The sequence below is a fragment of the Brachyistius frenatus genome, unplaced genomic scaffold, assembly GCF_029030835.1.
Source record: "Brachyistius frenatus isolate BFR_SWC_R1_liver_20210118 unplaced genomic scaffold, ASM2903083v1 Contig_5, whole genome shotgun sequence".
Classification (NCBI taxonomy): domain Eukaryota; kingdom Metazoa; phylum Chordata; class Actinopteri; family Embiotocidae; genus Brachyistius; species Brachyistius frenatus.
The window spans coordinates 7,397,150-7,541,328 of record NW_027210604.1 but is presented as its reverse complement, the minus strand read 5'-3'; the positions used below and the strand labels follow the sequence as shown (position 1 = coordinate 7,541,328).

The 144,179-nt window shown below is 40.2% G+C and overlaps 8 protein-coding genes across 12 annotated transcripts; 4 read left to right on the top strand and 4 right to left on the bottom strand.

The window, feature by feature from the left end:
• The first annotated feature begins 953 nt into the window (after positions 1–953).
• On the top strand, positions 954–34,862 carry ubl3a (ubiquitin-like 3a). Of its 3 annotated transcripts, none has more exons than XM_069720106.1 (5): positions 954–1,011; positions 27,212–27,320; positions 30,326–30,412; positions 31,919–31,996; positions 34,285–34,862. In XM_069720106.1, the coding sequence occupies exons 1-5, from the start codon at positions 988–990 to the stop codon at positions 34,335–34,337; spliced, it is 351 nt and encodes a 116-aa protein (XP_069576207.1). In that variant the 5' UTR covers positions 954–987; the 3' UTR covers positions 34,338–34,862. The 3 variants fall into 3 exon arrangements, with proteins under 3 accessions (XP_069576207.1, XP_069576199.1, XP_069576193.1); XM_069720098.1 differs by lacking the exon at positions 954–1,011 and adding an exon at positions 1,018–1,659; XM_069720092.1 differs by lacking the exon at positions 954–1,011 and adding an exon at positions 1,018–1,674.
• Positions 34,863–46,211: 11,349 nt separating this feature from the next.
• LOC138634939 (olfactory receptor 8G17-like) lies at positions 46,212–47,195 on the top strand. The gene has a single exon (XM_069722182.1). It carries the CDS (start codon positions 46,212–46,214, stop codon positions 47,193–47,195), a length of 984 nt encoding a protein of 327 aa, XP_069578283.1.
• A 1,426-nt stretch (positions 47,196–48,621) lies between these two features.
• Positions 48,622–49,593, top strand: LOC138633687 (olfactory receptor 1E16-like). The gene has a single exon (XM_069720071.1). The coding sequence runs from the start codon at positions 48,622–48,624 to the stop codon at positions 49,591–49,593; it is 972 nt and encodes a 323-aa protein (XP_069576172.1).
• Positions 49,594–56,508: 6,915 nt separating this feature from the next.
• Positions 56,509–59,561, bottom strand: or41a3 (odorant receptor, family 41, subfamily A, member 3). Its single transcript, XM_069720058.1, has one exon. The coding sequence runs from the start codon at positions 58,154–58,156 to the stop codon at positions 57,137–57,139; it is 1,020 nt and encodes a 339-aa protein (XP_069576159.1). The 5' UTR covers positions 58,157–59,561; the 3' UTR covers positions 56,509–57,136.
• A 73-nt stretch (positions 59,562–59,634) lies between these two features.
• On the bottom strand, positions 59,635–60,740 carry coa4 (cytochrome c oxidase assembly factor 4 homolog). Its single transcript, XM_069720080.1, has 2 exons — positions 60,635–60,740; positions 59,635–60,064 (listed from the first exon to the last, which is right to left on the bottom strand). The coding sequence occupies exon 2, from the start codon at positions 60,026–60,028 to the stop codon at positions 59,777–59,779; it is 252 nt and encodes an 83-aa protein (XP_069576181.1). The 5' UTR covers positions 60,029–60,064; positions 60,635–60,740; the 3' UTR covers positions 59,635–59,776.
• Positions 60,741–74,989: 14,249 nt separating this feature from the next.
• On the bottom strand, positions 74,990–77,042 carry tpbgl (trophoblast glycoprotein like). The gene has a single exon (XM_069722547.1). It carries the CDS (start codon positions 76,837–76,839, stop codon positions 75,766–75,768), a length of 1,074 nt encoding a protein of 357 aa, XP_069578648.1. The 5' UTR covers positions 76,840–77,042; the 3' UTR covers positions 74,990–75,765.
• Positions 77,043–90,563: 13,521 nt separating this feature from the next.
• Positions 90,564–97,073, bottom strand: smyd4 (SET and MYND domain containing 4). Its single transcript, XM_069720047.1, has 10 exons — positions 96,865–97,073; positions 96,390–96,534; positions 96,019–96,108; positions 94,131–95,169; positions 93,084–93,326; positions 92,208–92,407; positions 91,919–92,066; positions 91,708–91,818; positions 91,065–91,188; positions 90,564–90,827 (listed from the first exon to the last, which is right to left on the bottom strand). The coding sequence occupies exons 1-10, from the start codon at positions 97,035–97,037 to the stop codon at positions 90,704–90,706; spliced, it is 2,397 nt and encodes a 798-aa protein (XP_069576148.1). The 5' UTR covers positions 97,038–97,073; the 3' UTR covers positions 90,564–90,703.
• Positions 97,074–97,717: 644 nt separating this feature from the next.
• LOC138633651 (replication protein A 70 kDa DNA-binding subunit-like) lies at positions 97,718–135,274 on the top strand. 3 transcript variants are annotated; one of them, XM_069720035.1, is made up of 17 exons: positions 97,718–97,851; positions 98,373–98,420; positions 98,598–98,676; positions 98,938–99,046; positions 99,180–99,271; positions 99,362–99,466; positions 104,414–104,693; positions 106,517–106,619; positions 106,753–106,821; positions 109,050–109,242; positions 113,479–113,615; positions 114,265–114,413; positions 116,542–116,671; positions 124,016–124,192; positions 124,337–124,444; positions 125,555–125,641; positions 133,880–135,274. In XM_069720035.1, the coding sequence occupies exons 1-17, from the start codon at positions 97,819–97,821 to the stop codon at positions 133,979–133,981; spliced, it is 2,001 nt and encodes a 666-aa protein (XP_069576136.1). In that variant the 5' UTR covers positions 97,718–97,818; the 3' UTR covers positions 133,982–135,274. The 3 variants fall into 3 exon arrangements, with proteins under 3 accessions (XP_069576136.1, XP_069576127.1, XP_069576119.1); XM_069720026.1 differs by having other exon boundaries at positions 104,411–104,693; XM_069720018.1 differs by having other exon boundaries at positions 99,362–99,472.
• The last annotated feature ends 8,905 nt before the right edge of the window (positions 135,275–144,179 follow it).

Here is a 144,179-nt window from a genome sequence, read left to right as displayed (position 1 = left end):
GTCTAGAATAAGCACAATTATCATTTACATTTAGAACTGGTCAAATATTAAGTTAAAAAGAATGGGAACATGACTCTCTTGCCAATTTTCAAGCTTTTCAGCAAACATTGAACACATTGATCGGTACTTAAAAGTATGGTCCTGCTGAAATGAAGACATTGGGACTTTTCACATAAGGAAAAGTAAGGCTGTAAATAATAAAATGAGTGATAACTGTGTTCCATTTTGCAATTCAGGGTCCTGGTATTGTGCATGTTGGCTCCCTGTCGCAGCTTATAAATATTGTTAAATATGCATTTGAGGCAGTTATAGTTAGGCATACCCACACCACCTATAATAGATAGCGCCATAGTTACTACATCCTAAAATACGATGTCATTATCAAGGAAACTACACAGGATGAAAACCTAAATCAAATCAAACAGTTAAAAGAAAACAAGTCAGCAATAGAAGCAATGCAAGATGTGAAATGATGTGTGTTGTGGAGTTGTTGTATGGAAGCATAAAAGAAGACTGATGCAGGTGGATGAGTGAGAGAGTGAATACATGCCATTTTTCATAGTCTGGAAGTCTCAAGTGAGCTGCATTAGCTGACAACTCTCTCCCATGTCTGCCAAGTTCCCTTAAAGATAGGTTAAGACCCCTCGGAGTGAGTCGGAAGGGATATCTCATAGTTTTAATCATTATTTGTAAGACTGATAAACAGTTCTTTTTGACAGTACAGACCCCTTCAAAGTTTTGTAGACTTCAGTTGTTTGAAATGTATGTTTTGCCCATTAATCTACACTCAAGAAGAAATTACGTTTTTCTTTTGCTCATTTCTTAAACGACAAACAGAAATTTGTTATTGACAATTGAATTGAAATCTGTATTCAGACCTATATACAGTATATTTATATATATTTTACAGTGCTCTTATTTTGAAAATTGTACCAGGAAGTTCCGGGTGTTCTTCCATTGCCATCTTGACGTCGGGTTTGAGGCAGGATGACAGCTGAACAGGTCGTAAAGGTACAGCAGCGCAGTCCGTACCACTAACAACAATCATACACGCGTTTTTAAAGAGAAGCGACGACACATTTCCGCGCTGTGACGCCTTTTTTTTTTTTTTCTTCCTCTACCAATCGGCCGACGTGTTTGAGTTTATTAGAGGACGGTAGCCGCTAACTTTGCGGACATTTTTTTGTTCCTTTTTCACCGAGAGAAAAAAGATCCGTGTCCGGATGTGCCATCAGTGTTGGGTTTTTCGCATGGCGTACGCACCTTTTCTAAAGCAGGATAGTGTTGATGTTTAGAGGGTCGTAGCAAGGAGGCCCTCGGGTCGACAGCTTACCCCACTAACATTAACTATAGTTCCCAAATTGCCGATTTGTGCGGGCAATAATCAACGAAATGATTGCGCAATAGAGAGGAAGAGAGACTATCTCAGTGTTGTGACTGGAGAGAGGAAGTCACCGGGAATACGTTTCTGTCTCCTGCTCTAAACCCGACAAGGACGTGTTTTTCAGGGCGTGTTGGAGCTTTTACAAGGGCGAGGAAAAAAGAAAGAATATTTTGAGTCCGTCCTGTGTGAGTGAGAGCGTGTGTATGTGCCTGTGAACCACTCTTTTGAGTCCCGGGAAAACCTTCACGATGACGGGCAGCACCCCAGCAGACATGGTGAGAGAGATTACTGTGAGTTCTTTCACACTTGACCATTTACGTCCATTCATTTCCTCAGGGTTTAAGATAATAATAATTCAAAAAAAAAAAAGCGGAACAGAGCAGCTTTGTTGAGGTTGTTCATTATTCTCCCACTTCCTGTTTCGTTGAATAGATTTTCTTCACGTAGCTATGAAGACCCAGTATGACTGAAAACATCCTTGTCATGCTTTAAGTTGGATTTGTGGACCTCCAGGGCTGCTTGAGAAACAAACTGTGGTAGCTGACGTGGTCCTTTTCGGTCTTTTTGCAAGGTGTTTGTGATAACTCGTGTCAACCTGACATTTTGGACCATTTTCAAATACATATTTTAAAGTTTCAGACTGCTGTTGACTCTCCTTAGTTTGAACCTCCATTAGCACGCTCTTGAAACTTCATTGTACCATAATCCATCACGGAGAGCGCCATGGTCTGCGTACATTATTGTTGATTCATTGTTGTTGATTTTTATGCCACACATACATCAATGGAGGACAACGGCTTCCTGGAAAAGTCAAAAGAATACACAGATTATAATCAAGAAAGTTTCAAGAGTCTATTCATTGATATTCATATCAATTAGCATAAAACAATGGTATCTGGGAAAAGTAGACAAAGTAAGATTATGCTCGAGCAAAATTCAGGAGTCTAGCTATTGATTATCATATTGTATGGAAGGGAATGGCAGACAATGACATCATGGAAAAGTTAACAAACAAATGCATTACACAATCAAGTTTCAAGTGTTTTCAAGTGTCCAGTAATTGATTTATGCTCTAATTAATGGAAGACAGTGGCATCATGGAAAAGTACGCAGAATAGGGAGATTACACTCAAGTAAGTTACAAGAGTCTAGCTATGGATTGGCACATTGTATGGAAGTGAATGGAAGACAGTGACATCTGTGAGGAGTAGACAAAATATACTTAGACTTAAGCAAGTTTCAAAAGTCTATAGTGACACGGTGAAGCCAATAGCATCCTGGAAAAGTAGACATAACACATAAACATGTCTAAACACAGCAACATGGTTTAGAAAAAAATGATTAACTTAGTTTTTTGATTAGTAAATAGAGTCCTGAGGGAACATATACAATTGTATCATGGTGAAAGTTGATTGTATTGGAATTACAGTGGAATTCCCAGTTTGATCATTCTGGCCACTCATCTAACACGATCATTCCTCTCAGATCTTGTCAGCCATGCTTTTATCAAATCAAGGCTCCGTCCCTTCACTGATGTCTGCGGTTATGTTTGACATTTCGGGATCCTCTAGCATCACAGACAGCAAGGCTGAAAAGAGACTGCAGTTTAGAGGGCTGGATGCTCTTTTTCCTGTTTCTGAGCTGTAATTGCCTTACAGCCAATACAACTCCTGTATATCACATGTTCACTGTAATGGCCTTTTAAATGGATAGTGAACTATGACCTCCTTGCCTTTGGTCATTATCAGGTGACTTCACAAGCCTTCCCACACCTTTTTAATCGCAATCTTCTTATTGCAAATTAGCTTGTTATGCATTGGCTCACTGACTGTGCTGTGTATTATGAGCCCTCATCAAAACGATTTATGTCCGCCTCTCGTTGGTAAGCAATTCCACAAATTAAAAGGGGTGTAAAATGAGTTTAGTCGGGTTTACCCAGTCTTAGACATAATATTTCCTTTCGGTCTGGCAGTTTGATGTCTGTCATCTTTTCTGCCAGTGCATTGTGACACTAAGAATACTTCCAGGTCTATGTATAGAAAGGATAAGCCACGTAATGTGCCCCTCCACATAGAGATCAGCTATCCCAGCTTTGCTTGTGCTCCTGCCTGTCCCAAGTTCAGCCGATCCCCTCAACAGCACGTCCATTATGTTGTCAGGATGTTGGGTTAATGCTGCGAGGAGGTTAGATGTGAGCTATGTATATGTGGTCCAGTCGAAGCTAAAGCATCTAAGTATAGATGCAAGGAATTTTCATGGATCATGGACATAATCATGAGCCGAAGGTTTCACTTTCTGACCTGTTATAACTGGAAACTAAATCCATGTGAATCCTAAAGAGCATTCATAGAAGGTTTCGTGTTATGTCACCATGTTGATGGATGCACGTGGCTTTATTCTGCATGAACTTGAGTCACAGTATTGTGGGTCAGTTTACAGTAATGGTGACTGTAAAATTCCTTCCATAGTGTTCTCTTTTGCATCATTTAGCAGGGCTAGGTGTCGTTCAAGAATCTTCGTTTTTGGTGCCGATACCTTGATTTCAATACCGATAGTTTTTTCTTTTACCAATTTTATATATTCTCGTTCAAGGAAACGAAAATTGCATCACACATTGGAGCAAAAATCTTTCGTTTTCATGCGTTTTAGAGTGGAGAGTGTAACCCGTTTTTATTTTTTTTATTTTTTTCTGTTGCTACAGTTAACAGTTTGCCTAACGTGCGTAAAACGCCTCACACGCAAGTTAACCCTACAATTTCCCGACGTTCTCGAAACGCATCACATGGAAGCTATCTCATGACAGAAAAATTTACAGCTCCTCCCGAATTGCCTCACATGGAAGCTATCTGTCAATCTGTTGATGCAACAATTCCCCTAAGTGTCCAGTAAACGCCTCACACTCTATCGGTAGATGCTAGCTTGCAGGCTGCACACAGAGAAGCCCCCTGTTACTGCAGCGTATGTAACGAAAATGTCTGGCCAAAAAGCAAATTGAAAAGAGTGAATTATAAGTTGTTCTGATGTAAGATTTAAGCTACGTAAGTTGAAACAGCGATTTTTATCTACTTGGGTGAGCTGCCCATGTAGAGGCTGTAATATGTTAACTGCTGACACCAATGAGATTCACTCTTCCTTAAATGGAACAAAAGTCACGCTTTTTTACAAGGGAAATGTGTTGGTGTTAATGTAGTGTACGGTATTGAACATTTTTTAACCAAATAACATGACATTTTTCGATGCTACTACAGAACCAATTCGGTCGGTGCCATGAAAGTGTCGAATTTTGGCACCCAGGCCTTTCATTCAGCCAGAGAACTTTGCTTTAGTGTCTCCAGCCTTCTGCTGAAGTGTCTTTAAGCAACACGCTGAATCCCTGCCAGCTGGTTTATAGCTCCGTTTGATTTGTCCTCAGAGAATTTCCCCGTGGGGGAAGTATCACATTATTATTGCCTCATTTATCGCCAGTGTCAGGCTTACAGCACATTTCTCCAATGGTAAAGCAGTACTATTTTTTTTTTCCACTGCTGACTTTCAAACATTGGTTTGAATTGGGTTTATTCATGCCGGCTCCAGGTTCATGTTATTAACATGCCAGCAGCAGAAACCTAAAAGGTCAAATTCTGCACATAAGTAAGACCTTACGGTTTTCTAATCTTCAGAACAATTGCTTCCCTTTGTGGTGTGGCTCAATCTATACATCAAACTAACTACTTGCATTCCCCAGGGAACTTTGGGGGGAAATATCAGCTATCAGCATTTAACTGACCCAGTGTGGCTGAAATCAGCTGCAGATGCACAGTACCCCCCCCCCACATACACACACACACACACACACACACACACACACACACACACACACACACACACACACACACACACACACACACACACCCGACTCCCTCTCAGCCTGTGGAAGGAGCAAGTGTACACACACATACATACTTATAAAGGCTGTATAGAGTAGGAGTGAGGGTAGGAGGAGAGGAGATTGCTGGTGCCAAACACAGTGGGTGAATGAATCTGAGCAAGAATAGGAGAAGGAGTAGTCATGCCTCTACAGAATGGAGGACTTTTTTTTTTTTTTTTTCCCCCCATCTTCGAATGGAGAAAAAGAGGAGGTGCGGACGGATAGAAATTACCTCAGAAGTACTGACGGGGTCGAAATGGTCTCCATGACAACAGTGGGACGCTCGGATCTGAGGTCTGGACAGGCCTCATTCATGACTGGAGTGTGTAAGAATGTGGAAGGATAGGTCGGCGTGCACTCGCAGGTATGTGTGTTGTAACAACAAGAGACAAGTCGGAGTAGCGCAGGAGAAGAATAAAGCAGTTCAGATAAGCTTCGCCGTGTGAAAGCACGGCAGACAAGGCATGAGAGTCCCAAGGAGCACAGAGTGAATTTCAAACATCACCGCTTTCAACATGTCCCGGCACAGCAGACAAGATGGGGGGATCGAGCTACACAGATCTGCCTGGCACGTACTGAAGGAAGCACACGAGGGTTTCACATTATCATAACAGCTCATCATATACAATTGGTGCCTTTTGTTTACTAATGCTTGTTAAAAGCTATTCATGAAACAACTTTTGGATTAGTCTGGTTACGTCGCTGTTCACATCTCAGATGTTTTTAGTGATCCATAACAAGTACAGAACATTAATCAGCAACTATTCTTAAGTGTAAGATGTTTGTTTTCTTCACTTTTGTTATAGAATTTTGTACCAATGGTTCATCATGCCTCCCCCCCCCCCACCTTCCCGCCTAATATCCTTGCATATCTTATTGTTTTATAGATTCTCTTATCATTTAGATCTTGGGGTCTCTGATGGATTGTAGTGGCTCAAGCCTGATCCGTGTTAAATACCCATGAACTGTGTTTTAAAATATGTATGGTACTACTTCAAGATGCTTTACTGAGTCTATTGTCGTGTTCTCACTGCGGGTCCTCACCAGGGTGGGAACAGGTGTTGTGCTTACTGCCATTGATGAGAATGAGATTTTTTACGTTTCCTGCCTGTCCATTGTTGTACCAGGAATGTTCTGATGAACGTCTGACAGACCAAAAACGTAAAGAAATTAAAATACTGATTAATGATATATAATGACGGTTTCAGCATCTTTGAGAAGATTCATTGGGATGGAGTGGAGTCAATCCTGCACAGCAATAATGCAGAAAATGAAGTAGTCCAGGCTTCTCTAATGTGACTGTTAAGAACTTGTGATGGACATTTTAATGAAGTAATCAGTTAATGGAAGGTTAATCGATAATGAAAATAATTGTTAGTTTCAGCTCTAGCTCGGAAAACAATCAGAGCTTTTTAAGCAGGATTGAGACTGGAAACATACAACGGATGTGAAGTTGAAACTGAGGGTAGCTACACAAGGTTGTGATAGAAACCACTAAGAGCAGTTAATTTAACTTAAACAACGTAACTGCTTGGCTTCTTCTCCTGGTCAGAAGAGGCGACAGTAACACACGATCCTGATATTATATGATATGAAGACATAAAGACTGTTAGCACTCACGCTCACCCATACGCTCACAGCGGGTAGTATTGAGACACCCCGTCATTTGTGCAGCAGTGAGAACATGTTAATTTGTGTCAGATGTGGCATTCGCAACTCTGACTCCCAAAGTCCAGGAAGTACGATAGAACATTTCAACCCTTCAAACGTCTGGTGGAATTGTTCATCCTCAATAATTAGCAGGTTTCTGTTGCTTTGAATTTAGAAATTTGAAGAGCCATTTTCACCTTTCACAGCATGGCATTTTTCGTAATGACGATGCTCAGGATCATAAACTACTGCCTGAAAAGAAGCCAAAGAATCTGCATTTTCGATCACTTGGACTCACTTCATTAACATTTCAGTTCTCACACCGTCATTATATCCGTATGAGCTCTTAAAGGAAGTTGCTGTCCTTTCGGGGCTGCAAATAATGTTTATTTTTATTACTCATCAATCTGACAATTGTTTTTTTTAATTAACTGATTAATAATTTAAATAATAATAATTAAAATTATTTGGAAAAATGTGTTTAACAAATTCCCAGAGCCCGAAGTATGTTTTTTAATGTGTTGTGGCCGACAAACAGTCCAAAACTTAATGACATTAAGTTTACTGTTGTAAAAGACGAAACCAGAACTAACTCAAACATGAGAAGTGAGAAACAATGGATTTGTAACATTTTCACTTGGGAAGACAACAATTTTAAGTATAAAATGATCGCCTTTTAATTTTCTGATGAATGATGAATTGCCAAATGGCTTAAGCTCTAATGTTTTTTTTTTTATTTAAAAAAAAAAATAATAATTTCTGATCGCTTAAATTGTGCCACTCTGACTGTTTATGAACTTACCGTCTGTCCAGTTCAGTGGATTATTGTTTTACTGTGTCAGTATGTGGCTAAACGTTGCTCTGTGTGTGGTGTTGAAAGCAGTTCATAGTTCACTCCTGCATTGACCCCTCCGGCTACAAAGAAACACACACCCTCCGTAAGAGAGTCAGAGGTTAGGGTCAGAGGTCGGCGGCGTGTTGGTCACGGATGAAAGAACAATGGGTCGGGGAAATCCTTGCTGCTGGAAAAACAGCACTTCCTGCACCTTTCCAACGCCAGCTGAGCTCGGCGTGAATGACGCCGAGAAGCGAGAGGCAGAAAAGTCCGCGGGCGTTCTTCAGCCTCGGGCTGGAGCTGCTAACGAGGCTTTGATTGACACGCGCGGAGGGAAGGAGAACACGGCTGAATCCTGACAGTGCCGGTTAGATGAAGCATGTCAGTGGATATACGTATGTGTTACTGATGCCATGTGTTGCCAGTCTGAGTCACGGGCCCGGGTTACATCATCCCGCCCCGGTGCAGCAGTTGATGTATTGACTCTGACATTGTCACATGTAGGCCTCGCGGAGCCATGGAAAGTTCTGATGGCAGCTCCGGAGGTGCAGAGAGCGCTACTCTAGTCACGGTCATTTCAAGCGCGTCCAGACGTTGGTGACGAAAAGTTCGGCAGCGAGAACATCTATTCTGTTTAAGATGAGCGACTTACGGTAAAGCCCAGAGTTTGATTGATCTGATCGGAAAAGGAACGGCTGTGAAAGTTTGTTGATCCGTTTCCGGACTGTCGTTTATCTTTTAGACGTTGCTTTGTGTCTGCGGGACAGATTGTATTGCATTTAGTTTTTAATCACATTTGCTAGCATCAGCAAAGCTTTTGTCGATGTATATGTCCAGCAGTCCACTGTGATTATGTCCAGTTTATTCAATTGTATTGACGCATGTGCACAATACCAGCAGGAAGCTCTATTGAGATCTTTTCCATTGATTGCTTATGTAACTGCTTTTTGCTTATGTATGTCTGTGTGTTCTTCATTGTGTCATGTGTCTCGGCATGTGCAAACTGTGTGTTGTCCTCGATGAACAGTGACATCCTGCCGCACTGATCTAGGGTCCCACTTTCAACACTGCTCCTTACCTTACCCTACCAGTTATTCATATATCATTGAATATATGTTGTTGTTGCTGATAAAAATAAATAAATAAACAAAATATAACATTTTCAGGTAACGACAAATAAAAACTTTTGTTGAATTTCTGAACCTGAACAGTGCATAAACAGTGTAGTGTGAAGCCGTGGTGGATTTTTCACCCGCTATCTCAAACACGACTTGCTCCAGGGCAGGTTATGTCCGCTGCACAAATTACCACGGCGATGCATCCCAATAGGAAGTAAACAACCGTCATAGTCCTAAAAAACCAGAGCTAAACCACAGTTAGGGTTAAACCTGGAGCACGTCCTACACGTCTCTGGTTTCTTTTACGGTTTTGCGCTTGTGGCACAAAGCTAAGACGGCAAACCAAAGGAACGCAGAGTGGATGAAGAACGAGAGACACACTGGCAGCAGTTGTGGAGGAACAATCCTTCAATATACAGCCGGCATATTACACACAACACTTCAAGTGCCTGAACATATTGGTTGGATTGCGCTTTCTCTGAGCAAAGGTGATAAACACCAACAAAGTCAGCAGGTTTTCGTGATGTTTGCATTTAGTCTGGATGCTATCACTTGTTCTTCCTCTATTGAGATGCTTGCAGTGAATAATCGGGTTTAAAGTTGGAGGTTTGTGTTCTGTAATGCTCATGATAATTTAAGCTAGATACGGATTCCAGAAAGCAAACTTGAATAAGCATCAAGCTGAAATCTTTAGTGTGAAGCCAGCTATTAGATTCCCTCACTCTCCAGGCTGGAAAGGGAGACCTGTCTCTTTTGTTGTCGGATTGCATTTCTGATCAGCTCCGCTGGAAGACTGAATAGTTTTGAGTAACTCGGAGGATTTTGTAAAGGAGAAGTCAGGGTGAAAATCCCCCTCTTTTCTGCAGTCAGTGTTGGCAGGTATGGCTTTGCACAGGCTCAGGAATGTCTTGAACTACTTCACCAGTTGAAGCGGACACTTCTGGTCTACACTTCTGATTCTGGACCGGATCTCTCTCTCTCTCTCTCGACAATGACTGGGTACTTGTTGTATAATTTACGACCTTGATATTAGCACCACGGGAGCAATGACAGTGACGGAATATATTCAAAGTTCCTCCATGAGCATTTTCTCCGTAGTTCATGTGGACACTGAACACCTCAGGACAGAAGTAAAGTGATGACACTCTTCAGCTTTGGGTGTGAGTGTGACTAACACGCGAGTAATGCTAACTTCACCCAGTGTGCCTGCAGCCGCTTTTGAAGCACGTTTCGGTGTTTTGTCCACAAATTTATGCGTGTGCACATTGGCATGAAGAAACCAGCTGAAGCACAACCTGTTCTTCCTGTTCAGAGTGACGTGTTAAGTGTTGGTGTTGCCAGTCAAGTAACACCCACGCCAGTTCACTTCAGCTCCAGATCCCAGCACAAACTGAGCTCTATCTAAAGGCCATTGTTTGCATGTGACGATGCTGAGCTTCTGCTTTTGGCACCGCACCATTTGGTCCCTTATATCGCTCTAAAAAAATCTTAGCTGGCCAACCAAGAAACAGAAGCTGCAACTGTTTAATTGTATTTCCTGGAAATTGTATCTCCCAACATAATGCTGTTAAAGGCCTTCTCCACAGTAGCGCCAATATAATTGTAGTGAGGAAATACTAATCCTAATGCCAAATCCTACACATTTTTGTGTAATTATAGAATGTGATCTCCTCTTATAATTCATTAAAGCCCCCCCCCCTCCCCACAACCCCCCAAAACATTTCCAAAGATGTGACCCTGGTGCCTTCCATGACTTTTAAGTTGCACAAAATAGGCAACTCATCAGCTTCATGGTAAAATGAAAGAAAAGGAGAAGTTGAGCCGCCATCTGATTCTACAGAAACGAAAGTCATAAGATCTCAGTTGGCTGAAGTGAGAAAGCAAGAGGAGGAAGAGGAACTTGAGTTGAGAAAGAGTCACAGAGTGAGTCATAAAGAGGAAGATGAGCTGCCCAACAACAGGTCATTATACGTTCATTAGAAGAAAACCAAGTGAGAAACTTTTGTTCCTTGATATCATTCCTCCATCAACTGAGCTGCTTGTGTTTTGCCAAAACGTAATGCAACTCCCTCAGAAGCTCCTTAGATAATACATTTCTAATAGAAATTCTGCACATGTGCATACGTATACTATACTGATTTCAGTTGTACACCGGGCATTGATTGCATTGCCAAACTCATTGGTCTTGATACTGTCTCTTGTTCTATTGTTATTGGCATTCAACTGATGTTATGGGAGGCGAACTTTACATAAAGCTGTGGGACTGTAATTTCCCTCTGTGGATAATAACGTATTTCTCTGCGAGTCTAAAAACGGGAGTAGAAAGAGAGAGAGAGAGAGAGAGAGAGAGAGAGAGAGAGAGAGAGAGAGTGTGTGTGTGTGTGTGTGTGTGTGTGTGTGTGTGTGTGTGTGTGTGTGTGTGTGTGTGTGTGTGTGCGTGCGTGGGGTGTTGGTGTTTGACTAGCCCAATAAGAGGAGTCTTTCAGCTGCACTGGAAACAATTTCCAGCTGAGGAGACATTTATATTAAAGCTTCGCTTTGCCAGCACAGACTGTATATGCGTGCGCCAGAGCCGCCGGCGAGCACGAATCAGCTGTCCTTCTCTCTGATGCATTTTCTGACAGTCTGCCATTTATAAATCAGTGCTTAAATCTGTCCTGATATCGAACGCCCTGTGCCAGCGCAGTCAGACAAGACAATACGTACCGGCGGAATTAGAGGGTCCGTGTTGAGACTCTTTGGGTCCCGCGCAGGGCAGGGATGATCCACAGCGCAGTCATTCAAAGGTCAGGCCTCATCGACCGGATGTTCCGACAGGTTCCGACGACGGCCAGCCGTCCTCACGCAATATACCTGTAACCCAGACTTTTAACCTGTTGTGGTTGATGATCAGAACATTTCCCTCTTTTTTTTTTTAGCTTTCAAAATGCAAATCGTCTGACGAGTTTCTGTGCGCAGGCCTGGCTCAGCAGCAACATGTCGGGCTTTTAATATCTTCATGGAATCACACAAGAGCAGCAGCTTTACATTTTCGTGTCTTTCAAATAAAATAACATGTCCTACGTTTTTCCAAGCACAGATACATTGTGATATTTTTATTATTTAAAAACAATCAAAAGTCAGTAAATCCTTAAATTTGAGGAGCTGAAGCGTGAAAAGGTTTGGATGATAACATGAGCCAACCTCAGAATCAAATATTTAAGGGGTCACTTTGTGAACAGACACACCGGTAATCCTGCAAATTTTTCACATTACTCTAAAGTTTTTGTCTCAAATACTTTTGACAGTTTTCTCTATAACTTCAGTGTGTCTATGCGCCCAACATAACAAGACTGACTCCTCAGTATACACCGTACACTGATTCTCATGCTGAAACAATGTCAAGCTTTTCTTGAACAGGACGTGAAGGTATATTTGGAAGCTGTAATGGCAACTGAAAATTGGCAGGAATGTATTTTTGCCCTTCTTTGGTTTTCATGATTTCCAATGAAATCTCAGGATATAGACCTTTTTCCACTGCAGATGTTTTTACTTGTCATTGTTGTGAAAACACAGGTGAATTTATGACGGCTGTATTCCACTTAGGAGAGGGACACTTAATGGAACTGAGTCTTCTTTAATACACCTGTGCCCTCCCTCCGATGACAGGTCAAAATGTCTGCCGTGAAAATAGGTCTCTTCACGCAGATACACGGAGATGTGATGTGGAAAACGGGCAATGAGCAATAAAGAGGCAGAGATCACTGAAGAGTTAAAGATAGAGCTCAAAGAGGGGGGATGTGTGTGTGTGTGTGTGTGTGTGTGTGTATGTGTGTGTGTGTGTGTGTATGTGTGTGTGTGTGTGTGTGTGAGAGAGAGAGAGAAAGAGAGAGAGAGAGCAGGGAGAGAGGGTGTATTTGGCCTTCATGCTGTCTTGCACAAATTTGTCATTTCGTGTTGGATGCTATGGAGCACTATGACTATGAATATCTCTAATGATCCCGGCAGGGGTTTGTTTGTGTGTGTGTGTGTGTGTGTGTGTGTGTGTATGCGTGTTCGTATCTGAACAAGCTAGCAGTAATGAAGCATTGGACCTTGGACTAGAATGATGGAGGGCTTTTCAGCTATATATCCCACTCAGTTTCTCATAATGAGGAACAATGGTTTATCTTGAGGGAAGCAGCAGAACTTTGACTCACGCAGAGGACATCAGATTTCAACCTATAGTTTAATTACACATTTCTGCGAAGTGGCTTCCCTGTGCCAGAGATCAGTTGGCTAAATGTGCGGGTATGGCGGCGTTGCCTGGCTCTTAAATCAGTATTCTAGGCAAAGCTCGGATGCTTGTAGGTGAGTAAAGCTGGCACATTTTAGCGAAGTTTAGCTGACTTCCATTTGGCTTGGCACAGTCTTTTCAGTCAGCTGATCGGAGTCCAGTCACAACTCGTAGTACGGTGCAGTTCAAAGATCACTGGGACCATTCAGGCTCAGAGGTGCAATAATGCGGTTTAATTTTTAATCTGAAGGTGACTGTGTTGAATAAACAGGCCTCGCTAAACTGGTTAAACTGCCTCTACATGCCCCCTGGTATGAATTTATACTCTCAGGTGGAAAAGTGCAAAGGCAAGCCTCCCTGATTTTGTCATTCGGATCCATACTTTCTGCTGCCTTGTAATGGAACAATGTTTGTTCCCCTCCTCCCTCCTCCCTGCTCCCTCCTCCCTCCTTCCTCCTTCCTGTTGTTGCTTGTAAAACTAGTTGCTTCCATCACCTCCCCACTGAGGCTCCTTTCTTCCTGTTGTTCACAACACAAACATAACCAGTGGCTCAAAGCGCACACCAGAAAACAATGAAAGCAGAAAAGGAAACCCATAAAGGTGTATGTTTTACATACTGCAGGCACCAAGAGGAACACACGCATTTGATGAATTCATTTGACTATATTCTTACATAAACATGAATACATTTGCATTTTTGGTTTCCATGGAGATGGCTCGAAGTCTGGATTCTCTGTTGAATTATTGAGACCACAGTTTGTGATGCAAGTAGATGTATGAATGAAATCTAACACAACACCACAAAGACTTTCAAACATGACAGTATGGGTGTACACGTGGCAGCGAACTGAAAATGAACATTTGCAGGCTTCACATCGATAACACTCATTGCAGCGCTGCTTCATTTATTGCTGCTCTGTTTAATTAGGTTATATTAAATTATACAGGATTGTAGCGTAATGTGTCCATCCTTTTGTAGTCTCTAATGTACCTGCTCTTTGCTCTTGTAAACCTCACTGTCTGTTTTCAAGCTTTATATGATTTGGTTACAAGTTGTGCCAGGAGACTAAAAGTGGAAACTTGCTTTAAGAATGTGTTTGTTTGTTATGTTTTGTATTCCACCTGTTCGCTTAAAGATGTTATAAATTGTTTTCTTTCCTAAATAGGTGTGCGTGTGCGTGTGTGTGTGTGTGTGTTAGTAATACCCCCGGTTTCTCTCCAGTACCATCTGGTAAATTCCAGCACAGAGGGCATTTTAGCTTGCCAGCTTGCTCTCTCTCTCTCTCTCTCTCTCTCTCTCTCACACACACACACACACACACACACACACACACACACACACACACACACACACACACACACACACACACACACACACACACACTCTCTCTCTCTCTCTCTCTCTCTCTCTCTCTCTCTCTCTCTCTCTCTCTCTCTCTCTCTCTCTCTCTCTCTCTCTCTCTCTCTCTCTCTCTCTCTCTCTCTCTCTCTCTCTCACACACACACACACACACACACACTGAGACATACACTCAGACATTCACGTGCACACACCCATTTTTCTCCTCTACACACACTCAGCATCACGTGAGTTGGGACTGCAGGGCAGTGCTCTTTTCCGAAGAAATGCAGCGTTGTGGATATAACTTCTGCCTCCCAGCCGTTCCGATTCTCTACTCTGATGTGTCCTCTCTTTTTCACGTTACATCAGTTTATATTTTTTCATTATTTCTAAGCTCGATGGATGAGGAGGCTTATTTTCACGAGTAAAACAGATTTTTATTTGTCTGTCGGGAGCAAAACCCTTCCCAAATGATCCTTCCAAAAAGGAAGGCAAATACATCTGTGAATGCCTATTAAACCATCTTATTCTCCGAATTCTCACATTGTAGAAAATGTGGGACTGGCTTTATGAATAACTATAGCTGCGAATGTGAAATTAATTCAATTAATAATGAATTAAATGAATATAACTGCAGGGAAATATAAAAACTTGAATTACAGGTGCGGACATGTAGCGCAGGCAGAAGCTTGTGCTTGGAAACGACAACCTCAAAGGTTACAAATCAAGCTAATCCTGACTGCAGGGGATCGGCTGCACGCTGCCGGGGAGACCACCTAGGAAAGAGGATGGGGGGAAAGAGAGGGGGGGGGGGTGTTTGTAGAGAGGCAGGAGAGAGGAAGGAGGGGCGATACAGGGGGGAGGCAGAGGTCACCTCGGAGTCTGTAGTTCTGTTGGAAGGGAGGGAGGAAGGAGGGAGACCAGGACGGGGATGCTTTATATGTTTTCACATAGCAGGGGCCAGAAAAACACAGGGGGAGGGAGTCACATCGGCGAGACACCCTGCCATGGAAGTGAAGGAGAGGGAGAGGAGGGAGAGGGGGGAGAGGGGGAACAGGAGGCGTGAGCAGACAGGACTGCTGCAGAGCAAATGGTAGGACGAAGGAGGTAGAGGACAGGAGGTCCTCTCTTTAGTGCCATCATCAGCAATCAACAACCCTCTGTGTGGTCCCCTCACACAGGCGACATGCTGACACGTGGCACGGTGGCCTTTGGGGGAATGTGTCTGGTGTTGGTAGCTGTTTTTTTTTTGTTTTTGTTTTTTCAGTGCCTGAGCAGACAGATTATGGAAAGTCAGCCAAAAATTCAGCAAAAGAATGTACAGAAACAAAAGTCAAAACAAAAGCCACAAAGTTTAATAGAGATTACAGCAAGTACGCTTACTTCCACATTGTCTTTTGAAATCAGCACCTGGATATCTTTATAACAGTTTAGGCGCTTATCAAGAACATTTACCTTGACATGATATTTTACCAATCCTACTTGCTGATCAGTGCTGTTTTAAATACGGGGATATCAGTGCATGTTAGTGCAGGTTTTTACATAAATAGGTTTCCCAGAAAGGCACACTTGTCATACGAGAAGTGACGGCAATAGTTGCGTAATAGATGAGCGCTAGCTGTGAACGGGAGGTTGGTGGAGGCCAAAATGTATCCTACATTTGACGTTGGGAAAGGTGTGACGGAAGGAGTTTCTGAAGCTATTCAATCACCTCGTAAGCAGATTGTGATGAGGGCGGTGTACCTCATCACATCTGCTGCATCACCGTTTCGCCCCCTTTTCAGAGCCGGAACTGTCGGGACCAAAGTGTCAAATAGCTGTTGGTTTCCTTTGCTTTCACACAGTGTGTATCTGGAGCAGCAGGGGGATGTTATTAGTCGATGAACTGGAGCATGTGGGTTTCAATTTCCATGTAGGCAAACATCCGTCTCGCTGAAATCCTTATCAGCTCCAGATGAGCTGAGCTTTCTCTCTCTAACTTTTTGACTTCTGGGTCAACCGGGGAAAGCACAAATTCAATACCTATTTTACATCACCTTCCCTTTTTGCTCAACCAATGGTGACAGCCATCAGATATGTCTTTATTTCACTGTATGGTATTAGTTATTTTATTCCTTGTCTCATCTCCGGCCTTGTAGTTCAGTGGGAGAGAGGGACAGACAGTCTAGACGCCGAGAGAGGGATGAGAGGAGAATCGATTGAAGCATACAAGAGCAATTTCACGTCTCGTCCCACAGCTTCGTAAACGGAGCCTCAGCGTGCAGCAGCGCCGCGTTTTTGTGTTCATCCTGTGTGCAAGGATGTGTAAATGTAAAACACTAAATATTTAGAGGAATACCGTCGCAATTAAGCGGATTTCATCGCCTTGTTCACCTTTACCCGTCCTCCTCTCGCCGCCTGTCTCTGACCTTTGCTGTTCCCTCTGTGAGTCTCTCTCCGTTCCCTCTCGCTCCATCTCATTTCCTGCGCCGGTACCTTAGGCTGGCCTCTAGACGCGTCAGCGTTTCCTCTGCCCTCCTATAAGCATCAGACCTCGTCATCCCTATCATGGTGTCTCTGCAGCATCAGCACTTTGGTGGTGTTGTGGGATGCAGGACTCTGCAAACCTCCGCTGGCTTTTTCCTCTCCTCTGTTCAATTTGTCTTTCAGTTCATCACTTCCACTTGTTCTTTTTGTTTTCACGCCTCTTTTGTTTTGTTATTTCTCCTTCTGAAAGTATGTATTGGGGTTTTGTTTTTCCCTGTTCAGATGAGAACGGCGGTGCCTCCCTCATCTGAACTGTGGTGTCCTCCTAAAGCTTAAACTGTTACAGATGCTTCGACGCCGGGAAGTGTCACTTGAAAAAAACATGGAAATATTCAAGTAATACCGTCATCTGCTTGCTGCTCCTTAAAGTATTCTCCCTCCTTGTGTTTACTCTGTAAAGATGTGGTGCTGCACACAGTTTTTCAAGAACAGGTCAGTTTGAGCAGGAAAATGTAACCCCACCCTTGTTCAGCTCTCTGGTGAAATTCTTCTTCTGAGACTGATCAGCCATGATGAAATAGATTTTAGTTTTGGAGGAGAAAAGAAGTCGCATTCTTGAACAAAAAAAAGTCAACAACTGTCAAATAGTGCCGTGCGGTCTCCCACCTGCGGATAGTCTTTAACCCACCCTGATATACTGTACCTTTTTAAGCACCGTGCAGAAGGATGCGCTAAACCACCCAGATAATACACCGTATGTGGTCACAGTAAAAGTAGAACAGCAAACTGTACTGTTGAACAGCGTTTAAAGGAAGCACTCTTCACAAAAGTAATGCCAGCGATACCAGCCTGCTGTTAATGCCGTCTTGCAACTTGGTTATGAGTGCAGACTGTGTGTTTATATTTGTCTCAGTAATGTCCGTAGACATGGAGTGAATGGTTTGCAGATGTTTATGCAGGTTTAGGCAGTTGTCTTTCAACTTTCCTGTCATTGTTACACAGAAACAGGAAGACGTAATAAAACCCGAAGAAAAATCTCTGGTATACAGCACAGATGCGCACAGTCACACCCCCATAGATACATTTTTTTGATACGTGTTATCCCATGTTAGAGTAAGCTAATCACCTGCTCAACAAATATGAGCATAGAATGAATCTTTTTGATGACATCTTGACAAAAAAGCTAATAAGGGAATTTCCCAAAATGTCAAACTTCCTTTAGTGTAAGTCTGTTACGTCAGGAAGACATCAGAAATCAGAGTGCCGCTGCTGTCATATCCTACAGTTTGTTTAATTATTCAGTGTGTGTATTCATCTCCAGATGACACGACCATTGCAGTCTGCCGTCTGTTGACAATTCAATGACAATAAAATTAATAATGTGAGCTAGAGATATCAAAGGGAAATGATCCAGAATCTGTGGTGCCGACCAGACCACTTAAATGTCTTAATAACTAATTGAGTTGTAGTTGCGTGGTTATGCTGCTGTTTTGTCATGAAATGTGAAGGTAGCATTGAAATGAGGAAGGAAAAAATAAATACAAAATAACATAAGCATGCTTTATGTAAATCCTGAACCTTAACTTCTCTTCACCAGGTTAGCTAAGACAGCAGGACACGGTCCTGTCCGTCATCTCCTGCACCGTCTTCAACACATCTTTTTGCTCTGTAATGTCACACATTAACGATGGATAAAAAAATCTCTTTGATCTCTCTGCCTCCACACTCAGTGTCCCGTCAGTGTGCCGGTTGCCAGTGGGTAATGTACAGTAGTTTGCTTCGATTATGGCACGGTTCACTTTTGGCATGTTAATTAATTTGGCCCTCGGGGTGTTGAACAGCCATTTTAAAGTGTGAAGCCTCTCCCTTAACAGAGACTAGAGGGAGAGGCAGGAGGCAGCAATGCGAGGCAAAACCTGCGTCGACTCCTTGTGACAGCTGCGATCACGGAGAGGAAGTGATAAGAGGAACGTGTGATCAAAGGCACGTACCTGGCGTCTATCGGGAGACAGGAATGCAGCCCCGGGTGTTTGCGCGAGTTGAGCAAGGCGAGTTTTCAGAGGAGAAGGCTGGGAGGAGGGAGATGACAGCATGAAAGGGAGCACTACCTGTTTCTGGAGAGAGGAAGAGCAGCTGATGGATTAAAGGGTTATCTTGTATGTAAACGGGTAGAAGGGAATGATGAAGGGAAAAGACGGGAGAGCGGATAGCTGTCGGGCACAGCGCCAATGCTGAAACGCAGAAAACAGCTGATCGTACATGGACAGAGAGGAGAGAGGGAGAGAGAAGAGGAGCCGAGTGGATTCTGGCTGTGATGAGGTTATCATCATATCAGAGGGTAGCTCTTTTTGAATGACAGTACAAAGGGACAAAGGCTTGGAGAGAGACGCGAGGCATGATGGGGCAATTGTATAATGAGACTTGTGACTTATGAAACATGGTAGTTAGAGCAGCTAAAGGGAGAAGAGAGTTTTGTCTCATGGATTGAAAATTGCAGAGGAATAATGACGCTCAAAGCTGCAAACCCAACATTTTAAGGTAACTACAGGGCCAAGATTACATTCTGAAAAAAAGGGTGATTAAATACGAAGCTGTTCAGCGTCAAAGAATGACTTTACGTAATGATTACAGCATAAATTATAAACATTTTTAGTCTTTGCAGAGGAGCTGTAAGTGGAGGGTCTCTACTTTGTACAATTAAACTGCCACAGAATGTTTGAAGCTGCTGTGAAGGGAAGAGACCGTAATTTAACAACGCTATTAGAACAGTAAAGTAGCCATTAGCTGCCTGTGCCACAGGAAGTTTGCGAGCTCCCCCAGAAAGTGCATCTGATAAAGGTCTGCGGTGTCAGGCCCGACAATCTCTCCTACAGTATATGCTCTCTTTTTTTAATGATTAATGGCTCTAATAGAGTCCAACAGGAAGGCGGCCTGTGTTTTATGGTCACTGAACACGCTGCTGACTTCATTCAGTAACGAGGAGACACACGAAAGAAATCGCCGCCGGGATCTGATCTCAGAGCAGCAGCGTCGCATGTGTGGCTTTAGAAGTAGTAAACATAATGACAGAAACACTGTATTGCAGGCTCATTATCATGGTCCCTGGTCTCAACAGGTTTAGCAGTCCAGGTAACCCAAACTGCACCTGGTTTTTATAACAGAAAACTTCAAATCTATTATCAAAGTTAAACCGTCAACAAAAATGTAATTACAGTGAAAAACATTATGTTTTGTTATAATATTTTCTTATTAACGCTTTGCTTTCCCCCAGTAGCCTCCCGGGATTTGCATTTTTCTGAACAAACAGAAAAAAAATGGCTTTTAAGTAAAGACAAGTTGTTTGCTCGTGTTAGTTATGCGATTAAAAAATGTCATCACTTTCAAATTAGAGCTGACATTTTTCATTCCTGCCATGTAAAAATAGAGACAAACACAGCAACAGCATCAATACTTGTAAGAGGAACTGTAATATACAACCGATATATATGTGTATGAGTCATAAAAGAGCTGCACAGGCTGTCAAAGTAAACAACTGTATAAAATATGTGTACCTGTAAATAATCAAATAATGGTATACAATTATACGTAGTTTGAAACAGCAATACAACACATTTTTGCTGAGTAATCATGCCTGCTGATAAAAGGGGAAGTCTGATTTTAATGCAATAAGATAATAATAGTAACACAGAATAGTAACACATAATTTCTGTATGCTGCTGTAGTGAACCCCCCCCCCCGGGATTAATAAAGTAACTACCTAACCTAACATAAATTTTGGCTGATCGGGTTAGAAAAGTTTTGCAGTCTGACACGAGTGAAAACTCCAAATGTGCCCATTAAATATTAAATATACATAGATCTTCCCAATTCTGAAAATGTAACTCAATAAAAAGGAAAATTGGAATGACAAATTAAGAGTACACAACCTTTGTGCTGCTATGATGTTGTGGCATTTTATTGGGAGGCTGTGGCTCAGACGGTAGAGTGTGTTGAACACTAATCGGAAGGTTTGTGGTTCGATCCCCAGCTCCTCCTGTCCACATGCCCAAGTGTCCTTGAGCAAGACACTGAACCCTAAGTTGCTCCCGATGGTGTGCCATCGGTGTGTGAATGTGCTCCTGATGGCAGCACCTTGCATGGTGATCTGTGTCATGAATGGGTGAATGGAAAAACCATGTTAAAGCGCTTTGAGACCGAAAGGTGATAAAGCGCTATACAAGTACAGACCATTTACCATTGATTATTTTGTGCACTAATGACATGAGCACCGAGAGGACTTCCAAACAGTGCACATACAGAAAAACAGGACAAAATAGCACAGATGACTAATTACCTCCCTGGTTACCACAAGTGTTGGCATGGCAACCAGCAGAGCATGACTGTAGGCATAATCAGCAGTGTTGGGACAAATGTTGACCAGTCAGCCTGCTTGGCTGGAGCTTTATTTTCGCTTGTGTAATAGCAAAAACAAAAAAATGTTTTTCTCAAGATAACACGTTTGAAGAATCGGTGCATTGTTTCTGCGTAATCAGGCTCCTGTTGGAAAGATTATCACCCTTCACCTTTAGTCAGGTTTCTTGGACTTGGCATGTAACATATACATATTATCATAATAATAATGAGTCCTCACTTCTTGTCTGTCTATTTTACGGTTAATATATTTGCTAGAGGATGTTCTTATATCTTTCTATCCTTTCTGTATTTCATGGAAACAGCTGTTTTTTCACGTTGTATGTGTTGTGAATTACAAGCTGTTGGTGAAGTAGGTCAAGACAAACCACGGTACACTAGCCATTATAGATACATGCCCTATAAAGATGGTAAAGTTAATAATAAGCAAACTTCAGCTGGGTCAAGGTCCTAATGTTGTATCTCTGCTGCAGTAAACATGTATTGTTGTGTTCACTAGCAGATGATAGTGAGGCTGTATTAGCCTAGAAAATCCTCCCAATTGTGCTTTGATTCCTAAATCCTACGCCTTTAGTACACTGTCCCTATCATGAATGTAAATTTATGTTATTGTGCTTGTCCTTCTCTGCTTTTATTTTGAAGATATTGTCCTTTACATTTAATGTGAGGTATTTCATCTCCTTCCCAGATTGAAAATGAGCAGCTGGTAACCTCGGATGGTATGTTGAGCTCCAATTAGTCATGTTTTGGGTCTCAGAATAAACATTAAAGAGACCACAAAGGAAGAAAAATAAGCTTAATAAAGTAAACCTAAAATTTGATTGGAGTGTTGTACACCCCCCGACGCTATTAGACACATACTTATAGAGTGAGATTACAAATCCTTGCCTTAGGCTTTGTCTCTTGTATCACACTATTATCAGTCAGCTGCTGTTGTGTAACCACTCTGTCTGTGTGTGTGTGTGTGTGTGTGTGTGTGTGTGTGTGTGTGTGTGTGTGTGTGTGTGTGTGTGTGTGTGTGTGTGTGTGTGTGTGTGTGTGTGTGTGTGTGTGTGTGTGTGTGTGTGTGTAAGGAAGGAACTCACACAAACAGAAAAACTCTATTTATAATATTGTATTAAATATGTCAAACTCAAAATGAGGCTATTTGGCAAATCAAAGAGTTTATTTTTCTGTGAGTTTGCTCACAATTTGAACATCTGAGCAAGTGAAGCTGCAGCCTCTGATATATGCATTCAGCCGGCCGTTCCCTCATGTACACAGATTCTCTAAAAATACCCTTCAGTGTGTTTTTAATTAAATGAAACAATGGCTCTTTTATACAATTTGTATGCTCATGTTGGGCTAACAATGGCAGGGACTCTTTATGCGCTTGCAAAATCACTCAGAGCTCGCAAAACTGTTTTATTTCCTAAGTTTTAACTAATTGCAAAAAAAATGGGACTAATGCCTTTCTGGTTTCTTCTTCTTGTTTTTCGGCACAGTTTGTCTAACAAGCCACAACACAGCCGATTATGTCTCCCGGTCGGTAACCGTTGAAATTTATTTAAATGTGTTGACAGCCAGAAAAAGCATTGGCAGAAAGGAATGGAAAGTGCCTGCCCATAATTATCAATTATCATCAATAAAATTAACGACAGTGTAATTTGTGTGGGATTTTTTTTTATTTAAAGTGCTGTGTAGCTACATTCTTTAGTTTACAGTCAAATTTTCTCTAAATTTAATGGGCAAGTCAGAGCAGGCTTCCTGCTGAATCCAGCTGCCTCGCTTTAAGCAGTCAGGCGAATCATCCACCTCCTCTCTTAAATTCATTCATACAGTCCGGACTCCACACCGACAGCAGCGGCCAACCCTTATTGCGCAGACTACATATAAAGCTGCTCTAATATATTCCCACAGGAAGGCTTCCCACTCTATAATTTGTTGACTGCTGCAGAGGGTCTAAAGAGCAGCAATACTCTTTAATGCACTTGTAAACACAAGCACACATAAACATGCACACGCTCGCACGCACAGTGTTGCGTTGAGAAAGAGTTGAGAGCGGTATTCAGGGAGGAATAATTATAGATGGCATTGAATTTCCTGCTCTCCTCTGTGTGCAAACAGTGTTTAGCCAAGAGGGCTGTGCTTGCTTCACATGTTTACGCCATGGCACCCGTTGGAAGCGGGGCCCCTTTATTGTAGCGTGAATGTCTGGTCTGCAGCGGAACCTTGACAAGCAGAGAGCCGTGTCACCAGTTTCCCACCCAAGTAACCTGCTTCCTTAATTCATTATTTTCAGAAATAGCCGGGAACAGGAACTGGATGTTTCAGCATTCTGTTACCAAAACTTACAAACACCTTCACATCCCCACTAAAGTGTAATACTCTCCATGTTGTTTCTTCTTCTAGCGCCCCACGAGCTTCCGAGTGAAACATTCACGCCGCTGGCTTCTGTCATTATGAGTTTAGAGTGAGACTGGTACTAGGCCAGGAGGTGCTGTTTGTATGTGTGCATGAGTAACTGGCATTTCCCCTGCAGATATGTGTAATTACTGTGTTTATGCATGAATGCACGAGGTGCTGCTCTCCCTCGTACCTGGAACGGCTATATTTGTTGGAGAGAATAGATTGTAATTGAATATACCTCCCTGAGCCGATTGTAGAACCTCATTACCAGCCCCCTTTTACAGAAGAGAGTCTAGGGAGAAGGCACAGTGACCCCGAGGAAGAGAAAGGAAAGGAGAGGGAAAAGAGCAGGAGAGAGCTGAGACTTTGATTCAGTTATAATCAGAGCAGAGGATGAACAAGCTTACCTGTAGAGATAAACATGAAGTGCTTAATACCACCATCAGCCATCAGAACAGATGGAGTGCTCCTGCTGCCCGTGCAGTCTATTAGTGGTTTGAATACCATTTTGTGAAAAGATATTTTCTAATTGTATGCCTTGTGGAGCACTAGCTGGCACTTTGTCCCGCAGGGTGGAGACTGCAACGGCCAAAGCAAATGATTTCGACACTCAAAAAATCACCAAACTATTCAATAATCTTAGTGCTTTGCATGGAAGCGTCTATGTGTGTGCCATTTCCATTGAGGTTTCTCCGTTGGTTTGTCATTTTTGTGTCCGGGAAGAAAACAGAGAGTGACTTGCGAGAAAAGAGGAAGCAAAGAAGGACGGCGAGACAGGAGGGAAGCAGATAATCGGGATCGAAAGTTATGTGGGTTGATATGAGGGAAAAGGCTGAGCTTGCCTTGTTTAACTGAGGCCAGCTCAGTGCCTCTTGTTATTCTGGCCTCGTACATTTCTCCACTGTACAGAGCCGGAGATTGACAGAGTCGGGGAGAGCGAGTGAGGGGATGCAGAGATTGCTGCGAGGAGGGGAAGACAGTATGATGTGACACAGTGAAAAATGAGCGGGGGGGGGGGGAATCTATCTTGTAGGTGTTATGAGGTTAAGCCACCCACCACTGGCTGTCGCCATGGTGACACCATGGTAACGACCAGGTGTTCAACAAAGAAGGAGCAAGACATTCCTTGTGTAAAGGAGCTTCCTCTTTGTGTTTGGTTTTTTTTTCTTTTTCATTTGTCTTTTCTGTTCTTATCCGTATCTTTCAGATGTTCTGGTGTCTTAAGGGTGTATTTGTATGAAGAACAAATTTGACATTTTTCCACCAACGCGGTACAAATTCCTGCTTTGATATGTTTCTGATTTTATAGGCAAGGCCGTTCTGAGTCTTAGTAGGAAGCGGCAGTAAATTGTTTATCATTCATGTCAGCTTTTTGAAAACGCAGTATAAGAAGTGCACACATACTGTATGCAGGTGTATTTCTGCATCTGACTTTTTGTGCCTGGATGCATTTGTTTGCATACAGTACAGGGTGATTTTATGACCCAAGAGTGCTTCTGCATACACATGTAAAATTAATAAAAAATAATAATAACAATAAAAAAAAAATAGTTCATGTGATCGCTTAGAAGCAGATTTATCGACGTTTCTGTTCTCGATGCTTGTAGGGTCAATGTCGAGGTCAAAAATGAATATTTGATGAGCACCGTATGTGTACGTGCAGGTTTCTATATATATTTATATGTGTATACGTCTCTGGCGCTTTCGTGCTTAAACCTATAAGCTGATTTGGTAACATGCTTACAGAGATCTATTTTTCAATCCGTTGATGTTAGCTCTGTTACATCACTGCAACCGTCTCAGCGTGCGAGTATGTGTGTATATGCGTCGTCCAGCGGAGTGAGTGGGTTCGGTGGGTCAGGGGGTGTGTGTGTGGCCGACCAACTGACACATGGAAACACACTAGGAACAATGACACACGTGCTTGTGTCATGCGCACACCGCAGGCCAGCCACACAAGTAAAGTAAGCAAAGGCAAACACACACACGCACACACACACACACACACACACACACACACACACACACACACACACACACACACACACACACACACACACACACACACACACACACACACACACACACACACACACACACACACACACACACACACACACACACACACACACACACACACACACACACACACACACCACAGACTTCTGCTCTGGCTCTTAAAGGCACACTGTACCACTCCTGAACACACATCAAGCCGGATAAGAGAGAGCCTCTGAGCTGCATCCTAATGCTGGGCAATTTAATCGCTTTGCAAATTAACGGCTCAAAATGCCAACCGCCACAGTGTGTTCAGTTCACGTCTGTATTTTCTCACTGTATTTGAGGGATTTAAGTCGATAGATACACAAAGACATTTGGCGCTAAGCAACACACACCTGTGCATCTCCTCATTTGTGTGTCTATTTTGTGTAGTCACGTCAATAAAGTTAATTTCAATGCTGTCCAATATCTACTTTTTTTCCAGTATATATTAAAGCAGTATTTAAAGGTTTCTATAACCATAATAATCTTTCAGTCTGTGCCCACTGTTACTAGCTACCCAGAAGCCATAATAATGCATATGTGCCCTTGTACAACACATTGATTCACTGCCTGCTCCAGTGGTGCTCTCCACTATCTCAATCTGACCTCTGATCTCTGGGATAGAAGAAAGTGTGTCACTCCATTAGTCATTTTGATTGTACTTGCTGTCACTACAATCTACTGGAATAAGCTGTTTGGGGCAGGGTTCACATTTTAACAGCCTTTTGTATTCCACTCCAGCTAAATGTTCATGTTTTGTGGACAGCGAGAGCCACATTTGATTGTGTTGAAATAACAAAGGTGCTCACAGTCTCAGTCATAGATAGCACCAATACAAATTTGCTTTATGGCCACACGTCAGAGGGTTTAAATGATGTACTCCAAACCTGGAAATTTATTCTAAATAGGCAATGAAAATGTAATTCAGTCACGCTGTTGACCTTCTGAGAATAAAAGGACAAACTAGGTCAGAAATTACCTGCTAATTAATGCTTCTAATTAGCAGGTAAATGTTTGATCTTTATTGTGGTCTCATGAGAAATAGCATATGATAAAGTATATGTATAAACAAACAAAGCAAAGGAAAAGCAACACCATTGGTTTTGTGAAAGGTGAGAAAAATAAGTGACCGAAATGGGAACCAAAGACAAAGAAATACAGTTTGAGTGATGAGAAAAAAAACTGAAGAGGAAGTTGGAGCGACAGATGGGAGTTGATCCAGCGGAAGGATGCTCCTCAGGATCCTCATATCCGTCTCCTGTTTCCTATTAAATTACTTAACTTGAGTATGTGCTTCCTGATCCAGCTGTGTGTGAAATGTGGGGCAGCTGTTTTATTTTAATGTTAATTCTTTATGTGTCCGTCATTGTATTTCCCACACTGTACTAATGTATTTATTTTACGTGTTGCAGATAAACCTGCGGCTCATTTTAGTCAGCGGGAAGACGAAAGAATTCCTCTTCTCTCCCAACGACTCGGCAGCAGACATCGCCAAACACGTTTTTGACAACTGGCCAATGGGTGAGTAGCTCCATACAGAAAACCCAGTGATTGTTAAACACAGAATGTCTCGGTATGCTACAGATGTATGTGTCGTATTAAAGGTGAATGTCATGTAAAAGTCACTCCCCGATAAATACAGCCGACCTGGAGGGATGCAGCCTTTTTACCTCTTGAAGAAGTGGATACAGGTCAATCACACATTTGATTTCATTCAGTACACTTTTATTCACTCGCATACACATCTGCAAATTAAAATGTTCTCACAGTTTGGGCTGCCCAAAGCTTATTTGACTATCAAGTGACTTTAAAGCAGCTATAATTTATATTTCTATAATAACAAGTCACAAATGGCAAAATGCAAATAATGAGATAATACGACAGCAGTCACTCGTAGAAATAAACTTGAATTTGCAGCTCCACTCAGCTTCACCCAGCTTTATAGTGAGTTAGTCCTCATTGTTAGGTTGTCCGGCCCAAAAATGTACTGTTTCAGTTCAGTATTGAATAAAAAAAATTTTGAATAAAAAAAAAGAGGTAAAAGCGACTGTAAACTACCTGCTCCACCAAGTGGCAAACAAAACGGTCATTAATGCAGCACAGTTCAAGGGTTTCAAGTTAACGGTTAAATTTGCGTTAGGGCTACCAGACTCTATGAAGAGGCATCGTCCGTTTACAGAAGTTTCTCTATTTCTATATTAGGAGTGTGCCATATTGTATTGGTGTTAATCATTTATAATATGATAACACATTCATATTGTGATCATGCCAATATTCTGACGTGTTGACATAATAACATCACATCATTACACAGTGTAATAGTATGACGTACTTAACGTGCGTAACTTAAGCACAGCAACCACACGCACGGCTGAAAGGCGCTACGTGGTGGAACTGTGGAGCAATTTCAGTAGTGTGGAAGTGGTTTGGTTACAAAATGTCAAGATGTACCACAAACCAGAGCGATATGAAGTGCAAGAAGACTGAAGACAAAAGGGGGCAGTAAACCTAAAGCAAACGCCCCCAAGTCAGTGCAAGGAAGTCTCAGCAGTTAATCCGAGTTCTAAACCAAGCAGACAAACTGCATTAGCTCTGCGTGGCATCACCCAATCTCCATTCGGTTATACTCCATGTCGATCATTTTTGTTTAGTCTTTACCGAATATTTAAATACAAACTTTTTTTTTATGTGTTTGTTCTTGTCATTAAAAATGAAGTCATTTTTTTTTTTTTTTTTTTTCTTCGTATTTTGTCATTATCATCAAGAATATCGTTATCGAAATACCCTGAAATGTTGTGACTGAGTCGTTATTTCATCAGAAATAAAGCAACATCTGACTGACTTTATAATCCTCTACGAAGTTATTTATAGCACCATATTTATATATGACGAGATGAGTTGCATGATTAAAAGCTGCAGTGCAGAACTTTTGTCGACTTTTGTCGACACCGACAGCATTTACAAAAATACTTCACAAAAACCAACCTGTCCATGAGCACGAACGGGACATCCATGTCTGCCCCGAATCTCTTCTCTCCTTTCAGATTTGATTTGAGCTTTGGTCATTTTACTTGGACATTTGCTATTTTTTTTTGCACATTCTGGACACAGATAATATAATACATTATATCATTTTGTAATAAATCACATCATTGCACAAGCACAGCTGCAGTACGTTCCCATAAACTGTAATTGCTAACAATTTAGCTGCTAATGCACCTTGAAGCCAGATGATCTGACTAATCTTGGCTGTGTTTCATAGAAAATCATGAAAAGATTGATGCAGCTGAGGAGCTATACTGTGTATGCAGAGAGCCGAGGTCACATTCAAACCCGCTGCTAATTACTTGGATGTAGGTCTATACAGCGGTGTGGAAATGTGCCGATCTTTGGTGTAGGGTAATTAGAGTTGACTCCTTTCACCCTGATTATCATTGCATGCAGGAATGCAGGATCACAGTACAGTCACCTCCTCTCTGTAATACACCCACTCCCGAACCGCTGCTACACCACCGATAGAATTCATTTGATACTGCCGACCTTACACCACCTTCAAAACTGAAGCGACCGCGGCGTTTTCCCACGGTGCTGTGAGCGCGGTCCAGTTCAGCTGAAGACCACAATGCACCGAAAAAGACCAATTATACCACTCGGACTCAGATTGTTCTCGACAACAGGAGTTTTTCGTTCAGTCCGGTCAGTGTTAGAAGCGCCCTGTGTTGCTCCCCGACAACAGATCTGAACCCTGTGAGACCCGGAGCAGGCACTCAGTCAGCGACACCACCCTCCGCTTAGCTGGAGACAAACATCTGGCGGCCAGACTCCGCTGCCGTGCAACGCTGTTTTCTCTCTCATTTAATGCCGTCACTTTTGTCTTCGGCTCTTCCCAAGCCACACCTAGTGTCCTTCTTTTGCCTTGAGTCTTTCTCACGTTCTGCAGTGCGTCCCACAAAGCCCAGATATTATATATTCTGCGTAAGATGGTTTTAAATAAAGGCCCTAAATGTCTAAAAATATCCTCAGCGGGGTTGTCTGTGGTCTCTTTTCCACCATGCAGTGACCAATTTCGTTTCACTGCACTGTATACAGTACCTTGTATTGACACAGAGCAAGGCTAACTCAGCAGTTTAATATTCAAAGCTTTTCATCATTTCTGCTCTGCTGAACTTAGTCTGAGTCCCTTAGCAGTCAAATTCCCTTTGTCTTCCTCTTGATTGCTAATATAGAGTCTGTTTATTGTAGGTTTTAAAGAAAATTAAATTTCAAGTAGCAGGAAAATCCTATGACTGAACCTGCTCTTTACTGTAGATTACACAATGACGACGATGTTTCATGGAAAGGAGGTGAACTAATACGGGAATTTAGATTAAAAGAATGATTTGGAGAGCAAACCTGACAAAAAGAAACTAAAGACCAAGAAACGGAAAACAAATGAAGCTTTTCTTAAATTTTCCTCCACGTTGTTTTTTCTCTGAAACTCTTTTTTTGGTTTTTTTTTCCCATCCGTCTCCCCTTTTTTCTTTCAGACTGGGAGGAAGAGCAGGTCAGCAGTCCTAACATCCTGAGGCTGATCTACCAGGGGCGCTTTCTACACGGCAACGTAACACTAGGAGGTGAGAAAACACAGGACGTGCACCACCCAAAGAAAACGCCCGCGTACTCACGGCAGACGTGCACACAAAATCACAAGCAGTGTGCTGCCGGAAAGTTCTTTGCTGTTCTCGTCCTTTTCCTGAGCCGCAGAACAGAGGTACCTCAGTGCTCCGGACAAGCCTGCTTTGACGGAGAGAGGGAGGAGAGAGGAAATCCAGAAAAAGAGGGGAAAGAGACTGCTCAGGAAAGGGAGGAAGGCTGGCGTTAGAGTGGGACAAAGAAGAAGCAGAGAAGCAAGGGGGGGGGGGGGCATTGAAATGAATGCCATAAGTGAAGAGGGAAAAGAGGATGTCGTCTTTTGTGACAGCCCTCTTCACTTCTCTCTGGCTTTTAGGCTTTTTTTTTTTTTTTTTATATCTACCTAACCCAATTTAGATTGGATTGGTGTTTTTGTGGTTAATGGGGTTATGGCCGTCCCTAACTCTTTTACACTCATCCCATTACTGCCATCTATCTGATAATTCCCTTATCGTTGGTTTAACGTGTTTGCACACTAACACTGAATCCTCTTACAGTCGAGCCAAAACTCCCAGTGGTTTTGAAATGCAAACACAGACGCATGTTACAGCGCTCGTCGCACTCTTGCAGCTTCACCTATTAACTTAGTGCGCAACTCTTAAGGTAGAAAATCTGGCAGCTTTCATGTTGGTGTCTGTCATCAAAAGTCACAGTAGGACTGTGCTACTTGGTATATTAGAAATATTTTTTTTTAGAATAGAATACATTTTAGTAGCTTTATCTTCCTGGCATCCATTCATTTCCATTAACTTTCATTCAAATATGAACTACTTAATAGCTTAAGATTAATCACTGAGCATCGTGTATGTCAAAGTCACATTATTCTTGCATGTGAATATGGTTGAAAATACTGTTATTGATGAGGATATTGTTAAATACATAAAAAAGAAAAATCACCATTATTATGTTCCAACTCAATGCATTGCAGGAGATCAAACCCTTCCTTTGTGCAAAATGAAACTGTCAATAGCGGATTTTACAATCATTGATTTGTGCAACATAATAAACTTGTGACCATATCATTGAAATACCGAAAGTTGGGAAAAGATGATATGGATTGATCCCTTTATTAGTCCTGTTGAAACTGAATTTATTCGTATTTTTTCTTGAACAGGTATGCTGTGGGATTTTATTTGTGAATTGTGTGGTTCAAGGACAAGAAACAACCCAACTAAAGACCGATATTGTTCAAATACTTGTTTTAACATAAAGGTTTACATCGTTGGCCAGAGGGGAGATTATTATTCTGCAAGAAAATGACCACACAGTCATATATTTTTACACCCTTTAGCCACAGATTACTTTCCTCTGATGTGCAGCTCTATAATATGTCCTCAATTTCAGAAAGCTGAATCAAATGATACTGATGGTGCATGACATTGTACAGACAGATATACTGTAGCTCTCTGAATAACCTTTACATCCTCTCTCTTCTTCTCCCCCGCCAGCTCTCAAACTGCCCTTGGGGAAGACCACAGTGATGCACTTAGTTGCCAGAGAGACTTTGCCTGAGCCAAATTCCCAAGGTAACCAGCTCCCCGTCTCCCTTCTTTCCTTTCAGAGGGCCTTTCACACGCTGAACAACTTTAAATGTTCCCCTCCCAGCTGTTATTTATTTCTACACATGGCTTCTGTTTTAAGAACAGCCACTAGTGCAAATAATTGGCTCCTTTAAGTGTATCCCCAAGACACAGCGCTTTGTGTACAATATACAGCTAATATAAATCATACTGCAAGACAGGCTTCCTTTTGTGAGTGTAGTCGAGGCTGATTAGGCCGAACAAATAGAGTTCAAGTGGACATCTAAATTCACTTCCTGACTCTCTTTAATTTGCTGTGTAATCTGGATTAAAAAAAAAAAAAAGGTCTAGTAAGGTAAGGTAAAATACATATTTACCTCAGTACACTTCAGAATAAAATCCATGATACAACGCGAGGTCAAATACACGTGAAGAAAATACTCTTGTCAGTCAGTGTACAATAAACATTTTTGATATTGCAGCAAGGATTGGTGGTAAACTTTTTAGAATTCATTCTGTTTTTATAAAACTGTGTAAATTAGTCTAGTCTAAAAGCAAAACTAAGTGGCCCCAGACTGAAAACAACCGTGTATTTTAAAAGCCATAGTGAATAATAATAATAACAACAACAACAATAACTTTATTTATATAGCACCTTTAAAAACAGAGTTTACAAAGTGCTCTGCAGAGAAGCAAAGCATAGTCATACATAACGTCAATACCGGTAAACATTTAGGAAAACAGGAGGCAAAAAAAAGACCATACCATTAAGGTAACGAATACAAGAAAACCAAACAAATAACCAAAACGAGCAAATGGAATAGAAAACAAACAAACAAATAAATGAATAAAATAAACAAACAAAAACAGGGGAACAAAAGAACTGCATAAAAGGACATAAAAGGACGACAGCACTTAAACGCAATTCTATAAAAATGGGGTTTAAGAAGTGATTTAAAAGAAGTCAATGATTCTGCAAGCCTTATCTCCTCAGGTAGGTCGTTCCAAAGTCGAGGGGTCCAAGTGGCAAAAGCACGGTCACCCTTTGATTTAAGTCTCGACTTTGGAACGGCCAGAAGGACCCCACCGGAGGATGTAAGGCTGCGAGTTGGCTCATATGGGGCTAACATTTCAATAATGTAGCTCGGGGCCAGACCCAGGCGGGCCTTAAAAGTGATCAACAAAATCTTAAAAATCTATTCTAAAACCAACCGGGAGCCAGTGGAGAGAGGCCAGAACTGGAGTAATGTGATGTCATCTTTTAAGACCAGTAAGAAGCTGAGCTGCTGCATTCTGGACTATTTGGAGGCGGGAGATATATTTTTGGTTTATGCCAGAAAGGAGGGAGTTGCAGTTGTCGAGTCGAGAGAAAATGAGTGCAGGAATTAGTTTTTCCGTGTGACGGTATGGGTTTGATTCTGGAGATGGTTCTTAATTGAAGGAAGCAGGACTGGACCATTTTTTTTTATCTGTGTTTCAAAGCTTAACTGAGAGTCAAACATTACTCCCCAAGTTTCTGGCAACAGGTTTTAAATAAGCAGACAGGGGACCAAGTTGACTCTCAATGAGACTGGTGTTATCGTTTGGGGAATTGAACAATATGACTTCTGATTTTGAGTTGTTGAGCTGAAGAAAGTTTTGTGCCATCCAACAGTTAATGTCAGAGAGACAATCTAAGACAGCATCCAGGCTCTTTGGGTCACCAGGTCTCACCAGGTAGCGAAGCGATGTTGATTCCGGTAACGGTGTGAAACTCGATCAAGGAAATCCAGTGAGAGTGCAGAAATTATAGTTAAAAACGGTCTCCTCCCCCCGTGTGCTACTGAGGCTCATTTTTATTTCTTTTTCTCACTCTATTGATTACGAGTGATGATACGCTGCCTTTACTTACTGTAATTGGTCCAAAAATCCAAACCATCCAAAAAGCACATTCACTTTGGAAATGAACTGAACTGGTTCAGTTTTATTTCTACTGATACCACCTCTTTTGGTCGGACCAAATTTTGATCTTTTGATCTGAATCGTGATCCAATCGAGGCACCTTTGGTTCAGACCAAAGTGAAAAGTCTAAAAGTCCAGATCAAACAAAGTAGATGTGAAAGCACCTTCAAACTTTACATTAACGCTGGCTCAACTCTGTAGATTTCAGTCTACCAGTATGTCTGTGAAGCTGTCCTCAGATCACATTTAAACACGACATTTTGAAATTATTTACGAGCGCATTGAGCTGGGTAACTCTGTCTGTGGAGGATCATTGTTTATCTTAATGATGTTGTCTATGTGTGTGTCTCCAGGTCAGAGGAACAGAGAGAAGACCGGGGAGAGTAACTGCTGTGTCATTCTGTAAATTTGTGCCGCCAGCCCTCCATCCTTCTCATCCGTTCTCGCCCTCGATGTCCTGGACCTAATGAGCTTGTCCCCTGTCCTGGAGCCTGTCCACAGTGCGGATATGCATACAGACAAACACACACTTGTCTTCTATTTTTTTTTTCTCCCCCTCTCGTACAAACACACACACACACACACACACACACACACACACACACACACACACACACACACACACACACACACACACACACACACACACACACACACACACACGCACACACGCACACGCACACACGTAGAAAGAGAGCAGGCTCAGGCTGATCCAGGACACAGAGATGGGGAGCAGGAAATTGATTAATGATAGCGTTGATTCCTTTTGTTGTACTTGATTTGTTGTCATAACTGAAAATTACAGGAAGAAACTGGATTTGCATGTGGTTTGTTTTCTTTCTTTCTTTCTTAAAGCACACCTTTTTAAGCCTTCTGCCACACACACACACACACACACACACACACACACACACACACACACACACACACACACACACACACACACACACACACACACACACACACACACACACACACACACACACACACACACACACACATACATGCAGTAAACATATACACCTTGTCTTGCCATCTTCAGCCAGTGTGTTGAAAGTCAGTCTCCAACTGGCTCCTTATTCTAGCTGGTTGTCGTTGTAATGCAGTGCCCAAGTTTGTGTGTGTGGCCTTGTTTTCTCATACAGAGCGCGGAGAATATAAACCACTAACAACTCTCACACACACACACACACACACACACACACACACACACACACACACACACACACACACACACACACACACACACACACACACACACACACACACACACACACACACACACACACACACACACACACACACACACACACACCGGTGTCCTTTCTACTGCCCTCCTCTGCATGTGCCCTTAAAGGCCGCAAGAGAGAAATTCTTCCTTTTTTGTCTGCAGAGTGCTGTAGAGACCGAACACATCCTGCTCTCTCAGTCCGGCATATTTTAGCCAAACAAAGCCTAAACAAATAGACAAACAACCGGTGTTGATGGTCTCGTTTTGGATATTTGTTTGTCCATGACTTATGTGACTGTGTTTTGACAGTCCATGCATATTCATGACTGACTAGTGTTGTGACAAATAAAACGTTCCTCCCTGCCCTGACGCACCATCCCCGCCTCACCATGCTACCTTTTTCTAACAGTGTTGTGAAGGATCTCTCTGACAGTTGCTGTTTAAGCAGGGGAATGAACTCCAAATGAAAATGCTCCTTATTTGTCTTAATTTGCTACTTACTCTCTCCTTAATTCTCGCTCTGCATTAACAAGTCCATTTTGCACAACTGAAGCATGTGCTCCTTCATCAGAATATTAAAAATGTATAAAAAGTTTTATTGTTTTATTTTATATTTTTCCAATGGAAGTAATGTTCCAAACTAAGGTAACATGTGTAGAATATATTTAATATGAATCTTCTATAGAACATGATGACTTTAGATCTTGGTGATATACATTATATTGGTGTTTAGTCTATGATTGTGTATACGGTTAGCTTCTAGCCAGTTCACAGTCACTCGCTGACAATGTCTTGTGCTCAACAGCAGCAAATCCTCCCTAATCATTTACGGACTGATGGATTTTTATTTTCTTCTGTGCTTTTATTATTTTTTGTTTCCATTTGTTTATAATTTAATGCAATCCTTTTTTTCTTCGTGTTTTTTTTTTGTTGCTTTAAAGAATCGCTTTGTAACAGCACTAGGTCTTAAAAATATTGTTTATATTGATCAGGGTTCAAATCTGTACAGAGATAAACGTTTTCAAACCAATTGTAAATAGCACTAATGCTCCCTCTCCCCCCCTCCAAACTTCAAAATGGAATACATCTGTAAACTAAATAAAGGTTATTGAAGTGCACTACCTTTTGTCATGACTTATTGCGCATAAATCATGTAAGTGTCACTTCATTTTGACAGCCTACTGTTGACGCTCATCCACACCACTGAGTAACAATTTCACAAACACCTGACCGTTAACAAGAACGTAAACAAAGGGCTAAATCAGATGGCAGGTATTTTTAGATGTTCAACTCAACCAGTTCTGCAAGTCTCTGGGAATTATTCTTGGTATTCAGTAAAACTGAAGATAGGCGTAAGGCTGTGTTACATACTCACGAAAACACATTTCATCTGAAGTTAAGGACTGAAATACTTGGATCCTTTTCTTTGTTTAGAGTAGTTAGATCACAATATTAAACACTTTACGCAATTTCAATTTTACCCATTGAAATGTACATTATGTTAAGTAAAATGTCATATAGTTTTTATCAAAAGTATAAAATGTAATAAATAAGAATGACCACTTCTCATTATGCTATCAGATATATCTTTTTATCAAATAAGAGTACATTTTCTTCAACAGAAGTGACTTTATTTTGATACTTTGAAGTATTGATGGTAAAACTTTTACTTTAAGCAGGATTTTTGATTCAAGGACTTTTACAAAATGCAATATTTTTAATAGTGTTATTCGAGATTTTACTTAAGTAAATGATCTGAATACTTTTTTCACTACCGTGTAAGACTATCACATCATTTATATTTATATATAAAATCTGCAGAATAAATACGAGACTAAAATATGTACACAATGTTGCACTGAAAAGTTGAGAAAGTATAATTTTGTGTCGATTAAAAACACTAAACTTCACAAAAAGTATCTCAAAACTGCCTCAATAGCACCAAGGTGAATGTACGTAGTTACATTTCAGCACTGTGTCAGAATGTGTTTCTTGTGAGTTGACAGGCAACAGATTTTCAGTTGATACGGTCTATTGATTAGTACTTGTGACGTCCCCTAAAGTCATAACTGAATATGTAACGTAATCTTAAATCTTGTTGACTGTCAACTTAAAGACAAAGCTTTTCCACAAAAGAAAGAGATCACATGCTTTCCACTCACTCAGCATTGAAGCAGATAAAGTCCTGATGCAAGACAGAATAAAATCAAATTCGGCCTCCATCATTTTTCTGTGACAGCCATGTGATGCTGTTGACTCACTTGTCCAGTTTGCACAACAGTGAGTAGGCCAAAGTGCAGCAGGAAGAACAGTGCGGAACATAGCGTACATTTCAGACAGCCACCCTGAGAGCAGTTTTGTGTCACGCCTCATGCACTTGGCTTATGTCACATTGAACAAACGCAGTTCCATTACTGCGGGTGCAGTTTTAGCTGAATGAAATAAAAGATACGCATCTTGGAATATCATTAAGCTTGTGATATGTCAGCAAAGTGTGAAGGGAGTTCTGAAAATTTATTTTACTCAAAGAAAATGACTGCGTCTGCTGCCTGTCAATGAAGTCCTTTGTAGTTTTTTTTTTCCTTTCCTCCTCCCTGTTTTCCTCCCTACAGGCCTGCTGTGTCCATCACACATTGACATGGGCCATATAGCCAACATCAATACAACTAGTCTTTCTTCATAGAAAGTGTCTGGGTGTAGACGGAGAGGGCTGCAGTTACAGTAGTACCAGTCCAGAGTACCATTCTATTTGTTTGACATTAAAACCAGTCAGTATTGCTGCTGCTTAACAATACAGCATTAGTTACTTTTATTACTGCTTTTAGTGTGAGTCTGTATGAGTTGACATTTTGTAGTGTCATTTAAATGTATATGACATTTAAATATACATAGGCTGTAAACATTAATAAAACTGATATGGTTTTGTGTGTCTGACTCTCACTCCACACTACAATGACCAGTCACCCTTTCATAAAACTACTCTTACACATTCATTTCACATGTTTGGACAAATTATATGGGCAAAATATAATTATGGGGTGATTCAATCAAACAGCAGTCAGACAGCACTGCAACAGGAGTTTCTTTGCTCATTGTGAGACTTCTATGCAGGAAAGATTGAGGATGATGCCACCTTCTGGCAAAATACCTTCATCACAACATTATAACCACCAGTGCCACACATGTACATAGTAGATCACGGATAAAATCTTCCATCATTCTTTTGGGGTGAAAATAAACACATTGTAACCCACATTTAAGGTATTATCTCATTCAAGGTTATTTTTTTCCGAGAACATCTAATCTTAAAACATACGGTAGAACGGTTCCTCTAAACTGAAAAACATACTGACGATACATTGTACACTGCAAACCTGTGCAAACTGGCTGTGTTCAAAGTAAAGTCAAAGATGTGCATTATTAGGCTACTTTGTTAAACTACATTTTCATCTAAGTTAAAGTTGTACACACATATATGAATGTGTATATTATAATATATTGTATATGTATTACAGTATGAGGGAGAGTTTGTGTATCAAACGTTCATGTGTGTCTGTTAGAGAAGGACCTGTAGCTAAGAGAGAGTTTGTATTTTCAGTGTAGCCCTTTAACATTTTTCCTTGGATATTTTTGGCTGGACCCCAACAGTGGGGGCAGCCCAGAAATGCAACAGAATCTACCAGTACAGCATCATTTTGGTTCAGTACAAAATATAGACTGAGCTATTATAAGCTTTTTTTGTTTTGTTTTGTATAATACAAATCAGTGACTCAAAAATAACAATAGATTGAAAAAAAATGTCCAGAGGTATAATCAAACATTAATTTATGTAAATGTCCAATGTTCGCATTATTTTTTTTTAAATTTTTTATACATTTCAATGTTGGTGTCTTAAGTTTTTCTTTGTAGTTCGTTTGTGACTGAGGAGCTGTCTGCAGGCTCACTTTAAGAATAAGGAAAATAAATCTGTCACAATTGAGCAAGAGAAAGGACCCAAATGCACAACTCAAGGCTTTAAAACTTACAAATAAATGGTACAACAACGTCCAGGCCATAGGCAAAAGAAAACACGAGGAAAAAGTAGTAGAAAAATAAAATTGTCTATGGATGAAAGCAGAGCCGTGTTACACTATTGATTGGCCGAATGCCACGTGACTGCCAGCTGAAGTTATCATTGGTCGGCCGAACACCATTACTTCCTGTATCCATTTCACACAATACTTTTACAGGTCAAAACCTACATTGAATTAACCTAGACAGGCTAAAGAGCAACAGCAACCCCCCCCAAAAAAGCTCCAGTAATCGCACCTGTCTGATACCAAACTGCAGACAGACAAACCTATGATGTGTCAGAATATTGTGGAGCACCTACAAAGGTTAGGACAGGATGTATTCTTTCATGAAGAGTTGGTGAGGTCAAACCCGAGCCGAAGGGAAACAAACTAATGTTGTTCTTAGTGCGCTGGATGTGAAAGCAGCTTAGTGTTAGCTAACATCAGCCCTATTTTACTAAGCTGGTATTTATCAGTCAATTTATTCAGAAGGGCAAGTTTAAACAGCTGGGTTTCGACTTACTAAGGACCTTCCTGTGAAGTATGTCTGTACTTAAAAGCTGTTCAGGCCTAGACGCAAGACACTAAAGGCCAGACTGTTGTCAAGGATTTAGCATCTCAGTGTCACAAGAATGATACGCTTTATTTCATTTTTTTTTAATTTTTTTTAATTTTTTTTTTATCTCAATACATTGTTTGGTCATGTAACACAAACAGGGAATTTCATACTAAAAAAAAAAACGACAGCTTTGGACAATGTTCACTTAAACTGCATCATCTCCGGCTGAACTGTGACGGTTGGGTTCTGTTCCCCATTCCTGGCAGTGAGGCCAGGCTGGGAAACCACTGCAAGTCTGTGGGACCACAACGGACAAGTGGATTGAGCACCGCGAAACAAAGACCCTCCTGAAGCACGTCTTGGCCGTGAGTACAAAATAGTCTTTAGAAGTTACCTCTCCTTTATGCTCTGAGACAACTTTAAGGGGATTTATATATTTTTCAAACTAATGTTCATTTGTAGTCTCAGCAATATTTGCTCTAAGCCTGCAAAAAAGCAAAGGTTTGTTGTCTTCATTTGAAATTAAGTCACTAAATTACAGGGTGCAAGAAAATGTTGATACGCTTGAGTACTGAGACGTTATGTTTTGTGTGACTGCATTGATACTCAAATCGGATTTTTGTTTTACCTGCAAGGATTCGTGGAAGACAGCGGTTTATTTTGTGTTATATTTTTGATGTCATCTTTCTTGAGATGCTGGACTCCTCCACTCCAACGTAGCTATGGAAACCGAGACAGAAAACAGCGTATACTATGACAGGAAGTTGTATATACTATGATAGCTACCTAAAATTAGATTGGAAAAATCACAAAATATTAAGGCCTACAGTATCGCATTATGTTGCAACATATTGAAGCGTAACCCTTTTATTATGATATATATCAAATAATCTGACTCCTGCCCTACTAAATTAAGAAAACACAAAGACAAAGCTGTCTTTAGTTTGAGAAGTTGATCATTCCAATTTCCCACATGGGTCTTGTTAAAAGATGCATTTTAAACCTCTTGTTACAATACCACAGATGTAGTATTTAATGTATTTTGTCTACATAGTGTTGATGGTGACAGTGTGGTCATGTTCAGGAAATAGAACTTTGCCGTAGATGAGATTGAATTGTCTGAATCTTCCCTGCCATCTGCAGCCCCCCCCCCCTCCCTGCTTTCTGCTTACAAACGGCTTTTTGGTCAATATTTTGGAGGGTGCGGCCGTCCTGTTTGAATAAAACATTTATTCGAATTGTCAAAAACCAAACTGCTCCTGGGGTCCATTTGCATGCTCATGTGGGTAATTTGAGGACCAACATTGTGACAGGCTGATCCATCTGTACAGGAAAGCAGATTAAAACGTGTAGTGTGATTTAATAAATGTAGCAGATTAACATAAACATTGTGTGTTTATAAAAACACCACCAGCTTCAAGTGAAGATTGAGAGAAGTAGCCAGCACCATTTCTGAAAAACAAAATACAATAACTTAAATGTAGGGAGTAGCAGTAGAGCATTTATGTGACTATTCAAAAATAAAAAGGCTGGAATTTTATGCCAATTTTTAAATGTTGTTATCGTGAGGGTTCATAAAAGTATCTAGTAGTTCTCATGCCTCCTTTGATATATATTGAGATTAGAACAGGATATAGACATGATGTACATTACACAAGCCTATCAACAACTAATAAAGGCCAACTTTTCTTTTTACACTTAAATTTTCTTTTCGATGTTGATTGATGTCCTTATGTTGTGTTGTGTTGGGGGCCCTGTGCCAAAAAGGACTTTCACGTCAATGGTAACAACTTAGTCACGATGTCACTCATTTAATTACCCTACAATGTTACAATAAGTAATCACTGGTAAGAAAGGACACAGGCTGCTATATTAAGGCACATTAAAAAAGGAAAATGTTTAGTATTTTCACCAAAATATTAACTACAGCTGAACCGCTAAAGTCCTAAATGAGACTTTCAAAAACAGAAGTACTTGAACAATAATGAGCTGCACCGGCAGTGTGATAAATATTTGTGTTTGTCTTTAAGGGAAGTTTGCGTGTGCGTGTGCGCTTGTGCGTCCACGTGTGTTTGTGCTTTTTTTTTCGAGGGGGGCGGGGAGCCTCTTAGGATCAATTAGTCAGTTTCGTCATTACTGTTCTCCTCTGAGAAAGAGCCTGGTAGGAGGAGAAAAACAGATCGGGTCTCTCCGGAGGACAGTGTTTTTGTGGTGGGATTCCCCGGGGTCAGGCTCCGGAGGAGTTCACAGACCTGTTGGTAAGGCAGAAAAGTCAGAATAAGTTAACTCTATAATCCATATTGACGGTTTTACACTCTATTTACTTGAGAAAGTATTCATGTAATTTAGTTTTAGAGACGGGGGATTATATTATCCCGAATATCTCTACGACTTCTACTAATTTTAGAACTACTATTACCACAGCTACTACTAGTACTGCTACAACTGTGACAGTAACTGCCACAATGACAACGCACAACATTTCTTCAACTATTAGTATTATTACTGTTATTTTAACAGCGACTAATCATTGTAACTTGCACTACTGTAAGTTAAGTGCAATCACTGTTTTTTCAAAAACAGCCCGCAGAAACACTGCTACATTGTCATTTACTGTATTACTATGCCTAATGCATATACTGCATCTCCATCTTTTAATGCCACTGCACTCAGACTGTGATTGCAACAATGCTAACGTTCACTGCGAGTGCAGAAATTAATAGTTGATTAGTTGGTGGATTGAAAAAGAAAATAACTAACAACAATTAGATTAACTGATGAATTGTTTTATGTACTTTTTTAGTATCAAAAGTATTTGTAGTTTCCACTTAGAGGAGAATGGATTTTCAACTTGAACTTATTTTATATGATTATGGAATTAATCACGTTTCCTGACATCTTGTAGAAGAAACCGTCAACTGAGCAGTTAACGAATTAATTTACAGATTACTTGCTAAGGAAAAAATATCCTTAGTTGCTCTGCTGTATGTTACAAACATCACGTTGTTGTATTTTTCTTGGAAATTATATAAAGCGTTATAATGTTGATTCCTTTGAGAGGCTGCAGAATGTAGAATAGTATAATGAACTGGCAGGCCTGAGGAATGCATCCTGTCATTTCAGAGGCAATCTCTCTCAGTGGGACAAACACCTGTAATATACCCGGGGAGCTAATTTCATGTATTTGGCAACAATACCTTAATAGTGAATCCCTATGGATAACACTCAATGTAATAGTTTGAGTTTAGAGGCCCTGGAGCTTTAATAATCTCTTGAGTATGTTCTCATATTGTTTTAGGCGCAGCACACTCGGGCACAGGGAATCAATATAAATGTATGTTTCCCTGCAGTTTATAATTTGATTTCTCACGAGTTTGGGTTTAGTCACTCCTGCTTGCTTTTGGCCAACCTAACACAGATAGCAGTTTTGGTATAGTTTTCTATGTAGTTGAAAGGGTGAAAGCCTAATTTTGCTTTGTTTCAACCTCGTGTATTTCCTGTTAACGTCACTATTGTTATGCCAACTCTGTACTTTCCACCTCCATTGTAGGTGGGTATATTCAGGCGACTAGAATTATTTCCTCTGACCAAAAGTAAACAGAAATTGCACAGAAATTTTGGGCCTGGAATGGTCATTTTCCTAACTGCATTAGGGCTGTCCATCGGCACGCGGCGGTTTGTTTACAGTTTACTCATCTATATTAATGTGAATCCTTCCTTCTTCTATTTTCTTAGTCAACAAGTTTTTAATGTTTTATTTTCTAACAGTTCAGCATCACTTTCTAGGGTTGAAATTCATGGCAAATTTTCAGCAGAGAGCACACATCAAATTTTGTATCAAATTTTTGGGGAACTGAAAAAAGTCGCGGAGCCACATCCGGTGTGGGAGGTAGGGAGTGACAGACTTTGTGCTTTTTCAATGTACTTGGAGCAGGCATGTTGTCATGTTGGAGTGCTCAAGTGCCATCGGCCACAGTTCAGGTCGTTTACACAAAATGTTTTCCTTCGGTGTTGACAGTCTAACCATGAAGGACAATTTCACACTGCACAACCCCATGAATGTCAAATGAAACCCACCCGGTTATGGTTCTGACCTGACGCGCCTTTTTCGGTCTTGGGCAGTGACGTTTTGCTTACTGTTTAATTGCCGCAGATTTTCAGAAGCATTTCCAAAGGTCTCCCGAGTACAATTGCTGACAAAAATGTTATGTGAACTCGGGTGCTAATTTTGATAAAGCGACGTGACTTGGAATACTTCGTAGCACTATGCTTTGTTTCCGTGCAACAGAAGCAGTCATGGAACTTTGTGATTGTCCCTGCTGTATGTTTCAGATCAGTTTCACAAAAAAAAGTTGATCAGCCATCATATTCTCAATATTCTTGTTTACCTGGATACAAGTAAAGTCAATTTTATTGGTGTTGCCCATTATCCAAAATCACAAATAAATTTGCCCCACAGGGCTTTAAAATCTGTACAGCTTACACCTTCAGTCATAAGTCATCGCAAATTATCCTGGTCATGAAAAGTTTCTAACTTCATAAGGCAACGTAACTTACAATTTATCTCAGATAACCCCTGTTCTCCCTCGGCTGTCCCCTGCAGTTAGGGACAAAGTGTTTACCTAACTGTTCAGGGTGTGTCATCTTACAAGAGCAGTGGCAACAAACAACTCATTAGCAGCCTCATTAGGCAGAGTTTTCCAGCTATCAACTGGGGAGTAAAGAATAGTTCAGTTGTACACTGAAGTTTGTTCACTGACTTTATAGATGTGAAGTATTTTTTAATGTATAAACCAGCACAATTAAATATGTGAAAAATCTATTTATTTGGATTTGATTTCAATATATACTGTATATTTGGAGATAATGAAACTTGTCACATGGGGCAGGACAACCCATGTTTCGTTATACTTTTTCGAGTACCATAACTTACACGCGACAGTTAATGGCCCGTTTGTGTGCTGGAGGTTAAAGGTTGACCAAGCCAGCAGAAGCATTTGCAAAGAAGAGAGATACTATCATAATCCTGGAAACTCCTGGTCTGTGGTTGTGCCCAGGATGTGTCAATGAAAATTCTAAACAAAATTAGTAACAAAGAACCATCTCGGTGAAAAGAAAATATTGAAAATACATTACTTAGCCTTACACAGTAGTTTTGGGTGACATGGTTCTGTCATTTTGAATTCCACTTACATTGTCCTTGTGCAACAAAAGTCACTAACACACCAACTATTTATGAAATTCACTATAGTAGAAGATAGGCCCCCAAAAAATACCCATATTATTTAACATTTAATAAAGAAGGGAAGTGGGAAAATAATGAAGAAAGGGCTATTTCCTTATTAGTCTTATTTATTCATTTTATGGGATTTATTGACAATAAAGAACAATAGAACAAGACCAGTCTTATCCTGGTATACAGTTAAACAGAGTAAATTTGAGTGTCATAGGTAACTAATACATATTTGCCAGTTGTATGGCTGTGCCTTTGGATTAAGTCATCCAACCTTTTGAATCTTAAAAAATGAAAATTGTTTACTCCATTTTGAGGCTTAACTATATTTACAAGCTCCATGCATAACTGAAGTTCACCAAGTTCTGATTTCGACTGCAGTTGTCACACCAGTTTTTGGTTTTGTTGCCGTGCAGCATCAACAAAGGCACATTTTAAATAAATGTCAACAACATACTGAGAATTGACTTTCAAAGGCACCCACCAGCAAATGCAAGAAAAGTTTTAACTGACCTAGTAATAAAATAAAGAGTGCGTTGGAACATGTAAACACCAGACAGTATTAAATCACATCAAATGTTGACTTGAAATCTTCAAATCATAATTTCAGTCAGAATGAAAAAAAAAATGCAACTGCAACTATTGACTAACCGCTTTGTAAAAGCTATTTTTCAACGTATTTGTTGGGGACTAGAAGAGTTTCAACTCAAACAGCAAATTTTGGTTGCCTCTGTTGCTGCTGCTTGAAATGTTGCTGTTTCTCTTGACTAGATAGTGTTAGCTTGTCCAGTCAAGCTACCTTTAGTTATATTTGCCCCAGCAACAACAGCCAGCAATTAAAAGCAAAACGTACTTTGTAATTGGTTTTACAACCATGTATTATTTAAATATATAAGATTAGAGTATCTTCTCAGAATACCATTTAAATTAGGATGCTCTTTGAAATGTCACCCCCTGAAAAACAGTCACTATAGGCTTCCAGAGCAAGAGTTTTATTTTATTGTTGATGCTTACATAGACTACACACAAGGGATCAGACATAGCCACAAAGGAACTCTGCAAAACAGTTAAAAGTTGTCTGACCTTCATGACCTGAAAGAAGACGAGAGAGAAAAGCCCACCACGGTCGACATTTTAGAGCCAAGTGCTGACGTGCAGTACTTTTGTCTGAGCTTTGACAGTATAGGCTTGATACAAATTTTGCAATGGACCTTTTCAACTCTGCTCTTGGGAGAAATATTACGTTTGTGCGTCCAGCATATTTCATAATAAGTGGATTTTTTGGCATACCTAATATCAAGTATTACTACGTCTTTCTGTTTTTTGTATATATTGTTTCTGTGGTGGGAAACACAGTTGTGATGGCTGTAATATTTTTGGATTATAACCTGAGAACTCCAAAATATATAGCAGTTTTTAACCTTGCATTTGTGGACTTGTTAGGTAACTCTGCTCTGGTGCCGAAGGTTCTTGACATTTTTCTGTTTGATCACAATTACATCCCCTACAATGACTGCTTGACATTCCTTTTTTTCTGTTACACCTGCCTTTCAATGCAAGCTCTGAATTTGGTTGCACTTGCCTATGACAGACTGATCGCAATCATCTTTCCTCTGCATTATCAAGTGAAGATGACCCACAGGTTCATGCTGTCTTTGATTACTTCTTTGTGGGTCTTTATCATTACTTTTGTACTGATTGCAGTCGGTCTTCTTACAAGACTTTCTTTTTGTAAGTCTGTGGTTGTGAACAGCTATTTCTGTGACCATGGCCAGATATACCGGCTTGCGTGCAATGATTATACTCTCAATTCACATTTCAGTACGGTGTTGATATTTGTGATTCTCTGGCTTCCAATGGTATTTATATTGCTCAGTTATTCATATATTGGTTATGCATTATCTAAAGTAGCCAGCGTTAAGGAAAGAGTGAAAGCTTTTAAAACCTGCACTGCTCATGTTTCATTAGTGGCAATCTATTTCATCCCAATATTAGTCACATTTACCATGAGTTCCAACATACATCCAAATGCCAGGATCATAAACTTGTCTCTGACCTCAATCTTTCCACCCATGTTAAATCCAATCATTTATGTTCTGCAAACACAAGAAATCAAAGTATCATTGAAAAAAACATTAAGAATCAGGACACAATCCAAGATTATGGTGAAAAATGTCATAATAAAATAACCATCTGTCTATATTTTGTTTAGGACAGTAGATAATCACAGCAAGATTTTTTGTAAAAACATTGAGGCAATAGCTAACGTAAGGGTATCTGTTAGATACCATTGTAACATCCAATAAATGTTTGTTTATTCAACATTAAATGTATTTACATTATCATGTCTTTTAATAAAAAAAAAAACTATTTTAAAGGACCTTACTGGAATTAGGTAACTATTTTATAGAGAGACCATTATGTTTGTGTCTCGGCAGATGTTGTCTTGATGCAGTCTGCTGTATTTTAGGAAATGTATATTGTGCTCTTTTTAACTTTTGTAAAATTAATGCTTTATCAAGTAAGATTTAATCTGATCAAATAGCGTATAAATACGTAGCAAGTGCATTTAAAAGGTGCAATTGTTTTGTGTTTCCTTTTTTTGAATTAATCTACGGTGTTTGCTATACCAACACTGCTTCACATGGAGTCATGAAGATTACTTACTACTGTATGTTTGCATTGAAAACAAAATTGTAATATGAACAATGAAAAACTGCCCAAATGTTTATCCACAGTGAAATTGTTATCATTATCGAGGACTCAAGTTAGATTTCAGTCAGGCCAATTGCAAGGCTTTGTTTGTTTTTGTTATGTAATTCTTGTAAAACTCATATATGTAGTGAACTTCATAAAAGGTATCAAATGTATTTTTAAGGATATATAAGTGAAATTGATTTTAGTTGACTTTGTTAAATTGTTATTTTTGATATATTTTTTTGTGTAAATCCATTGAGAGTAACAATAATTAAATTCCTTGTATGTCTTAATGTGCTTGTCCAATAAAGCCGATTCCGATCGTACGTGAAGTTTTTGCTGCAAATAAGCTACAAAGTCCAAAACGCGACATGAGAGTGACAATTTTTCATAATTACCACATGAGATCTTGAGTTATGGCCCCAAACATATTTTGTGAGTTCACAGTGACCTTGTCATCGAACCAGTTATCCTTGGGAGCAATTAAACCTTTGTGTCAACTTTGAAGAAATTCCCTGAAAGCATTCGTGAGATACCATGTCTACAAGGATGGGAGGACGGGAGGTCCAAGTGACTTTGACTTTTGACCACCAAAATCTATTTAGTCCAAGTGAATGTTTGTGCTAAATTTGAGGAAATTGGCTTGAGGCGTTGTTGAGATATGGGACTGATGGACTGATGAATGGATGGAGGCCTAAATATCTAATAACATCAGTATCAGTAGTACCTCTCTCCCCCATCCTTACCAGGACACTCAGTGTTTGAAGTAGTTGTGCCTCAAGCTGCTGTACAGTGACGACACAAGGGAAGAGACAGTTGCTATAAGTGCTAGAAAACGGAGCACCAGACTGTTAAACTGAGCTTGCCTCTGAGGACACAGGACACGAGGATAGTAAAAGATTACCATACAGTCTTCAAATGGAACTTTTCAACCCAACTCTTGAGAAGAACGCCACCTATGTGCGTCCTGCATATTTTATGATAAGTGGTTTTATTGGCATACCTAATGTTAGGTATTACTTTGTCTTTCTCTGTTTTATCTATATTTTCTCATTTTTGGGAAACACAATGGTGATGACTGTAATCATTTTGGATCGTGCATTGAGAGCTCCTAAATATATTGCAGTTTTTAACTTAGCATTGGCGGACTTGTTGAGCAGCTCTGCTTTGGTACCAAAGGTTCTTGACATCTTTCTGCTTAACCATCGCTATATTCCCTACAATGACTGCTTAACATTCATGTTTTTCGTCTTCACCTTTCTTACAATGCAGTCTCTTAACCTGGTTGCACTCTGCTATGACAGACTGATAGCAATCTACTACCCACTGCACTATCACACAAAGGTGACCCACAGAGTCATGCTGACTATTATTGTGGTTTTCTGGCTCTTGGACATTTTTCTTGCAATGCTTGCAGTTGGCCTTCTCACAAGACTTTCTTTCTGTAAGTCCGTGGTTATTAACAGCTATTTCTGTGACCATGGCCCTGTGTATCGGCTTGCGTGCAATGATTATACTCCCAACCTTGTAATTAGTTGTTTTTTACCAGTTCTTATTCTTTATCTTCCACTACTATTTATCTTGGTAAGTTACTACTGTATTGGCTATGCCTTGTCAAAAATTTCTACAGTTCAGGAAAGAGTGAGGGCTTTTAAAACCTGTACAAGTCACCTTTCATTAGTGGCAATATATTTCTTCCCTCTGATGATTGTATATCTCTTTGCGACCACAATACATCCAAATGCTAGAATCATAACCCTGTCTTTGAACACTGTCATCCCTCCCCTGCTGAACCCATTCATTTATGTTTTTCAGACACGAGAAATCAAAGAATCTTTGAAAAAGTTGTTGAAAATTCGAGGGAAAGCCAAAATTTCAACAACAAATTAAAAAATAGCCCTCAACTTTTGTACTTTGATCTAAAATCCACTGTAAAATACTGCAGTTGGTTATCAGTAGTGATGCTTCCAAATATTGCATCAGCCACATCATACAAACAGAACTAGTATTGAATGGTATATCTTTGTCTTTTCTACTATGCTCAAAGTGAATTAATTGTAAAAAATATATATTTCATTTTATAGCCCTTAAAGAACAATTACAGTATGACATAACCAGCTATTCTACAAAATACATGTTAGAAAGAGATACAGAGGTTTTTTTTTTACTCTGCCCACTGAAAACAAGGTGCAAATATATACTGCTAACAATAGCACAGCTGTTTACAACTGCTTTGAAGGAAGTGAATGATTACATGAAGTTAACGTATATGTTTATAAAGCCATCTTTTATGAGAAGTGTAACCAGAACAATGCCTCTATAACATGTACATTTCACAGATTAATGTCAAACATAGCAAAATGATTGTTCATGTTTTTTAGATAATCAACAGATACCTGCTTTTATTGCTTTCGTGTTGCATTGGATGATATGTAAAATTTTGTCTAAAGGGAGAATGTTTTTTATGATAGCAATTTATTGTGTGATGTTTGTACTTTTTAGTTGTATTGGCAATTGTGGTTGTTTTTATTAAACTGAAAATGTGCCTACAATGTTTCAGACAGAGTAATGCAGCCCATAACAGCCAACATATGTAATATGTATGTGAAACAAATGTAAAAATTAAAAACACTATGTATTTATATTAATGCAAATTAAAATGATATACAAATCAGGGTTTTTCTCTGCTTTCTGAAGGGCTTGGTTGCTGTGGTAGCAGTGGGGGTAGTGAGCAGTTATTTGATTTATGAAAATGCATTTTTACTTAAATATTAGGACTATTATCCTTACAATATTTATATAAAGATAATAATCCTCAAACATTGGTGAACGAAAGTACACTCCTATTCCTATGATGCTGCTACTAATATATAATCTTTATCATTTTCTGTCCTACAATATTACATTTACTGTTATTGTGTATATGGTGTTGAATTTTGAACAGAATAACTGAAAGCAGGGGACAAGTTCTCCAAGTAAGTTAAGTTTGTGTCATGTAGGCTAACTTAATTTATAAGTTAATGATATAGTTCGTATGCTATGAGGACAACCAGTCTCTGGGGAAAAAGGTTTTGTCATCAGTCAGCTAAACTGCTCGCAGTTACAAACATTTTTTTGTGATCATGGGCCATTATATCGTCTGGCTTGTAATGATACGACGTTAAATTATATAGTAGGATTTGTTCTTTTCATTATAATCCTCTGTATTCCTCTTCTATTGATAGCTGTGTCATATGTTTGCATTTCTATAGCACTGAGTAGAACTGCATCAGGAGAGGAACGACTCAGAGCATTGAAAACTTGTACTTCTCACTTGATCCTTGTGACCATTTTCTTCCTACCATTTATTGTAACCAACATAGCTGTACTGGCCTTCCACATCCATACTAATGCCAGGATCATAAACTCCTCATTGACACACATAATATCTGCTTTGCTCAATCCTTTTATATACACTTTAAAGACAGAAGAAGTGCTGACTGCTATCAAGAAGCTGTGGAAAAGAAATAGACAAATTAACATAGCTACAAAATGGTGAACTCTTTATCACTGCTATATTGACACATTTTGCACTTAACCCCCCCGACCCCACCAAAAAAGAAAAAAAAAAACCTCTTTTGAGCCTCTAACACATAAGCTGTGTTGGGGAGTAACTACTTACATCTAACGGGGTTATGTAATTAAGTTACATAGCCTTGTTTGTGATCCATTTTATTGTTTGAATTTGCAACACTTCTTGTCTGCCAATCAAATCAATGTATATTGCTGTAACCAACCACACCAAGGTGGTTTGCGAGGTAGTCGGAAAAGGAACGCCTTTCACTGCTGTAAATTCCAGAATATTTTCATTCTGAAATCAGAAAAAAAGGAACGAGCCCACATAAATGGTTGAATTATATTGTAATAGCAATACTGTATAATACTCATGTAAAACAAAACATGGATCTGAGATGTTGTTGTGACTCACAATTACACATTATTTCATGTGCTTATAGGTTGGAGCTCTCATTAAGAGACACTGAGTTTTTATTACATAAGTGTAAATGTCCTAGGTTTGAGTCTTATTTTAACTTTGAGCAGAGTGACAATGATTAGATTAGCATTTTTTTTTTTAAACAATAACTGATTTTTGTCACGTACAACCCTGTTTCCAAAAAAGTTGGGGCGCTGTGTGAAATGTCAATAAAACAGAATGTGATGATTTTCAAATTATCAAGTAAACCCATATTTAATGGCAAATAGACCAAATACAACATATTCAATGTTGAGACTAAGGAATTTTATTGTTTCATAAAAATTTTAAACTCTGCCTCTCTGAGATGCTCTTTTTAAATCTAATCATGTTACTGATCTGTTGGCTAATTAGTTCTGAGATGTTCCACCAGGTCTTGTTTTTAGCGTTATACACCTTTTTAGTCTTTTGTTGCCCCTGTCCCAATTTTCATAAACATGTTGCCGGCATCAAATTCAAAATGAGCATATGTTGACATGATTTGCAAATCATCACATTTAACTTTTTTAGAAATGGGGTTCTAAAAAAAATACCAAATATTTGTATTTACCAGCTTCTAATATTGAGTACTGCTTTTCTTTTTCATATATGATAGTCAACCAATTATTTTCAAAGATTTGAATACATCCCCATGGGTTGTTTCATAATATCATGGGCAATAGGCCAAATTACTAGTGAAAATAATTCTTATACTGTCCTAGTTTTGATCCTGTTTGGAGTATAGTAGAAACCTTGTTATTCACATCCCTATATAAATGATTATAACAGTGTCCAAGTGTAGTGGCTATCTTTACTTTGTCTTTAGTCATTCCTATGATCATCTAATTTCTATCATGGATCTCATCTGAGAGATGGACATTAGACACTTTCATGAAACACATTTTCATCCTGAAACAACAAAACTGGGGAAAAATATGCAAGTGGTTTCAGCTCTCTCTATAGGATCAAGCGTTGGAGAGTACTCATTTTTAGTCTATTCATTAGCCCGTCTTCGTTGGCATCGGGGACTGAGTGAGAGGTGTGGTACACCCTGGATAGGAAGCCAGTGGCTGGGCTGACCAAAAGACAGACAGCAGCTTTTGATGAGTTTAAGCTTAATGAACCAATGACTGATACATAAGGAGGCATTTTTGAAGGTGAAGGTAAAACATGATAGAGTCAGTAATTGTGTTATGTCTGCTCCATCTAGTGGTTTGCACTTGTACCTCCCTGGGTCACGACATATGAGCTGAGAGCAGAGGTAGGATGGCTTGCTGAGTCACATTGTCTACTCTGTGTTTGTTTGTATAAGAAGCAATATTGGTAGCTAGTTGGCATTTAGTCCCCTGCCCATACATTAAGTTTTAGTTGGAGATTACAAAAAAACAGTCATGCTTTCTGTTAAAATAGCCATAGAATGGCATGTCCTGCCACCTTCTGACCTGGTGTGAAGAACAAATTGATTTTGGTTGTATACATGGTGAGGCTTTTTGCCTTTTTAATCAACAAAATTGGATGTTCAGGAGAAATTTGTCTTCTCAACAACCATCCAAACGTTCAGTATCCAAAACACTCAAAACTATGTACTTTTCATAACAACACTATGAGTTAGTGTGTTACTTTATGGCAAACATTTTTGAGCAGAGGACAAAAATATATATGGGATATGGTGCATAAATTCTTCAGCATAGAAATAAACTGTTAAGTGTATCCACTGGCTGTCAGTGGATCTGTTAATGATTTAACAACAAGACAAATTAAACTTATTGTCTGGTATGACAATTTCATATTTAGGGCCTGAGCACCAATGGTGTGAAAGCCCTATTGTTATCCAAGTGATTATTATGATTCTCTGTAAACAACTGCATTTTTGGAGGCTTTATCACATTCAAAAACTCATGAAAGTTGGTACACCCATCTCAAAATTCGGTATTTTAGGTGAGTTGCGAGTGGGCGTGGCCAAATGGGTCGCTAGCGCCCCCTAAACAGATGCCCTGGCGGCTCCATTTAGCTACATGCACGAAATTATGTGGACGTGTGTATCACACCTGGACGTACAAAAAAGTTACATTGCACCATTACGTTAACTCAACAGGAAGTCCGCCATTTTGAATTTAGTTGCCATTTTTGGTGATTCGCATGTGCTGTACTTTAACAAACTCCTCTTTCAGATTTTGTCAGACCGACTTGAAATTGAGTCTGTGTCCTCTTAACATGTTTGGAATTAAAAGTTATCATAAGAATTTGTTTTCGTCGATCGGTGTGCCCGTGGTGTGGCGGCCAAAAAGTGACCCAAAAGTCATACTATAGCATGTCGTCCAAAATATGACCCAAAAATTACTTTCTGGTCACTTTTTGCTGAAGTATGATGGCTTTTTTCATAATTTGGATGACATGCTATAGTATGATTTAAAAAAAAAATTTTTAAGTCATTACAAAAGGCAGAATCGATCCCCCAACCATCTAACTGAGAGGCAACAGTGCGAACCATTACACCACCAATCTGCATTGTGACAAGTCTTTGACTCACTGCAAGCTAAAACTCCACCGTCCACAAATATTAATTTAAATGCGACCAAAATTGCTGCAGACATTCTTTGGATAGCAGATATACGTGTTTTCAAAGGGGTCTGCAGTGATATTAAATATGTGCCTGTAATGTGTAGTGTATGCAAAACTTTTTCAATTTCTCCAAACGTATCAACTTCACTAAAAGTTGAATCAGCATCAACAGGCCAAGGTGGAATCTGAACCATTAATAGCAACCTTGGTGAAGTATAATCTTTCACCTGTTGAGTTAACCAGACTGTCGGTTGAGTCGCTGGAAGCGCTGAGTGAACTCCATGAAACTCTTTCTCCTGCTGCGGCTCCTCCTCCGGTGCTGAAGATAGTCCAGTGGTTTACAACGTCTACGTCTACAACGCTGACTGGAAACGACCTCATGAAGACACGGGTTCGAGCCCCGCCAAGGTAACACACACATGATTCACAGTTTACCCGCCGAGGTAACGTACAAGGTTCACGGTTTACCCGCCGAGGTAACGTACAAGGTTCACGGTTTACCCGCCGAGGTAACGCACAAGGTTCACGGTTTACCCGCCGAGGTAACGCACAAGGTTCACGGTTCAGAGAGGAGTGAGACCTCCTAAGGCAAGTCCCTCTAAGGGTAAGCCACACGGTTTGTACATGCAGTCATGCTAAACCAAAGGCCAACAACAATACAAAAAAAGTCCAAAAGTGACTTTTTTTTTTCATATTTCAGACATGATATAGTATGACACAGTGGTTAGTTGCTCAGTGAGAAATAACTTGGGGCATGCATGTCAGTTCAGAAAAAGGTCATACTCCAAAAAGTCATGAAAAGTCATGCTTTAGCATGTCATCCAAAAAGTGACCCAAAATTAAGTTTTGTACAGAGTATAGAGTATAGAATATATAGAATATAGTATATAGTATAGCCAGAGCGATGAGGCTAAGTTTGATGTTTCACCGTAACACAGGAAGTTGATGTTTAAGGTCAAACCATGCTCCAAACCTCATGAAACTTGCGTCAGACACCAACTTTCATGAGTTTTTGAAGACGTTAAAGCCGCCAAAAAAAAGCCTTTTTTTTTTTTTTTTTTTTTTTAAGAATAAGGAACAAGATCGAGGAGAAAAAAATAAAACTGCAAGCTGTAATATGCTGACCCTCGTGTGCTGCACGTCAGGGAGCCGGCGGCCCCGACCCGCTGGATCTCCGACGTGAAGCTGCGAGGGGCCCGCATATCACTGCTTGCAGTTTTAATTTTGAGATACAGTTACAGTTGTCATTCATTGTAAAAGATGCACTGTACACATAAACCCACTAGAGGGCAGGCATTCATCATATACTGTAAGTCTTCTATTGTGGACAGCCTGAAGTACAGTGTGATGTACTGACAAGAGTACTGGATAAATAATATCTAATTTCATGTAAACATATATAGAGTATTCTGCCTTTCCTGTAGGGATATTGTGAAAGTGCCCATGAATATTCAAGTCCATGCAGTATAATTTTTTTTAATTTTAATATCATATGAATTATAATTTTATAATGCTTTGAGTTAATACAAACAATAAATCAACTAAACAATAAGAAATATTAAAGTTCTGAAATGTATTACTAAATGTAGAAAAAAACAGAAGTTAAGAGAAGAAAATGAGTTCGGAATAACTGAATATGCCTGTTTCAAATAAGTTTCAACTAAAGTAAATACACATTGTAAAAATTTTACTGAAGCAAAAGACATAAACTCATCTAGTGCACCAATCTAATTTGGGTTCACTTATAATATTTTGATGGGACATCATATAAATAAGTATTTCAAATTGTGATTTCCTCATATTATTGAGCATTTGAAGTATATTTTAATATGGAAATTGAATACAGAAAACAAACTTTTGTTGTTATATGCATCACAAGATTTCTACCACTCATAGTATCTTCAGAGTACACCAAATGCTTGGAAATATGTCATATAGTCAAACAAGCCTGCTACACAAGCACAGTCTTCTGGAAATAGATCTGCAGCAAACCATCTTCATGAGAACCTGCAGAGGTTTTTGTAAAGCTCTACAGTTGTTTACAATAAATTACCACAGAATGTTTACTTTCAGGAGGTTCATTATAAATGTCTGTAAGAGAAATAATATAGGCTGTATACAGTAAAAAAAAAAAAAAAAATCCAAACAATCTGTGAGTTTAAAAAAACAATGAAACTACAGATTAGTGTTACAAGGTAGGATTTTCAGATTTAAAAAAAAGTTTTAAGCACTTTGAAAGGCGTTGATTATTAGTGTTTTGTTCAAATGTGCAGAAAAACAAGTGCAGAGCTAGAAAAAGATAATACATAATGACAATGACAATGCATTTAATATAATAATTTACAAGAATTACATCAAGTACATTGAACCTCATTTCACCTTCAATTTGTCAAATATACCATCAGCACATTTTGTGAGGCTGTTGAGTTGTGTGTCTTTCTTGTTCTTTCTGTGTGCCATGGAAATTCACCTGGCAGTCTTAAAAAGTCAAACATCATGTGATGTTCAGCCACTCACAGCGTGCAACAATGGAGCCATGAGATCATTTAAAAAAAAAAAATTCAGCAAAAGCATCTTTTATCAGGAATATATGATGAACACAGCACAGAGCGTAGTGGTGAAAATATTCAAATACAGGAAATCTTTAAAAGGGGAAGTAAAAAAAGGATACCTGTGAAGTGATATTTAGCTCACAAATAAATAAGTGGTTCACTGTGAAACTCTTTTTACAGTCAGCTCATTTCATTCAGAAATCCCTGAAATGATTAAACTATGAAAGGCAGATAGTTATTAAAGTGTGAAGCGTCAATGTTTTTGTGCCAATTCAATTTTTTCGGGCCCGGTTCTATCTCTTTGCTTTTTGACCCTCTACCCAAACATTTAAAGCATAATAGTTACCTTCCTTTTAAAAACTTTCCAAGGTTTTCTCTTACCTTGGTCTGTGCCAGTTGTGTTTTGTCTGATCAGTGCCAGCGCTCTGATTTTGAGTTCCTTGGTTTTCAAAGAATATACAATAGGATTGATGCAGGGTGGGATGCAAGAGGCCAGTGACAGACTGAGCACACGCTGGTCCGGGTCAATGAGCCGCAGATAAAACCCGATAGCAAAAATGATAGTGGTAGGAAAATAAAATATAGCGACTAGAATAAGATGCTCAACACACGTGGCCAAAGCTTTCACCCGACTGTCCAAAGATTTCATCCTGAACACGGTCACCAAGATACTGATGTAAGACAAAAGAATGAAAGTAAAGGGTCCTACAAGGATTATGAAAGTAAGCAAAGAGGCCACCCACCACTGCATTGAGTTATCATTGCAGGAGAGTCTAAACACAGGTGCATAGTCACAGAAATAACTGTACACTCTGACAGAGTTGCAAAAAGACAGTCGAGTCATTATACTTGTTGCAAAAGCAGTGATTGCCAGAGCTGAAGACCAAGTCAGGCTGACAATACAACTCATGCTCCGCAGTGTGTTGATGGAGTTCTGACGCAGAGGGAAACATATTGCAATCAAGCGGTCATAGGCGAGTATAGCGAGTGCATACGACTCCAAAGTCGCAAAAGTATAGTAAACAAACATTTGTAACAAACATAGGTTAAATGGAATGAAGTTATCCTTCATGAGAAACGCCTTTATCATGCTGGGAATAGTGCATGTGTTCAGGAATAAATCGATCACTGCGAGGTTGACAACAGCCACAAATTTTGGAGTGTGTAAACAATGATTAACAGCAATGACATAGATCACCAAACTGTTGAACAGCACTGTAACCACATAAACAAATGCAAGGAAGATGAAGTAGACACTGATAAAAGTAAAAGTCTGAAATCCGATCACATAAAAGCCCGGAGGATGAATGATGACAGAGTGGTTCAAAACAGTCCTGAGAAAAGACATAGTTGATCTCCATAGCCTGTGTTGGAGGAAAAGCTCTTCAGTCTAAAGAACAAGAAGTCTTACAGATATGATATTCATGGCAATTTAATGAGCATATTTAAACTCAGGTGTGTATAAAGTTCAAACATGCATGTGCTAAAATAGTGAATGTGGCTCACCTGATGCTCTGTGTCTGACCTGTTTACGGTGGAAGATATATTTCCCTCATTGATCTCATGAGATATAACCTCCAACTGATACTGAGAACGTTGTTTTGCAATACCCTATTAATTACATTAATTTGATCCATGGAGAGCTGCAGCTTGCTTTGTTTAATCTATTCTTGTTCTCAAAAACAAACAGCTAATTGTTGTTTAACCCTCGTGTTGTCCTTGGATCAAAATGACCCGCAGCTGTGTTCAACCAAGTTCTATTTTATTTTCATATTTTTTGGGATCATTGGTGACAAGGAGGCTGTGAGGGTTTCTTTAAAGAATGATCACCAATGATCCCCCAAAAAATATAAAAATATAGAAATAAAATAGAACTTGGTCGAACACAGCTGCGGGTCATTTTGACCCGAGGACAACACGAGGGTTAAATGTTTTAGAGTCAAAGCATCTCACAGCGACACATGTAATCTGGCCACAAAATAAATTAGGTGTGCTGCTGGGATCATTTCTGGATCATGAACATGGACATTATGCTGCAGTGACTGCTGAGTCTGGCAAAGTTTCACAAAGGCCTGTCTAAATACTTTTGTATTTTTTTTCCGTAAAAAATTGGATTACATAGACATTTTTAATTGTTGACACGTCGAATGAACACAGAATACTGATCACAAGTATTCTTAGTTACTTTGTGAGTAGGAAAGTGAGAGAGAGCAAATGCTTCACCTTCACCACCACTGTACACAACCACATTGTTCCCTAAAAGTTGTTGTTAAACAGGTCATAGTTTTAACAGGCCCAATATCGACTTTCATCACCGGAGAATTGCTTATCACTTAGCTTTACTGTAACAAAAGATTTCACAGTTGCACCTTAATTTGAACAATTATAACTTGTCATTCATAACAAACCTAAAAACCTATGATTGGTGGCCTTTCACTATCTGTGAACTGTCCTCTGTTTTATTTTGTAGTCCCAAGGTTTGTAATGTTGAACATGTTGACCTTTGTAAAACTCTTAGAATCATTGACTTTTATTTACAGCTTTAGGTTGTGTTACAAATTCACTGTGAACCATAAATAAATACATCCACCATAAATCAACTAAGATTCCTGAGATATGTTATCTACTTCATTTTGAAATAGCGAAAGGTCTGAATCTTTGATTTTATATTTCTCACTCGTAGGTGTTTTTCTTAAGTTTGGCAGAGAAGTGGTTTTACTGGAAGCCCAAGTGTTCTATGAAACATCTGTGAAAAGAATTATAACTCCAGAGTGAGTTTATATTGGCTGGAAAAGCCCACTCATCAATCAGGTTCCACACGCACACTTAAAATTCAGAGACAGCATGTTATCTTGCTGCTCATACTTTATTTGCATAACGCATTATTAAATTAGGTACAGTCTCTCCCAGTTAAGGATGTCAATCAGGTCCAGAATACATCCCACAATGTGTTTGTGGCTTTGTAAGTTCAGTTGGGTGCAGACTGAGTGGAGATTGCCTCCTGCTTTATCAGCTGTTGTTTCCGAGCGTTTTGGAAATTCATCATGCAGTCTTTGAAAGTCTGGACCTGGCTCTGGCACACTCGCCAGTCCTGGTGTTCAGCCATGCACTCCTGCACAGCATAGTGTAGCTCAGCACATCCAGTGCGCGATATCATCTGTTCCACGGGGTCATCCTCGTCGTCTTTGCGGCTGCGGTCGTGGGGCGAAGCGGACGCCATCCTGTGCTGATGACAGTTGGCTCAGGGCAACACGAGCTGATATTAATAAACAAATGATAATACAGTTTTAGGAGCAAACACATGTTGCCCAGGCCTCTTAGCAGCAACATCTTGAGTATTTAAACACTTAATAAGACATTGCTCCTTATTACAATTTACTCATTTTTAATAGTTTTACTGTTGTGTGTCTGTCTCATAAGACCCTTTGTAAAAAAAACATTAGTGTTAAAGAATTTGGTGCTTTCATTAATCAGCACATTGTTAGTGACAAATAATTAATATTAACATTATTATTTATTGTACATTTTATGCCAACTTTACACTTTATACTACATTTGATCTTATAAAATATGATGATGAAACCTGAGAAGTTAAAAAGAGCTCCACCGTGATCATACAGTTACGTGCTAATGCATCAATAGTAATACAAATACTGTATACATAGCTCTCCGACAGCGGGCATTTTGCACGTTTACTTTCGATAGTTTAACACTAGGTACACTTTGATGACGTACTTTTATTTATTTTTAATGTTTAACAAAACACTCCTTAATGTTTCACGCTAACTAACACGCACGTTAACATTTCTCTGTCTTTTGCACTCACCTTTTAGTTTTCTCTGCGACGATCTCTCACTGAAATGAACCTTTTCTAACCTACATAACTGTCGACTTTTCGTAAGCAACGACACGGAGGTGTTTACACGGAGGACACATTTGAGCAAAGGACGAAAGTGTAGCAGTAAAACCGTTCCGTCGATGCAGACGTCATTTCCGCCGCATAGAGCGAGCGCTTCTACTGCTGTAATAACGTCACTGAGTCAATAGTGAAACGTCTGTTCCAGATCAATACATATATTCATAACATACAGAACACAATTAAGTATGTCTTGATAGCATCTTTCATAAAGTATTAAGTTGTAAACATTTAGAAACTAAAAACCAACAAACAACAAAACGTAAACAAACAAAAGTATAAAAACAAATTGATATCTTAGATAGCATGAGGACTAGTGGGCTATGTAGGTAGGTAGGTATTTACTTTATTAATCCCCCAGGGGAATTTTTTTTTCGCTACAGCAGCATACAGAAGCAATAAGATAACAACAGAAATAATAGAATAAAATAATAGAATAGAATATAATAGAATAGAATAATAGAAAAGCAATAAAATAGCAGTAAATAGCAGTAAGGTGACTAAGGGTCTTGCTTAGATGTGGGCTGGTGATGGATAAACTTAAAAAAAAAAAAAAAAAAAAAAGAGTGATTGTATCCAACCATTAGTCATTTTAAAATTGGGGGTAATTTTGTTTATCCAACTCAGACAAACGTCTTCTTTGATTCGGTTCCCTACTAGATCAAATTTAGCCATTATAATCAGGAATCATTTTTAGACAGACAAGGGATAGATCACGCACAGGGAAAAAGATTAATGTAGTAATACAGTCGTAGCGTCATTTGATTTGATTTTCAACTTTGTGACCATTTTATTCAAAAATATAAATTGATTTAAATCATATGGTAGCTCAGGACTGGGTTCACGTGCATGCGTGCAATATGAAGACCTATTTAGTCTACTAAAATGTCACTAAAAATATTTGGTTGAATATTGAAAAAGTCTGTGTGACTCATGATTCAAATTTACATTGACTTAATAACCAACCAAGACTGTGATCTTTAATCAACTTGTGCTTAAAAACCTGTAACCGTTTCCTGTTTTAAAAAAAGAAAGAAGCAGTTCTCACGTCTACAGGCGGCATTTTTTTACTAGACATCTGTAAATGAGAGAGAATTCGTCATCAGCTGCTCTAAACATGTCCCAATTCAGTTGTTTTCATCAGTGAAACATCTCATTAAATATAATTGTCCTAAAATTGGGAAATTCAATTTGGAATTGAAATTAAAGTAATTATCTAGAAAATTTCTGTTTTGTTTTCGTTGGTGGCACCGAAGGTGATGAGCAGTATTGATGGAAATGTTTTCACTTCACTTTCCAGAGATACAAACAGTATTCGCCTCAGTGATGCTTCACAAACAAGTGAGAGAAAGAGCGAACCTTTAGCAAGATATAACAGAAGTGTGTGAAGTACCACGTGTCAGAAGACAATTATCTAAATCCTTTCGTAGGACCATAATTTCTTTATACCATCTTAGACAAATATGGTAAGGACTATTTAACAAATCTATTTCTTTGGTTTTCAAATAAGCTACAATAAGACTGATGCAGATAAACCCCAGTAGTGGAAATTTAAGTGCCACAAATGGCCAAGGCTTTCACCTGACTGCCTGTAGTAAAAGAACCTACAAGGGACAAGAAAGTAAGCAAAGAGGCCACAGATGACTGCATTGTGAAATCATTATGAACAAGTAAACACAGATGAAAATATAGCTGAAACAGAGAGTTGAGAGATTATACAGGTCATGATGTGCCAAATCGAAATTATTCCAATGAGCCCAATTTGTTTTGCCATCACCAGAGAATTTCAGTTAATGGAGTTCAACAAACAAATCTTAATTTCCTAATTAATCTCGGTTGCACCTATTAGAAACAAAAACAATTAAAAAGACAGGAAAATGGATGTGGGTGTACATTCAATGTCAGCATGAAGCTCTCATTTCATTTATATTACACCAGGTGTTCTCAAACTACCTTGATGGATGAATGAATGCTGATGAATCAAACTACGCCGTCCAAGCGTTTTTCTGTTTCACAGTGGAGATTAGTTAAATAGATGGCCTTTTGTCAATCCACACTGACACACAGTTGTGCTTCCATCACGTCACAAAACATTACATTAACTTGTGTACGTTTCTTCTAGATTTGCTGCTTCTTGCCTGACCCTAACCCTTATCCTAACCTTAGCCTGTATTGGGACTCTATATATGTGACTGTGTAAAGGGAGAATCTCTTGTTGCCTTCTAACTTATCATGCACACAAAACTAATCTCATAACTCTTCATAATTTCATCTGTAAGTCAAACATCATTATTATGAAACTTTCCATGGGAAAAAAAAATGAGTGTTTTTTACAAGAACAACATTAGTAAAGTCCATGTATTAAGATGCCTCTAGCTGATTTGAGAGTGACAGCAAGTTCTTACTTACTGTTTTAAATTTCAGAGACAAGATGACCCCTTCTGTTTTCATTTCTTTAATAGAAAATAGTAAACAAATAGACATATAATATGATTGCTGGTTTGATGCTGACCATAGGCCGAAACTTGATTTTAGTGTCCTGGGGGGTATTCTTAGTGAGACGGAAGAGTCCGTCGTATCTTTACCCTCGATAGAGCTTTCTGTCATTTAGATTTTTAGGAAAAATAGTAACATTTTTGTAATTCACTCTTGGTACATAACTTAAACAAAAAACGTTGACACTTTGTTTAAACTTGGAGTGAATGGAGTGACTGAACAACAAAATGTGATGACATTGACAATGAATAGTATTCCCTGAGGGGGATTTCTCTCAGCAAACAGGACTCGGTGACCCCAGACCAAATGATCCTTTCCTGCCTCTGCGACTCCTGGGAGCCTTGCTAATGAGCCCTATTTGTGATGTCATTACCAAAGGACCTTGCCTGTAACAAACAAAGCTTTTACTGTTCAAGTTTAAGCCTAATTAATCTCATCTGCACCCATTAAAATGTCTCTTGCAATTAAAACTGGAGCGTAATGGGAAGGGATGTACAGTGATATTAATGAGTCATTAGTGTTCCTGAAAAGCTCAAGTCAACCTGCTAATTGTGTAATAGTCACCTCTTCTCTGATGAGCTGTGGAAAACAGGCCTGCAGTCTCAGCTGCTACACCCTGACACCCATTATAATTAGGATTAAAAGGGTGACAGACAATAGGTAACAAACTTTAGATTGTGTTTCCAGTTACTTGCTGTGTTGGCAATGGACACAAACGAATGAATTAAACATAATTCATCAGAATCTTGGCTGACAGGTCACAACACATTTAGAAGTTACTTGTGTGCAGTAGCACAAAATTTAAACTGCCTCTAAATAATCTGAAAATATTTAAGGTTTGTTAGTCATGATGTTATGGGAAACAATATTCATTAAATGTACCATTCAAATCAGGTGAGTCTGCAGAAATGTCCCTGAAATATCTGTAGAGTATAAACATAATAAATAAACATATCAGGTACCAGCACTGATGTGAAACCCGCTAATCAGTGTGACGTTAAGGACCCACCTCAGTCCCAGATAATTGTGTGATCACAATGGCAGTAATTATTTAAAAAAAAAAAAAACAGGAACAATCTAGATTGGATTTGCTTTCAAAGCAGTCTGGAAGTCCAACAATGTCATAGCTTCTTGGAAACACTGTATGCAAATAAATCACAAGAGCCTGAGAATCAAATTTCAGACAAGCCATGGGGAAAAGGTGGCGGTGAGTGTTAAAGGCTTTAGGAGAGTTTGAAAGTAGGAATAATAATGAAAGTTAGAGATAAAGCCCAGCAAAGAGCCGTGTAGGATCCATGAGAACAGAGCAGATAAGAGCTGTGTCAGTCTCACTTTACAATGAAGTATACAAACTGTGCAAAGATTTTATTTCACCTGAAATCACAGAAACGAAGAAGGGTATATACTCTGCTAAAATAGGATTTGTTTTGTTTTGTCATTAAAGAGTCAAGTGTGGCGTTAATATGTGAAGACTTTTCACTTAAAAGTAAAACTAGTACCAAAACCATACTAAGGTTGAAACAAACTGTGTCGTTCAGGCAGTCAATTCAGGGTCTGATATATATTTTACATAAAAACAGTTATAGTCAGATATAAATTATACAATCAATCAGATTGTGCACAGAGTGGAAGGAGATCATCTTGACCTGCAGATTCTTAAAGGCCTGAGGAGTAAGTTTGTTATCTGAGGTTAGCCAGGGAGAAAAGAGGCACACTCCTGTACAGAAATGAGGGTTGGGACAGTCCTGATAAAGACAAGTAGCTCTGATAATGCAATGTCTATTGATGCATCAGCAAGATTTATGATAACTGAAGTCAGTGCAACTGCTGAACCAGTCTGTAATATCGCATCCCTGTTGGAGGAGCATGGAGGATAAAGGATATTCCCAGACAGAAATCCTTTGCTCTGCACCCTGAATCCAGGCCCTTCTCAGACAGAATAACATTTGTAATGATATGTGATTTGAACTGCTTAGCTGCAGTTTAAAAATCGTGTTTATAAACTGTAACATGAGAAGAACACATTGAATACAATTTACTTTTAATTATTTACAGAGAATTGTAACATATGAGGGTTAAGGGAACTGACAGTTTGTACTGCAAGTCTGTCTGTGTCAGCTTTTTTCTAAAACTGTAATGACTTTGAAATATTTACATTCCCATGGCCCCTTCAACATCTAATGAACTAGGGAAGAGATTAATTAGTCTAAAGGTACAACAGTGGATCACTGTCTGTTTACAAGCAAGGTCATTAAGCATCATTCCCCAGTGATGCCACCACAACTGGGACTCATTAGAGAGATTCTTAAGAGTTTAGGAGGCACAATCCTTTTGCTTTGTATCATCGTGTCCTCACTGATGATAAAATGAATCTTGGTTGTAGTTAACAATCTCAGCAAAGTGTCACACTGCCAGACAAGACTGAATATTAGTACATAAAAAGCATGTCAGTTTAATGTTCCTTGGTCTGCAAGTGTATTGTATGTTCAGGTCAATCCATGTTTGATTAGTACACTGAACTTGGTCAATTTGTACTGGAATGAACTCGTGAGAAACTCCTGATGATTTGCAGCAGCAGGGGACCCGTGAAGCTGGACGGGGCTTTGATTTATGTAAGTTAGTGGGTAAAAAAAACAGAGTCAGGCTCCTGATATCACAAGAGAGAGAGACAGTCCATGAATTGATATCAGCAGATAGGAAAGGTCCAACAGTGGCTGTGGATGTTTCAGGACCATGGATAGCGATCACGTTAAACATTTGGCCTCGGCTGATGTTAGGATTTTAAAAAGGATATTAAGGACTTCTTTTCAAAACATTATATTTAACTCAGCACTTTTAGCTGCTTTGTAAGGGGCCATTTTAACTTTTCCTGCTGCTCACTAACAGTATGCATGATTTATGGCAGCTAAACTGCCTGGTCTACATTTCACTAAACCCTGATGTTGATTTATGATTCCTTTCACTCCAAGGTAATGGATATAAAATGAGCACATGTGTCCATTGAGGCTGAATGAAGTGTGAAACTCAGAATATAATTAATGTTCTCGGGGGGGAGGGGGGGGAAATCACACTGGGCACTGGTGTCACTTATATGTGTTAGCTCCACCACACTCTTTACCCATATTTGTAACTCTCCTGAAGTCAACACTTGTAATACTGTCTTGATGGCATTTGTTGTGTGGTTGCAGTTACTGTGTTCTTTGCCTGATTGAATTGTGTGGTTAAATATATTCTGATATCAAAGTACCTCTTGACACTGATATTCAAAATCAGTAAATTAAATATTGCTACCAAGCAGTCCTCCTCATGAATTTGCAACACTGCCAGCAATATCTTAATGCAACCACTGATATTTAAATGAATAACTACCTCTGTTTAAATGATGTTTGACAGACATCTCACTGTGTACGCTGTTATATCACTCAACACTAGTGAAATGACTGTATCACTGAAAACTTCACCATTATCATACAACAGTTAAGTGTATGTAATGTAATTTTTAGATGATGAAATTCTCTCATATTCCCTGATGTTGTCTTTATCTTCAAGTGCTTTGCCTCCCAGTGCTTTTGTAATGAGACCCATTTATGTCATCTCCAGGGCACACTGGTTAATGACCTTGTCTGTAATAAATAAGAACTTTCACTGTCAAGGCTTGAGCCTAATTAATCTCATTTGCCTCTATCAACAAGCATTGAACTGACAATTAAATCTCCCAATTAAAATCTAGAGGGAGTAATGTTTCTGTACATGATTAGTGAAGCAAATAACAACAAGCAGACGTGCCAACATTAGTGTATCATTCATACTCTAAAAGTAATTGTGCGGATGTGAGTTAATAGAAGGTCATTTGCCGTATCGCATTTATCAATCCTCACCTACCTCTTTCTCCTTCGAGGAGTCTCAAGGAGCCTTGAATATTCAAAATATGAATATATACTGTGCGACTGAATCCCTCAGAATATAAGAATTCCTCATGCTTTCTATTTAGGAAATCTGCTACGTCACGTTTATGTTCTTTCAGATCAGAGATCTGTTAATGCATAATTAAAAATCCATCAGTGGACTCACTGTTTACAGCAGATTCAGAAATTTGACTGATAACAGGGGTCAATATTTTATAATTGTCGTTCAGAATTTCTCCTGGCTGCACAATCACTGCAGATAGACAGAGAGGCATATCTTTGGTGTTTTTGGCAGGTGATCAGTAAAGGACAGAGGCCATGATTCAGTCAGATCTGCTGTGGTTAGGGTGGGCACCATATTGACTCAAACGTACTTAGCAGTTGAGAATTAACTAATAATTCAAAAACAACATATCATGAAGAATACACAGCAAACCAACCGAGATAAAGAATAAATATAACAATGGATAAAGAATGTCACTCTACATTGGCTTCATTAATGTACAGTAAGAGGGCCCAGCAGGAAAAACACAATAATAGATACATTTATTTTAACGATCATCTCTACCAACTTAAAAAACTAGCTACTCAGAGTTAGGAGATTTTTTTAAATCAGATTTTGATGTTTCCGCTGTGGTTGCAGATTATGCTACTGAGCTCTTACACACAGGAGGAGAGAAATTATGTAAATAATTAAGGATAATAATAATTAATTTTTTCTACAAAGGGTGATGTTTTCCTTTTCATGGGACCTGAAGGCTGGCAAAGGCGAACGCAACATCCACTCATCTAGTTGACTTTGCGCAGCTGCCTTGTAGCCAAATGGCCACATGGGGGTAGTAATTGACAGTTTAAAAACTTTAGAATAGGACAGAAAGTTGGTGTGCACTTGTATGCACACAGAACGATATAATCAGGTTACTCTTGTGTGCTCCTCAAGGTAACCTACAGCCCATAATGCCTAACGCTGGAGCTGCATGTATCAGTTTGAGAACAAGGCCTTGTCATTGTTCTGTCAGTATCTAACACACAAAATTTGCATAATCTCGGTTGGATTTTTCTGTCATTGCTGCTCTGAGAGTAAGAGGTGAACGTATTGTGATGTGATGGCGTGTGCTGTGGGTGCATGTTGAAATTCAGGTTGTTATAGTTGGCTTGAAGGCTGGACTGAGAGGAAAGAGCTCTTTGAAGCTCTTTGAAAGTGACAGACAGGTTGTCAGAGCAGATGCTGTTTCCGTCTCTGCAGTAACGGACCAACATTATGACCGGCAAGAGGATCAGCAGCTTCTCTTGAGTGAAGGACAGCATGAAATATTCATACTGCTGAGACTGCATTTTTTTACACAGTCATTTGAATGACACACACACACACACACACACACACACACACACACACACACACACACACACACACACACACACACACACACACACACACACACACACACACACACACACCAAACTGAAAAGCTAATTAGCGGAGCTACAGTAGACGGTTGTGATTAATGGAAATCCGATTTAACGAGCAATCAACATTTCCAAGTAATTAGCATGAATAATTGTGATGAGGTCTCTAAATGTTCTTTTATCAGTTTTAAAAACAGCTTTAGTGATTACAGAAAGTGTATTGAAATATCGTTGCGCTACAGTAATCAAACCAAAGCCACTGTGTTGTTTTGGGTAAAATGTGGTAAGAAAATAAGTAAGAGCTGTTTGTCTGATATACACTTTAGGATTCCATGAAAGCCAGGACGTTATCCATAACTGGTATTTTGAACACCAAATTAGACGATAATTCCAACTCAACTCATATTGAGGGGCTTGCATTGGTAAACAAACGCCAGAGGTGTGATTTGTCTTTTTTAAATGGTGTTTATTATATCATAATATCATATTTATACACTTCAATTAGGGGTCTATGCAGTATAGCTGTTCTCTTGTCTTTGTTCAGATTCTTCCTCTTGTTCTGGATTATTTTCTCTCAGCTAAAAGTGATTTGGCAGCAAAAACTGTAAATCCAAACTTTACCGAAATTATCAGTTAGCCAATAGCACCCTTAATAAATATTAAGTAAGGCGTAAAGTGATACATTAGTTAATAAATGATTATTTAGCCATAAACTAAGCGTTAATTAACTGGTATTTTATGCTTATTACTGTGTTACTAGTGCCAATAGCACCCTTAATAACTATTAAGTAAGGCATAAATGGATACTTTAATTAACATGAACTAAATGATTATTTAACCATTAACTAACCCTTAATTAACTGGTAGTTAATGCTTGTTACTGTATTTGCTAATACCGCACCCTTAATTCATCAATTCATACCTTAATTAACATGAACAACCTTAATACATGATTATTTAACCATTAACTAACTGTTAATTAATTGGTGGTTAATGCTTAATAGGGGTCCAAGCAGCATAGCTTCACGGAACCTTCTCGTCTTTGTTCTGATTATCCTTCTTCTTTTTTCCATAATATTTTTCTCCGCTAAAAGCAAATCCAAATGCACTTTGGACCCCTTGCATTTTCTCTCATTATGAACGCTCCTTCCTCAATGACGCTGTCTAAAAAAGGCATGCCATTATAAAAGGAGAGACTCCCCCCTTTCTATATACCTTATTTTTTGCACTTATCACTTACTTAATTTATAACCTCTTTGCAACTTTATCTGCCATTTCTAATCATCTCAACAACTGCTGCTCCCAGACCTTAGGTCAACAGCCAGTGTCTGTGATATATAGAATATAGAAACAGGAGATTATAGAAACAGCTCAGTATAGGCCTTATTAGGATCCTTTGGTTAAAATTTTAATGAGAGCAATAATTTGAAAACTCTCACGGTGTCTGAATTATAATCTTAACCAAATTATCTCATCCAAAATGAGCACCTGTGCCCCTGCTGGAGTGAACAAGATTGAAATTAATGTGTGCCCTACGGTGGAGCTATCAAGGTCAAAGCTCTTTCTCATCATCATATTCCATACATCGTTGATTATTTCTTCCTAGATATTGACAGGCGTCTGTGGTCTTAATTAGTGTGCGTATACATCTGAAGCATCTGTACAGCTTCTTAAGAAATAATCTGTTCTCCTGGTCAAAGGCCCATCGACCAGCCAACTGTGTTTATCCACATTCCAGGTCAGGACTACAGTCATCCTCTTTAATACCCGAGTGGTCCTAATCTAAACCCACAGGACCTTTGACCTTAGAGTCCAGAGAGAGGCTCTCAATATCACACTTCATCCACCACTGATTATCGTTTCATACTAATCTAATTTTACTGTGCATGAGCTTTAGATGTGTGACAGAAGCCAATAAAATAATATGATGGCACATGCCAAACGCACAAAATTCCCTGAAAGTGCATTTAAAATCTGTTTGATTTTAAATGCACTTTCAGGGAATTTTGTTCCATACATCTTCAGGGACACCGTGACCCCAGACAAACGATTCACTCCTGCCTGTTTGACACATGGGAGTTTTTCTAATGAGCTCCATTTGTGATGACATTACCACTGAATGCTGGTTAATGACCTCGCCTGTAACAAACAAACCTTTTACTGTTCCAATCTAAGCTTAATTAATCTCATAAGAACCTGTTAGTGAGTCCTAAGCCTGCACTCTAACAATTCAGACTGGGAGGAAATGTTTGCGGGTTTCCACTAACGATGTGCCATTAAGGTTGGTCGGGAGAGCTGCTGTTTAATTCAAAGTAAATACTGTAATTGTCAAATGGCTACCCCTTCTACTACACAAACTCAGAACTGTGTGTGTTTCAGCAGCGACTAAACAGCCCTCTGTGGCTTCCCCTCTGCTGTTCTTCCTGGGGGAGTCCTCTTCATCCTCTCCCTGTAAATCATGTTTCAGTTCTCCAAAATCTGAAGCCGCATCTCAAGTGGACTTCTGTAAGATCAGCCTTTCAAAAGCTAAAAGAGAGAGAGGAGTGAATGGTGACGGACACTAGGGGAGCACATTTACCCAGGATACATTATAATCGTTCATTATTTCCACTTCACTGTGGAATACTAAGTGGTATATAGGTGTATGCAGAACATACAGAACTGTTCAATACCAAAACAACCTCCCACTGAACAAAGGGTTTTCAAAACTGACATAATATCAGTCTTCTCAAATTAACTTGTGTTTAACTTGAGGAACTTTGTCCAAAGACAGGCTAAAATTAGTCAAAGTAAATATTTTATTATTAATTAATTAGGTATATTTTATTAGGCCTCACTGATATTTTGTCCCAGTTTGATCCTATTCCATCATTATAAATCAACTAAAAACAAAAGACTAAAATAGAGCATTCCAAACTAGGTGTGAGATAGTTCACCACCAAAGACAAGTGGATTTTTCAGCTCTAAAATGTCCTGCTCAAAATGCATTTTGTATACAGGTAAAAAATAACATCACAAATATTGATTTTTTTTTTCTTTCTATTTGAGTCAGTCCTCAAAAACGGTTGAAGTTTGATTTGTGGATTGCAGAAGAAAGTTCTACACACAGATTTTGTGTAGAGCATTGATAGCAGGAGTAGGGGAGATTTAAAAAAAAAAAAAAAAAAAATAATAATTCTTCAACAGTAGTTCCATACAAACAAAGATATGCACACACGTGATGTAAAGGAGAGGATTTTCCCTTGACCTTTGAGTTCATGTTAAAAGAGGAGCTTTTACTGTTGAAAAACCTCATCTGCTATTGGACATTTTATAAACTTGAACAAAGACAGATTTGACTTTTAGCCTCCTCCTGCCCATAGTAGCACTGCTCCTCCTCCTCTACAGAGCCACCCCCCCCTCCTGCTCTAGCAATCAATAACCAGTAATCAGCAGACTACAAACTGGCATTTGCATATCACATCACGGACTTCTCAACATTCAGCATCCCAGGATAAACATTTGTACTTCCACCCAGTGATGCATGTGCAAAGATAGCCCGAATATTCAGTTGGTGGCTGATGGACTGAGAGACATCAAGTGTTTCTATAGAGGAAGGATGGAGGTCATTTTAAGAAGTGGACTGAAGTTCAGATGCTTAGTTAAGAATGAGCTTTTCAACAATAAATATCATATTTTCCAGTTCATTTCAGACACCTCCCCGAGTTTGCAGTTGGGCTTTGGCCTCCCAGACATTCGTATATAGAGCAAGACGATGAGTCATCGCTTTGCATAAGGCAAGGGCAGTTGGTGCCTGGACTAAAGAACTCTAATGAATCTTTTCTCGACTCCCCTTTTTCTTTATCTATCTTCTTCTGTTCTTCGCCTTCTGCTGGGCTCAGCTTAAACCCTGTCCCTGCGTCCTTACAAAGTCACTCAACTGGATAAAGTCATTTACCTGGATGAAGAAGAGAGGGGAACAGACGGAGAGAAGGTGGGTGGGGGTGGAGGTGCAGGAGGAAGTCCTTGACAAATACTGTATTTGTTAGGAGAATGTAACAAAAAACAAAAAAATGGAAGAAATGGAGCAATGACAAGTAAAGAACACAGAGAGTGCAGAGTTGAAGCCTGCGGAACATTGTGTTGTTGCTACCTCTTTATTTATGTCTCCGAATCCTGGAAAAGAGAAGAAAAAAAAATAACCCTGATGATTAAAGAGAAACAGATCACAGAGAAAAAGATGAAGGAGATTCAGTCAAAGTCGAGCTGACCCAGGATTGTTAAATAACAAGGTGAAGGTCATTGAGTACCAGTGAGTTGTGTTCAGTAGTGCCCAGTTCAGAACATCTGGTGCTCAGAAGATGATGTATTCTTTGAATAAGGTTGTAAGACTGATGATGATGTGAGAGAATATTTTGTATGCGATCCCAAACCAGTGCAGTGTGTTTCCTGTGTGTGTGTGTGTGTGTGTGTGTGTGTGTGTGTGTGTGTGTGTGTGTGTGTGTGTGTGTGTGTGTGTGTGTGTGTGTGTGTGTGTGTGTGTGTGTGTGTGTGTGTGTGTATGTGTGTGTGTGTGTTTCTAGATTCCTTAAGGCTTACATTTGGAGAAATACCGGGCAGTGGCATGAATTTCAGCTGAAACTAGTCATGAAAACAACACATACAGTAAGTTCAGATGATGTGTGACATCAGCTCTCTCATCTCTACCTGTCTCAGGGTTTTTCTCCCACAATGTTACTTAAATCTCCCTCAATTATTTATCAAACGTTATACATGTTCAGTGACGTGTCGCTCCACTGTTGGGTGCATCTATGACCCATTTTTAATACCCAAAACTCTGAATTACTTTTGACGCAGTGACATTACGTCATGTTTCACATCATGGACTCTTGGTGCTCATCAACACTGGACTGTTTAAATTAAGCCACCACTTTGCTCCAGACTGATATATTGGGCAGCTATTATGCGCATTTCCATAAAACATTCATGATGGTGATCATATGCCTGCAATATCATGAAGTAACAACTGCTGAATGGTGCAGACAGGCTCAGTTCTAATAACCGTGCTGATCCTTTTTTCTTTTTCTCCAGTGCATCATAAGGGAAACATTTTAATTGGCCCAAGTCTTAATTTTAAGACCAAATACCTGAAAAATGATGACACTTCCACCACCCTTACCTTCAGTCTGTGTTTGGTACTAATCCTGCTCATGCTAAAACACTAAACTAAGAAGGTAAATATGATCAACATTCCACCTACTTAACACCAGCATTGTCACTGTGAGGATGTTAGCATATTGGTCCATTTGGATCAAACCACCACTGTGCAGCCTTTTAAGTAGAGCCTCACACAGCTGCTGGCATGGCTGTAGACTCCTGTTACCCGAGACATGCATATACAGCACACAAATGCTTTTATCTTCGGAAACTGCTGTCTTGATGATTAAATGTATCCCCTCAGCTGTCATATACAACACGACAGTGTATGGTACACTGGCATGTCAACAAGTGGCAGTGTGTCACATTTTGATGGCTGTTGTTGTGTAAAGGTGCCTCCTCCACTGCTGACACAATGAAATACCCTAAATTAGTCAAGAGCGAACAAATTCGAGGTGAAAATGATGATCGAGACCTGCGCAAGTACACAATATCTATCTGTCCATTCATTGTATGCCGTTTATGCTGTACTTTAATCTGTAAATATCTTACATTGTAATTTGTGGATAAAAAGAAAGTGCTTAGACGGGGCACTGTGTTTCAAACTGATCTATTTATTTGTTTGGTCTGTTTTCATGGCTGTACATCAAGTCCAGTGCAGATCATCCATTTGTCACCTTAAATCTGGAATATTAATCACCTTTATTATGATTTGTGGGAAAGGGAAAGTAGTTAAAATCACACTGATTCTGGGTAGTTTTGTCAGGCCACCTGACCACATGCACAATATTTATATTTGCTCTCTTGCCCCCCACCACTAATGCAAGCTTACACTGGGTTTTTTTGCAAGCTTTTCATGCTTGACCTTGTTTCTGAAATCCCTGTGATCGTTTAGATCTTCGGAGAGCTGATGAGCTCTGAGCCACAGAGAGATACCAACATCACAGGTCGACCCTCATTTTCCACAGTTTATTGGTTGCAGTGCTGATGAGATTAACACCGCTGCGCCTTTCTGCTATATCTCCCCATGCAGACCTCTCCCAGTCTTTGGTGCTTGAAAAAGAAGCAGATGAGATAGTCCAGACCTTTTCTGGTGACTCACGGTGACGATGGGACTTGTTTCTGCCATTACACTTTCTTAGCCCTCACTCCTACATGCATCTAGAACATTTACATCCACGACAGAGAAACATTCCGTCTCTTTATTTTCCTGGCACAGTGCTGCATGAAGTCAGCATTCCCTGACAGTGATGATAAAATGTCCAGACGTAAAGAACACTGCTTACTCACCATTTTTATTTGACCTTTTATTCATGTTTTGGTTGGTTTTCTACGCCTACTACAATCACATGCATGGCTAGAATCGGTCTCTTCCTCTTTCACCACCTCACTGATGAACTGACCTGGTGTCAGATGATACATGTCATTTTCAGGGGTCAAAGGCTATTCTTGAAGACAAGGTTGGTGACTTTTCCCTCGTGTTTTATAATGAAATACAACAGCTTACTTCAGCACCATCTGCTTGGACAAAACATGGCATTCCAACAAACACACCACCATCCTTCTCCACTTTTTCCTCTTAATATTTGCAATACGTGCTCCCTCAGTACATTAAAAGCAGAGTTTCCTGTGTCTGGACTGTTGAACAGTTTTCAGGGGCTGCAGTAATAACATTGATTCATGATTTCCTTTCATCTTTTCAAATGACAAATCCTATATACCTCCACTATACATTTGTCACATAGCTAATAAGATAAATAATGCTCGCTGACAAGCTGCTGACTGCATAAGTTAACATGATGCATGAAAAGCATACCTGTCTTCAGGAGATACTTATATACAATATGTACAATAACTGCTTAGAAGTTCAAGTTGTGCAAGATGAACACTTAATAGTCTCGTATAGTCACTAAACTGTCTATGGCTCTGTTCATATCCCAGAGAAACTTGCAGTTTAGGCCAGTTGCTAAAAATGATAAAACTGATTTTAAAAACCATAGCTTTTGATTGTGACAGTGCCACTGCCAGTCTGCTTGATAAAATAGTCCTCCAGCTCGCATTACTCCCCCCTGAAACGTCGTTTCTGGTGCTGCTGTGTTAAACAGCTACATTGGCCAGTCTTGGGTCCGAGTCCTGCTCGTAGCGGTAATGGTAGACCTCCATGTGGTCTCGGCACGCCTCTCTGATGTTGTTGAGCCAGCGCTTGATACCTCCCCGGTTGAGATAGAGCACCATTAGAAACACCACCCCGATCAGAGCCAGCACTATACCGAGGAACACGTATGAGACCGCCTCCAGGTTCTCGTTCATACAATCCACGTCCTCTCCCCGTAGCTTTTCCACGGGAATCCCCCTTTTGGCCTCCGGTTCACTGCACAGGAGACGCCCTGAGTCCGGGCACTGGGATGAGTTCTTCAACCAGTAGTAAAACGCCTCCAGTTCACAGTTGCACCGAAACGGATTTGAAGACAAGTAGACGCGTATGCGCCTTTGATGGTACAAACTGGTTACGTTTTCCCCCCCGATGCTCTCTATTGAGTTATTTATCAGCACTAACGCATGCAGGTTATAGATATCTAATCTCAGCATGGGTATAAACTGGAGTTTGTTTCCCGCCAACTCCAGTCTATGGAGGTTGCGCAAAGTTTGTGTGCTGAGCGCATTTGAGAGCTGCGCCGTGGCCGAAGGCAATACAGAATAATTCAGGTAAAGAGAGCGCAGCTCTGGCAATCCGTGGAAAGCCCGAGATGAGATAAACTCCAACTGATTGTGGCTCAGATCCAGCAAATGCAACTGGGGGAGTCCCAGGAAAGCATAAGGTTCAATAGACTGTATTCCATTATAGGACAGCGAGAGTGTCGTCATTTCCAACTCCGTGCCGTTGGTCATGAACGCACCATGCTGTAAAGTTGAGATGTTTCTCCCCTTAAGTATTAAGGTGGACGTCCACTCCGGGATGTCTCTCGGTACCTCGGTGTCCTCCCCGTCCAGGCACGTCACCGTCCCCGAGTCTCTGGCACAGATGCAGGACGGCGGGCAAGCATCGTCCGTCCTGACTGGTGTAAATAACAAACACACCACTGCTGCGTAATACAAACACCAGTGATTCCAAATAGGAAAAATACACTTTGAATCGTCGCCACAGTAAAATATCCACATCTTCTCTCTCATTTTTTTGGGTTGTTTTTTTTTGTTAAATAACAGGAATATTACGATTGGTGTTGGAAAGAAGGTGACCGACTACAATCCTCTCACAGGTATAAAGTCGAATCAGTCCGGCATGGCTTTACTTTGAACAATCAGAATAAAAAAAAACCCGCTCTATCCATTGTCACCTCAGTCTCGGTTTATCTGTTTGGAGAAAAGAGGAGTTTTCTTTGGGATATTTACGCATCAGAGCGATGGACAGCAGCCGACTGTAGCTTCGTGGAGAGCTGCTGATCAGCGCTCCCTTGGTGGTATTTTTTGACGCCTGTCAGAGAGAGAGAGAGGGAGGAGGGGGGTAGAGTGAGAGAGAGGGGGGCAGAGAGGGAGAGAGAGGGAGTGAGCGGAACACGGGGAACTTCCAAGTCATCCTAATGTGTAATTTATTGTTTATTATTTAAAAGAGGACTTGCAGAATAACTTAATATGCATATAACAGCCTTTGAAAGTTATTCAGAGTAAATTATTTTAATGTTGTGTTGGCTGAAGAAATACTCTCCTAAATATCTGCCATTGGAAAAACGCCATAAGCTAAATCACAATGCTACTTTCAATATTCAAAAGGATTCGTTAGAAATGTAATCACAAAAATGAATTCACCCAATTTGAACAACAAGTAAGCATTATTTATTAGGACTGGATGGATATGATAATTTTATTCCAAGGCTGTTGTTTATTTCCCTCTACATGTTTCCATTATTACAGCCTTCATTTACAGCTTCTTATATTCGTTAAAAAATGTGTTGCTGTAATTATGAGCGGGCAGTGAGCCTGTTTAACTGGTCACTCAGTCAATTCTTTCCTGTTGATCCATTTTCCAAAGAAAGAAAGCTCACTTTTGGAGAGTTGATCACTCTCTCCATATCTACAGTCAGGAGTTGGCAAACAAATCAATAGGCCTGAATAAATAAGCTAGAGTTTTGCATTGGTGAGTGGTGCTGGGACTAATCTGTCATTTTGTGTCATTACTTGCGCTGAAAATAGGAGATGAAACAACTGAGATTTACATCTAAGCCTGGGAGTAATGAAATTGAAGAGGATTATACTCTAATTAGGTAATTAGGTGGCTTGCAGTTTTGCTATGAGGTCACACTGGCATAGTACACTGCAAAAGTTCAACACATCTTCTATTGCAAGTGGAAACAGTGAAATAATTTGGTGTAAGTATTCTTGCACCAACATAATTATCTGCTGGACAAAATGGTTAGATTAATAAACTAGCAGCATGGAGAAGAATAAAGCATGTTAGCAAAAGAGAAAGAGAGACAGAAAGGAAGAAAGTCTGCTCATTATAAAACAGAGAGGTTCAGCACAATGGACAGCTCCACATAAGAATAGTTCACTAATGGAACTTTTATTATTCTGTGTTCAAAAGGTGAAAAGGAAAGAAGTAGCCTAAAAATTAAAGAATAAAAAAAGAGATAGAGATATGGTTAGTTTATTTTAACTGAGAAGAAATTCAAAATGCAATGGGAAAGAAAAAACAATCTAAAAGATGGGGACATGGGAAGCAGTCAGAGGCAGCCCAAGGGTCGCTACCATGGATAGCTCTGGATGGCACAGCAGTGCAGTTCATTCTGAGAGCAGAAAGAAAGAAGGAAAGGGAAAACAGTAAAAGAGAAGAAGCAAAACAGACTTTTTAAGAGAAAAAAAGGGAGACTCAGGTCCACAGATTGCACAGAAGAGTAAAGCAAGACAGACAGGCCAAATAATACGTAATAGATTCCACACTATCATGTGTTCCCATAATTAATGGTAACCGAATCCAAAATAACTTTCAGGATGACCTGACTTCAATGGTCAATCAACAAATTAAGTTAAAATCATTTGGACTTTTTTTCTGCATTCGCTCTACGTGTGTGTGTTCTGAGTAAGTGAGACCACACGCATAGGAAAAAAGCATCAAACCATGGTGTGTATGTTCTGTCCTTGGACAGTGGCTGCAGGGATTTGTGCCCATTAAGCAACAGCAGCACTGGTGAGGTTGGGAACTGACATTGATTTTAACCTTATAGGTCTCCATTCATCTTAAACTGTTTGGTGGGGTTGAGGTCAGGGCACTATGCAGGCAAGTCGAGCTCTTTTACACCAATCTGGGAAAACCATTTCTATGTGGGCCTGGGGCTTAGCATTTTCATGTTGAAACTCTCAAGGACTTTCCCCAAGCTGTCACAGAGTTAACAATATGTATTGTTGAATGGAAATTGACCTTAGCTGGAAGGTAGGGAACCAAATCATGATAAACAACCAGACTACACTGAATTACCTGGGCAAGAGTAAACAAAGACTTAAGACACTATCATTACAACTGACTAAATAAAACTAATTGAAGGAATAACAAGCGGTATGGACGTGGCATTGATCTTTTCAACTAGATCTTGTCAATCAAATAAATGTATTTCTCAATATCACAAACTGTTAGTTTAAAGGACAGTAGGAGCAGGGGAGTCTGGAGTTGATTGCAGTTTGCTGTCATGCCCAAGAGCACTCCATCAGGAGAGGATGGACTTCAATGGTTATGGTGGAGATGTAAATATAGATGCTGGGAGAGGGAGAGTAGAGAAACTGGGACAGAGAGACAGCAAGACAGAAAGAGATAGTGAATGATGGAGAATGGCCATACTGCTGGAGCTCCTGATAAGGGGGCCATATTAACGCCAGGTTGTTTTGCCCATTAAGGTGCGCGGGACGCTATTTCTTCCTCCAAACAAACAAGGATATCTGTTCAGTCCTCTGCGTCCCCTCTCTCTTCTCCTCTGCCTGCTCCACGGGTGTCCGCTCTATCTGACGGCGCAGAGAGCTGATTTAGTGGTGCCTGCTATTCACAGGCTACGGCTGGGATATTATTATGGTGCCCTCTTCATGGCCTTCAATTTGACACTGAACCTCGTAATTGATTTACCCAAAGCTGCCCATCCCTATTTCCTGACTACAGTGAAAATGTGCGTGAGTTTAAGGGTCAGTGAGCAGTTGCCGCTGACCTTGGCAGTTAAGTTTTTGCTCTTATCCTCAGGTGTGTCATTATTTCTGACAGATCTGGTGCACATGCTAAATTACTAGAACAGAAGCATCCTAATTTTGCATGTATGTATTAGTGCACTACAGCATGTATGCATTGACTACATTTGATTACATCCATGCACAATTGCATTTCATTTATGATGTGCGTAAAGTTATATATCCACCGCGAACTGCTTCTGTATTCCACTCTCACATTTTGGTTTTCTCCTTCATCCCCTCTGTGTCATTTGTCATTCATTAACCTTGTTTTAACAGGCAGATGGCTCTTTCCTTCATCCTCCCTCCAGCTGGCACATGACTGACACATGTTGGACTTACTCTTTGTTAAATAGCATCCAATATAACCCAAGTAAGGGACACAAGCACACATGTGTACACAAGTAACCTCACAAACAGTGGTCCAGACCTGAGGGTATCAGTAGGCGTTAGGTGCTTAGCTATCCTATCACGGCTCAACACAATCTCTCATCAGGACAATACTTGCACCTTAATCATCTCTCTGGTAACTATAACAACAGAGAGAAAAGTGTGTGAAGATGCTTGTTGTGTATTGTAGTATTAAAAGAGTACTGATGTAATGCTGCATTTAATGCTGTACTGTAGCCTAAACATTATGTTGAAATTCATGTCAATTCATGTAAAAAAATATTATGGTCAACATGTAAATATGCAATTTTTTGTTGTTGTGATAGTGTCAAAGGCATGTTCCGATTATTCAACTCGTGTTTGAGGCTGTGGTTTCTTATATTTCATAATATTGTACAACCAATGTTGTCTGTCCAGTTCCCTTCTCCAACTTCTCCCATTTTCATGCTGCATTCTCAAATGATAATCTTTAAGTAACAGATTGGTCTCTTTAAACTGCTTTCTCCTTCTCACAGTTTGCGGCATTGCCTCTTTTATGGATTCTGCTCCTATTCTTACATTTGACGGATTAGCAATGTTCCTTTAAGGTTGCTGTGAAAAGGACTTAAAGCTGAGGACTAACTTTCATAAAAGAGACAATCTTCTTTCATTCTATGTAGAGACTCAAAGACTAATAACTCTCTTGGCCATGACAATGACTCAAGGAGCTTTGTACACTGGATCATCAACGGCTGGAATCACACACACTCTTCCACTGCTGCTGTCCCCTAAGGTGGGTGCCAGGGGATGTACTGTGCTACTGTACATCAGGGTGCTTATGAGTGTACAGTAGTTTCCTCTTTATCTTTCTGTACTGTGGATGTTTGATAGTGTCCATCCCTTCAAAAAGCAACCCAACACAAAACTCCTGCAGTGCGGGTGTGCTGTGCCCATAAGCAGTTGGAGATCAGGGGTTCAGTGAAGATAGAAACATATCACCCACCTCACTCTTTCTATCTGGCTCTCCCTCCCATACCAATTGCAGCTCTGCAGCACTATTAGTCTTCTCCACCTGTCTCTCAAGCTGTCCACCCGTCTATTCGCAGACCTGCTCCTTAAACAGTACTCCACCAGCGGATGAATAAGAGATGAGGGGATAGGGGAGGATAGGAGAAGGATGGAGGTGAGGCAGAAGTGAAGAAGTGCAGAAGAGTCCAGTCAGAACCCTGTGGGGATGGGGGTGTAAATGGATCTTGAGGAGCTGGTGTCACCTGTCCCAGGACCATTAATTAGTCATTTAGACTTGTAATAGAGTGAGCCGTCGCCAGACAAACACAACCGGCCAAACAAAGCCAAATCACTCAGTCAGAGGAGTTAGCTGTGGCTGCTAATCACTCTGTGTGCCCTAAGTGGAAAACTATTGTGATCACTGAGTCGAAGATACTAAACACATAAAGACATAAGCGAGCTATATATTCTATTGACATATGAAGGATCATCTGTAGGATAATTTTACAATATGAGAATAAAGTTATTTAAGTGGATTTTTTTCTTGTGTGCATTAAAAACAAGATATACTATACTATAAAAACAACAGCAGTAAATGAGAATAATTTATGAAAAGGACAAGAAAACACTCCATATGAGGTTTCTGATAATAGAGTAAAAGCCTTAAAAAGTTGGCTATTGGGTGTATAATTTCAATTTATTTAATGATATAATATAAGTAATAATAATAACTTAATTTATATTGTACCTTTCATACAAGAAATATAGCTCAAAGTGCTTTACAGTAAGATAATTACACACAATGCTTCACATAAAATCAGATAAAAAGGAACATAAAAACACATTAAAATGCCATTTAAAAAGAAGAAAAATAAATAAAATGCATAAGAAAAGATCAAATGTAATAAAGTTAAAATATGGAATATAGCAAAATGCATTAATGTAAAAATATTTATTTAAATAATATAGCAACATGATATCATGTTAACCATCCTACTGATCCACCAAATAAACTGCATAGTGAAAAATTATTATTGCAGATTAAGGATGTTTTCAGGCCTCATAGTCACAGTGATGCATAAATTCCTCCATTTTTCACATTACCGTCTCGACTGGGGGAGTGTACTTCCATTTGATGTATCATGTTCACCGACTGGTAACCCATAGTCCTCAAACTCTGTAAGATTTGGCGTCTGAACGCAATATGATCTGGAAATTAATAGTTCAAGCAGTGCCGAGGATCAGATTCTTTTGAAGTTGAAGATCACTGGTTTTGTAACGATCATGTAACAATCAATCGACGCGGATACTTTACCGCTCAAGAAGATATTAAGGTTGAATTACAAAGAGCTTAAGAGACATCCACGAATCCTTCAGGGTTATTGTGACATTGCATTGGTCCAAAATGTAGAAGTATATTAGAATCTGAGGATCTGCATACAAATAAAAATCGTGGAATCGAGTATCATTTGAGGTGATGCATATGGAAACACATATTTAAATTACTGTGCTATTAATTATATTATTAACCCTCAAAAGTCCTGATGACTTTAAATGGTTAGTATTACACAATAAGGACTCTTCCGCCGCAGGGATTAGTTTACGTCTCCACTTGTTCCAGAACGAACATTGAGTTTATAACGATCACATAACAGAGAAATGTTATGGATACTTGGCTCGCAATGTCTCAATTTAGATTGAATTACAAAACAGTTGATATCTGATGTTACGTTGACCGCTGTTTGTCCTTCTGGCTATCATTGACTGGCGATAGTGATGCCCCCATGGCAGTTAAGACACTCCTGCTGAAGGGTAAAGTGTATCGGTGACACCCTTGGAAAGTGAATCAGCTGCCTGAGTCGGGGCAAGACACTGGTCAGGTGCCAGTCCTGTTAGAAGGGGTTAATCAGTCAGAGTGCGTGCTGATCCTGTTTCAGAGCTAGACTGAACTATACTATGGGTTTTTGTCTCTTTCCTCTTTGTAGTTTTGGTCACACTTATATTCAGATGCCAAAAATACAATGCCGATACTCAACTTGTAACCACATGGCCATGAGGTGTCAAAACAAAAGTCAGTGTAATATGAGATGACACAATAGTGTGATAAGAGTCCAAGAGGTATTTGATGTCTACTTTAAGTTTAAGACTGGGGTCAGGATTTACATGGGGTCAGGGTCAGAGTTTGGATTTGGGTTTAGTTAAAGTTAAGAGTTTGTTTTTCCAGAGTTTGTAGCGGTTATCAGATAATCAAGTGGCTATGTATTAAAGCGTGGGTTACCTTAACACTGGCTTATCCAAATAAAGTATGATAAATGAATGAGAAGGACAAACAAAGTTTTTGAACAAAATCGTTTTTTATACACTTTTAATGTTGATTGTGACCTTGCCAGCCTGGCGTCGCTCCCTCAACATCTCTCAATAAATCGACTCCTGTCATCACGCTTTCCTGAAGGGGCAAAGTAAGAGACGCTATTTATTCTGGGCGGCAATACGATTTGTAGTTCCGTCCATCCATCTGCCACTAGACCGCTCATCAATCTTACCCAGTCAGGATGAACTGCTGCGGTTCAGTTCTGCAGTCAGAGCAGCGGGGCACTGTGGGACGGACGTGCAGCATCCAGCGCTCCCGTCTCTCATGTATTCAATAATTACTGTTTATGTAGCTGCTGACACGTGTGATGTGAAATCTCCTGAACGGTGTGGTGAAAGACGATAGTTATCAAAATTGAGTAGCCAGCAAAAAGTAGTGGGAAATAGATAAAGTCCATTTTTTCAGGTATCTTGTTGGAGTATTTCTATTTTCTCCAATTTAATACTTGTACTCCACTGCAAAGGTGGTACTGCACTTGTTTACGGATTTATTAGATAGCTGTGGTTTGATTTTGAATAATAAAAAAACAAAGAAAAGATTAGAAGTTCCAAGAATGAGTAAAAAAAAAAAAATGTATGGCTAAAATCGTTCTTTTATTCTTTTCCTTCATCGTCTCACAACACGGATTTTTCTTGTGACCAGTTGGAGGTCGACTTCCCTCCAAGGTTGGAAACCACTGCATTGAACTAATTGTATATAAAGCAGTTGAAAGCACCTCGACCGGCTGCTCACACACTGTTGCATCACTGTGAACAATCTTTCAAGGCCATATTCTATCATAATTCTCTCAATTTGATACTTTGAGTTTATGTTGCCTGGTGTAATGGTGTATGCTGTTGAATTGATATTTATGTAATGGATCGGAGTGCTTCTTGCACCACTGATACTATTAAGTCCGTGCTATACTTGTCCAAATTATTACTGCAGTAAGGATATATTAGAATTGTGGTAGGTAAAAACAGTCACCAACTCAAGCGATCATACCTGTGTGTCTTTTGTGTTGTTGACATGTGGCTTTATGAAAATAATTCTAGTAAGGAGACCAGTTATGACCCTTCATTCCTCCTTGAATTAAGTGTTCTTGAACACGACACCCAGCCTTCTCTGCAGCTGATCCCGTGCTCTTCGGGTGAAGGCAGAAAGTGAAAAGGAAATTTCCCTGTGAAGAGCAATAAAGGATCATATTACATTACAGGGAGGGGAAACTGATGAACGAGAAGCAAGGAGCAGTCATTGAGGTAAATGGCTTCATCATCCATCCACAGTGCTGAAAATACCCATGCCATTACAGCCGAGAACAGAGTGGGACATTTGCAAGAGAAAAGGAGCTGATGGACAAGGAGGAGGAGCAGATTATCGTACATTTATTATAGTGGAGCAAATTAAAAAGGAAAGGTCATTATTTTTATCTGGAAAGTAGAGAGAGAGGGGGACCTATTCTTAGCTTTTACCCCGACGACAAGATAGATCTAGAGTTTTATGTGAGAAAGTTTTGGAAGCTCAGATCTCGACACTGTCTTTTATCAAAGACACACAAAAAATGAAGTAAACATTACCTTCTTGTCACATTAGTATTGGTTTGTCAGATAAATACATTTTTATGGCAGTTATTAAATAAAGGAAAAAAAGAGTTGATGGCCCTTTATTTTTCAGTTAATATATTTGGGACCCCAGGGCAGCAGAGGGGTACGCTGACACCACAGAATATAAACTAAGTAAATAAATAAATTTCCCCAAGGGCGACACTCTCCTCAATATTTTTTATTTGCTTTTTGGAGGTTCGAAGTATGTCACCTGGGTTATTGTTCCCTGGAGTTGGATGAGTAATGTCAGCAATATTCAGCTGTTATGTCTGGGAACATCATAACTAGAGAGCAGACAGCAGTCAGGGGATGGAAGAAAGCGTTGCTCTGTAGAGTTTATCAACAACAGCTCCTCTCATTAAGGTGATGTGATGACAGTGAAACCAAAATGATGTAAGTAAATACTCCACTCATTTAAATATATAACTTAATTAAATTGAGGATTTAGGTGACAAGAACCACCTGGACGGCAAAATCATTCTTCTCAAACAAGAGCCTTTAGCCATGCGGGCAGCTCTGTGAGACTGGGCTGTTGTGTTTTGAGCTAAGATCCTTTCACACTCACAATAACAGTGCTAACAATGCTGATGCTAAAGCAGGACCAAAGTGGATGACTGACAGACAAATACTGCCATCCCCAGAGTCACACCACCTGCAGATTGACGTGCCAATAAAACCTCAACCTTGTATGTTTCGAGCTGCTTACTCATAGGAGACCGTGCTCCAGCAAAGTGAACAGGCTGTTTCGGAGAGTGATTGCCGGCGGGTCTGCCGGCCAAGCTCACCCTCACCTCGTCCACCAGTGCACAAGTGCCAAATTTAGCCCCTCTCTCAACAGCCCTCAAATACAGAGATGGTGATACTCATTCCTAACTCTGTTTCTAACAATGAGTTGGATGCTGAAATACTAACCAATGAATGTTTCTATTTTTGCTCCAGCAGAAACTGAGAGCTGTTTTAAGTACATCATCATCGTCATCATCATTGTACTTAAAATTCAGTCATGATTCAGACTATGATTTACCACCAGCCATTTATATAATAGCTGGTAATAACATTGCCTATGTGAGAGAGCGATGGGGATTTTATTTTTACATGAGCACAGCCACATCTCCATCGTCTGCATCATGTATCAGATTTCCTCTGCTACGGAGAGAGGGGCTGAAAGACAGAGCATCGAGGAGACTGACTAAACGAAATGATCCACTTAAAAGCAAATGGAGACACTGGAGAGTTTGAGGGGGATAGAGCTCTCAGAATGAGGAGTGATGGGCTCATATAGCTATCAGGAAGGGAGGAAGGCTGGGAGAGGGCATATTCTGACCGATAAAGGTGAACATGAGACCCTCCAAAGGGGTCAGCATGGTAGACTTTAAACTGAGAATGAGTGGTGAAATGGAAGTTGATGGGATTGTTCCTGTGTAAGCAGCAAAATCCAAAGATATTATGATCACAAACCGAACAGTAATAACAGACGCTCAGTATTGTTAAAGCAGCATTTAAATGCCAAACAGCTTAAAGCTGAACTGTTTCAACTTGAGTGCTTTGCTTACGTCTGGTTTAAGTTTCTAACTTTTGGACTGTGTTTCTCAGTTTGACTTCTTTGTCTTTAGGACAAATGCTTGCAAAACTAAAATAACAACATTTAAACTACAACAGTTGCTGAGATCTGAAGGACCTTTTTGAAGTCTCTGAATATAACCTTTGTGATGCCATCAGAGGTTATCTCAGCTTGGGTTAGCTAGCACCAAAGACAAAGTAGAGTTGAGGCCAATGGGAACATCATTAGTTGTGCAGGTAAATAATTCAATAAAAAAAAAAGTATTGGACAAATTGAAATATTAAAAACTTTTTTGACCATTTAAAAAGATTCCCTTTGGTTTAAAGGTGCGGTATTTAAGACTGTAATTATCCAGAGTGTGAAGTAGCGCTGTTGATGTTTAGTCAAAGAGTCTCTTGTATTACAAAGATATCTACTGATGTTCGCTGTCTAACAAAACTTGACGTTGCAAACAGGTGTAGGTTGCTCACTAGAGCCCCAAAGCTTGGGGCCCAGATGGGACCCACATTTGTTGTAAAATGCTGGTTACATGTGGGCCCCAAGCTATAGATCGGACTGGCATTTCGTCATCCAGGGTGAGCTCTCACGACCACACCACTTTCTGAGGAAAACAATCCCGCAGTTCCCGTATGTGCCAGTCTCATCCCAATGGCTGTGGGTCCTCTAAGGGCTGAACTGCAAACAGCCCATGGGGGTGGTCAGCGTAGGCGCCCACAGAAAACCCACTGTGGTCCCAAATGGGGAAAATGTGTGGACTGCCACTGCCCGCAGTGCCCACACTAAACCCACACGGGGCCCTCGTGGCTTTTTTGCAGGGATATTCGTTTCAGGTCGCTGTTATGATAGTTTTGCTTGCGATCATACTTTTTGCACATTTAGGAGAGATGCAATAGAAAATGTGTATAAAATGAGCTTAAAATGCAAATGCCATTCAGGCTATAAGTGTGTCAAAGAGTTGGCCTGTTGGGAAAAAGCAGCAGGTGATATGTTTTCAACACACAGTCAGCATGTTGGTCTTTTCTTTCACTTTACTTTTCAAGTGACACCTTTAGACTGGAAGTCAGAGGTCATTGTTATGGTTACAGCTGTGTGTATAATTCATGCAGGGGTGGTTACAAGGTTAACGAGCAGGAGCTTACAGGAGACTAGTTGAGTCAGGCCGGCTCAGCTTGTAGAAACTCTGTCGGTCTGTGTTACAGATATTGACGCAGGCCTTGTTACAAAATACACAGGCGGCAGCTTTTTGTTTGAGGTCTGGTCATTTTTGATTGCATTATGTATAGCAAGACATCTGATGAGCCCGAGATTACAGCCAGTGGAAATGGCCTCATTTGGCGCCGGACAGTCAAATAAGGAATCTGTGATCTGATACTTCAGCAGCAAGGGGATGTCTGCAGACTTATTTATGCCGGTTGTGTTTCTCTTTGTCAGCCTCCCTTTTCCGTCCCAACCTCACAATATTTGGTTAGCTCGTGTAATTCCTTTTGAAGATGAGCTCACATTTCTTCCTTAGCTCCTGACTGCTATAGAGGCACACATGGCTTAGCGCACAAATACAGGAAGAAGCAAACAAACAAACAAAAATAACTCAGAAGACATAGAACAAGCAGAGCTCTGCAGAAATTGCCAGAGACATGGAGAATGTAAACACATTAAAACAGTGGCAACCTGAGCTAAGATAAGAAATGTGGCCTTTTTTTTCTGGATTTTAACATTAAAATACTGTATCTATATCATCTCTAGGATTACTATGACAACTCTGTTGTCACTAGATGTATGTTGGAGCTTTAGCGTACATATGCTGTTTACTGTATTGTTTTTTCTCTGTTTGAGCTATGTTATCTCTGCATCTACATTTGTACACTTTAAGCTGCAATCAGTGACTCTCCAGCTACAAGAAAACATGATCTAATACGTCATGTTCACTTTACGTTAATACACAGTTGCTCATAAGAGCGCAAATTTCAAAAAGTTAAGTTTTCAGGGTTTTCTGTGAGACATTGTGGGGGGAAACTACCATGACAGTTTTATTTGAAAATGACAAATACATTTTTGGTTGAGTGACTACAGACTGTACATTAGTATGATTCAATCCACCAGTTCTCTGATTGATGCTACCTGAAAATGTTTCTTGTTACAGAAAGCACAAGTTTCTTAGTCTGTATGAGACGGCATTCTGAAGTATGTTTTGTCGGGTTTGTGTAGATTTGTTTGGAAAAACAAACGTATAAATGAACATGTGGTTTTACTTTTAACAAGTGGTTTAACATACAGTCAGGCCAGACAGTTCAGACTCCTGATCAATGGCAAAATATTATTCATAACACAAAGTAAAGTAATCTGTTGTCTTAGAAAATTAATTTTGAAGATACAGGCTTCTGTTTGCAGCACTGACTTTCTATTGAAGGATATAGTTGCATTTTATATTATATGGATTATTAAGTATGTATTGTCAAACGTTGGCTGCTGAGCTGGCGTTTCAGTGATACATTCAGTTGCTAAATATTGTATTTCATGGTTGCACAATCCCAAATATAAGGGTCTGCTGCTTTTTTGGTCTGACATTGTATTAAATTCAATATTTAGGTCAGCTGGTCAAATATATACTTTTTCATGCTACGTGGGGGTCCATTATATTATGATGGACATTTTCATTATGGGATACTGTGTTGGGAATTTTTGACTAATCAGCAGATCAATCGATGATAAAAAAAAAAAAAAAAAAAAAGTTGCACATTTGCAGCCCTAATCTGTTTTCTCAGGAGTTTTCACCGTAACGTCCCACTTTAGTCCCAGTGACCATGTCATATTCTACTCTTTTGACTTGGAGTTGAGCAGTTAACGCCTGGTTTTACTCTGTTCACACCTGGGACAGCCGCCTTGTCACCTCAATAATCAACAGAAATCTGCCCCGTGGAGTCATTCGAGGTCTCCGTTAAACTGCTCCTCAGCTGCTTTCACCAGCTGCCTCTGAGGTTTTCGTTTTGACCTTGACTTGTAGGCACATGTCCACGTCTGTCGGATTGGCTGCCTTCCAGTTACTGGTGATGTTTAACTGGCATATGCCGCAGGACCTCCAGCTGTGATCAAGATTTTTATTATCTTTGCCCATCATGAGATTTCCCTCCCCACTAAAAACCAATGAACCTTTCCAGCAGTGTTTGCAATGATCTGACCCTGTATTTTTTCACTGTTTGAGTAGCACACTAATCTTTGCACTAATCCATTCTCAGGACGCACACACAAGGTAACTAACTGATTGAAATTTGAGAGAGAAGGAAACCTCTAATGCTGTAATAGAACAGACTTTTAAAATACCTTTAAGTTGAAGGTCTGGGAAGACATATACTGTAGGTTCAAGAGTCAAAAGCTTGATCCTGCTTTCCAGCCATTCAAGCATGAAATTGAATTAGTCAGTGGATAACTGCTGCCATCTAAAGGTCAGAGGGCTATCTATATGTGCCTGCAGTAGCTGAGGGTATTTGTAATTTTATAGACTGATTAACTTGCTAATGTGTACATGTTTTTTTTTGTTGCGGAAAAATTGAAAAGTCCACAATCCCGAGAAACAAACATTTACCTGTGTAGAGAAGTAAATGTTACCTCAAATTACATGGTGGAAGAGTTGCCTCACACCGCAAGACCACCACTGAAGCATGAAATTGAAATTATTGATGGATACATTCTGACACCAAGAGGTCAGAGCCACAATGAACTGCATCCATACCTGTGACCATTTGGTAGCTGTGTAGACTCACATCACTTCTAAAACAGCACACGTATATACTTTGCAGCACTTACAGACAGTAAAATAACAGTTTATTAATATATACAAAACATGCAGGACCCACAGCCAGAAAATGTCACATCTTTGAAAGAATTTCACTGAATACAAAACCTTAATTCCACTTAAAAAATATTCTCTCTTGTGTTTATTGAAGACTACCCTCGGAGACAGTCCTCCATGGCCTTTAGCTCCTCTAATTCATGGCAGTGAGGACCACGGTGAAGGCAGAGGAGTCGTCTGACCTTGGCGATGACAGAGAGGGCCGGGCCTCTGGCACCACTGGGGGAAGGAGGGGAAAAAGACACAGAGCCGCTATTTCTACTCATGGTGTCAGTAAAATGGTGGAAGTTATGAGATTGTAAAGTTTTTGATGCAGGTGTGGTTCTTTATCTCATTAAAAGCAGCGTCCTAAGTTTAGGTAATTACTCTCACAGCTGCGTTATAACGACACATTTAAGATCTGACACTGATGAATAGCACAACCTGAAAATGTCCCTTACTGTCTGTACAACTTACCCGTTGAATTGTATCTGAGCTAATTTGAAGAGTTGTTGACCCAGTTCAATGCTGTCTTCCCCATACTGGCAGCAGATAGCTACAGCACTTTGCTCCAGGTGGGATGCTGCATTGTTCCAGTCACCTACAGGAAGAGCAGAAAAGAAAGAAACCAGTAAAAAGACTGTTAAATCCTCACTCCTAAATTACATTTCTGTTCGTTTTATCAAACTATTTTTACACAGATGATCGATAGCAATTATGCAAAATTATCATGTCCAGCTCAAATAATTTCGTTCAGGCAATAATGTTATATTTGTTACTAGTCAGTGTTTTCTGCTACAAATTCCTTTTGTCCATTAAACAATTTTTATAACTGAAAAATAGCTTTTATTGCACAAATATGGAGATACAAAATCCTCCATATTGTTTGGTAGAAATGCATGTTCACCTCTGAGCAGCATTTTTACTGTTTACTGTTAAAACATTGACTTTGTTTTTATGAAAGATAGATGATGATTTATCTGCTAATAGATAAACCGAACAGAGCACAAACACCCCATTTAACTCTGTGAAGAGAAATGTACCAAAATGAATGTGCTCACCACATTACACAGTGTTAATCATACAGCTCTTATGAATACTAAAGCACTATGATTCTCACCCATTGTAGCATATGCTCTGGCCATGGCATCAGCCAGCTCCCCCTGTAGCGGGTGTTTCTCTGCAAGGATCAGTCCAGACTGAGTCCTTTTCAGCAGTCGCAGAGCCTCACCTGAAGGAGGGTAGAGCAGAAAAATAGCAAAGAGATGGCAGTGATACATGACTATATTTGTGTATTATACCAGCATTTGAATGTAGATTTTCATAAGCACCTGGCCTTTCTCTCTCCAGAAGTTCCGCCGCCTTCTCCAGATCGACCCTGATTTCCTGCAGCCTGCGGCTCACTTCAGACGAAGACATGCGATGACCGCAGGATGACAGTGGACATACAAATCCTGCTTCACTGTTCTCACTGCTTTTCTGGAAAATCATACAAAATGTCTCAAACTATTAGCATGGAAACATCAATATAAGTAAGATTAATCTCAAGGGAGCACTTTGCAAATAAATAGTAGAATTAATCATGAATAATTGTAAAAAACAACTCTCATGATCACATACTTTGAGAGATCCTTTGCACTTGCAGCACAGGAGTCCAGACTCCTGTGGACGGCCGACGGCACCCGGCCACTGCTGTCTGCCCTCCTCAACCTCCTCTTCCTGCTGCTGCAGGCAGCAGGCCTCACACTGACACAGGAAATAGTACTGTTCATGCAGCAGATGCTGGCGTTCTTGGGTCAACATCCTCCTGCTATGAGGACCTGAAGGAAAGATGCAAATGATGGGTGACAGCAGCATACGTTTTATGTACAACCACACTGCAAATTGTAAACAATGACACAATCTCAGCAGAGTGATCTTATTCTGCATAATCTTAATCATATTTGAAGGATAACTATTTGTTCTTTGAAAAAAATATCTGGGCAATATTCTTTAAATCAACAGTGCAAATACAAAAAAATACTAAATAAGATCTTGCAAATAGTTCATAAAAAGGTTTAACTTTGCTGTGATAACATTCAAGCTGTTTTAAGTTGTTTAAAAAAAAAATTCAGATATCTAGTCTCAGTTATATTTAGACATTTCATGAATCATGAAATCCATGCAAAATCTAGCAAGTAAAAGTTATTGTGTGACTCAAACTAGTTTACAGCAGAATACAATTATTAAAAATGAACCTCTTCTATAGTGGACTTCACTATGAAAAGAATAAAAGAAGTCATGCTTGTATAGTGGACTTTACTATGAAAATAATAAAAGAAGTCACGCTTGTATGGTTGAATAATGTTAACATTTAGTCTGCTGTTCTTTTGTACATTTAAAGTTCTGTTTTGCAGCCTGCATGTGGGTGGTGATAGTTTTCTCTTGCACCAATTGTTCTGAAAACAGATTAATTCTGATCCAAACAAATGTTCACGTGACCATCTTATCTCTTACCATAGCAGTGCAGGATCTCTTGTCCAGAGGTGATAGCTTTGGCTGCTCTGACCGTCACAGTGACTCCACGGGCCTCACTGAAGTCTGCAGACAGATCCGAAGCGCAGGGATCCACACTGGTTCCGGTGCTGAACACCAGGCTGGTGTTGGGACAGCAAGAGTGATTGAGAAGACTAAGAGTCGGGAATATGGCTGTAGCAATGCGGATCTCCACGCTGGACTGCACTGGTGAGTTTGCTGCTCCTGTGAGATGCAAAATCCAGCAAGTAAAAGTTATTGTGTGACTCAAACTAGTTTACAGCAGAATACAATTATTAAAAATGAACCTCTTCTATAGTGGACTTTACCACAGTATAAACATGGTTAAAATTACAGTAGAGCTCAAATTGTCACCCTTTAGACAAATGGGTAAAAGTCCTTTTAGGCAAAAAATACCCTACATACCCTTAAATTGAATTAAAGTCCAACCAAAGTCTTCTCAAAGTTTTAGTTTTTTTCTTCTATGATAATAAACTGAAGACCTGTGAATTTTTGACTCTTCGACACAACAAACAGCTTGAATATGTCAGTTTGGGCTCTGAGAATTTGAGGGGGGCCATTTTTTCCAGCCCTATTTCCTTTTGTTCTGACATTACTGTAATAGGACTAAACAATTAATGAATGAATAAAATACTGTCTGTACAATAACAGAAATAGAAATAATATTTAGTTGCGAGCCTCAATTACAGAAAGGTTGACTTCCTCTTTTAACTTTATTGTCCTAGTTTTACAAACATATGATTGTATAACTATGGTCACATGACGGAGCTAAAAGAAAATGATTACAACTTTGCAACATCATACCAAAGCAAATCTTTGTTGTGCTGTCACACCTGGAGCAAAAAAATAATAATAATAGTTGTCTGCCTGGGAAATCATCTTTAGTTGTGTGTTTTTCCCTCTGATTCACTGAAATGCTGCAGTGATGCAACACTCGAGATTAAAGGAGGGAAGAAGCCTCTTTCATGTTGAGACACACTAATAACATGTGTGAAATATGTCAGATACCTGTATCTTGCAGCGTGGTGATGGCCTGGGCGTTGCACCTCAGCTGCAGCATGTGCCGCAGAACTGCGCTTCCCAGCATCCACAGCTCGGAGCTCACCTCTGCATCACCTCCCTCCTCGTTTGGTCCGTCTGCTGATTGGCTGGATGCTGCTGAGGCTCCACTAAGGTTCTGAGAAACAGGTGGAGGTGCTGCCTTGCTGAGTTTCAGGTAGAGTGTTGCTATGGTAACTGCACACAGGAAACGCAGACTGGGACTGTGGCGATTTATGTGGTGGAGTAAGTGAAACACGCTCATATAGGAGTCACCGTGGTATGAAGTAGAAGGATCGGGTGGTTCTAAATGACTTGGACTGGAATCACTGAAGTCACTATTAAGACAGCTTTGCTCTGACTTTGTGTGCTTGTCTCTGATTGGCTCCCTTGCCATTTGGATGTTTTTTAACCCCGCCTTTAGCGTTACCCTCAGAGCGAGCTGTGACAGCACACCCATCGCCATCAGATCTGCTCCCAGTGGACACTCCCAGCGGTGATGCTCCTCCCAGGCTTCCCGCTGACAGCCTGTTGAACAGTATCGGCTGTAACTACACCCGGCACACGGCACAGGACAGAGCGTTTCAGTCAAACACCGGTGACAGCGCCGCTGCTCCGTTCCAAACAACACTTCTCTCCCTGTGTCCTTCCTTCCTCCCTTCCCTGTCACCTCCTGCATCCCTGGTATGAGGACACAGCTGTACGGCCGGTCGGTAAGGATCACCTCGCCAGCTGCTATTCTCTCGACAGCCACCAGGTGTCGACCTTTCTCCAAGATGGAGCCTACAACAGCTCGGGGACAAATCCCAAATGTGAGAGGCCCAACAGAAGGTGCTTTTACTTTATCTGGACCTTTCGGACTCTTTGATACAGGATTGTGATATTCCTCGCTGGTCTTTTCACGTACAAAGATGTGGTCGAGGCACAGTGTACGACGGTGCTGTAGTTTGTGTAAGAGATGAGAGGGATAGCCATTCTTCAAAGCCTTGTCGATGTCATCAAGGCATTCCTGAGGAAAACAGAAAAACTGGAGCTTGAGCCACTATAAAAGATTGTGAGAGAAACATCAAGATGATTGATCTTTACTAACTTATAAAGTCTGCGTTTGGGCTGCTCTTAACCTAAACCAGAAGATTCTCACCTAAGAGACAAGTGAGGAGTGAACATTGCAGCACAAGCAGTGGAAGGAGCTTCACAACAGGGTTGTTTAATGGCTTCAAAGGCCACTGGATGAGGAATCATCCTGCACATTTCAGATTTATAATCAACTCATTGCGCTTTCCACAAATTGCAGAAACAGCACATAAAAAAACCTACAATGTGTCTAACTCGCTTTAGAGTCGATGAGGTTAATAGGCGAAACAAGGTTGAGTCGATTAGCCAATCATGGGAACAATAGGCTTCAATTAAATGAGCCATGACGGAAGTCTTTCATAGCTAAAAGGAATATTTCATTGGGTTCTAGAAAAGTTCCTGAGGTGGAAATGAGCTAAATAGGAGGGACACAGATGTCCTCTGGGTGAAGCTGCTTCTTGGGCGCACGTCTGCAGACAGACTAAAGTGAGAGGTAAATGTCCTCCAATCATATTACCATGGTTTTATAGTGGAGAATTGATGTAAAAAGTTAAAAATCCTGAGACATTATCATAAAAATGACCTCTCCCTGCTTGCAAATCGTCATCTAATTGTGTGAACTTGTTAAGCTCGTTTCCCTGCAGGATTCGTGCAGTTCAGATCGATCGCACAATAATGACACCATCTGTTGAACAGCTATAGGCCCATTTTCACTCAATAACTGAGCAGAGCTGGTTAAAACAGGTTTCAATGATGGGCTCTGCTGAAGACGGTGCCATCTCACCTGGTAGTGCTGCAGATGGTAGAGCGCAGCGGAGCGGTTGGCATAGCCCAGAGACAGCTGCTCCGAACTTTGGGGAGCAAAACAGATGCCCTGTCATGACGGGAGACAAGAGAAGCTGGATGTTTGATGCATATTAAGTAGCAGTGGAAGGCATGCCATGTTTAAGGTGTACGACTGTGTAATCCCACGTGCATTTTTACCCCCGTGGCTCTTAAATTATAAGTGGTTTATGCTTGCTGTATATCTGAATGTGAGCTTATATCAGCCATGCGCAACTTCCATTTTTCTACCTTTTGTATTGCTTCAGAAATACTACATACTACATTAGGATGTGAAGAGTCTCTAACAGTGCAATATTATTTTCACTTCACCTGTGAATAATTCAGAGCAGCTGCAGTGTAGTTTCTAGTCTTGAAGCTGGAGTTACCCCTCTCTCTCCATTTGGCAGCTCGCTCTCCGTCCTTCTGTACTGAGTATGCTGCACAGACTGACTCCACGTAGTCCAGATCATCATGGCTGGAAAACACATACAAGCCATTAAATAATACTTGTCTGTGATCAACAACTAAAGCAGAGCCTTCTTCAAAAGGTTCCCCGGCAGGAACTTCAGATTTGTTGACAAACTAATGTATTCACTTTGGACTCGAAAAAAAACACAACTGCTTGATGTGGCCTAGTCTGCTGCAAAAGAATGAACCCCATCCGTGATTGATTAACATAGTTCGTTTTTAATAGATGCTTGGCCACAATACTTCCGGTTCGTTAACGAATAAAACTGTGGTGTCAGATATATCAGATGTCCTGCATGCTCGGAATCCACTGGTACTGCAGTAGTTAGCTACTCACGTTGTCAGACTCAAAGCGCATTTAAAAACATCATCTATTTCATGCAGGGATGTAAATGTTTCCTTCAGCTCGGGGTCCAGTCCGAGCCATTTCTGTGCAACGTGATCTTGCCACCGGACGCACGGTTGATCCATTATGACCGACAATGAAACCGCATGGCTCTCCGTACACATCCAAAGCGCCGGAGGACAGTTTCACACCAGCTCAAGTGGTCACAACACCACTGACAGTGTACCGCGGATTAAAAGAGCGTTTCCGGGAACAGATTTCAAAATATAATCCACAACCTCGAAACACATTGCTGTTCAAGGAAAATCAAGCATCTCCAAAGTAAAGTGTTAATCAAAGTATTCTCCTTTTATTACAACGATTAAAACGAGGGTGTTTCCCAAAGTTGTGAAAAAGTGAAATGATCTTATCGGTACAATGTTTGCTATTGTACACATTTCTGTGACTGTATTCTAGTTATCAATAACCAATCCTGAATGTTTAACCTTATACTTTTCACATTTGGCTTTTAGTATCAGGTGTCTTTGTATTATCATATCAATCACATTTTACAAACTCACTAACTGGTAGCTACATCAATGAAATAGATACAGAGTTATAAGTACTACTATACTTCCCTCTAAAGTGCACTGGTATTGTGCAAAGTAGTGTGAAAAGTTCCCAAGTAAAGTTCCTCAAAATTCGAATCTGGTAAATGCACTTCATTTTTTTTTTTTTAACTTTTGTCTTCCCCTCGCTAACCCGGTGAAATGTATTACTTTATTTTGAAGGTATACACGTGCCATATCCGTTTCAGGTCATCTTGTGTTGGGCGCAGCTTCTCGCGATCACTGCGGAAGTATCGTTCGCCTGGCTACTCCCGCGATAACTTCTACCCCATTGCCTTGAGCTTCGAACGAGAAAAGCTAAAGTCTGCAGTCTTTTACAATAAACTTTACGGAGGAAATGAGTGCAGCACTCACACGGGGGGCGATTGAAGTAAGCGCAGATGACTGAATTAGTGTTTCTCCTGTTTTTACTCGACGTGTCGGGCTTGATATTTAGCGGTGTAGTGCTACCTTTCTGGAAGCTGCTAGCACTGTGTGCTAACGATATTTATAGTCAGCTGTATCAACAGAGGCTTTAACGGAGGAAATGGTCAAACCTGTGTTCTTGTTTGGGGGAAAAAAACAAACAAACATATATAGTACTTTTCTGTGGTAATGAAAAATATACAGACTTCGTTCATTACGGATAGAGAACAATGCATTATGAGGTTAGAGTAAATTCTAACTGTTCGGCCACTGAAACTCAAAATAGTTTGCATCCAGAGAAACAACAGCAGTCTGATCTAATAAAGTTTACCTTCAGGGGCGGTACAAAGTTAATTCACGTCACTTCGTTAATATCCGCTTGATGTTTCACCGTTACTTTGTATTAGCAGCATGGTAATGTGATGAGACAGGATGAGGCCAGGCAGCAGGTACTAACAAGTCCCATGTGTTGTTATTGTTGTCTAGGCCCTGTTCAAAGGCTCACCGGTGAGCAATCCCGTCCTGCAGCTGCTGGTAAGTGCATCTGCGTGAACCCACTTGTCCAATCAATCTTTCTGTCCATGATAATAATCTCAATATGTGTTGGTTGTGACGAAACAAAAAAATATTTTAGGCTGCAACTTGGGCTTTGGACAACACTGATCCACATTTGAAATCATGTCCTTCCTTCTTTCCCTCTGTGTTTGTCAGAACATCCGTAAGATCAGTAATGCCTCAGGGCCAACCAGGTTTCGGCTTATGATGAGTGACGGTCAGCACTCTTTGACTTGTGAGTATCTTTTAAGTAGCCAAAAAATGTTCACGTTTTTAAGGCGGTTTGCAAAAGTACTGATACCGTACTCGGGGCTTGTTCTGTGTGTCGGTGGCAAACGGACAAATCAGACTATTAAAGTCAAAGGGGTGATATAAGTTATTTTATTTATCACACATTACATTGTGTAACAGTAGTGCTCAAAAAGATTTTGCAGCTTAGAAGATAATCAAGTGGCAGGGATACAGTAGATAAGACTAAATGTATTTATGTATGCAGCTTTCCTGCTGGCCACCCAGTTGAACAATCTCCCAGAAGAGAACCTCCTGGTACCAAACTGCGTGTGTCTTTTGAAGAGAACCCTCACCAACACATTGGCAGATGGCAGGTATGTGTATCTCCTTTGTTCCTCTCTCTTCCCTCATCACCCTACCCTCTATTTGTTAACTGCATGTGAACCCATTTGGCCCTATTTTTTTTTTTTTTTTTTTTTTTTTTTTTTTTACTTTTGCTTGTTCCAGGCATGTGGTGGTTGTGATGGACATGGAGATATTGCAATCTGAAGAGGAAACTGGAGGACAGATTGGGAATCCCACTCCATATAATACGGAGGGTATGGTTCTTTTAAAGTGTGCTTGAATGAAGACATAAAGAGGAATAAACAGCCTCAGCAGGTCCCTGATGGTGTTTGTTCAACTTGCAGGTAAGAAGTTATCGCCACAAAAGATGTCATCAAGCACCTCTGAGCCAGCATCCTCTCCATCTGCCGCAGCACCAGGATCTTCCTATGGGAACAACAACAACAGCAGTGAGTGTTATGTGAAGACTTTATACATCATGTCATGCTTCTCGAAAGAGTCTCTTCAAATAAGTGCTGAACAAATTTTGCCCTGCTTCTCAGAGTTCAGTTGTGTTTGTTAAAATAGAAAATTGAAATGAAAATAAGACAATATTTCAGTAGATGGTTAGTTTTCTGTGAGTTTCGGCCCACTTATTTGTAATGTAATGTTCATGGGTTAATGTAATGTAATGTAACTTATTTCAAAAATAATTTGAATGTTTTTACAAACCCTCATGTTACCAACAGAGGGAGCCCTGTACCCTTTGAGTGAAGAGTGCTGACAAGTGTTTTGCAGTCTTCTCACTGTTTTTTCCTCCCTAATACTGTTGTTGCAGCAGCTACAATTTGGCACCATCAGAGACTTTGTTGTTAATTTTCAATCTCACTTACCTTACCACACTTTAAACAGCACCAAAGACCAAAATGTAAATCTTAGTTTTTATCCCTTTGATTTTTATTGCACTTTAGTGTTCAAAGAGTGTTGTATGAACGTGGGTTAAGAACTAGATGGAGCGGGATCATTAGGCACTCTGTGGTTTTTCAACCAGTTGAAGGTAGCCAGGGGAAATGCAAAATGAATGGAAGACTGCAGTTCCTTCACCTCGGGTGCCTTTTTTTTTTATATCACATTGAGCACTTTAATCACATTTATGGCTCAGCTATCAGAGCCGGAAACTGTCTTGTTGCCCACTGGCCACTGCGGGAGTCCATAACTCACCCCTTCCTCAGTTTTATCACCAACCAGATTTTTCTAACAGAATAGGACCCCCAAATGATGGTTGGTTTCCTACTACAGTGGCTGGTGCCATGCATCAAGCCCAAAGTAGCCTGTATTTTATTGGATCTTCTTTTATTAGCTTAGTCTTTGTTTCACTCGCTTGTTTTATACCACCAACTGCTCTCAGCGCTGACATTGATTTTGTTATGTGGCAGAAACATACCCAATAGTCATCCTCAGAGGAGGATGTAGGTATGTGGGTGGATAATGAGTGCTTGGTATATTGTGTGTTGTGTGCATGTGTAGGTGTGTGTCTGTTTGTGCGTGTTGTGACGGAGGGAGCTTGTGTGGGTTGATGGCTCCTCCAGTTCATGGCTTTATGAATATTGTGTTGTGTACTCCCCTTGTAGCGACGCACAGACGGAGGGAGAGAGAGAAAGTCAACTAATTTGACTCAGCAAAGATGAGGCTGTGCATTAAGTAGTTCCATCAAACGCTAACATGCTTTACATCTTTTGATCCACGTTACCTCAGAGATCCCACCAGATAAAGAAAACCTGCTGCTGTTGTTCTGTTGATGAAATGGCCCTGCAGTCCTCTTTGCAGCCAAAAACAAGCCTTATGCATAAAGACTCAAAGTGTTTTCTCCTACCGAATGTGGCTAAGTGCTTGATTACGTTCTAATGTTTTTTTGCAAATTGCATTTTTAGTAAGTCGATAAATTTGTGTGTTTTAACAAGATTGCTTAATGCCACAAATGAAGGGCTTCCAATGAGCTGCTGGCAACGAAATGACTTGGGAGGCCGTCGGTTTATTCCAGGATTCTGGGTTCAACCCTCTGTGAAGCTTTCACAGTCCTCAAACAACACACTGAGTCCCTGGGTTGCTTCCATTTGGCTAACCTGGCTCATTGCTTACTTAACTTACATCTCTTTCTTGTACCTTTGCTCCTCCCAGCAGGGATTGTGCCAGATAGAGTTTAGGCGCAAGGAATAGACGCAAAGATGCAGGAGCTGTATTTACCAAATGGGACACCCTTACTCACTCAGGCGGCCACTACTTTTGACGCACGGCATTTCAACTGTTTCATAAAATGTAGAAATGGTTAATTTGAGTTTGAAAAAAACCCTCTGATACCTAATGACAGCTGCTCCAGTACTAGTTCTAGATTTATTACTACATCAGAGCATGATACAAATACCACCAATGAATAAAAGAATAGAACAGACAAATTACTCCGGTTTGATTGTGAAAGGCTGCAGTCGCATTGGGTTTGTCCTATTCAGGCTCCGGCTGGATGTTATAGACTATATAGCAACTGCAACTGTGCAGCTGACAAAATTTATTCCTGAATGAGCCTCGAAACACTAATACAATATACACAAAGGTGTGTTTAAGGACAGGAGCATCCTTGCAAAGCTTAAATCAGTTTTAAAATCAGGAGTTGGACGCGGACGGGAGGAAAACTACTGCACTGCATTCTGCTCTGTAGAGAAACCTGATGTCTGACATCCTCGGAGGGCAAGGATGTGGTCACAAAGACTTTCCATTGTGAGGATTTTGACGAAAATTATTTCAAATATTTAGAGCGTTTAGCATTGATCAAACATGCCTTTAAAGCTCTGTCAGTCATATGCAACCTTGTGCTCTCTCAATTCAAACAAACAGTGATTTTTGAGCCACAATATTGATATTCCCGAAATGTCTTTAAAAAAAAAAATCAAATCTTTCAGTAGGTGTAAAGTCAGTGTTCATGACGCAGTAGTCACAGTGTTTCCATTCAGGTATTCATCAGCAGCGATCACTTGAAATATACTACCTTCAAACTGCTTTGTAGATGATATTAAAATTCCTAAAAGAAATGTGCACTTGCTGAAGTGTGCTTGAAAAAATATATTAATTATTCATCACTAACCGATCTCTGCAGGTTTTCTTTGTCCTTACTACTCTTCCCTCTTTCTCATAAACACACTCTTACACACTCTCCTTCTTACTCGCTTTTCTCTTTTAATGACTGCTTTCTTGTCTATACATTTCCCTCTCTCCCTCGTCCTTCATTGCCCTCGTCACTGACCACTCTTCAACAACAGGAGCTGCTGAATACATTATGGGCATACATATTAGGAGCCTGCACTGATCTTAATGACAAAAAATGAGGATCCTGGATAAAGCTCTGTGCCCCTCTGTTTCCTCTGTTCTTCTGTCCACCTCCCTCATGCTCACCGCCACCGCCATCTATCATCTCTGCATCTCTTCTTTCACCACCAGCTCTGTCTTTCCAACTCTCCAACTCTCCATCCGGTTGCGTGTGTATGAATATTGATGTTAATTACCCCTCTCCTGAAAATAGCTGTTCAATCTGTGATTTCCCTGAGGAGTTTGCTTATGGCACACACACACACACACACACACACACACACACACACACACACACACACACACACACACACACACACACACACACACACACACACACACACAAAGCAGAGTATCATGGAGGTGTGTATTTGTTGTGCTTCAGAACAGGAGCTTAAATCAGGGTAGTCGTCTCTGTGGAATTGAATCGTTTTATTCCTGACAGTTCTTCCCCCTAAATGCTGTTGCTCAATATGGCAGATCATTCATGCCAAAACAAGGCATTACATAAAGACTATTTTGATGACGGCAAACTATTTAGCCTGAGTATCACCAATGGAGCTGATTCTATTTTATTGTGGGAGGTGAGATAGCACCTTATGAGTCTGTAGGCTGGTACAAACTGTTCAAGTTCATTTGTAAAAAAGAAGAGAAAAGCTGCACAATTGCTTTAGAAATAAAGGAAACTTTTTCTTAACTTTTTTTTTTGTAGTTGTGCTGATTTAATGGTATGCGAGACATTTAAATATAGCCCGAGTTAAGTACACTCATAACCAAGACAGAAATCCGATTCCACAAAAGACAGCATACTTTGTTAATGAATTACTTTCAGCTTGAGTGATTACACATCAAACTTTATCTGATATTTTCAAACTAATTTAGCATTTAGTGTTTGAAATACATCACATTTATTTTCTGTTAATTATTACACAGTATGATTTATATGTAATAATACTATGAATAATAATCCATTTTATTTAAAGAGTACCTTTCAGGGAACTCGGAGACATATTACATGAGTTAAATATAATCATTAGGCTTTGTCATTCCTTCATGTTGCTATACATCTACACTGTTCTAGCTTGATTGTACTTTGACTCATTAAAAATGGTCATGCTGCATGAATGTAATAGAGACTAATATGTTTGGTGTCTTGGCCACAAGACAGAAATTCTGATAACTAACTCTAATTAGTCTCTCTCCTATGACTGATAAGCATAAGTACAGTTAATTATGAAATTAATAACTGATTGTTATCCAAAGAAGAAAAACAGTTTTAAAAATTGGCACAAACTGATGTTAACAGAGAATTGAGTAACTCTGTGCAGAGATCTGTGGGGAGAGTTCAACTTTCTCAGGCAGTTAACTTGTTGGCAGCTGCTCAAATGATCAGATAATAGTGCTTCCACTAATGTTTTATAACGGTTTAAATATTTTGCCCGGATGTTTGAGACTGTATTAGCTGACATGTTTGAAATAATAAGTATTTAAAAAAATGTGTTGAAGTTCTGTACAGTCAATGGGGAAAAAATAAATTGATACTTTTGCCATAGAATAAACATAATTGATCCAGGCATTCATTTAAAGGAAAACTAGTATTTAGTACTCTGACCAGTTTTCACAGAAAATTATATTGTTGTACTAATATACACACTAACATAAATGGTGTGCTGATAGGGCTGCTACTCAATATTATTGTTACCCATTAATCAGTTTTTTTGTTGTTATTTTTGTCTTAAAAATGTCCTTAACAATGTCCCAGACTCTAAAGCAACATCTTCCCAATGCTTGTTTTGCTCAATAAACAGTCCAAACCTCAGACATGATCAACATACAATAAAATAAAATGAAGAAAATCAGCAAATCCTCACATTTAAAGAGATGGAACCATCAAATGTTTGGCATTTTTACTTGATAAAAGTCTTTAGTAAATCACTTACCAAAGCTGTTGCCAATCTATGTCAAACATTCAATACATTTTCAAGTCTTTCTGCACTATCAGATTACCTTTTTGTTAATCTGGAGCACTCCTTTGATTTTCACACTTTGTCTCCCAGCAGTCCTTTCTGCTCCCTGTGGAAGAGGTTTTATGGGAAAGGCTTCACCCATGAAGACCTCACCCATGAAGGCTTCACCCATGAAAGTCTCACCCATGAAAGCCTCACCCATGAAAGCCTCACCCATGAAAGCCTCACCCATGAAGGCCTCACCCATGAAGGCCTCACCCATGAAGGCCTCACCCATGAAGACTTCACCCATGAAGGCTTCACCCATGAAGGCCTCCAGTCCTTCTTCAACAAATATAATGCCTATTGCAAACCTCAACCCCTACCAAAGCAAGTAAGTTTAAGTGTGGGGGATCTGAATGTGCCCACTTCCATATACATGCATGTTATCTGTAACCTAAATTCTGCAGTGGATTGTTCTAAAGCCCTGAACCTGACTTAAACATATGTCATCCTTATTTACAAACCCTCTCTCGACTATACGATTTCTGATTTCACTTGGATGTTTTCCTCTACTGCTTATTCATCGGCTAAACCATTTTCTCTCATGCTCTGACTCTGATTGCCTGTTTCCTTCAATTTCCGGGTAGCACTTTGGGTCATCTTTTGTAAATGCTTGTGCGTATGTGTTGGTGCATGCATGCGGGCATTCTTTTTTTAAATATATATATATATGACAGCGTGAGGCTCTGTGGATTTGAGTGTGTGCATGTTAGTCAGCCCCATTTGCATGGAAATGAAATGAAATGGATTCATCTTGTCTCAGCAACGGACACTTTTACGGCAGGTACTGCTGGGTCTTTATGGTCTGCTGCTGAGGTTTTGATTCTGTTATTTGGCCCGGTGGGGATTTGGCCAACCTTGGTTTCTCCCACCCTTTCTTCCCTCATACAATTTCTTCACCTCCACATTGCTGCTGTTTTTCCCCTCTCATTTCTTATTGTTTCATTAGGCTTAAGTCTCCGTCTCTGACCTTTTTAAAGTTGGCTTCCAAAAGACAAAAGCACAGAATAACAAGTTATACATGTCCAGATTGGAAGAAAGGTAACTTGTCAACTCACTTCATGTTTGGGCTCTGATAACGTAGTCTTTATTGAAACTGCAAGCTGTAAAGATAACTGTGCCTGTAGGTGTTGAAATAAACTGATGACTGTTCCAACTTTGAAGTTGAGGAGTACCTACGGTGAGTAAAACAGATGACTTCAGCAGCTGTGGCTCCTCTACAAATGTTTGGGTGAAATGAAAAGTGAAGGTGTGCATCCGTGTGTGACACAGTACATCATATAGGAATGCATTGAATCTGCATGTGGTCTTTTATGGCCATTTGCATGGCTTCTCCATCACATTCTGCCAGTATTAAGTAAAAGCATCTAGAGCAGAATCTAATTGCCTTTTGACTGCCATAAATGTTGGTGTAACAGTCTTATCCATACTGAGCAGGCAATGGAGTTCACTCTGGGCCAACAGCTGCTCTCATGATAGGGGATTTAATTGCAGGCAAAGTTATGGTATGAATATCCTCCACTGCACTATTATCAATGCAGTCAAAAAGCTCACTGCTGCACAAAGTGTCGAGCTTGGCTGGCTGTTGTTAAAAACAGAACAAAAAGCACATTTTAAATGCATCCTGGAGCTGGCAGATGTACAACACCTAGTTCGCTCTTTGAAAAGAAAGTTGCTGGATGTTGCCGTGTCTTCTTTCATGGAACTTTAAAAAGACTGAAAAGACACTCATCCAATTTCCTTGGGAATTGTTCTTTTGTGCGGTTGTGTTTCACATTGGTGACTTATGTGAGCTGAGTTGGGATGCTCATTAACAAAGAAGGAAGCTTTTTAAAGTGTCTCTGCAGAATCCCTCACTGTTTGTACTGACCTTTAGATGGCGACTCCTTTAGTTAACTTTACAAAACTTTTGTGAGATATTTTTTTAACAAGAGATGTGTATTAAATGTTGTGTATGTATTTACATAAAGGAAATCTGTTGATAGAAATAAATGAAAACATGGTGAAAAGTTAATTGATGTATTTGTAAACCTTAGATGTCAGTCAGTTAGAATTTGGGTATGTTTTCGTTATCAGCATGTTAGTTTTCAGAAATCTTGGGGTCAATTTGGATGTTTTTCAACCAAAATCACACATTTCTTTTTATATCCCGAGGTGGACTATCAGAGCCAGAGTGACCAACAAGGCCAGTATCCGTACCTGGAGTAACTCCAGAGGAAGCGGCAAGCTCTTCTCCTTTGAGATAGTGGATGAGAGTGTGAGTAGAGGAGTAGAGAGGCCTGAATATCTTTCTGCTACATGTCAGCACATGTCACACATGACTGTTTTTTTTTTTTCTTGCTCTATCCCTGCAATGAAATGTTGTTAAATTGAAATGTGCTGGTCAATAGGGAGAGATCAAGATCACAGCCTTCAACAATGAAGTGGACAAGTTTTTCTCTCTAGTGGAGCAAGGCAAGGTGAGCAGATCCCACTCATCCATGTCCAGCCACACTTCTTCAAGTGATAAGAGCTTCTTGGAAATTTTAGACAAAATTGAGAACTTTTGCATGTGTTGCCCATTGCCCAGGATAACTGAACTGTGCCAAGAAATGTCTGTAGTTGTGTTCTTTTTAAAAGGAGCTTCCAAATGTTGTCATTGACATACCATTTCTTCGAAGAAGCTGACTGAAGACCCATTTTGACAAAAAAAAGACAATATTTAAAGACTATAGCATTAAAACATGACGTGTTAAGACATTAAAAAGGAAGGTAAAGAATATGAAGACAGAACAGTAGAAACCTTCCCCAGTACCGTCACAAACTACTTGCAAAGTACGCTTTAGTCTCGGGTACCTAGTTTGTATGCACATCAACCTCAAACAAGTGTATCATTGGTAAGATAGTGCCTAATATAATCCTTCTGCTAAATCCTCCCATGCCTGCAGGACTTGTGGCCATTGAATGAGCCAGAGGCAAAGTATTAGAGGATTTTGTGGAAGAGATTTATGAAGTTATTTTTTACTGAAATACTGTGACAATTTGTGAAAAATGTAGTATTTGGGGGGCTGGGAATATATAACTGACTGTGCTTTAAGAAAACACTTAAAATGGACCATTTTTATATTGTTTTGCTGTTGTTGTTGTTGTTGTTGTTGTTTTTTTTAAGTTTCTGGTTATCCTAATGGTATCAGAAATAACTGCTGGTCTTGCTGTCTGTGTTCATAATTTCATAATTGAGGATGCATCTATACAGTTTCTCTCCTGACATTTCAGGCTCCAGGGCTGAAGTAATTTAAGATTATTAACCTGAGGAAAGTATGTATTATAAAAGAATAGCTTTAGATTATTATCAGTCCTTTCTACAATTCTCATATGCCGTTAATAGAGTTATTGGTTGGATTCCTCCCCCAAGCTATCCTTTCATAGCGATACTACACCATAAGAAATGGGGTTGACAGTACCTGCAGTCTTTACTGTGTGCACACAAATTTGTTTAAAGAAAGCTAATAAGAGGATTCAGCGGTAAGAGTTTGTCTAATTAAGTCAGTGTCTTGTGGTAATTGCATGAAGTTTTGTCAGTGTTGTGTCCCAGGAATGTAACTATTGTAAGAATTTTCAGCTGAAAGACTATACCTTTGGAAGATATCCACTTTATTTAGACTACTGAAGGTTCATATTTACTTACTGTGTCTGTAGTTCAGATTGGAAGAAATGCTGGCACACCTGGCATTAGAATGTGTCTTGGGTGATGAGGCCACAAGTGGCAGCTCTAAGTACAACTGCGGATGCAGCCAAGAAGCACTGAGGATGCACTGAAATCCGATATCCTTAGAGGTGTCCAATTTATGTTTAAAAATTCCATATTAATGTTAGAGGGGACAGTGAGTAAGTTCTGTCCTCAAATGAAACTCGTAACTTATTAATGTGTGTTTGTGCTGAAATGGGTTGTGCTCAGTCTGAACATCCAGATAATGCCTTTCGCATCCTTTATACATCCCTGTATACCTGTGCAATTACAGACAGGTACAACACATGTTAAAGCTCTTCCTCAACTTAGTCCGGCCCTCAGAGCTTAATAACTCAATTAACCCTGGCCATCATTTTGCTAGTCACACCGGCTCAGGTATCAGCCACTGGCAGTGACACCCAACACGGGCGCAGATCCAATTTGTGCCCTCTGCCCTCTGAAGATAGATAAAGGAATGAATCCGTCCTCCCTTCGTGATCTGAGTATTGACAGAACAGTGAGTGGCTGTGACTGGATCTCTGCAGCCAGAATGCTTATCACATTAATTTCATGCTCCTATCTCTGTGGGGTAAATCGGAGACAGAGGAAGGAAGGAAAGGAAAGATTCAGAGACAAACTCAGAGGTGGAGAGAGAGAGGGGGGATATCGGAGACTGGGGGAGTAAATGGAAAAGTGTGCCTCGTAGATTGAGTTTAAATTATGCTGTTTAGCAGACTCGCTCTCAGCTGCTTCTTATTTTCTGGTGAATTAGAGAAGTGATGAGGCTGATATGACATCTTACTTGGATTTGAAGCTTTGTCTATTTTTATGAATAGGTTTTGGTTGAACATAAACTGTATTGTAATAATAATGCCCTTTGCGGGATCAATAAGGGATTCAATCATTGCAGCCTCAAATTCACAGGGAATAACTTCGTTTGATGAGATCTAATTTTGTAATGCCTTCCGTTCTCTGTAGGTGTACTACATCTCCAAAGCTACACTGAAGGTTGCCAACAAACAGTACACCACGCTGAAGAACGACTACGAGATCACCCTCAACACTCACTCAAGCATTGTGCCATGTAATGACAGTGAGAGCATCCCCACAGCGCACTGCGACTTTGTACCCATCGCAGAGCTGGAAAACCGAGACAAAGACGCCATCATTGGTAAGAGACAAAGCTCATCAATGAGATTTTAACCGATAAAAGAACAATTTAACAATGAAAGAGCAGGCAGCGCTGCAGTGAGAAGGGCAGCTGGCAAAAAGGGGAAAGGCAGGAGATGTTGCTGCTTGTATTTTGTAGCCTCACAAACCCAAACCAAAAATGATGAGCTCAGTTTTAGCAGTCAAAACTCAGAAATGTTGATAATAAAATAAGCCAGACAGGTAGGTGTCAAACCAATCAGAAATGTTTGGTGACTGCTCTGAAAATGATGTGACTCACTGCCTCTACAAACTTTGTGAACAACCACTGAAACAAGTTGTCAAAGATAGAAAATTAAGTGGGATTCAGCAGCTTTGTGGTACTTTGGTTCGGGTATGTCTGCTTTATCTGAATCTGAAGTAAAAACCAAAAGCGGGCCAGCGTGTGGCGCACGAGTCCATTAAGGTGAGGAAGAGATGCATGCTGACATCTGTGTGAAGAAGAGAACTGTCAGTACATATTACTGAGACACACACTGGGCCTCATGCAAGTACATTTTCAGTTTTATTTATTTATTTTTTTTAATCAGAAACATCTCTTGCTTTCTTCTGTGACATTTCCTTTTATTCCAAGTCGGATTTACCGAAATCTCTTAACATGACAAACTTGTAGAAAAGAATCCTTTTTAAACTCCATATTCTCGTCGAGGAAGGCATTATAATATCACAGAAAATCTGTGTTTTTAGTTTTTTTAAACAAAAGTACAAGAAAATGTGTTAATGCCACAAATTCCTTTTAAATTGCTCCTACATGTCACTTCAGAACAAATGTGTTTGTACATCTGACCATTACGTGAAGCCCATTGAGTAAACAAACACTGAGCAGTAGTTGTTGTCATGTAAGGACCTGTAGGACCAATATTTGAACACGTGAATTATTGTCTCTGTTACTGCTGACCCAAACTCAGCCAATCAAATATGTTGAAAGAAGAAAACAAAATCATCTAATGTTCAGGCACTAGCCAGTCAGTTGTGAGCCAGATGTTTTGGAAGAATATATTATATGACGAGATCAGAATGAAGGTTAATTCAGACACGTAGTAAAGATGAGAGATTAAAAAAAATAAATAGAGGATAACGCTCATGCCACTGTTTTTATGACGGTTAGCTGCGGTGTCTGCAATCTGTACATGATTGGAGAGTCTTGTCTCTGCAACAAGTACATTGTTATGGTCCAAATGTAGATTTGAAATCAGTGATTCATCAGGGTGCGCTTGGCAGTGCTCGGTAATGTTGGTGAGATGATGCTCAGGTGAGACAGTGGTGTGGTAATGAGGATTTAGTTATTTAAAGACTGTTTGTAGACTGTCTGCTAGTTATAGGGTTTGTTCAACACATTTTTATCTTACAGTTAATTTTGTAGCTGATCATCACACTCACAGACGGGGAATTGCTTTTGTTATTCATGATTTCTATCTTGGATACTTTTTGTACCAAAAAATGAACACCTTTTCAAAACAATGTAGCATAGCTCGACTGGAATGTAGTGAAATTCAAACTATATCCTTTTCGGATGTAACATATATACAGTATATATAAAGAAATTGTATTTTCTTGATTCTTGTTGTTCTGGGTTTTGTACCCTCATGGTTGAAATGCACTTATTGTAAGTCGCTTTGGATAAAAGCGTCAGCTAAATGTAATGTAATGTAACAGTCTATTATTCTGACCACTTTCGGTTGAAACCTTCAAGCACATTGCATTTCTCACCATATGCATTATCGCAGATCTCTCTAGTGTCGCATGCTTATTATTACACTCTGAGATGTGATTTTGCATTGCTCAGTATTACAGCACTGTATTGCACAGGCTCAGCACAGTATTTAAGGAAAATGCTAGATATAAGCACAACTTACAAGCAGGGCTAGTCATTCTTTGGACGCACTATAATAGAGAATAAATTGATGATCTTAAACAGAACCCAACCCATAGGTGTCCTTTTAAAAACCTTAAATTCTTCATGACGTGCAAGAAGCAGACGGAAGCTATGGCTTTCATTGCATTTCATCGCTTGATCAAAATGAGCACCCGAGTTACACCTTCCTTTTGTGACCAGTGGTGCGTGTACATCTGCGATTTCACGATAGACCCGAAACCTGAGCTGTTTATGTGAAAATTTGTGGAACAGAAAGGAGTCGCAGGGAGCCGAATCTGGTGAGTCGAAGTGGTGTGGAGCGATAACTGTGTTGTTACAGGCGTGAAACTTGTGTGTTTTCAATGTGCTGTGAGTCGGTGTGTTGTCATGTTGGTGAAGTGCCATCGCACCACATCTCGGGTCGTTTCAGAACATCACAGTAGAAAAGGGTGTTGACGGTCAGACCGTGGGGAAAGACTTCACGTTGCACAACCGAGCAAACAAAACCCACCTGGTTGTGCTCCTGACCTGATGCACGTTCTTCGGTCAATGCAAAGCGAACCCACCAGTGGTCATAAAAACACGTGTAAAACGGGTACTATTGTCACGGTGCTGCTCTCCATTCACGTGCTACAGGAGCAGTCTAAGAACTTCTTGATTGCCCCTCGTACCTCTGCAGGTTTTCTCAAGCAACACAATGTTCTCACCTTTTTGACCCCTCCCCTGTTTTTGATTCCTGAAAATTCAAGATTGAAGATCCGTGCGGGTTTACATTCTGAGCAGTAATATTGCATTACTACATCATTGTGAACCAGCACAGCAGCACATTATACAGTTTAGAGGTGCACTGAGCGGTTTAGCTGGAGGAGTGTCTTTGCGTTGATCACAGAGGGGCAGTGCGACATGTCCTGTGAGTCATCTGTTGACTCGCTCCCGCTCACTCTTCTCCTTTGTTAAATAGGGGGATTATAACATGGTAATGAGAACTGTCAGTCTGTTCCTGTGGTGATAATGGAGTTCAGAGGTGGATGACATCGTCTCAATCATAATGGAATTAAGGAGGGCTGAGAGAGCATTGACAGAGAGCAAGTGAGGAAGGGGAGACTTTAGAAAAAGGTTAGCACAGCAAGCAGACAGAGCGGTGGAGTTCAGAGAATGACTGATTTGCAAAATCACTGTTATAATTCAGTCCAGTCAGTTTGTTTAATGCAGGGGCACCAGTTCTGACACCATGACATGACTGACAGAAAATGAACCAACACAGGCGTGTGGAGATCCCGACCATTACTAGTAACACCATGGGGCTTTGTTCCCCTTTCCTCTGGACAAGAAGACGCACAACGCAATGCAGGCCTGCTGTCTGTTTTACACATTTCTTGTGATTGCAAACCGCAGTAGTAACAAGCAGAGGCTTAGTAATATGTGAACAAATACGAAGAAGAAGACTGAAAACATGAATGTAAACAATGCACAATTTCCAATATTGAGTTTGTGAGTGTATATAGGAATAAGACAATGTATTCAACACATTGGTCAGGTCAGAAGGATTCACACAATTTTGGCAAGTAACTTCTGAATGTAAACTTTGTTGTTTACAACAACAAAAAAAACGTCACTGTCTCAGTAAGTCAGTAATCAAAGAAAAATAAATCTTTGATCCTCACAGCTGCTGAAAGTTGTCTTTTTCCCTCGTCTCATGATTAGAAATGGGTTGTAACACTATTTAGTCTCTCACCACCAAATGATGCCCATTTCTTTTTCTACGTTGTTTAAGTTGCATTTATTTGATTTAATTTATCACAGCATTAAGATCTGTGTTATTTTTGTGACATTCCTATTTGCTGTACAATAAGCTCACTGTAAATTAATTTGACACGTTTTGATTTTTTTTTTTAAATATTAGTCATGGTAGGTCAGACTTTCCACCTTCTTAGAGCTCAGCAGTGACTGCTCTTCAGTGTAGTAATCCTGAAGGAAGTGTTAAGGCCTCAAACATGACAGGAAACATGAATGAGGAATGAGTGTGTTTGTTGTTATTTGGAATGGGGGGGCCTGGGTGTTAGCCAGCTGTTATGACACTCATGTTAGTCTGCTCTGACTTGGCAATATCAGAGGGGTGTCAGCTCACTGCTGTGTTGGATCGTCACTGCTCATGATGTGGTAACACTTCGCATTATGTAGATTATATGCACGAGGCGTTTTTACACTCTTCACCGTGTGGAGACATTTCAAAAGGTTCTTCACAAAACACCCTTTTTCCTACCACACTGTGAGCATGTTTGTCTACCTGTGTTCATGAGACATCTTTGGATGGAGACGTGAATGGATTTTCTCTACCTGTAGATGTGATTGGAGTGTGTAAGAGTGCAGAGGATGTCACCCGTATCGTCACTAAGACCAGCAGAGAAGTCTCCAAGAGGGCCCTCCACCTAATGGACACGAGTGGCAAAGAGGTCACAGTCACACTGTGGGCAGAGGCGGTAATAACTATAATCTCTCTCTCTCTCTCTCTCTCTCTCTCTCTCTCTCTCTCTCTCTCTCTCTCTCTCTCTCTCTCTCTCTCCCTCCCCCCCTATCCAAGGGTGGATGTGTGGTTTCTCACAAAAACATGGTGAGCAGACTGTAATTAATAGTGTGTTTATGAAGGTGCCCATGCGTGTATGCGCGTATGCATCCGTGTCAACGCACATGTGCAAGCACACGTATCACATCTCTGAGGGTGCTCTTGCGTTCAGAACACTTTGATTGGGTTTTCTGGGCTGCAAAATTTGGATCAGTCAAATCATTCCTGTGACCTTCAGGACTGTTTTGGACCGGAGTCTCTGATTTGAGACAGAAGGCTAAATAACTCTCGAATGTGCATGGAATGGCACTATTCTTCTCTAAGCCCATTCGATCTGCAAGAGCTAATCCCTCCTCTTTGCCCAAATCCAGAAATGACTTTCAAATTAACTTGTAGGTTGTCCAATTATAAGAGCAGACGATACCACATATTACTTTCTGCTGTCTCCAAGCTGCACTCACAGACTAAACATGTAAGAGACAAAAACACAACTGCTTTTGCCGTCTCATATTCTCTCTCCTCTGTTATTGCCTTTGACGCTATTTTTTTTTTTTCTCCGTCTCCAGGCGGAGAAGTTTGACGGCTCCGGGCAGCCTGTGGTTGCCATCAAAGGCGCTCGCTTGTCTGATTTTGGGGGCAGATCTCTCTCTGCTTTGTTCAGCTCAACAGTCATGGTCAACCCAGACATACCGGAGGCCTTTAGACTGAGGGCCTGGTGAGTCATCAACAATCACACACACACACACACACACACACGCACATGCACACAAACATCGATAATCACATTCAGAATTGTCCACATGTTGTGGTCATGCTGGCACTTCATCACAAACACAGCACACACAACACAGCATGTGTAAACCCACAGATAAATCACTCTGTACTAATACAGATTGTTGTCACTCTTATTGCTTGTGTACATGAAATAAACTATGATAAATGCAACAGTGCGCGCGCACACACACACACACACACACACACACACACACACACACACACACACACACACACACACACACACACACACACACACACACACTGATGAAGCTCCGATGAGCACATGTCAGGAGACTGGTGGCATGTGCCCCCTCAGTCCCAGTGGGACTCCAGACAGGATGTAGACAGTACTGGATGGAGGGAGGAACAGAGAAGCAGCACACAGATATTTCTGGATTCCAGCTCTGAACTGCTACTGTACGTGCTAGAAACATGGTGACACGTTAAACCGCATCAAACTGGATTCCTATTAGCAGCTCCTGTGGAGGGATTTTGAATTATGACTCATTCTCTCATTAAGGCTGTTCCCGAGTCTGGCCACCGCTGAAATATAAATGGGTTTTTCTGTTGTTCCCCCCCTCCCCCCACACACACACCCCACCCCTATGTGTGTACACAACAATGCTTCAGTGTGCATATGATTGCCTGTGTGTTGCGCTTGAAAGCTATTCTTCGGCGTTAAATTACATCAAACTGCAAACGCACAGCTTCAAAGTGTGAGTACAGTAAATTTATAAATTTTGGTAATTCAACTATGAACCATAAGTATGGCCGTTTTTGTGCGTTGTATTAGTTACAGCAGCAACTTGTATGTGTTGGAGAAAGAGGAGGTTGAGGCTCCATTTCTCCAGCTTTAGTCTTGGTCTTCTTAGTCTCTGGTCAATACAGCATTTCATCCTGGTATTCAAAAGACTAAATAACTAAGAAACGGTGCCCTGCCTCCTTTCATCACTCCTTCCATGCTCCTCTAATCCCCCTGATCTCTGCTGCTGTTTGGTCCTCTCTCCAGTTTACATGCTGACAGTGGCGAATGAATGACAATGAAGTTATTTAAGGAGCAGACAGACGCTTTTTCACCTCTTTTTAACATTTAGATCTGCACTTTGCAAAGACAAAAGAGTTTCTGTCTGACTCGAGTCCCTGTGGCGATGAGGTGCTATGTGGGATTGTTTGGACCATGCTTGCTTGCATAATTCAAGGAAAACTGATGAATTTGGATGATGCCTTGATTAGATTGCTCCCCTCAGCTTGAATACAGAGCAGGAGCCGCGCTGATGCAAAAGATTTTAGAGAGAATATTAAAAAGGTACATAAATGAATAAATGGAGTGGATAGACAATGAGATGAGAGATAGACAAGTTTTTTTGTTTCTCTTTTTGCTCAGTGAACTAATATATATGAGCTGTGATGTTTATAAATGTTAAACGCTGATTGATCCATGAGTGCATCTGTCCATATGTCAGCTCAAATGTACTGCTAGATACAGATGCCTCAGTTTTAAATCAGTTAAGGGATTAAGGGAGCAATTCAGTCATGACTGAAGATGCTTTCTGTAGAAAATAATTGATCCAGTGTAGTAAGTAATTCGATGGTATCGCCTTTCCAGGGAAAAGCTAAGTGTGTTAATGTAACACGCATTCAAACATGTAAACAAACACACACACACACACACACACACACACACACACACACACACACACACACACACACACACACACACACACACACACACACACACACACACACACACACACACACACACACACACACACACACACACTTTCCTTCCACAATATCCTTTCACAAAGGGATTGATAGATCCACTACGTGACTAATGTGCATCTAGTTCAGTCTAATCACCTCAGTATCCTGGGATCATTAGTTCGTTCTCAACCACACTGTATTTTTCATTTGACTCATCAAACCCTCCTTTTCTTTTTCCTACTTCCTTGATAATCTACATTCAATTTGACATGTGTACTGTGTGTTTGTGTCAGAGTACAAGCATGATTGCGCATACATTTATTTGTGCGTGCATGCCGTGCGCCTTAATGTCCACATTACAGGTATGACCGGGAAGGCTACGCAGTCAACAGCCAATCGCTGACAGAGACCAGGGCAACAGGCGGCGGATCACAGATGAACTGGAAAATGCTGAGCGACATTAAGAATGAAGCCATGGGACAAGGAGAGAAGGTGCAGTGCACACATTCATGCACATAGGAGGGCATTACTCTAAAAGAACGAAAGAAAAGTGTCTTTTTAAAGGGTTTGTTCACCCAAATTCCAATAAATATCAGAGACAGAAATCTAAAGATAAAGACAGATGAAACTACAGTTATTGCCATGGCTAGAGACCATTACTGGACAATAATTGGGGTTAAGTGGTCCTTTAAATGTTTCTGTTTAATTGGCTTTGGTTGTAAATTGATTTATCACTTGATCCAGTGCAGTCTACTGTAAAGGGCTGAATGTAGGAAGCATTATGTTAACGACAAGCAACTCTGATACTGATTATTTAATTTGAAATGTTGCTATAACACTGTGTAAGTCAAGTTTAGATTTTTTTTTTTTAGTTGCAGATTGGTTTATTTACTGTGTTTTGAGTCACACAACTGGGAATCTACAGCAGATCGGAAGGAAAAACTAAATCACGAGAGATAGCAAAAAGTAAATCTTGTCATTTGTGTGTCAGTTTTAGTTGAATCTCTGAGTCAGTTCTTTGTGAAAACATTGGTTTGAAGCAGGTTGAAATGTGCGTCAGAAAATCCTCTCGCTCGGGCAGCTGACTACTGTTTGAAGAGGAGTGAAGGAAACCCTTTGCAGATGATGTAACAGCATGGCGACAGTACAGCGGCATTTTCTAGCAGAAAATCTTTTCAGCGTTGTAAGACTGGCACGGTTAACATCGGGTTTTGGTGTCAGTCGCAGGGAATCAAGGAGGTAGAGCGTCACTGTTCTGCACCAAAGTTTGCAGTCACACAGAAACAGATCCATCATGTTGATTGAATTTCAATGAAGAGTGCAACTCTTGCATTGTCTTGACTTCCTTCACTTGCTTGCTCTTAATACCCTATCATTATGGCCAATGCTTTGTGAGTTATACATACAGCTGAACACAACTTACCCACCTCTTTATGCCGGGAGTGTCAACAGGCTTAAATCTGCTACTTTTGAAGTGAGCTTTCAAACACACTGCTCAGGTTCCTGAATAACATACTTTTTATATTGTACAAACAGAAAGTTCTGTTTTTATTTTTTCATGGTTTTCCTGTCTGTTTTTTTTTATTTTTTTAAAAGGTTCTGGATGTCTTGTAAATTCATGTTAGAATTCATACAAGGCTTGAGCAATTCTCTATCTGAATATGGTCATGCCACTAAAAACCATTTGAATTGAACTGAATTGACAACAGGCATGCCAAAAACACCCCCGTCACTAAACGTCACAGGGTCATAATGTGTTTGTCACACAGCGTCTCAGTAACAACTATCAAAGAAGATTTCCTGTAAGCAGACATGGATTTTGTCATTTTTAACTGCTGCTCATTCTCCTTTGAATGTTAGCATTTAGACGAACACAAATCCACAGTCAGCCTTCAATTCACTGTAAACAGAGCAGCTGTGCCTTGCTATGACTTCATGGATTAGAGTCATGCTTCTCTTGTTTTAGCTGTGGGAGGGAGATAGTGACGCTCACATATTAGCAGCAGTGCCGGACGCCATTGGAGGAGCACATAAGAACTCTCGAACTAAACTGCGTGCCATTTTAAGAAGTGTCATTGCACAGAATTATCATGCTTTCAACTAAAAGTGGAGTGCATTTAAGTGGTATATGCCACTCCTAAAACTCGTTATCTAATTAATTAGGTTTATATCAGCCTCCTCTCCCTCCTTCATCCCGTTTAATTGGAAGCAACTTACGAGTAGCTTCAAGATCAATGTCGTTTCTAATAAAGATTTCTAATTATGTGTTGGAGGTGGAGGATGCCTATAAGGCATAACATTACCAGAAGGGAAGTGGTGCAGACGGAAAATGTGGGAGAGTGAGAGACGAGTAGAAAAGTCAGGCAGAGCCACTTAAACTTCATGTCACTTACAAACCGGTGTTGAGGAAAGGGAGGGAGTAAGGCTGTGAAAATGGAAAAAAAAAAAAAAAAGGAGTGAAGATTGTGGCTCTTTTTTCCCTTTCTCTTATTCTCTTTGTCTTTTCCTCTCGTCTCGCTTCTTCTCTCTCTGCCCTGTGTACCCCCCAACTGTTTCTGTAATTGCAAGGCTTTAAGAAGGTTGTCCATCACACACTCTGAGGCTGCAGCTTTGGTTATAATAATGGAATCCAAATCATTAGTTGGTACGTTGAAGGAATCTAATTTGACGTTCTACCTGTTTGCCTCCATGCATGTGCATGACTGACTGTTTGTGTATCTGTGTGTGTGTATGTAAGGGGACAAGCCATTTCTAATTAATGTAGCAACATGTTTGTGTGTGTGTGTGTGTGTGTTGGGGTTTTGGGACAAGCATTAAAGTTGGCATGTGCAGTCACGTCAATTATGTGAAGTAGATTTTCACTTGGTTGCCCTTCCACATACAAATTTTAATTGCATTTAGGTGCCAGGAGGTGACACAGGGTTTTGGTGTGATAAGAATGAAAACTATTTTCAGTGTGTGAATCTTTAGGTGAGTCTGCCTGCATATTTTTGTGTCTGCGACTGTGTTTGTGCGCGGTGTTAGTTATGCTGCTCCTCTAGGTTCTGTTCGGCACTTAAGGTTAAGACTTTGCCCCACGGCTTCCGTGTACATACTAGAATGCAGAGGGAGAAGGGGAGAGACGATGAGAAATGCGCTGGGATTTATTTTGAGTGGTCAGTTTTGATGGAATCACTATGGTACAGATCCCACTGACCTCTAGCCTCCGATTGTCTATAGCACCTGCCAACATCAGGAACCCTCAACGAGCCCTCCCTCCCTCAATCTAAAAAAAGAAGAAGAAGAAAAGCATCCTGCTCTCTTCTTTCTGCGACATCCACCCTCCTACCACCGTCCCCACCCATCGCCTTCCCACCTCTTCAGCCTTCCAGCGCTCCAATCTGCCCAAGTCTGCAAAATGTGATGAGGCAGGCACACGGGGCGGAAACATGGGAGTGGAGTGTTGAGGGGGAAAGGGCTGTTGCTAACGGGAGAAATTCTCCTAATTAAAAAACAACAACTTCTTACTAAGTGTTTCAGAAGGGTTCTTGCTGTTTGGCATGGGTACTGGGTAGATGGATGGATGGACAGATTATGAGGCTGTGAGTCAGTGGTAGCTTGCGGGACAAAAGTGTCAGAGGGCTCTAAGTCTGACTGACAGCATCCGTGGAGGTCGTGGGGACACAGGGCAGCATCTACCCTCTCCTAAGGATTGCTGAGAACACAATGGCCTTTTCACATTCAGTGCTCTTACTAAACACTTTACAGAAAGTGTGGGTTGTATAACAAAGGAGCACCATTGCTCCGTCAGTGTGTAAGAATTTGGCCAGCATCCTAGAAAGAGCCTTTGATAGACTCATTTAGGCCAACATTAGTAATGAGTCTGGCCCAGCCAGAGCTTGTAGTTGTGGTTTACAATGCATTTTTAAAGCAGTTCATTTTAAATTCTGGCTGTAATTCCAACATCTTATTTAAGGCCCGTTCTCCTGGTAGAAGAAAAACCTGTGCTTCCTCACATGTGCATGTATATCACATTTATCACCTTGTGCTTGAGCGTGTCTGCTTGCATGCATGCGCATACACGTGTGCGCCTCTTCCCAATGAGACCTAGTTCATCTGCTGTGTGCATTCTTTATATTTATATTTATGGAAATCGAATGCCGCGCTTCTCCACAGGATGAGAGAATAGCCTTTTCCCCCCCAGAATTAGCATTTCTTTCCTTTTTAGCTGTTGATTTTACCAGTGTGAGTTCTGCCGCCTAAGGTGCTAATATCAGTTTAAATTACAGCAACATCGCTACATTTTAATTTAATTCTGTTTGACTGTGTACACTTTAATTTAAATTCATAAGAGAAAGAAGTTTAGCTCATTGTATCTGTATTGCAAATGCGCAAGTTTTGGATCTTTGCCTACAACCTTGCACGGTATTCCTGTGTGCGTGCGTGTGTCTGTGTGTGTACATTAGCACAATTTCTGTATTAGAGGGAGGACGAGAGAGAGATTCGTCTCATCTTGCATCTATTATGCAAAGAATTCTCAAACTCCCTCTGCTCCCTTTTTAAAGTGTTCCAAGATTGTTTGGAAGTCAAATAGAGATGTGTAAACAGCGTGCATCTACCAGCTGGACTGACTCATTGGCACCAGTTTTACAGTTGATGCCAAAGTTTGATCTGAGTTTTTATTTCTATTTTTATTAAATATTTCTCCTTCTCACCCTGAGCTGCCTTTTCTTAAAACTGCCTGGATGAGAAGCAGCACTTTTGCTCCTCTTCATCTTACTTTTTTTTTTTTTCTCACGTGTGCTTTAGTTTCATAATATTTGGGGAATGATTTGAAAATAATAAGTTTAGACAAGAAAATACCAGAATAATATTCAGAGCATTTGGATGTGGAAAAGCTACCATCCAAGATCATTCATCCAGAGCGCTGATGAGTGTGTCTTTCTAATGTTGTCATGTTTGTCTGTTTCCTGGAACTTCTATCAGACCATTGTTATGAACTTTTCCTGCACACTTTCTGTGCAGATGGTACAATTTTAATTATTACCATATCCCTTCAACTGAAGTCCTTTAATGGTCATGAGTGAATGAACTTCGCCTTCACAGTTGCTATCATGCATCCAATGCGGTAACGGCAGATAGGAGAGCTAACCTTTTCTGGTCATTTTCTGTTGGGCCAAACAAGAAAAGAGTTTAAAGCAGTGGTTGCTCTGAAATCGTTGTTGTACCGTGCCACTCTTTTGTGATGTAAACTCTCGTACTGTGGGATTGTGATTACTCACTGTGGTCTTGCGGCCTGCGCCACCTGGCATCTATTTCATCGCCCAAGATGTTTCTTCCTACATAACAAATGCTTTGATGACATATCTCGTTCCGGCCCATTCATCGTCTTTAGGATTGCTGCTTGTGAAAAGTTTAGTCTGTTACATCACTATCTTTCTCCAAATGAGGTAACACAAAGGTGAATGAGCCCGTTATCCAGTCATGTTTGAAGTTATTCCCATCTGATGTTCCAATATGTGATTTCTAAGATCTGAAGTGTGAAAATTGTGATGACATTTAAAGTCATAATCTCGATTTTCATAAAAATAAATATCTTGCACGTCACCACCTATTGTTGAATTAGGTAATGCAATGATGACTGAGCCTGTTGTCCACTGATGGAAGCCCTTACGGTTGCAGGATTACAAACTGAACATGTTGGCTGTTTGTGACGACATTCCCGGGAAAAATCACAAATTGCACACGGCAGATAACCAAGCAGAGGGCGGGTGGAGCTCACGCAACAGGCTTGCTCCTCAGCTCGTGTGAAGCAACGTGACTGCCAGTAGACCGATGTCACAGAGGTGACGCCGAAGAGAACGAAACAGAGATCTTTGACGTTTTTACTTAAATCCTGGTAATGCAATGAAAAGTACAGATAGAAAGAGTTGATCCAATTTTTCTGCAGGGACAGGATTTCCTTTTTTTTTTTTTATCATCCAGCCTCAAAATTAAATAAGGATGGTACCTACTGAATCTCTATTGTTAGCAGGAAACTGCATTTTAAATGTGCCTGGTTCTTAGTAGATGTGCTCAACAGAAAATGATTGGTGTAATGTAAACCGTCAAGGAGCTGCCATATATACAATATGTCAGTTTAGACGACACAAAAAGAGACTTTTAGAGCTTAAAAGTCCACAGTTATCTGTTGCAAGTGCATTAGTGTCGCGGGCACTCGTGTATCTGGCTGTGTTTGAGTTGCGTGCAAACATTTGAGCAAATTACATATTTGGTTGATTGTTGAAGTGAAAGAAAGAAATACACCCCGTGCAGCGAACAGACGTTTAAAAATAATGAGCATTTCTTCAAATGGAAACATGAATGCACTCTTATGTTTTATTCTATAAATTTATCAAATCAAAAGCGATTAAGCAGCAGTTGTTGAAATCATTGTCCTGCTGTAGAAGCCAGCCTCTTTGCACTTTTTGGACTGATTGCATGACATTTGCATCCATAATTGAACAATATTTATTTATATATTCTTCCCTCTCTCCCAAACAGTTGGCATCGTGTACTTTTATCAAATGGCACTCCCTTTTTTCTCTCTAAACGTCAGATGTTCAGTTTTCTGATGAGGTCTCTGATAAGATTTTGTACTGATGGCTCCATCAGTAGACGGGACTCTTGTTTGTACAATGGAACAGTGCATCACTGGGGGTTTGTTTTATCTTTAGTTGGTATCACTTCATTTTCAGATCCTCAGTTAGCTGCTTTGAGGACTCCTGAAATTGATCAGCTCTGGAAATGTCATCAGCTGACAATGTCTGATGACAATTTTGAGTCTGTTGAGGTTCGACAAGTCCTAAAACTTTGAAAGTTAAAGGGTGACCAAACTTTGCATTAACATTTGAAGAACGGTCACTTGTAATGTCTGTCTACTGCAGTGGATGTATTTACTACTTTACTGTTTAATAACAATCAACAAAATATGTAATTTTCCCAGCTGTATTTAGATTACATGCGTACATACCACACACGAACAGCCTGAAACTAGAAGCTGTTTTCCGTCTACAACATGTATTTATTTTTGCCCCATCGAAAATGCACCCGAAAACATCTTGGTAACACAGTTTTATTCAAATCTGAGACTCCAAAAAAAGGAATCAGATGGGTATGTTCTGAAATTTTAATGAAACGAGGGAACTGTCAGGCAGTCACAAGGACAGCTACAGTAATATTGATGTTTTAACATCTGCCAGCGCTACAAGCAAACACCAACACATTCAAAGGAGAAAGCTGCCAGATAAACAGGGAAATGAGATGATCTATAACACTGCTTCTCTGTTGTGCCTTCTGTCAATCTACCACATGACTTTAATTATGCTTTTGACAGCCAGTGATGAGTATCCTGTGAATCAAACCTCTACATTGTCTTTACCCCCCTGCTCCATGCAGGAGTAGAGCAGTTCCACATTTAACGCAGTATTTCTGGAACAGAAGTACTGCGTTAAATGTGGAACTGGTGAAGTTGGCATGACATTGGAACAAACTGCTTCTTTCAATTTTTTTTTGTGCAGGAGCAACGGGGTGAAAAATAAAATATACAACACGCAGTACAAATGTTTTTAGTGATGACATGAAAGTGTTTGGTTGGTTTAAAACGATTTCTTTTTTTTTTTTTTTAGTGTGTAACTCCATTTGCATCTTAAATGACTCCTCAGCACAACATTACGTAAGAGGGCATCACCTGCAAATTACATGAAGTCTTTGAGATGTTCAAACTGCAGCAGTTGGATGTGATTTGGTCGTTTTGTTGATGAAGCTCTTTCCCACAATTAGATCTCTTCCTCATCAAGGTTTGGTGTCTCTTTTCAGGCGGATTATTTCAGCTGCGTGGCGACAGTGCTGTACATACGGAGGGAGAATTGTCTGTATCAGGCCTGTCCATCTGCAGACTGCAACAAAAAGGTCATAGACCAACAGAACGGACAGTACCGCTGCGAGAAGTGTAACCGAGAGTTCCCCAACTTCAAATACAGACTCCTACTTTCTGTAAGTCTGTCACACCGCATCATTAATGCCTGTCACACACGCGGTGATGAGCAATATTGTAACCTCTGCAATCACACATACAAATAAATATTCCCCCCCCCCTCTCCTTCATCATCTCTGTCTATCTGTCCGTCTGACTTTCAGGCCAACTTGGCGGACTCCGGGGATAACCAGTGGGTGACATGCTTCCAGGAGACAGCCGAGGTCCTGTTGGGTCACAGTGCAGAAACGCTGGGACAGCTCAGAGACACAGTAAGAGACACACATACACATACGCGACCACACACAGCTCTCCTTAAACTAGTTCGGTCACATCTGACAAGAAAATTGCCTTTACAATTTTGCCTGGAGGTCCAACAGTAACAGACGACTTCTTGTAAACCGCTTGCCCCTGACTTTGTGTTTACCTTGCTTTGTGTGTGTGTGTGTGTGTGTGTGTGTGTGTGTGTGTGTGTGTGTGTGTGTGTGTGTGTGTGTGTGTGTGTGTGTGTGTGTGTGTGTGTGTGTGTGTGTGTGTGTGTGTGTGTGTGTGTGTGTGTGTGTGTGTGTGTGTGTGTGTGTGTGTGTGTGTGTGTGTGTGTGTGTGTGTGTGTGTGTGTGTGTGTGTGTGTGTGTGTGTGTGTGTGTGTGTGTGTGTGTGTGTGTGTGTGTGTGTGTGTGTGTGTGTGTGTGTGTGTGTGTGTGTGTGTGTGTGTGTGTGTGTGTGTGTGTGTGTGTGTGTGTGTGTGTGTGTGTGTGTGTGTGTGTGTGTGTGTGTGTGTGTGTGTGTGTGTGTGTGTGTGTGTGTGTGTGTGTGTGTGTGTGTGTGTGTGTGTGTGTGTGTGTGTGTGTGTGTGTGTGTGTGTGTGTGTGTGTGTGTGTGTGTGTGTGTGTGTGTGTGTGTGTGTGTGTGTGTGTGTGTGTGTGTGTGTGTGTGTGTGTGTGTGTGTGTGTGTGTGTGTGTGTGTGTGTGTGTGTGTGTGTGTGTGTGTGTGTGTGTGTGTGTGTGTGTGTGTGTGTGTGTGTGTGTGTGTGTGTGTGTGTGTGTGTGTGTGTGTGTGTGTGTGTGTGTGTGTGTGTGTGTGTGTGTGTGTGTGTGTGTGTGTGTGTGTGTGTGTGTGTGTGTGTGTGTGTGTGTGTGTGTGTGTGTGTGTGTGTGTGTGTGTGTGTGTGTGTGTGTGTGTGTGTGTGTGTGTGTGTGTGTGTGTGTGTGTGTGTGTGTGTGTGTGTGTGTGTGTGTGTGTGTGTGTGTGTGTGTGTGTGTGTGTGTGTGTGTGTGTGTGTGTGTGTGTGTGTGTGTGTGTGTGTGTGTGTGTGTGTGTGTGTGTGTGTGTGTGTGTGTGTGTGTGTGTGTGTGTGTGTGTGTGTGTGTGTGTTCCAAAGGATGAAGCTGCATTCGATGAAGTCTTCCAGAAAGCTAACTTCACAACTCACATCTTTAAAAACCGAGTCAAGCTGGAGACGTACAACGTAAGTACCTATAAACAGGACCACAATAGAATTTGACACAGCAAAGCAATTTAGTTTCCCAGGAATAAAAGAGATAAATATGATGATGCACAATGGTGCTCATCTTGGGCCCTACAATAAAAAATTTTTCAGTGATCTTGTAGAAATATTCAACTCCGTTTGACTCGTGCTTGTCTGTCACAAACAGCTGTCTTATCGGCGTTCTGAACAAATACAACAGCAGGCATTTTATTTCTCCCATACACCAATAATGGTTCTGGAAAAATAAGCTTTCAAATTTACCAGCGTTGCAAACAAGTTGCATTGTCGGAAAAACAGTGAATGGTCTCATTTAGGGTGAATTACACACTCCAACCAAAAGTACTGGCTACTGTGCATGTGCATGTGCGTGCGCGGGTGCGTGCGCGTGTGCAAGCCGTTTCTTTCATAGGATAGTGACTACATTATAAATTATGAAATTTTAATTGGAAATTGCACCATTATGTCTTGTCAGCCACACATCGTTCTGTTTCTCTCAGAACCAGGTTGCCTTGTTTTCCTCTGTCATGTTTTCCACTGACACATGAAGTATAATAGTAACAACATGATGAGCTTTCAGTTTTAACATCTTTATTAAAGTATTTACTAATGAGCAGCAAGCTTTATGATGAGTTAGTTACAGGCAGATGTGTTCAGGATGCTGAAGTCAATTCTGTAGAGATGAAGTGAGCATCAGTTGTTCTGTGCGAAACATCCCTCGGTGTTAAAGCTTCATACATTGCAGCGTGTTGTTTTAATTAATGAGCTGCATGCCTTCCATAAATTTATAAAGCCACACTCATTGTCACTTTTTTTTTTTTTTTTTTTTTTAAATATCTTCCACCAAGCAAGTCCCAAACTTGTAAAGCCACAAAACGCAAATGCAACATAATGACAGCACACTGTCAGTCACACAACATGAATTCAGCATCATTTCAATTAGTGTGACTGTGACAAGGGAGCTGTTGTACTGTATAGCCAATGCACTTTGGGTAACAGAAAACAAATACAGCTGTGGAGTCATTTCTCTTAATTAGGCGCTAATTAGCATTTAGCTATTGTCTGTCTAAGCCTAATTAGCTTTATTATTCAGGGTCTAAATTGCTACTTGGGGCACATGCTGAGAGTCTGAGTGGAATGATTGAGATGTAGGATGAGCTCGGAACAGTCCTTGCGTCCTGACCTCAAGGAAACCGACCAGGAACACAGCGCCGGGTTCATAAACCGTTCCACAAAATTACGTGAAACCTTTTCTGTGAGTAATTACAGAGTTGAGGGAAAATGCTGCCGTTCAGTGTCGGCACACGGAAATGCTCATTTCCTGCAGCTGCGGTCCAATTTGACATACAGTGATGTTTATTGCAATGAAGGGGGATGTTCGCATTCGAAGTGGAGTGAGCCCGACTGGCTGTTCACAGTAAATGTCAGCATACCACTGCTACTTACCATCAAGGAGGAACATGTCTGAGGCCCCACTAGCAGATGCTGGAGGCTGTAATTTCCATTACATTGCACAATGCAGAAGTGTCGGACAGAACAAACAACCTTCTGATGATTTTTCTTCTTTTTTATTTATTTTTTTATTTTACTGCCGTACCGGTGTTGGAACTTGAAATACAATCCTCCTCAGGGCTGCGTTACAGGAAGAGTCACGGTGAATCAAAACAAATACTTCACCGGGGGAGCAGGAATTTTGTCTGGAATTCATCCTGGCTATCTGGGCTCAAATTGTGAGACACACACACACACACAACAAAAAAAAGAGAGAGTCATCAGAGTCCAGATAGAAATTTCTCAAAACAGAAATGAAAACTAGAAAATATTTGACAATGTAATAACCACAGTATAATGCAATATATAAGTCCCGTGTTGTAATGCCACTTTGTATGTTAAGAGGCGACGGTGAGTCACTGTAATGTCCAATCTACCGCCGGTATGTCTCTCTTGAGTTTTAGCAGTTTGGTTGACGTTTGCCTATTTTTGCCCTGCTATTCATTAGGAGTTGTCTTTTTTCTATAACTCATGATTGTAAAGTTTGAATTCATGGACCCAGTAGTGGGAAAGTGGCCGTCAGTTAAGCTTATTATTTAAGTCATAGCTTCTTAGCTCTGTTTTTGGGCAAGACAGTTTTCGCAAAAACATATATTGACACTATTTAGTATGTTTTTCTGTACGGTTTGTTTTGTCATCGGCCGCAGAAAACATCCTTTTGAATTGTCCAAACAAGGTCAGTAAGTCCGTTTTTAAAATTGCCTCTGTGTGGTAGATGGCGAGACGACTGCTAGTTAGGTTATTCGCGATTCTAACTCTTCTGAACCAGACATCAACAAAAAAAAACCTAACTTGACATATTAGCAGTGTCAGTTACATCATACAGTTAGCAACCTTCATCAGCTATTGCTACACAGCCTGCGTTAGCTTCAACAGCTGTTTACTTACCAGTCGAGAAGAAACATCGAGTTCAGCATCAACTTGTTTTATTTGTGTTTTGCAAAGGGTTTCAGCCACCGTTGTACTGTCACTATCCTGTCTTGACGTGTTGGTTTAGTAGACTGGACGGGGATAGTTGGTTCACTTGCTAACCTGGGGAGATATCTCTACATGCCAGTGCATAGATGTCTTTAACATAACGTTAAAACTGTTATATCTTCCCATTCTGCAGATGTTACGCAGGCGAATCTGGCACAGTGTACATTTCAAGCGTATGTTTTTGCACCGACTGCCTGAATTTGAGATATGTGTAACGTAATACAGATGTATTGATTTCATTTCGTATCCTAGTTTTCCAAGTAATTTTAACAGTATTAAATCAATGTTACTTCCTGTTAACACCCCATGTGGGAAAAATCGTATCTGTTCATTTCAAATCAAAGCTAAAACTGTGCCAATATAAAGGCCAACAGAGCCGCAGAACAGTTGCAGATGATATTTGTAGACATTAATGTCAGTATCACCGACACAGTACACTTTACAAATCGCAACTGCAGGTTTCACTTGTACTTTTTACGTACATAAATAATCGTAAATCTTTTTGTATTTCCGGAAGTGCGAGAATTTTCTAAAGCCAATTAGGAACAATGTCAAATTGATCATTTTAGTATTCCATAAAGTAGAGATAATGAGCTCAGAGCAGTTGTGTGTTCTCCATGAGGCTTTTTACTGTATTCAGAATTAGTTTTGAGTGGGTGTTAGTCAAAGTTTACTGGTTTGTTTCTGTTTTTCTTTCAAAGCTTGTAATTCAAAGAATAGAGAGCAAGACTCTGTGATTCACTTGTTCAGTTCTTCCTTTCTACCTCAGCCTCAGTTCTTTTCCACAGACTTGTGAGTGTGACACAAGACAAAAAGATCAGTCATCTACCGTGGTATTTTTAATAAAAAAAAATAGAACAATTTAATGAAATGTCAGAGCTTAACAAGATTAATGAAGTTACAAAATTCGCGCTTTGTCATTTTTCATAACAAGGACAAACAGAGAAGAACCATGCTGAGGTTCATATTTTAAAGTTTCTGTTTGAACTTTTCTTGCACATGAACTGACGTTGTTTTTTTATTTTGGGACAGAACAGATGACAAACTACTAGATTCCAGACATAAAAAGCACAATGCACTCAAGATCCCTCAAAGTTGTTTTTTTCTGCCACCAACTATAAATATTGAACCGCGCAAGCGTTGGTGTTCTCAGTGGTCAGTCACTCTTCCTCCTCTGAAGGGGTTCATTTTTTGTTCTACTCTATACCTGTATGCAGAGGGGACCGAAGGGAAAACTCATGGTACAAATACACAAAACCCAGTTTAAAGCGGTAGGAAACAGAAGAACTGTACAAAATGAACAAATATGTAAATATTGATTTGGAATAAAAATCCGGTCTTGTCACGTTTCATTTAAGGTGGAGCTGCACAGTGGAAGCAGCATTTACAGCGAATCAGGAACTTGTGATGCACTCCCCGGTGTGGTAGAGAGCCTTCTCCCTCTCCTACAGGTGGCGGTAACTGAATTGAGATGATGGCGAATTGGATTTACTGAGCACAGATTAGTGCCGTTTCCACATCTAATTTGCATTTGTTAAACAGACAATGCAAAGGAAATTGTTTCTGATTTCTAACCGCTGGATGCAATAATTGATTCCGAGTCTTGCTCAGCCTTTGAATCTGTTACAGCCTGGCTGTTCGTTTTAAATCCGGGGGCCGATGGTTATAAGTCCCAGGGCCCTATTCTGCGGTCTGTGTTCTCTTTTTTTTTTTAATTCAGAAAACTGCCTACCCGAGTTTTATATATCTGTGATGCTGTATTAGTTATGCATGACGAGTTATAAGCAGATGTGTTAGTGCACCTGTGGTCTGCAGGAGGACTCAAATGTGTGCTCGTATACAAATTCCAAAATTTTCACTGAAATAACTTGTAACTGACCGAAGTAATCGGCATCCATAATTGTTTATTCCATTTTTAATAAATATCTTGACCTGTGACTGAGACGGCGTTTTGTGACGAAGCACGTTTCGCTGCAGAAAACCTTGAAATTCTTAAGATTTCAATCGGAACTGGATCTCCTCCATGTTTCACAGCAGGTACGCTGTTCTTTTTGTTTTGTTTGGAGAGCTTCATTGTTTTCTTGTCTGTGAACACGGAGTTGATGTTTTGTCTCATCTGTCCAAAGGACGTTCTCTCAAAAGCATTGCGGCTCCGTTTTGTACAGTTTTTCTTTCAACAGTGGAGACCTACTGGGTCATCTTCCACGGAGCGCATTGCGCTAAAAAAAAAAAAAAAAAAAAACTCGTGCTGGGATCAGATACGATGACACTTAGATCTTTGAATTCAGCTTTTATTTTCTTGAAAGTTTTCGTTGGTTCTTTGCCTACGGTTACCAGCATTCTTCTGTCCAGTCTGAGGTTGATTTTCCTCTTGCGGCCGCGTCCAGGCAGTTTAACTAAAGTCCATACATTTTGTTGATAATAATTGCAACAGTGGTCACACAAGCTGCGTGGAGATGGTCTTACAGCATTCACCTTTGACGTGCTTGTCTATAATGTCCTTTCAAATCGATTCAGACAACTTTCCACTTTCTCTGGTCCATGTTCAGTCCGGTGCACACGATGATACCAAACTGCAGAGTGACCACTTTTCAGTTTGAATAGGCTGAACGACTGATTACAAGACTGAAAAATTGTTTGATACCAGTGAAAGAAATATGTTACAAATATCCCAATTACCTGATTATTTGTGTAATTTCTTTTCTGGGGGTAACAACAAATCTGTCTAGGCCATTTCAAATTATCTTTGTGGAAAGAAGCAATAATTTATCTTTTTTCCACACTTGACATACTAAAAGCTGCAGCTACACACGAGACAACTGCTTTTAATTCCATCCCTTTTCAGAAGGAATTAAAGCATTTTTCAATGAGCTGTTAAGGATACCAACAAATCCCCGCATGTCTGTATCTGTGCTCATGTGTGAGTGTAAGTGCATCTGTCTGAAGTAAATTAATTGATTTTGTCTCATTGAATGCATTAGTGTCAAATGGGACTTGCTTTTTTTTCCCCCCTTCTGTTAACAGACAGGCCGTTGAAAGCCAAGTACACGCTTAGCACAGTCATTTTACATCATTAACAAATCACACTCTTAGCAGGCCATGGCAGCATCACCTTCAAGTCTTTTCTCCATCTCAGTGTTTGAGCATATTCGTATTCTTCTATGGCCGAACTTCACTTCCTGTGTAGATGACGCAATAGAAATATCCCAATCCAGCCATTCAAAAGTCTCAAGGGGTAATTCACATTACCCGTATGCATCTTTCTTAAATGTTTGTCTGGCTTATGATGGGGCGGATGAACAATTAACAAAGACACTTAACAAATGCAGTAGCCCTGCAGTATTGCGACAGGGAAGTTAATTCAACTTAATTATAAAAGTACATATAAGGTGAATAGGACTGCTGTGTTGTCATAGGTGTACAGCAGTTGTCGAGATGTTTCATGCAAAACCACGGAAGTCAATTTCATGTTAAGGTGTCACCAAAATCATCGGGACACATAATCATGAATATTTGTACAAAACTTTGAGGCAGTCTATCCAGCAGATTTTTTATTTTTTTTCCTGAATAAGTGAAAATAAAATCGAAAAGGAACCACCGAAGGTTAATGCTCTGCACTTTTAGAGCACCTTTTTTTTACTGAAGCAGCCTCAAAGCACTTTACCATTTGCCTCCCATTTCAAACATCAATGCCATACAAGGTGCACACTTGCCATCAGGAAAAACTTGTTGTTCACTGTCTTGCCCAGGGACACTTCGGCATGTGGACTCACAGCATTGAACTGTTAAACCTTTATGATCAGTGGGCATTAGGGTTCATCCTCTGGAAAACGTGAACGCCAGTTCTTTTGCAGCATCTGCACCCACTGCCTTTGCTATGAGCCTAAAGGCACATTTGTAAATTTGATATAATTCTCACCCATTGCTGTGAAGTATTATTTACAGTTTCATGATCCAAAATTTCTCCACAGGGATCCTCATTTTAATGTAGCTTTCCTGTCCGGTACAGTACAGCATCTCATTAATTCTCTTTGAGGCCGTGACAGCAGTCAGAGGTGCGTGTTGGCTCGTCGCCGGCTGTATCTGTGCGGAGGTGAGCCTCTCCGTGTTTTTTCAGTGTGCTGGCATCCAGAAGTTGTTGTTTACTTCTACAGGGATGAAGGCTCAGGAAGGGTGACTGTTCGGCAACTGTAGTAATTGTTTCTCCAGATGTGATCAGAATATGAGGCGACACACATTAAATAAACAAGCCCTCTTTCTCACTGTACCCCCGTCATTTGGAGGGCCATTATTTTTAAATAAGTTGTCACCTTTTGTCTAGTGGAACCTCCCTCCTGAAGGCCCCCCCGTACTGTTTAATTTGCCCGCAGTCCTCAGGTAGATGCAAATTGAAAATACTAATAGAGGTGTGGAATCACATATGATAATGGGCTAACGTAAAATCCTTGATGCAGGTTATGCTGGCTGAATGGCTAATTGATTAATTAATTGTCTCAGGTTTAATCCTCCCTGAGAGTGACTGCGATTATAATGGAAATTAGTTTCTGGCTTTATGTCTTCGTGAGAAAACCTCTCCATTATTTGATACTATGTTATGTGAAATATGTTGCTGATGGTGGTTGTTAATACAAATTGTTGAGACTAAATGGCACTGAATTGTGCGAGAATTTCTTTGTGGTATTATACTTTGCATCCTTAAAAATCCCAGAATAGTGTGTAATAAGTCAAATTAGAAATTATTTTTACGACTGGTGTATTAAAGAGAAAAACACAAGACATCATTTCTGCTTTTTTTTATTTTTTTTTTTTTTTATATATATTTCTTTACTACATCTCACCTTTGATGTTATGTTTCCGCTACAAATTATATTTTATCATAGAGGTTTACAGTTGAAGAGTTTGAAACCATCTTAGACCGAACATGGGTTACTTCCAAATCATATTCCGTCTGTTTGGTTTGGGTAATCACATGTCTATATTTATAATGCTGAAATCCATCAAGTTTTGCTGAAAGCTCTGATCATGTGGTGTCCTGGTCTTATCGCTCCTGTAGTTGGCTTTTCACTGTTTGATGAGAAATTCTTAAATTCATCATCTTTACCTGCAGAGGAACCTGTTGTGGTTCCCAGAATGTGTTTTATGACGAGCAACGGGTGCTTCCAAGATCTCTCCATTCCATTGTTAACATATTATGTTTCTAATAACATTTCACACGTCCATCAACTTCATTTATCTTAAACAAAAGGAACGAACTATTCAAAACAAAACCAACATATTAAACATGCTGCCCTTCTTGAGCCAATGATATGAAGGCTCATGGTCACCTTAAGAGATGAAATTAAACTGAGCAGTGACATCTACTCGGTTTACTGATTTTTTTTTTTTTTTCCACTGATTTGGGGAGATGGTTGTTGCTATAGGTGACAAAACAAAACTAGGACTTGCCTTGGTTTTGCTCTCACCTATGAAGGTGTCCCAAAGATTTTGGGACTACTGATCTACAGAAAGTCATGTCAGCTGTCACCAAACGGTGGCCAATAGCAGACAGGTAGTTCAGTACTCCACCAAAAGCAGCTTCCGCTATCAAAGGACAGACATCACACAGGTTTGTAAACCCACCTCTGTTTAGAGATGTCTCTGTGCCAGATGTTTCTGCACTTAACTCCAGATTTGTTTTCCTTCCCTCCTCAGGACGAGAGTCGAGTGAAGGTAACTGTAATGGAAATCCAACCGGTCGACCACAGGGAATACAGCAGGAGACTCCTCAGGAACATCCACAGATGGGCAAGCTGAACATTGTCCCAGGCGTCCAAATGGCTGCTTGATAATTAACTTGTGTCCGACTTTTCCCACCTGAGATAACGGCATATCTGACAGAGGCAGCAGAAGGGCGTCCAGTGATTCAGCTGCTTAAATGGCAGCCAAACAAAAGACCAGTAGGCCAGCTGTGAAACACTAGACGCATGATAGGAACGACTTTCAGCTTTAATTTTTAACATTTTGACATTTTAGACTGTTGATTCACACAACTGTTTTTAGACCTGCTCGCGTTTTCATGTCTCGTTTATCATGCACACATGAAGATTTTCTTTATGGAAGTGATTCATGTCTTTGGTTTTAAGTGTGTGTTGATGATGCTCAGTGTTAGTTGGGTGAGATGTAGATTCGTTTTCATTTATTTCTAAATGAGGGCGTGGCAGAAGCGTATGGGAAATGCACAAGTTTAAACTGTACTCGGTGTCTGCTTCTCTAAATAATACTTTATTGATTTGCTTAGTTTGCTCTCTAAGTTGTCAAAAAAAAAAAAGTCAAACAACAAAAGAAGCGATTAAAAGGACATTAAGATAAAAGCGGTGTCTCGGTCTTTATTGCTGTTGTTTTAATGAGGCATCAGCAGGTTGAGAAACATTTTTTGCATTCAACTGAAGACCAATGGGAGACAGTTTTCACCGATAAACAGTTTTAAGATCGTTATTTGAAAACTGATATCAGATACTCAACACATGCTACTCACAGGAAAAGTGATTACATTTCTTTACTACTTTCTTTCCTCAGATGTTGGTTCCAACACTCCGCAGAGTTTATTTATCTATACACTTGATTTTCACCTAAGACTTCTTTTTTTTTTTTAACCATAAGACCCGTGGGAGGATGTGCAGAATTGTGTGCACACAAGGCAGTTCTTTATGTGCCGTTTCCTTCACCTCCATCAGACCTGTAGCAAACATTTATTACTGCATGGAGTTGTGAAGGACAGTTTTTGACTTTTTTTTTGCAAAACATAAATGGGTACATTATGTTTCATTGGTCCATGCAGACATTTTCTGAATCCTGATGCGGGCCGTATATATTTGAATGAATACATCACGAGGAATTATTGCAATACACTGCTGTAACGTACTCGGAACAATCCGATATAGTCATAAGGATGTGTGTTTTCTTTGTTGTACTTTCATGTTTTGACTTGTACGACCATGAAAAATGTACCAAGTCGCATTTTGTATGGTCTTAAATAGTCTTGTTGAACCCCGTGTTTAAAAAAAAAAAATCATGCTTTCACCATGTTTCACCGGTAAATAAGACATGTCACACTGCTTCAATGGGATGCCTCCACTAAGGTGTGGCTCAAGGGCATGACACTGATTTATGTTGGCAGCAAGCTGCCTGCTCCCCGCACTCTGAGCACCATCAGTACCATCTCTTGCCTGCTGCCTGCCGTTCTGTGCGTGGAGGTTTTTAGAGATTAAACATGCACACGCTTATCTTTTTATCCCTGTATCACCTTTCCCTCACCTTCTTCCATTATCTCTGTCTGCCTGTTTTTTTTTTTTCCCCTTTAATTATCACCTTTTAAACACAACAAAATTAATGCATTAAATGTAATGGCCTAACATTTACCGATATTGAAAGCATTTTAAAGCCAAAGTGTGAAAGGAATTAAGTGAATGATTAGAGGTTGCTTTTGACACGTGCCACTTGATGAGCCAATAGTCCCACGCAATTCAAACCACTTACATGTGAAGACACTAGCTTTAAGGTTCACTTTACTCCAAAACCTCTTTGGTCAGAAATCAAATCGGGACTTTTTTTTTTTTTTTTGTAATTTGCTGCAGTAAGTAGGTGCTGTGAGTGTAACTCTCTATTCTGCTCAGCAAATCCAAAAAGGAGGCCATAAGATCAGAAAGTCATTTCCAACTTAAACACTTGCTGGTGATTGAGACTTAAGATGGAGACACATCACTCTGCAGCCCTAGCCAGCCCAGAGGCATTGTGGGACAGAGGAGGACACAGTGAAGAGATTAGGAGAATTCATTTTTCTTTTTCTTTTTTTTTTTTTATTATTATCCTTCAAGAACTTTATCTGAATGTGACGTGTGGCGCAGTAGTGAACTGATTTGCTGGTGAGGTTGGCATATCTTCTTTTTGGGAACGTGGGAGCTTCAGTCTGGTGAATATGCAGTTTGTCACTATCTGCAGAATGTGTGCGAGGCTACAAGGGCAGTAAATGGAAATGAGCTGCGGTTATCACAGAGGTCGTAGCCCCGATCACGGTCTATCTATCTGTCCGCAGCCCTATCTTACAACACGCTGTGGTTCTGTCAAGCCCTCCTGTGTGTGCGTGTGCCTGTGTGTGTGTGTGTGTGTGTGTGTGTGTGTAGTTTACTATGCAAGGACCAAAGTTTCCAAGAACCAGTTTATGCAACACCTACATACCACCTCCGACACATGTTGGCTTATTATAGGTGCAACACTGAAAAACATGCCTTCCATTTGTGTATGTGGCATTCAGGTTTTGTTTGAAATGTAAAAGATGTCTGGATTATTTATTTTTTTTAGTTTTTAGAGTATTACAAATGTCACAAATGTTTAAACTCGGTGTGGCTTTTTTTTTTTTTTTTTTTTTTTTTTTTTAACAGTTGTCTTTTAATGTGTGGACCTGATGCTCCTGAAAATCTTTGCTACATGCCAATGTCATCCAACGAAAAAATAATTCCTGACTTCCGCAGCTAGGTTATTCACTTTAATTCCATTTCATTTATATAGTGCTAAAACACATATCATCTCAGGACACTTCAGAGTTTGCCGTCTAATAGAGAGAAACCCAACAATTCCCCCTTGAGCAAGCACTTGGTGAGAGTAAGGAGGACAAATTCCCTTTTAACAGAGGGAAAGCTTCAACAGAATCAGACTCGGAGGTATGAGGCCGTCTGCCGCCGCGGCCGGATGGGGTGAGAGGAGAGAGAAAAGGGTGGAGGAGGTGGGAGACACCAGGGATATCCAAACTGGTTGTTATAATGATGTCCTGAAGATAATTATGTCAATTATAAGACAGCATAATAATAAGATAATTAGCGTCATTTCAAGTAACTTCAGCTGCTGTGCTCACAGTAAAAGTCTCTGTCGAGGCTACTTCCACAGACAACATTTGGGAGGTGTCAACGTAGTTGGAGAGATATGGTAGATGCATTTACACCTTTTCAATCCCTCACTTTATCCACTTAGCGTGGTGGTCTGAGATGCGTCCGACCTCGTCGCCAACGGTGGCAAACAGCTGCCTGCGGCTGGACGCTGAGGGGCGCTGCGGATCTGAGCGGGGATGACTGTTATTTGACTAAAATGTGATTGTCGGGACAAAACACTCTGAAGTGCGTTCGCAAAATATAGAAACAAAATGAGAAAAAAAAAAAGTTGTTTTCAAGTTAATAATCAACACATTTATATCTCTACACTGAAAGTTTAAATCGACCGGGCAGTCTAACCTAAAGGCCGTTCTGGTGCAGTACGGCACTGCAAAGACAAAAGACTGAATTAAGATGAGGGGATCGAACCAAACTTCAAATATCACACAGTCAGTCGCTGAATATTTTGTTGTTATATCTGAAAAGACTCAATTAAATATGTAAGCATAAAAGCGCTACAGGGGGTCAGTTTCAAGTTTGTTGTAAAACAGAAAAAGTGAACTCAGCCAGCACGCAGAGCCCCATCGACTATCTACATGTTGTGCTTTGATGTGCATAACTTAAAAAGTCCTGTTTAATCCGCAACATGCATCCACTGGCAGGAAGAACACGTCTCCCCCCCCACCACCACCACCACCACCAACCAAAGCTCAGCGAGGACTGCAACTCGCTGGTTTGCCAACTTAGTCTCTGCTGATCTTACAGAACATTTTAATAGACAGTTTGACTGCCTGTTTCTGTTCAAGGATTTCACAGCGTTATCAAGGACACTTGATGCTCGCGAGGGTATTTATAGGCTCTGTTATTTTCTGTATGAGTGTGTGTGCGCTGGTGCATGAATGTATGTATGATCTCAGTTAAACCAGTCATGAGGAGCTCCGGAGGCAGAAGCGCAGGTACTCTGCAACATTCTTTCATGTTGTGCGTTCGTGGCAGGGAACTGTATGTGCAGATTTCTCTCTGACGCTCTTAACTTTCCTCTCCTGTAGGAGGCCATTCTTTCTCTTGTTCAGCCCTCCCCTCTCGCCTCCTTCCACTCCTTGCATAAATTACCCAATCCCCTTTCAGCTCCCCACTCACTCCATTATTCTCCTCATCTGTCTTTTCCTCTGTCTTCCTGTCCACCTCCAGTATCTGTTGTTTTTTCATACTGTTTCCACAGAATCATCATTTCTCTCTGAGCTCCTCATCGATTTCTTCTTCCACTCTGTGCAGCCTCTCATCTTCTCCTGTCTTTGTTTCTCTCCAACCCACCACCAGTTAAATAAACCTCTCCTACTGCCCTCTCTCTCCCGCTCACTCCATCATAAACAGATTTGGCCCGAGGGCATTTGTGTATATAATTTTTTTTGCTTCTCTCAGAGAGCCAGAGGCCATGCCAACACCAAGGCCAGCATGCACTGTGCACGCTGTATGCCCTCACTTATACATGGTAACTCCTCTGAGACGGAAAGATTTAAAATTGCCAATGTGAGCCAGTTTACAACGCCGTAAACAACATGAAACGAGGCACGTGATGGATCCTAACTCAGATTATTGGGTGCAGTAATGACATCAAATTGTAGCTGCCCATCAGTGGACAATCCCAGCAGGTAGAGGTAGATTGAAATTAAACTGGTAGGTTTATATGCGATGTACACCTATTACATTAAGGATGAATTTAAAGAAGGCTCAGAGCGGCATCAGACAGAGTTGGAGCTTTACATTAAACATCACAGTGGCACAGACTTCACTAGAAATGAGACATTACACCGACATTATTAGATACACCAAGCGTGTTTACACATTTATAATGCATTTATTCAGCATTTTGTCGATGTATAACCGGTGAAATATTTATCACATATATGAACATTGAAATGGAATATGAATTGATTCAAGTATTCATTAAAGCATTTCTGTGCGCATGTTTTATGTGACTTGAATCTCTCTGACTTTCTTTGCAAAAAATGAAAGAAATTAGACAGTACACTTCTACATAGGCTTCGCTTTTCAGAACCAGAAGCTAATGTTTATTTTTAATATACAATCTGTGGTTACACCATCTCTTTTCATCGGTTTGGGGTGAACTGGCAGACTGGTGATTTTCTAGTAGTTGCAAACTTTCAAATCGTCTCGTCTCGAATCTTTGGTCCGAAATGGGCCTCACAGTAACTAAGTGTTATTGTAACCATGATCACAAAGATTCCCAATGCTTGACAACATAGTCATTTTATCCAAACTTTTTCTCTAAATCAAACCACAGTGTTTTAGTGTCTAACGCTAAACAAACCTTAACCATGTGTCATATCAGTGAACACTTTCTTCTTGTCAGAAAACACGCTTGTGCCGTTCTGGCAGGCGGACCAACAACAGGTTTTGTCATTCAATTTGGAGGACTTGTCGTGCTCTTTACCATCACAGTTTTTGCACAGTGGTACAGTCAGAGTAGTACATGGTCAAATGCAATAATATCTTTCATACCCAAATAATTGCTAATATCCTGGACTGTATTAGTGCATTAGTATTTTATTTATATCACTGATTTGTCTCAGTGTAGACGACTTCCTTTTTGGTTAATGATTTCCTGGAATTTCAGCTGCACTCAGAGATAGGATGAGAACTTGGTGCACTCGTGGTGTTGATGAAGATCAATGGCAATCCTAAATTTAAGTGCAACAGAATAAGAAAAATGTGTGAATAGCAGGCATTACTCAAAACACTATATTCAATTTTGGTCTATTGTGGCTGCTGTTGACAGACAAATTGGTGTCTCTGGGCTCTGTTCTAAAGAATCAGTGGTGCAGAGTGGGGCGCTCACGCCGTGGCAGCTGACTTTTAGATATTTCATTGCTCGAGGCATGTGGCACAATTGGAGTGCATTTGGAAACAGGGTGCGATTATGAGAAATATATTATCAGGGTGTGGTAGGGTGTTTGTGTAAATCATTATCAATCACGTTTTCTTTTTCCCCTTCGTTTCTAGAGGATTAGTCTCTGCTTCATGGTGCTTAGTCTGTGATACAGAGAACAGTTGGGAGAGGATTCCCTGCAAAAGCTACTCTATGGTGTGCTTGTGTGGGAGTGAATATGTGGTACTTTAATTAAATTAAATTAGCCTAGATATTAAATAAATGTACTGTTCTTGGAAAAGTGTTGGAAGACACTAATGCGACGACGTTGAAGTAGTTCAAACAATGGTGGTGGTGGAGTTTCAGCCAAGGGACAATGTAACGACGCACCGCCTTTACTTATGCTGCGGACAGTATTCATTGGATGTGGTGTGATAACAAAGTTGCCAAATAGAGAACGCACGCAATTTTATTAAATGTATTCATTGTTAAGGTGTAGATGCTGGGAACCATGTGCACGTCTGGGACACTGGGTTGGTGCTTTTGTTCTCCCTGGGAACAAACAAATAGACAAGGGCAGTGAGTGACCGATTCACCAGACTGATTGCGATAATATATAATTAGTTAGGGACAGGTGAGGCAGGCTGCAGGCACGCTGACAGGTTGCGGGTGAGAAGACGGAACAAACTGACGACGCTGGAGTGCAGTATTAGAATACTCCCGGGAGGTGATTAACTGGATTGACAGCAGCTGTGCCGGCCGATCAGGTAGAAGTGGGAGGTGTCTGGAGGGGGGCGGTGGAGAAATCCACACCTTCCAGACACAGACCGAAACATAAAGCACATGGCAGACAACAACAAACTGTTGACACTTTTGACCAACTGCAATATCACCGGGGACCACAAGGGGTTGGCTCCAAAAATGTTCTGGCTCCATAGACTTTCATTCAACTCCTCTCAATGAAATACAAAGTCAATGCATTTTTTTTTTTACACAAGTCATTATGATGTCATTCACTAAAGTCACTCTTTCTTATGAGTTTTCCGGTGGTCCATCTGAAAATAATCGCATCACTAATTCGATAATAGGTCTGAAAAAGTGTTCTATTTTGGGAGCAGGTCTGTTTAATTAACTGACCTGTGCAGTCAGGTTTCCGTTATAGGTGGGTGGGGTTCAGTGTTGTCGGGTTTCCAATCAGATCGAGTCAGATATATCCCGTGCTCCTCCCCAGCTCGTCCAAATTATGGTCACTTCTGGCTCCAAAATAGCCAGGTGGTGACAGCTGAACACTCATTAGGATGAAACGACTGGAAACAATCCCCAATAAAGTATAGCAAGACCCATATATCAACGCAGTATTACTGGCAAAACCAGGCTAATCCACAGTCTATGTTTAATGTATCATTGTAAAAGACATTTGACATTTCTGTAAAAGCATTGGTACCATGCTGGAATTTACTGGCTCTCTTCACGATATTACCAGAGAGCAATTTACTTCAGCAAATAGGTTATGTCTCTCTAGCAGAAAATGTGTTCTTTTTGTCAGTCCATTGAGTTTCTCTTTGGAAATATCAAAGATCCCCTTCAGGGTTAGTTTTAAGACATATTCAAATACTTTTTCTTTGAATAACAAATTGCTTTATGTTTATTTAATACGTACATCAATATATTTTCTGATAAAATCTACCATTAGTGAACATGCAAATATTTAGTTTCAAAACTGTTCGATGGAAGATTTCTACTACTTTACAGAAAAGTTGGTTATTAGTGCACGTAGGCTGTGAAGTTTCCACATCACACTTTTGTGAATGGAATACCACATTCTGCTCCCACTTTTAAGTTTGATGTGAAAATAGCCATAGGAAACTGTGCACTTCCAACTGGTTCTCTCCGGGTACTCCGGCTTCCTCCCACCATCCAAAAACATGCATCTCAGGTTAATTGGTGATTCTACAAATTGCCCTTCGGTGTGAATGGTCTTTGTTTCCATCTGTCTATATGTGTTGGCCCTGTGATAGACTGGCGACCTGTCCAGGGTGTACCCTGCCTTCGCCCAAAGCGAACTGTGATAGGCTACACCCCGCCCGTGACCACACCTTACGCCTCTGATAGGTCCTGGTTTGTCAGAAGTATGCTCACCGAGGCTTTTAGCAGTTTAGCTAAAAGTTTGAAGTCAGTGGCTCTTGGGTTGTCTAACTGAATAGGAACAGATGAATATGAAAATGAGGGGAATCTTAATCTCTCCACCCGGCTGAACACCTCTGGGAGATTTGAGGCTCAGCCGCTCAGGTGTTAGACTGCACTCCATCACCATCAAAACACTAATGCAGAGATATCCTCTAAATACTTTAAAGAGTTGGAATGAAGACTGTCCTGGTGGTTGTATGTTGGTTTTCCCCTTAAATGTTTATTTAATTCATCACCTATCTGCATACATTACTTGGTAAAACCACAAAAAATACCTTTGGTCTGTGACAGGTAGGTGGCACAAGTACTAATTATCCATGGCATCCAAATTCCACTGTCTCTCATGATTGCCACTGCAATGGCTATTCATCCACCTCTCCCAGCTTAAGCTACACTCAAGTTCAAAGTAATTTGACAAATTATCAGTGGGTGGGAAAACAACCTGTCTGCCGCTGAAGAAAATCTTACCTTACTGGCACAAAGTACACGTTGTCTTTTTTGTGATGGATGTTTCTCTCTGTATTTGTTGAACATATGCATACGGAATGGCCAGTCTGGGATGCTGCTGATATGTTTAATTCAGATGAAGAGACAGAAATGTGCTGTTTACTGATATTTTAGAAAACAGAACAAAACCGACTCAAACATATAAATGCTGTTATGACTGAAACTGTTTTTGGGTCGATTTTTCCTCTAAGAATGCTGTTTGTGCCGTTTTTCTGAACTACAAACAAACTGCACCTCAACTAAGCTAAATGACTACTGTTCATTGATGTACAGTCCAGTAATAGACTGCAATGTAAATCCACAAAGACAAAGATACCAATTAATACAGTGATTTACAAAATGCATAGACAGTGTCCCTGTCGCTCTGGATAATCAACAACAGGTAAGGGACTATTTCCTCACGAGAAACTAGTGCCCCGTTGAAAACAAATTATTCAGAATGGCTTTAATTTTCTAAAGTTGCACACACATACACATACACACCACAAATAATCATCTTTATTTAATAAGGTAAGTCCCACTGAAGCTGAGGCCTTATTTTCAACAGGGACCTAAGTGAATGTAAATGAGGGTGAGAGTCTACAGAATTGCTGGGGGCTCTGTGTCTGTACTTTGGCACATTGTCGCTTTGAGCTTAATGCTAACATCAATATGCGGACATGCTCGCAATTACAATGTGAACACATTGATGTTCAGCAGATGTAATGTGGTGAATACCAAAGCTGTCACAAATAATACACATTGTCCAGTGCAAAATGAAAATCCTCCCACCTCAATTGTACTTAGTTGGTGGGGGGGAACAAATCCCCCCAAAAAATGAATCAAAAGCTATCTGTATGTCTGCTAAGTGTGAGGATATCTGTGCATTCCAATACTATCATACTATATAGTATGCCAGAAAAAGATTTAGTGTGTCCCAATACATAGTATGTGAAATGTAGGATGCCAAAAATACCAGGATGTCCTTCTACATCTGTTAGTATTTTTGCAGTAGTCAGGCCAGCATGCTACTCGAGCTGTTCTGACCCACAATCCCCTGCACGTCACATCGACTGAGCCTCTGAGATAGTTCGTGGCAAAATCGCATCCTTCCCTTTTACTTTAAATGTCACGCTACAGATTGCGATGGATAAGCAAGAAGGTCAAAGTTCAAAGTGCATTTTTATGATGAAGTAGTATGTCCCAATTGCATACATACTACATGCAACAGTACATACTTTATAAGGGTAGCTGCAGTACATACTAAAAGTAAAAAGAAAAGGCATGCGATTCAGAACACAGCTTATGTTTCTTTTTCCTTTTTTTATGTGATATTTTTGGTGGAACATACGTGACCGGAGGTCCTAATGTAATTCCTGCCCTGTCCACGGGGCTGCGTCTGTGCCGCCCCACCTCTGCACACCTGTTTCCCGTTCCCTCATCAGCCCCAGCTGCCTGCCTCACCAGCTGCACCTCATTCCACCATTAGTAGCTCTGGGTATATATATATCTGACATTTTGCCAACCT

Bases quoted from the DNA above. Each gene is read 5' to 3' on its own strand.
- ubl3a (XM_069720092.1), top strand. From the start codon at position 1,633: ATGACGGGCAGCACCCCAGCAGACATGGTGAGAGAGATTACT. The intron at 1,675-27,211 runs GTGAGTTCTTTC...TACGTGTTGCAG, and splicing joins ACATGGTGAGAGAGATTACT to ATAAACCTGCGGCTCATTTT. The intron at 27,321-30,325 runs GTGAGTAGCTCC...TTTTTCTTTCAG, and splicing joins TTTTGACAACTGGCCAATGG to ACTGGGAGGAAGAGCAGGTC.
- LOC138634939 (XM_069722182.1), top strand. From the start codon at position 46,212: ATGGACCTTTTCAACTCTGCTCTTGGGAGAAATATTACGTTTGTGCGT.
- LOC138633687 (XM_069720071.1), top strand. From the start codon at position 48,622: ATGGAACTTTTCAACCCAACTCTTGAGAAGAACGCCACCTATGTGCGT.
- or41a3 (XM_069720058.1), bottom strand. From the start codon at position 58,156: ATGTCTTTTCTCAGGACTGTTTTGAACCACTCTGTCATCATTCATCCT.
- coa4 (XM_069720080.1), bottom strand. From the start codon at position 60,028: ATGGCGTCCGCTTCGCCCCACGACCGCAGCCGCAAAGACGACGAGGAT.
- tpbgl (XM_069722547.1), bottom strand. From the start codon at position 76,839: ATGAGAGAGAAGATGTGGATATTTTACTGTGGCGACGATTCAAAGTGT.
- smyd4 (XM_069720047.1), bottom strand. From the start codon at position 97,037: ATGTGTACGGAGAGCCATGCGGTTTCATTGTCGGTCATAATGGATCAA. The intron at 96,109-96,389 runs GTGAAGTGAAAA...CCGTCATGACAG, and splicing joins CTGCTCTGAATTATTCACAG to GGCATCTGTTTTGCTCCCCA. The intron at 90,828-91,064 runs GTAAGTTGTACA...TCCTTCCCCCAG, and splicing joins GCTCAGATACAATTCAACGG to TGGTGCCAGAGGCCCGGCCC.
- LOC138633651 (XM_069720018.1), top strand. From the start codon at position 97,819: ATGAGTGCAGCACTCACACGGGGGGCGATTGAA. The intron at 98,677-98,937 runs GTGAGTATCTTT...TTATGTATGCAG, and splicing joins CGGTCAGCACTCTTTGACTT to CTTTCCTGCTGGCCACCCAG. The intron at 116,672-124,015 runs GTGCAGTGCACA...GTCTCTTTTCAG, and splicing joins CCATGGGACAAGGAGAGAAG to GCGGATTATTTCAGCTGCGT.